General features: G+C 35.1%; 2 protein-coding genes across 4 annotated transcripts; one reads left to right on the plus strand and one right to left on the minus strand.

Annotated features, from left to right (window-relative positions):
- Positions 1-19,434: 19,434 nt before the first annotated feature.
- FBXO8 (F-box protein 8) lies at positions 19,435-75,283 on the minus strand. Of its 3 annotated transcripts, XM_025386070.1 has the most exons (7): positions 74,426-75,277; positions 46,518-46,699; positions 46,363-46,394; positions 43,295-43,421; positions 24,473-24,591; positions 22,342-22,538; positions 19,435-20,377 (listed from the first exon to the last, which is right to left on the minus strand). In XM_025386070.1, the coding sequence occupies exons 2-7, from the start codon at positions 46,689-46,691 to the stop codon at positions 20,190-20,192; spliced, it is 837 nt and encodes a 278-aa protein (XP_025241855.1). In that variant the 5' UTR covers positions 46,692-46,699; positions 74,426-75,277; the 3' UTR covers positions 19,435-20,189. The 3 variants fall into 3 exon arrangements, with proteins under 3 accessions (XP_025241855.1, XP_025241853.1, XP_025241854.1); XM_025386068.1 differs by having other exon boundaries at positions 46,363-46,699; positions 74,426-75,283; XM_025386069.1 differs by lacking the exon at positions 74,426-75,277 and having other exon boundaries at positions 46,363-46,700.
- CEP44 (centrosomal protein 44) lies at positions 75,058-112,346 on the plus strand. Its single transcript, XM_025386067.1, has 12 exons — positions 75,058-75,159; positions 87,543-87,636; positions 88,313-88,451; positions 91,318-91,465; positions 92,975-93,121; positions 93,518-93,640; positions 97,987-98,157; positions 104,521-104,727; positions 105,463-105,538; positions 110,645-110,769; positions 111,009-111,046; positions 111,811-112,346. The coding sequence occupies exons 3-12, from the start codon at positions 88,363-88,365 to the stop codon at positions 111,857-111,859; spliced, it is 1,173 nt and encodes a 390-aa protein (XP_025241852.1). The 5' UTR covers positions 75,058-75,159; positions 87,543-87,636; positions 88,313-88,362; the 3' UTR covers positions 111,860-112,346.
- The last annotated feature ends 31,833 nt before the right edge of the window (positions 112,347-144,179 follow it).

The raw sequence follows: 144,179 nt of genomic DNA on the forward strand, positions 1-144,179 counted from the left end.
AGTCCTCCATTATTCATAAATATTACTTCAAATATGTTAAAGACGTTAAGTAATTTTTATTCTCTTTAGAATTTCCAACTCTATACTTTATTATGACAGATAAGGTATGATTTGTGCCAGTCGCGTGCCAGGACACTGAAGGTGAAAAGAAGGAAAACAAGGAAAATAGTTTCTAAAAGGATTCACATAACATTTAAGATAACTACATACAAAGCGCTCCCTTAATTTCTCTTAAAACAGTTACGATGAAGAAATTACATTTCCAACTTAATAAAATTTAATTCTCGTAGTCGTTTGTACAATTGATGGCCTTTGGTTGTAAAATTTTACTTTTTGGAAAAACATTGCTCCTCTGTCAAATTATAGCACATGACAAATAATATAGCAAATAATAGGTTTGACTTTTAAACATACACAGTTATTTGAAACAAAATGTTTTTAACTTCCTGGCAGCATACACAAAACAGTAAAAACACAGTTATATTTTAGGAATGATCTTAATACATTCCCCTCTATGATATCAAAACTCACGTCCGATTGAACCAAGGAAGAACAGCTAACTCTTCGGATAAAATAACTTTTTCTCCTTCACTCCCAGACATGGTTTGGAAAGCAATAAATGCCTATTTGCAAGAAGTCATGAAAAATCAAGATTAAAAATGCTGTATAATCTTCCTGGTAAAACATAACTTATATACATTTTATATCTGACCATATGACACTGTCATCTATTACATTTTAATGAAACATAATTCTTCATGATATATGTATTTCATAACAAATGGCAAAGGTAATATTATTTACCTTGATGTATTTTTTCTTTTGAAAGCTCCTTCCACCAAATGAGACCTCTATTTAAACAGCAACTTATATTGAAATATATAATCTGAAGGAATTAGCTATTTGAAAGTCTTTTGACAACTTTACAGATTATATCTGTTGAGTTTTTTCTCTCTCTCTCTTATTTCCACAATTTACATGTGTGAATATTTGGGTAACTCTCATTATCTTTTCCACATCAGTCATGCACATTAGGTAGAAATTATTTTTGAAACTCTTCTTTGTTTTTAAATTGATATATGTCATTACTGTTAGGTGAGTAAGCTAAGTGTGTTTTTTTGGAGGGAGAAAGGAGGTTAATCACAATGATAGAGCAAATATAAATAGTATTATGTTGTTGGTGTTAAAAGGCAAAAACCTCTTAGTCTGTGAAAATCACCTACTTACCTTCTCTCGATTGAAAAAAAGACTTGAACTTTTTGGCTCCCTATATAACATGTGTTCTCCATAGATTTTATACTAAATATTAATATTAAGATTATAGAGCTAACCTTTTTCCAATGTCAAAGAGCTTTTGAACAATACAGGCATAGGAGTGAAAAGACACCTACCTCACACATTCACACCCCAAATTTCCTATCTCCAATGCAACAGGAATAATCTTTTTATTCCATTAAAATTGTCACTAACCTTATAATAATAAAGGCATGTTTTAATCTCTTACCTGAAGGAGTCTTATCAATGTAACAAGAACTGAAATTGTGACTGGTCCATGTTGTCGATTACAGTACAGAGATCTGTACTGTATTGCCTTTGAGGAGGACTGAAGTAACAACATGTGACTACTGCCTCCTGAGACCCTTATGAAAATGAGATATATAGCTGGTTCCAATAAATGCTTTAGACTTTGACCCAGGAATATAATTGACACAAATTATTTCACATACACTAAAACATAATTAAAATGTTATTCTAAGCTTTGCTTTTGTGTGTTATGTTGTATGTGCATACTAATGTTATCCTCAACCATAAAGCTATGGAAGAAATGATTGTACTTTTAAAAATGTTACATAAACATCTTTTTTCCTAAAAGTGTCAAAAATTACCTTAGAAAGCAGTTACACTGCAACTTTAACTTTTAAAGCCTTTCAAGATTCAATATTTTAATGCATAACATATTTCTCATTGTTAAAATTTTTTGACTTCCTCAAATCTGGCATTTTATATTTTTCAGTTGTTTTGTAGACTATGTATAGAAGGTTGCATTTTTCACTGACTGTCAAAATAAAATCATTGTTTGCTTTGGATTTAATATGCATTTGGATATGTACGCATACTTGTTTAAAACTATGAACTCTGGGGAGGGTTTTAATTCTATGCAACGTAAGCCAGTTTTATATAATGAATATATACAACTTCAGCTAATAAAAAGTAAGATTTTAATCTTGACAATATATTCCTAAAAATGCGTTAAGATATTGTCAATCTAAAATGAACTTGATTTGAAAACAAAAAGAGTAAGTTATTTTAATGAACTAGTGGCATATTGTTATATGTATATATGTTTTGCTGATTTTAGCAATAAAATGGAAAATAATCCATTTTGCAAAAGAAACTTGAAGTAGATTACCTAACAAATTGTTTTCAGCCTGAATTTTAAGGTACTAAGACATAGTCATACGTTTGTTTTTTAAAATATCATTTTCAAAAATCAAAGACATTAGTGGTATTCCCTATTTCAAAACCATGATCATTATTCTGCTTTTTACCACCAATATTTATGCTAGGAGAAACATGTTTAAGAGTCATCAACACATTGGGCTCATTGGCCGTATGAATGAGTCATATGGTCAAAATAAATATTATTTTGAAAAAGGAAAATATATATATTTATACATATGCATATGTATTCTTTTTAAATGAATAAAAGGGCTTCATAATTTGGGACAGCAGAAAAAGGGAGTAGCAAGCATCACAGCCCAAAGCAAGAATGAAACTAACAATGGTCTCTAGACAAAGGAGCAAGGATATTTGCTTTTAGAGTTAGTTTTATTTGGGACAACTTGGAAGAAAGAAGGGTAGGCTCTCAATAGCTAAATTAAGTTATCTGGATGATTTGTCTTCACAGAGCAATAATGACATCTCTTTTTGTTGTTGTTTCATTTTGTTTTGTTTTTTTGTTTGTTTGTTTGTTTGGAGACAGAGTCTCACTCTGTCGACCAGACTGGAGTTCCCCAGGCTGGAGTGCAGTGGCGTGATCTCAGCTCACTGCAGCCTCCGCCTCTTGGGTTCAAAAGATTCTCCTGCCTCAGCCTTCCGAGTAGCTGGGATTAAAGCTGCCTCATCACCATGCCAGCTAATTTTTGTGTTTTTAGTAGAGATGGAGGTTTCACCATTTTGGCCAGGCTGGTCTTGAACTCCTGACTTCAAGTGATCCGCTTGCCTCGGCCTCCCAAAATGCTGGGATTAGAGGCCTGAGCAACTGCACCTGGCTCCTCTTCCTAATGTGCTACGTAGATACATCTCTAACAGGAAACTAAAGATCCCTCAGCATTTGCTTTTGAAATAATTCAAAACTTCCATTTCAGTTAGGAAACACATTTCGCCAACATCATATTGTCTATTATTTCCATTACATTCCCCATAACAATAGTTTTTAAATGAAGCATGCCTCAACTTAATGTTTATTACTAATTTAACAACTATTTGTTGACTGCTACAATTCTTGGAGCACCAATGACTAAAACAAACAAAATAACCTACCCTTGATAGAGTTGGGGAACTTTTCTGCAGAGTATAGAAATTAAGGGCAAAAATCCTGTAGGTTTCAGGTTATCCACTAGGTGGCAAGGTGTGCAAAACTGACTGCTTATTGTAGAGCAAAATTTGGTGCAAAGAATAGTGGCTTTCTATGAAAATTTCCACCATATTTTGTTTGTAATGATATTTGTAAAATCTCTTTTCACGCTCTACTGTTAATATCTAACGGTCAGGATACAATTTGTGTTCAGTTTTACAAAGCATTCTTTGCTAGGGGCTCATCTCTTCAAGAAGAGAGCCAGCTGTGTTCCCCAGAGGCCCATCTACAAGATCCCCAAGCTTACCTTAAGAAATTTTTCTCTTTTCCTTCTTGTATTTCTCTCTGCCCCCAGATGTGTGGATTATGAAATCTGCCTAAGGGTCTGAACATCTGGCTTTGCAGAAGGACCACAAAGTGTTGGTTCAATTTTATTCAAATTTAACTAGATCAATTTAGGCATCACATTTTGATTTGGTGATTTGGGGGGTTAGTGTCCAAAACACTAACGTCTTACAATAACATCCATGCTGATAAGTAGTCAAACACATATGCCTATACGTACATACATGCAATCATGAATGTATTTTGTTTTCAGAGACCACTTAAGTGAGATCCCACATTTATAGCAAATAAATGAAATTATTTCATTTAATCAGGCCTCTTCTTTGGAAAAGAAGTGTGATATTTTTCTCAGTGAAATCGGGCCTTTATGCATATCTTTTGTTTTCAGAGACCATTTAAGTGAGATCTCACATTTATAGCAAAGAAATAAAATTACTTCATTTAATCAGACCTCTTCTTTGGTAAAGGATTGTGATATTTTTATCAATGAAATGGAATCTTTATGCATCTTTAGATCTCCCAAAGAGATTAAAGAAAAAAAATCTTTCCTTCTTTGAAAAATGGTTTATACAGGATGTAGAACACTTGTAGAGTTGTTTAAATATAGAGTTTGAGATTTTTCTATGCTTATCTACCATGTGAAATCTGTATCTTTGTTTTCAGATGAGTAGCCTCTAAATCCAAAAGTGAGATGTTAGCTAGGCATGGTAGCACTCAACCAGTAGTCCCAGCTACTCGAGAGGCCAAGGTAGGAGGATTGCTTGAGCCCTGGAGGTCAAGAGCAGCCTGGGAAGCAAGCAAAGCAAGACCCCAATCTCTAAAAATACATAAATAAAGTGAGATTTTAGAGATAAATATTTTTCTATGTGAAAATGTTCTCCCCAACAAGACTGTGTGCCTAAGAACATAATTATTAGTAAAACATTAACATTTTAATGTATATAGATGAAATTTTTCTCCTTACATATTCACTTTGGCTGTGATAATTCTCAACACATTCAAAATGTGTGCCTCATAGCAGAATTTATAAATTTGGCCATGAGTTTTGATAACAGTTGTGAATAAGCAAAGGAAAGATTATTTTATACATAAATTGGAAATGTGGGTTGCTTCTGATAGATGTGGTTGTTTTCCATTTATCGGAGTTGTAGGGAAGCTATTTTTTGAAGTTAGGGAAAAACGTTTATGTCAGGCTCAATTCCTCTCAATACGCAATCAAGCACCAATTTATATCTGTTCTGCTTAGCTCAGGGGCCTCTACACAGTTCAATTAACAAATTTACTGATCGATAACTGTGATTTGTTTCATGGAGAAGTTATTTGTATAAAATGTATTTATAGATCATAATGTAATCAAGCCAAGGTATGACTAGTAAAAGAAAATATCCATTCTTAATACAATTTTAAATGTAAAGGGATTTTACCTTCAGTTAGTCTAAACAAAATAATAAATCTCATCCTTCCTCCCCTCAATCCTCACTGCATTAATTCTGCTTTGGGTTTTAGGACCTGGAAATAGAGCTTTTAGTGTTTTTATTTTTAATTCTCATTACAAAATATGTCAACTTTTTAAAGACTTTACTATGATGAAATTCTATTCTGGATTACTAACATTTTAGGCTTTTCTCATAGACTTACTGTCTTTTACAAGAATTTTACTTTTTAGTTCACAATAGTATAAAAAGCAGAGAACTCAATAAAATTTTTTAAAACCATAAATTTCTCAATAACTCCTCAATACATCAAAGTTTTCAAGTAACCATATTTTCTACTCAAAAATTTCAATATACATTTTCTTCACTAATTATAATTATTATATACATATTATTTAGGGTTTTTACTACATATGTTGTTATAAACAGTTCTCTTATCCTTAACTAGTTTTTATATTTATCTAGATTAATGGCTAAACTTCCTTGCATTTCTTTCTAAACATTCTCCTCCCAGTGTTCCTCATTTCAGTAAAGGACACTAGCAGCTGTCTGGTTTTTAAAGCCAAAAGTCCAGGAGCTCTCAGTCCCTCCCCTCTCCTCTCCTTTCCCTTTTTTCTCTCTCTGTTTCTTTTTTTTTGAGACAGGATCTCCCTTCGTCGCCCAGGCTGGAGTGCAGTGGCGAGATCTCAGCTCACTGCACCCTTAATGTCCCGGGCTCAAGCGATCCTCCCGCCTCAACCTCCCAAGTAGCTGGGACCGTGGGTGTGCACTACCACAACCAGCTCATTTTTATATTTTTATTTTTTGTAGAGATGGGGATCTCACTATGTTGCCCAGGCTGGTCTTGAACTCCTGGGCTCAAGCAATTCTCCCACCTCAGCCTCCCAAAGGCTTGGAATTACAGGCATGAGCCAAGGCACCATCTCAGTTCTCTGTATCTCCACTGCCACCACCCAGTTCTAAGTCTCCGTGACCTTCCATCTGAACAGCCTCAGATGCCTACTAACTGGACTCCGGGCTTTCCCTCTTGCTCCAGCCTATTACCCTCTCTTCACATAGCAGTCAGGAGTGATTATTTTAAAAAACATATATCACATCGCATGAGACTCCTCTTTTAAAATCTTTCTGTACTGTTTTATTGCCCTTGAAACAGAATTCAGATTCTTTGCTACTACCTACCAGGCCCTGTCAGATACGGCTTCTGTCTTTTTTTTTTTCCCAAACCCATCTCCCTCTATGAGTTCCTTCCTTCCTCACATATTTCCTGACCTTTATCATGTTTTAATGTGGCTTTTTTAGGTGCTGGGAATGGAGAAGTGTATGTAACAGTGTCTTCTTTCACGGCGCTTACATTTTATGGTGCATGGACCAATGTTGTTTCTGCCTCCCGGCCTCGGCCTTTACTACTCTTCTGCTTTGGAAAGCCCTTATCCTCCCAGGGTTGCAAAGAGAGAGTGCGATTAATCAGTAGATCCAGGACTCGCTAGCCTGTGACCTCTATAAATGGTCATGTTTATCTCCTCAGAGCATACTTGTGAAGGCTAAATGAATTAAATAATACAAAGCCCTTAGCACAATAAATGTAAGATAAATGTGATCTATAATTTGGATGTTTATTATCATTTTTGTCAAGAAATATTTCTACAACTTTTTCAGAGATTTCTAAGACATGCTTCCTTATGGCATTGACCAAACTGCAAAATGAGCTCCCATGCAGGAATTTTGAGCTACAAAATACATTCCCAAGTATTTCCTCCCAGAGCCAGGGCTCTGCTGTGCAGCATGACACAAATATCTCAAGCTTAGCACCATGGTTTTTATCATGGATGCTGATTAGAACATAATTTAGTGATGTTTTTGATTGGAAACAAATTTTGACCCCGTGCTGCGTTACATTCAAAATGTCTTCATTGCAAAGTGTTTAACCTTTTATTATTGCATTTATCACATTGTATTATAGTCATGGGTAAGGTAACCACACATCCTAAGTTTATGCCTTTTGTCCTGAAGTACCATCTGGTTTAGCATTTTAGCACTCTCAAAAGTGTCCTGGTTTAGACAATAAACTCTATAGTCCCCCAATTATGAGGCAGGTGCCTGGCTGCAGAGGCTGAGGAGCACTGGGGTGGTCCTAAGCTAAGTGTGGGCCTGTTTGAGAAACTGGTGATGCTGGCGACCCAGAGATGTCTGGCTGCTCTGCATACAGAGAAGGGCTTTGAGGAGAAACTTAGGCACAAAGGGCCAAAGGCAGAATCAGTGGAGGAGAGTAAGGAGGGACTCCAAGGCTACATTGAAACTCTGTAAGGAGAGGGGTCCTCTTCTCATTTCTGCTAAGAACGCAACACATTCTAAGGAAGTGAGGATGGAAGAGAACAGCTTTGCTTTGGTTCTTTTGAGGCTTGTAGTTGTATTACAAGATAGCAAGGAATCAAGGGCAATGAGACAAAACTCAGAAGATGCCTTGCAATCCTAAACCTCGGTGAAGTGTGAAAACAACTAAACCTGGGTTTCTGAGGACTCGAAGAAACATTTGGGGCTGGGTGAGGATTGGGTTTGCATGCATCTTAATCACCGGTGTAAGATTTAATTTGGTTTGGTTTCATGCTGAAGTTTTAGTTTTCAGTACTTCCAATTAAAGGGTCAAATACAGTCTATCAACTAAAAAAGAATATTTAAGTGGAATACTTCATATCCTGGCAGGAGGAAACCTTTCTGAACAGAGTGCACCTTGGTTATTTAGTTTAAAATTTTTTTTCTGGAAGATTGTTTAAATTGAGACGGGATGGTGACTTTTTATATACAAGGAATGTTATTAAGGTACTTTGAGATTTTTGGATGCTTGATTAGAGAGCACTTGTCAAAATCAATTTGTTCATACAACACTTATTTAGATCCCACAGCTTGCCATGCACTATGCCAAGTGCTCACAACAATGTCACAATGCATATCAACTCCTCTAGTTTCTTCTGCTATGTCTATGCTGAGAACTCTCCCAAAATATTATCTTAGCCTTTATCTCCTGTCTTAACACTATACAACTAACAGCTGAATACTTTCACATAATTGTCTTATACATACTTCAAATTGACCACAATGAACTCATTCTTGACTGCTTACATCCTTCCCGACATTACCACTTTCCTCCTAATCCAAGAAGACGTGTCCTTCACTTACATTCCCTCCATCTAGAATAGTAACTCCTTCTTCAGAGTATTTGGAGTAGTTTTTAACTTCTTCATCTTCACGTCCAACAGCCAGTAGTTCACCAAGATGATTTACTTCAAAAGTTTCTCTCAAATCTTGCTCCTATTACTTCCACTCCCAATGACAGTGCTAAAGTTCCGATTTCCATCATATTTAACTTGCATAATAATTATAGTAGCCTCTTCAATAATTTCCTTACACTACAGTCTGTTGCATTTTTACTTCATATTTTAGATTGGCATTACAGAGATCTTTCTAAAACACAGATCAGAAATGATACCTTTCTTCTTGAAACATATCCAATTGCCTACAAAATAAAGTACTGACTCTCTATTTTAGTTTACTGTCTGTTCAAACTGTAATTTCCAGGCTTTTCTTCCACATCGTTCCCACTTTGCCCTCCAACTCCAGCAGATTATTCACTATTTCATGACCCTTATATGCTTTTGGTTCCATGTCTTTGATCATGTTATTAACTCAGCCGGTAATACACCTACTGAAATAGCATTCATTCTTTCACAGAGTATTAATTGCTTACTCTTCTCTTTCTAAAACACTATTCGGTTTTTCTAAAAAAATCTTTTGGCCGGGTGCGGTGGCTCACGCCTGTAATCCCAGCACTTTGGGAGGCCGAGGCGGGCGGATCACAAGGTCAGGAGATCGAGACCACGGTGAAACCCCGTCTCTACTAAAAATACAAAAAATTAGCCGGGCGCGGTTGCGGGCGCCTGTAGTCCCAGATACTCGGGAGGCTGAGGCAGGAGAATGGCGTGAACCCAGGAGGCGGAGCTTGCGGTGAGCCGAGATCCAGCCACTGCCCTCCAGCGAGGGGGACAGAGCGAGACACCGTCTCAAAAAAAAAAAAAAAAAAAAATTAACATTGCTTCTTCTGCTTTTCATTAAGGTTAGTAATAAACAAAAGGTACTTGGGAGTCAGTTTGTCTTGGTCCCTATAAATGGTCATGTGATCCTCCAAAAGTCACATAACTCCTCCAGACCTCTGAAAAATTGTGGTGATATATATGAAGTATTATAGAACTGTATGTGATTCATTATGGTTGCCTTCCTCACACTGACGTCCTTAATAATGAGGGGTAGTTTTCTTCATTTTTGTCTCTTTCACAGCACCTATTAAGTTCCTTTCTTGCACAAAATGAGCCATATTTAAATGCTTATTTAAATAATAAAAATTAAAATGTCATTGTAATGTAAAATAATGCTCTTAATTTATCGTTGTATCGTAGGTACTTAGGGGTTATGGTAAATTTGAACTTGAATATGTGAGAAATGATAGTTCCCTTAAACAGTGAGAAAAGCACAAAGTACATCAGAATGATGTTGGAACAGCAGGCCTTGCCTGTAATGTGATTGGCTACATTAAGGCTTTAATAAATTGATGTAATAATTAAGTGGAAGTATTAGAAACATTCTGAGTCAAAGAAATGGGAAACTGATGAAAGAAAGGTCAAAACACCATGCTACTTAGTATAAAATTAAAAGCAATACGGGAGCAATTGTTGGCAGTTTCTAGTAGAAAGTGATTTCAGCTATCAAATTTTAAATGTGCAAAATGATCTCTATTGAGGAGTGCATTTGGCTATTTAAGTCTGATGCAAAACATAAAGCATTTGATTCAGGTAACTCCCCTTGACTGGACTCCATGACCGTCAATCAACTTACAGTAGGCTGGTAAACAGAGAGAGAGAAGGTGCTGATCACGGTTAGTAGGTTATCACTGTAACATTTCCTTTAGTTCTGGATTTAAAATCATGTCATGAAAAACACACATGCTTGAGGGGTGCTGACAAAACCAGATTTCTGAGGCTAAGAACCAGACCCAGAACCAATACAAATCCATCATGGTAATAAATGCCACTCTGGAAGAGCTGTTACAAGGCATTGAATTTCACCTAATCCAATACACGCTTGGTCTCAATCAAGTTTTTCACTTCTCTGGCTTATTATTGACAATAGTCATAATCTTTTTTGGATGGCATCCAGGAAAATACCATATATTATAATACCAAGATTAATTAAAGGAAGGAAAGAAATACATATTTTTAAAATTTACGCTGTAAGAACAAAAATCTCCAAAGGGAAAGAAAATGAATAACTATCAACTCCTTTGCAAACACAGTTGCCTGAATTAGACTTCGCAATCCTTTTTTAGGGAAAAATATGTATTTCTCTCCTTCCCTTAATTTCACAAACATTGAGAAAATAAAATATATAATTGTTGAGAATTATAGAGATACAATAAACTATTCAATGGCATGGGCTTTGGAAGAAACTCACTGGAGGGCAATGTGATGGGTGTAATTATGCTGGTATACGCACAGAACCACTTTACTTAGCTCCTTTCTTTGTCCTCTCTAAAAGGGCAGCAGCTTTGATAAACTTTTCTGGGCCGCCCCACTTTTCTCAGACTGCCTACTACAGAAGCGCAGGCAGATATTCACTGGAACTCTGTCCCTGGCAAAAGGTAATTTCCCTTTGGGAACATACATTCATGCAGCTCAGAGGAGACAACTACCCTGAAATTGTTCAAGATGAGGGCGCTCTTTGTTCATTTTTTGTTTAGATAAAAATTGGCAAACATACATTAAGTTTCTGTAAAAGGAGCCCTTGGATGTCTGTTATATCCAGACCTTTTCTATGAGGATTTTTTTGGAAGAATTTTCTCTAGCTTGAATTCTTTTGGACAAGTTTTGAAATAAAATGATAAACACTGGTATTGGTAATTGCTACAAACACCAATAACAATTTGTACAATTGTTATTGTAATTTGGTATTGGTATTGTTTTTGGAATTAGTAATTGGCATTTGGTGTTTAATTGGTATTAACATTTACTTAACTTTCAGTTAAACACAAATGTCAAATACAATAATTTGTACAATACTAAATACAATATCAGTATTGAACCAAAAATTGCCACCTAGTAACTAGCTATATTCAGCAATTTGAGTTTAGCTAATGTCATCATTTTTAAACCATACATACATAAATAAGGGTGTATTAAGTCATATTGCAACCTTATACCTTAATTTAAAAACTTGATTATAAAATTAGTCATGCTTATGTTTTTTAAAAGTGTTTTCAAAAATGAAAAATGATTTTACTTTTTAAAAAATGCTTCACTTTAATTCTTTAAGTTAAAAAAACAGAATGTAACCTGAGATCCTAAAATTCCTTGTTTGTTTATTTTAATTTTTAAAACAAATTAAGGAGAGGGGACATTAGTACAGATTTTGTCTTCAAAGTTTCCTTTAGAAAATGCCAACAACTTAAATATTTAAAAAGTGATTAACTACTTGCAAAGAGACTAAAAACAATATCTTAAGTATGTGGGTCCCCAAACATACATATTTCTGATTTAGACTTTTAAACTGTCAATACCAGAGAGACAACGCCATTGATGGGGACCTGGCACTAGTCTTTCCAGTTAATTTTTTCCTTGGAGAATGGTTTTGGGCGACAGAGTGGCGTCCGGCTTCCCAGGTTGTTGCACTGACAAACTGCAGTGGTGGCAAAGTCAAGGAGTCTGACAAAATCTCATTAATCATTTTAAATTAAATCCAACCTTCCTGTCCAACCATGCCAGGAAGAAAGCCTTTAAATTTTTTTTTAACAAATAAAAATTTCCTCAGTAAAGAGTTGGTATCTTTCTCTTGTTGGTCTTTAATTCGATAAGACAAAAATAAAATAAAACAATGTATTTTTTTTAAGCTTGAAAACAAAACATTTGTCCAGATAATGATTTAACAGGTCAACTAAGTGTCTTTTTAAAATAAATTTTGAATAAAAATACATGGAAACATTCTGAAGGGAAACCCTACAAGGTAAATTAGGAACATTGTTTACGTTCTGAATAGTTTGATGAATTTATTTTCTTCTATCTAAAATATATGACCCTTAATAAGATTTTAAAGAGGAAATAGACAAAAAATCCACTATCTATAATATTTTGGTATATTTTATGCCAGTCTCTTCTTTCTATTCACAGATTTTTGCTTTTATATAGTAATTGTAATTTGTGTGTATATATATGTACAATATACACACATGTACAATTTTATATACTTTATAATATCTATAAGTATTTCCCCATATTATTCATAAATATCATTGCATCATAGTAATACATCATGAGGATGTATTTTGGTCTTCTCAACCAGTGCTTAGCGCAGTGTCTGGTACATAGAATGTACTCAAATATTTGTTGGGTATTTGTTAGAATTTCAGTGTTTTCATCTCTTTTATCTTTTAAAAACAATGATGTAATTAAAGTTGTGCATATTGCCTTTTCCCAATTTGGAATTATTTCCTTAAGATGACTTCCTAGAAGAAGACACATTCATTCATGAATACTTGACAAGAAACTGTAGGCAATAGTGTTATTAATAGCAATATTTAGGAAAAAGTTCACTTTTGACACAGGAAAGCAGGTTTTAATTTGAATAAACAAGTTGTTATTTTAAATATTCAAGCCTATGAATAAGCTTACTCTAATTGAGCACAATACTCATGATATTGTCAAAAACTTAGACCAATTAAAAGAAATAACAAGATCAATGACAAACTCAATGTTTTTCTTTTTTTTTCTTTTTTTAAAGGTCACCAACACAAAATCTGCATGAAAAAAAGGAGGCAGGCAATCTTAAAGTAGCAGTAATTCATTCAGATAGTTCAAATTACTTCTGGAGAGGTGAATTTATGTCTAGAATACTACACAGTTGAATCTTAGTATTTTTAAAAAGTTAGCTAATATACTTTGATTCGTAAATTGTGAAAGGCCTGGATGTGTTTTTTAAAAATGGAAATAGTAAAGCCATCCTTCTATGTGATTATATAGAAACTAAACCAGAGCAAAAATGATTCAACTGGATTTATCGAGAAACTACTCTGGGCTAACATCCGTGTCAGGTACTGAGTGAGATACAAGAACAAAATTTCCACCTGCAAGAATGAAGAAAGTTGTCCTGAATGGAAAAAAATCTAACAGTACTTGGAAGGACAAATAACATTCAACAAGTAAATATGAAGAAAGGTTAATAGCTTTCTAGAAGAGAAACACAGTGCAAATGAATGGAAGTACGAAAATACAGATTTTTATGAAAATACAAATTCATCAAGATTAGAGAGTTCTAATTTTAAAAGAATGTATTCAGTAAAAACCCTATTGATGACAAATTTGGAGGGAATTCTAAAAGTTAAGCGTTTTTGTTCTTTCCTCTCTTCTTCCTTTACATTTTCTTTTTCCTTCCTTCTCTCTTCCTCCTTCCTTCCTCTTTCTTTCTCCTTCAAATTACAACCTGCATCTTAGAAAACATAATGAGTGACTGTGTATAGGAAGGATTCACCAGCAGCACCCAGTTGCTATGGTATGTTATGGGTTTGAAACAACAGTGCTTACTGGGGAAGAAAAGTATAGAAAGGCCTAAGTTGCAATGGACCATAGCACTTTTGTGAGTTTCAGCAGAGCTCAAATTACCACTGGGTAAAGGAGTATTTGTCTACTGAGAGTGTAAAGGCTATTAGCAATACTGTGATTTTCTAGCCTCACAGAACTCAGCCCCAGGTGGAAAAGGCGGACTCAAGAAGGTGAGTGTATATGGAAAAAAAACACTTCCTTGGTCTGCAGCAATGTAAAGCTCAGCATCCTTCTTGAAACTCTTCTTCCTTAGCTCTTGGAATACCATTAGTCTCTGGTCCTTGTACAGTTTTGATGAATCTTGTTTTTCTGACTCTTCTCTACCCAAAGCTAAAATGCTGTGTTTCCCAATTGTTTTTCACTCGATACTGCCTTGAGAATTTATCTTTTCCTATGCCTCACTTGTATAACATATGTTAAATACTAATATAAGCCAGCCCCAATTTACATATCCAGCTCTCATTTAAAAAAAATTCTATTTCCTAGCTGTAGTCAATTAATGTTCTTTTAACACTTACAAGTTACAAAAATTGGGATCATTACCTTTTCCATTTTACTCCACTGGGTGCTTCTCCTAGTAGCTACCTTTGATAATAGGAAAACCAGACCCTTGTATTAGAAACCTTTCTCAAAAATCACCAAATCCTATCAATTTCTAGGGTTTAAAAAACCCATTCCTCCTTTCTAAGCCATCTGCCATTTCCCTAGTTCAGTTCTCACAGTAAGAACATAACAGGCTGGGAGCAATTGTTGACCCTAAGAAGATCACATTTGATGAAGAAGCTGGATATGTAGAAGATTACAGTATAATTATTATAATAAAGATATGCACAAAGTGCTATGCTTTGCAGAGAAAGAAACAATTAACATGACTGGTATGTCTGATAGGCAGTCTTTGAATGCTTTGATAAATTACATTTGACGTGGATCTTGGATGATTAGCAGGGGAACTTTAGCTACAGATGAGAAAAAAAGGGTATCAGAGAAAGAGAGCAAGCCTATAAAAGGCAAAGAAAGACCAGACCACAGTTGAGGAATGTGGTTGAACATGAAGCTTTAAAGGTGAGGTGAGGCAAGATTGTGAAAGGTTTTATATTCCATGCCAAGGAGGCTACACTTATTTTGCAGGATAGAAGGAGACACTGAAAGACTTTAAATAGGTAAGTGTCACCAGGAGATTTGTGTTTAAGAACAATAACACTGACACATCTGAAAGAAAATGCAATCATTCTCAACTTCAGGTGATTTGTCTCCCCAGTAGGCACTTGGAAAAGTGGGAATATTATTTGCATGTCATAATGACTAGGGTATGCTACTGGCATTTAGTAGGCAAAATCTAGGCACGTTCATGTCATATACTGCATGGAACAGTCTCTCATGAAAGAATATCCTTCCCCCAAAGGCAGTAGGACACCGACTAGGAAACACTGAATTGCTAATTTGGTAAATATTTACTAACTGTTTTCATAGATGGAACATGTTAAAAATTTCTACTCACCTAGTTTTAAAAATAACCAGGAACAAATCCCTACTCAGTAATCATAGGAAGCAGTAAAAAGACTACTACCCAATTGGAGAGGGTTCCACTTCAAGTGATGGTCAAGAAGTTCTTTCAGACCACCTGCCAACATATGAAATTACAAACCTTGGACAAAATTTTTAAAAATGAACTAGTCGAAAGTAATAGAAAACAACCAAAAGCAGGCTGATCCTACAGAGGAGTGAATACTTAGAAGAAATAGCATTGGGTGAGTTTCCTATTTTTATAGCTCTTAGCCTGAGGGTACTCCTCACTCTGCATCACGTGGAGACTATAGTTGTACCGACTTGAAGAACCCTAGGACAGAGCTTGGGGTAATGGCAGCTGCTGGAAAATGCAGAGAGAAGTCCTGATAAGAAAAGGACCACAGAGAGAGCCCTAAATTCTGTGTATGACTGCCAAAACTGGCTGGTTTCCCAAGCATGCAAGTACAGAAGAGATTTCAACTACAATAGCCAGGTTAAAAAGCTGAACTAAAATTTGAGCTGCCACGAACTCTAGGGGAACCAGAGTTTGTGGCTGGGAGTTTGGCCAAGCTAACTAGCTGCTTTTTTTTTTTTTAAAAAAGAAGGTTTTGGAGAAACAAATAAAAATCCAGGGTTTCTGCAACATTTTACTTACCATGTCCCAGCCACAATCTAAATTATTCAACATATGAAGAAACAGGAAAATGTAACCCATTCTTGAAAGAAAAGAAAATTAGAGAAGACTGACAATGAAATGATCCAGAATATTGAAATGAATATTGGATATATTAATTCAATATATTAAAATAAGAATTTTGAAAATTGAACATAGAAATATTCAATACTGAAATATTTAATATTAAAATATTAAATGTTAAAATAGACAAGTATTTAATATTGAAATAGAATACTGAAATGAGCCATCAGGTATCTTAAAGTAGCTACTATAACTATGCTAAAGGGTGTAAGGAAAAATACACTTGCAATGAGAAAAGATAATCTCAGCACAGAAATATAAATTATAAAAACTAAGTAGAATTTCTAGAAGTAAAACACACAATAATTACAATAAAAGTTCATTGAATGGGTTTCAAAGAAAATGAATACAGAAGAATCAGTAAGTTGGACTATATAGATCAAGTGAAAAAATCCAATTGAAGAAAAAAGAGAAAAAAGGGAAGAAAAAACAAGAGCTTCAAAACCTGTGAGACAATATCAAAAGGTCTAGCATATTCGTAAATGCAGTCCCAGGAGGAGAAGAGAAAATGAGGTTGAAAAAAAATATTTAATGAAATAAAGCACTCAGAGGAAAATTACATTTCTTCACAGGGGAAAAACTATTTGAACATTCCTCTTCTCATTGGAAACAATGGAGGTCAGGAAACTGGAGCAACATCCTTAAAATGGCAAACGTGGGGTCGGGGGAAGTTAATCTAGAATTATGTATTCAGCAAAAATATTCCTCAGGAAGGAAAACAAAATAAAGACATTTTCAGATTTTAAAATTTGTCATACTTAATTTCCAGCAGATATGAACTATAGATGTTAAAGTTTTTCAGTTTGAAAGGAACGATGCTACAAGGAAACTTGGATTTTTCAGGAAGAAATAAGAGCATCAGAAATGATAATTTGGGTAAATATAAAAGAGCATTTTTAAAAAATTTAAAATATATATGTCTGTTCAAAGAAAATTATAACATATTGTGGAGTTTATAACATGTACTATATGTAATACATTTAATAAGATAATGGATGGGGTGATAGGGTAAAGAGGCTTACATGGTTGTAAGTTTTCTACATTTCATGTCATATAGTACAATATTATCTGTAAATAGGCTGTAAAGTTGTGTATTTTGAACAGGGTTGGGTATGCCCAGGTATACATGCATTTGTGGAGACTCATTGACTAGTATACATAAATTTTACCTCAAACAAAAAAGCTGACCCGGCACAGTGGCTCACGCCTGTAATCCCAGCCCTTTGGGAGGTTGAGGTGGGTGGAACACGAGGTCAGGAGATCAAGACCGTCCTGGCTAAGCAAGAAATGTGGTCTTGCTATGTTGCCCAGGGTGGTCTGAAACTCCCGGGCTCAAGCAATCTTCCCACCTTGGCCTCCCAAAGTGCTGGGATTACAGGCATGCGTCACTGTGCCTGGCCTGGTTAACGGTGAAACCCCATCTCTACTAATAATACAAAAAATTAGCTGGGTGTGGTGTAGTCCTGTAGTCCTGCGCGTGCCTGTAGTCCCAGCTACTTGGGAGACTGAGGCAGAAGAATCACTTGAACCTGGGAGGCGGAGGTTGCAGTGAGCTAAGATCGCGCCACTGGACTCCAGCCTGGGCGGCAGAGGGAGACTGTTTCAAAAAAAAAAAAAAAAAAGAAAGAAAGAAAAGCTAAAAAAATGATCTCTAGCTAATGATATGCAAGTTTAAGTCTTTAGGAAGGAAGTTATATCTGAAACTTATTTTTAGCTGTATCAAAATGATTGACGGATAGAGGAATGAGAGGAATTTGGATAAACATGATTGAGTGAATACAGTAAAATTTTAATTGTAGAATCTAGGTGGTGAATATATAGGCATTCTTTGTAAAATATTTCCACTTTTCTATTTAAAAATTTTAAAACTTATTTTATTTTTAAGTTTTATTGACACAGAGTCTCACTCTGTTGCCTAGGCTGGAGTGCAGTGGCAATCACAGCTCACTGCAACCTCAAACTCTTGGGTTCAGGCCATCCTCCTGCCTCAGCCTTCTGAGTAGCTAGGACTACAGACAGGTGTGTATAACCACGCCCGGCTAATTTTTTAATTTGTGGTAGAAATGTGGTCTTGCTATGTCACCCAGGCTGGTCTGAAACTCCTGGGCTCAAGCAATCCTCCCACCTTGGCTTCCCAAAGTGCTGGGATTACAGGCATGAGCCACTGTGCCTGGCCCCACTTTTCTATGTATTTGGAATTTTCCTAAGAAAATGTTGGAAAAGCAAATATTGCCAATCCACATTTATAATCAGGTCAGGGTAGAAAAATAAAGTGGTTAAAAGAAAAAAAAGTTAGGAAAGGGAGGATACAAAAAAAGGAAAAGATAAAAGCTAAACCAGAAGCAGAGAGAACTGGATGGTAAGAGACAGGTATGAAGAAAAACAAAGAAGGAAAAATAAAAGGAGGTAGACAAAGGGAGAGGACAAAGTGTTAATCAGCGGAAACTAGGCACGATATTAAATAATAGTTATCACCACCCTTTGTCTTTTGAAATGTAATAAAGCAGTTTTGAAGTTAAAAATTAGAATTGTCATGGAATTCAAAATTATGCACATGTAAAATGATTTGGATATTTGCTTCAGAATCTTAGAAATCATTTACTATCAGTCTAAAAGTCCCTTAGACATTCAAAATTTGATTATCGTATGCCTTGTCCTTGAAAAATCTGTAGTACAACATTCCAGTTGTAATACTGACAACCACTTTTGACTAAGGGTCAGATTTGGAAGGAAGCCAGGATTCAGTATCTCTAGTAAGGAGTTTCTAACTCTCTCAACTCCCTCCTCTAAACTAGTAGCTCAACCCATCACATACTATTTCATTCCTAAGGTTATGCGTTTTACTTGGAGGTCACTTTTAACTCACCATATAAATACACTGTTCTCTATCATTCTAATGCTGCATATTTTAACTATTTACTTCATATAGTTGCTCTCCACTAAGCAGATTTTTTTCTTCTCAGTACCCAGTTATGTATTATCTGTGAGAGCAGGGCCCATGTCTAGTACCTCACACAGTGTTAACACATGTAAAGCCCTGGATAGATACTCACTGAACCAATGAGTAAAGAGTGTTTACTGTTCTTCACAATATCTCTTCAATGGACTCTGAACAGGGATCATCAAGATTAGAAAAATAGTAAAGTTTGCATAATCACACCACATATAAACAAGCAAACATTTACCAGAATTCTAATAATATTTTACTTTATTCCTATGAATATAAATCATAAATTTTGATCTTTTAAAAAATCCTAAATGGTTTAAAGGACTGACTGAAACTTGATTAACCCAGTTTTTAAAATAAAAAATCAAATTATAAATTTATATTATAAAAGTAACTGCCAGTTTTGCATAGTAATATAGTAACAAACCAACACTCTTCAAAGTTTAAAGGAAAAGGAAGCTGGTATTGGTTTCTATCTGAAGTCAGATCTAACTTTTAAGAAGACAATAGTCTCAGATCAGAATCAAATAAATTTCAGAACTCAGTTTGAGAGAAAAGGAAAAACTTTAGTTAAAATCTTTACAATAAAATAATTATGACTATAAATCTCTTTAGTTAAATATGTACACATTACATGGTATTTGTATAAAGAATGGAAATGGATAAAGTTTTTCAGGCAAATCTAATGCACAAATACACCATCTTTTAGAGTATAATGTCAGTTTATCATTCTTTAACAGCTGTGTTAGACAATGGCTCTGCTTTGTGCAAAACATGATAAACAAAATTAGGAAAAATTCTGTAAAATTATTTAGTTCCCCAAGGAAATTACTAAAATAGAAAATGGCAAAAGAAAAAAAGGTTGCACACTGAAGCTTGATTGTATACTCAGGCTACAATGACCAGCACTGATGTAACCCCCATATCTGCTAAGTCCTTGGGTAGCTTTAGTCTGAAGTAAAAACTTGAAGTCCTAGCAACTGTGCTTTTACGCAGCCACATGGCCAATAAGGTAGATATTGTCATAAAGATGCCCTACAAAATCTTCACTAATATTTTGAGCAGCGCGACGGGTATTTCGAATAAATTCTCTTTTTGACATTTTATTCTTCACATGAGGGCTAGTGAGGTCAATGGAAAGTAGAATCAAAGAGTAGCACAGTACATAGACAGCATCTGGAAGGAAAAAGAAACAGTTCAAATTATTAGTTGGTTTACAAAATATGATTCCAAGGACATAATGTAAGGCAAAAATGTTGATAATTTCAAGAGATTAAGATTAGCTCATAAATACAGAGTGACCAGTCCATCCCAGTTTGTCTAGGCTCTTCCCAGTTTTGCATTGGAAGTCGTGTCATCCTGGGAAACTCAGTCCTGAGCAAACCAGGATGGTTATCATCCTATCTTAATACTAATTAAGCATGTATTTCCTTCATTTCAAAATAACTTTAGAACAGTTGAGGAGTGTACAGTAAAAATTCATTCTAGATTTAAAAAATTTAGAATTGCCTTTATTTTGTCTTTGCTTTCAAATGTGATATTTCTATTCAAACATTCATAAAATACATTTGTACTGTCAGTATTTAGCTCCTCTTTCTAAAAAAAATTTATATAGAATGCTTTTACAAAAACCCAATTTAATTGGAAAGCATCTTTAATGACAAGAAAACATATTAATCTGGTACTAGAAAATAAAATGTAAATAACTCAAAAGATTATTAATATTCTCATTTAAGATACATGTTATAAAGGCCTGTGGAATTTACATGTTAATTTTTAAAGTAAATCTTTAGGGAAAAGACTGCTATACCTGAGCACCATGCAACAAGATTTTATATATGCTTAGGGTAATATTTGATGTTTAATATTAAAATAGTAACAAATGTCATGATAGTTCTACTACTATGGAGCTGATATTTTGGAATCCTGCAGTCTTAAGAAAGCCAAGTTGAACATTAGGTCATGTAAAGCATGCTCAACAAATTTCACATGACAGGAACAGTTTTGTAATATCTGTTTAATAAGATAAGCACAATAAAATTTTTGATATGAAAAGATAAGCTATACCAATTGAAAAAATATGTAGGAGATTCAGGCTATATCATATGCACACAAACATACACATATAGAGAGAAGTACACACAAACAATGAAAACCAGTTGTATTAAAAACAAATTTTAGTGAAAAATGGTGCTACCTATATGATATGTAGATTATTAAAAGCTTTAAAAATAATTTCTCAAGTTTTCAATTAGACTAGTAGAAATACCTAACACCCAAACAAGAATAGTTTCTTAAAGAACTTATGTAGCTAAGTATAACTTTCTTCTTAAAACAGTATGTGTGTGTGAATATATATGTACATGTATGTATATATGTGTATAGTTGTGTGCATATATACACACACACATATATACACACATATATACTGTTTTAATGGAAAGTAGAATCAAAGAGTATCACAGTAGATAGCATCTGGAAGGAAAAAGACTGCTTATATTGCATACATATTTTATGTATATGCATTCTATGTAATATGTGTATTATATGTATTCTAATAAATTATATGTATATATACATATATACACATACACATACATGCATGATAGCTATGTCTATGCATATATGTATAAACATATATACAAATGTATATATATGTATTTACAAATTTAAATATGTACAAATGTCTATATACATATGTACAAATATATATTACAAATTTATATATACAAATATCTATATATACATACATAGACATACAGACATATGTAACAAATGTATATATACAAATGCCTATATGTCTATATATATATGTCTATACGCATGTCCAATAGACATTTGAATATATATAAATTTGTAATATATAAATTTTTATGTAATATATAAAAAATATAAATGACTATGTATACATAGTTATGTGTATTTATATACACACAAACACACGCACACCATAGCTATGACAAACTGTTTTTTCTAAGCTCACATAAATGATGAAGTAGTCACTGCTACAAACAGTAAAACAAGTATTTGTAATTACTGAGAATATTTTTCCCCACAGTGAGACAAATGTCTCGTATGTCTCTGTTTTTACCTAAAAGTGGGCATGGGGTGATGTACTATTAATATATATATATTCTTACCAGGACTAAGGCCAAGTTCTCGCATTAAATCAGGGTTACAAGCACAGAATCTATGTGAGAACTTTGTTATAAGAGTTTCAAGATACTCTCCACGCTCTTCAGGGGCATGGATATGACGAAAAAATTCTCTCAGTGCATTTGGCAAGAACTGATTTCTAAAATTATGCAATGTTACAAGGTCATCCAAGACATCTCTCCTATAGAAAGAAAAAAAGGCACAGCTTTAACTTTTCTTCATTAAAAAAACGGTAAGAAAAAAATAACAAATTTCCATTTTTTGGATAAAAATACCTTATTATTGATTACTAGATCAGTTAGTCCTACAGAAGTATGCATAATTCCCAATATTAAAAAAATCTAAGTATGATTATTTAAGAAGTTAACTTTGAAATCTCTCATGAGTAGTTTATAACAAAATCAAACAAGGTAAAACCTAATTTTACCTCTATAATGAAAAAAAAGGAATTCTCTAGTATTAAAACGAACAACTTATTTTTAAGTGTCTTCTTGGCTAAATCCAAATAGCAATAGAATTGTTTATTTTTCAAATTATGAAAGTAATGAAAGTCTCCACCTACACCAATTCACATCTTCAGAGGTAAAAACTATTTACACAGACTTTTAAGAATGCCTACATACGCTATATATTGTTTTAGAATTTTTTTTGCTTTTTTCACATAGTATATTGTGGACAGCTTTGTATATCTTTATACCTAGATCCACCTAAGTTATTTTTAGTGGCTTCACAGTATCCTATCTAATGGACACAACAATCCCATTGATATACATTTAGCTTATTTGCTATAATATAAATATTTGTGTGTGTATATGTAATTTAAAAAAAAAATCACTAGCATTCCAATATAGAGTGAAACTTTGTTACAATGGCCTTCAATTCTTATTGAACTCAGTCATGATTATATGATCATTATCTTCAACTTCTACCAATTGCATATAACAGGAATAGGCGAACTACAGCAACTAGGCCAAATCTGGCCTGCTGCCTGCTTTTGTAAATACAGCTTATTAGAACACATTCACACTAGTTTATGTATTGTCTATATCTGCTTTCACCACAGAATGGCAGAGTTTTAAGCAGCTGTGACAAAGATCATACGACCCACAAAACCTAAAATATTTACAAAAAGATCTGGCTCTTCACAAAAAAAAAAAAAAAAAAAAAGAAGAAGAAGAAACAAGAAAGAAAGAAAGGGAAAAGAAAGAAAAAAACCCCTGCCTATCCTTAGGTACTTGGTACTTAAAGATTTAAAAAAAACTTAATGATGTCATCTTTACATGTTTCAATGACCAGTATGCTGGACTGTGAACTTCTTGATGACAGGGATTATATCTTAATCATCCATGTACTACTACTCTAGCAAAGTTTCTGGAATATTATGAACATTTACAGATTGTTCTTTAAAAATACTGAGATATACAAAAGTTTGAGAATTACAATGAAGGTAAACATATTTTGAAGCCATACATTAGATTCGCATGAGAGCTATAATTTTAAAAATGGTGGTTCAGTTATGTGGCATCAAAACATTGTCCCAAAATTTAAGTTCATTAATAACCAAAAGTAAAGTGTACAAATGAATAACTATCAAATCAGAACAGCATACTAACCATCATCTCTGTGTAAAACACTGCTAAATGTTACATTTTCATAATTTTCTCACTTGAACATGACATTTCTGTATAGTGTCTACATGCAAACATATATACCTTATATCCCTAGGATTTGGGGTATATGACTATAATCTGTCTTTGTACTAGCTTTTTTATATGGATAATTTCGTAATTCAGAATTTTTACCAATATAAACACTTAGATTATGGCTACTTTTAAAAAATCAGGGTTGCAGATTCCTGAAAAATATTTTGTTTTGGTTTGCTACTACAAAGACGTTGGGCTTCCATTTTGTGTCGACTTTTACTTTTAAAATGGTAACTTCCTCATCAACAAGTTAAAGCTCACAAAAGAAATGATGTATGAGATATAGGAATCTTTTCCCTGTCTTTACTCAATTTTGCAACCAGACGATTATTATGCAGTATTAAAGTAAAACTTAACTCATCAAAAACATTACTCAACTCATTTTGGATGAAAAGTTAATTTTTGTCTTTACCTTTCATCAAGATAGATTCTCAGTTTTTTCCAATTTAGTGTTCTTGTACAGAAGATAAACTTTGCTATTTCCTTTGGCGAATCATCTAGGATACCCTTGGACATAAAGTAGTTCACTCCCTAAAGCAGAAAGACAAGTCCACATAAATAAAATTGCTCTTTATTTATATATTTTAACAATTAAGCAATAGCAGAACAGTAGCTATAAATTGTTTCCAGTATTAATAGACTTTTTGTAGCTTTATCATGCAAAATACAAGCTAGAACTTGGACTGAAATTATTGTTTGTGGTTGATAGTTTACATGCAATGAAAAGCAGGAAATTCAAAGTTAAGACTGTTAAAGAAATCTTATTTAATTTTCTGGCTCATGTCAGGTAAAACTAACTATACAGAAATATGGCCTAACTTGGGGAAGGGGGCTGCAGATGAAACCACAATACAGACGTAAAACAAGCTTTGTAACAAACACTTCTGATGTCTAATAGAACACATGATTTCTTAAAGTTCACATATATATTGTAGTATGCCTTTCAAGGAAATAGTTTTTTGATTAAAAAAAAATACTCAAAATGAAAGACTAGTGATTTTATTCTGGAAGAAAAATATTAAATTATTTAACTTAAAGGAGGCCCAACTCCAGGCCAATTTATAGGTTGTACTACTTTGGCTTTAAACATTGCTACATTCTACAAGAACCTAGCTACAATACACACTGACGGAAAACATATTAAGACAAAACAATTCAGTGTTTTTCATAGAATTTATCTTTGAATTTCCTTTTCTCTGCATGCAAAGTTTTCCAGAGAAGCATTACCCATAGGTTTTTACCTACTTTAGATTTAAACCACCAACAACAAAACACCACCAACAACAAAAAAAATCAAATGCTGAAAACAGTATTCTCTCACATATACAGAGGTCACATTCAAATAAATGTCTTAGCTGGATTTGAATGTGCAGTTATTGAAATAAAAGGCAGGTGGGTTTATTTCAACTTGCAGTTATCCAGATACATGCATTCCCATGAATACTTATGTCTGGATACTAGCACACTATGTGCCGCTAATTGGTAGAGAAAATGACGTATTATATACACACAACATAATGTTTTCACACATAAATTCCTTTGGCATTTCTTCACTTTACAAACACTTACATAGTACTCAGAAATATTACACACATTAAGAATTTTAAAAGTTGGAAGAATATCTATAAAAATCTTTTCAAGATAAAAACGTTCTCATAAAACTTTTACGGCAAACTTTTTTTTAAGTAGTTAGGTACCACGAGGTAATGCTTTTGAAAGGTTATAATTATCTGTAAGTTGTAATTCAAAGATAAGGCTTTTTATATAAAACTAACTTTATGAGCCATCAACATAATAGCCTACTAGCAATTTGATCAAATTTTCATGTGAATTTTAATAATATAAAAGCAATGCTAAGGCACTGATTTTAAAAATGTACATGAAGAAAAGCACAATGTGGTAACGTGAAACTTTCTTGTCAACTCTGTTGTAACCTGTATTTCAGACTAAATCCTGAATACAAGGACTAGAAAATGTAATATGATAAGATGGAAAGCCAAAATACTTCTTTGGAATGAGGCTTTCATCAACTGTCCGAGGGGGCAGCAACTAGAAAACCATTAATGCTTGTTCTATCCTTTCCTTCATTAGTTTGAATAATCGAGAGTTGACTGTATACTCAATCTGCTTAGCAAAAGTCAGGTTTAATTGCTTCCAAAATTCCTCAGTGTAGAAGGGTAACAATATTTTAGAATTATTTCCGGTATTTAACTTTAATTGAAATGATTAAAAACAATGTCAATTAAGTATTATTTAATAGATTCTTTATTCATACCTAAATCAGTATCTGAGATGTAGAACTAATGCTAAGCTACTTTTTAAAAATTGTGCAAAATAAACAAACCTACTAATACTATACATTAATGATATCTAATTCTCTAGTTATGTAATCTATGCCACTTTAATATCATTTGGTGGTACTTAGTTATAAATGAACATTGGTATTTGCCTCATGTAAACATCATAAAAATACACTGTTAGCCATATTCTGTTTTATAAAAAACACATTTTGAGAATTTTACATCTAATCTAACCTGAGTTCTCCCAAATCAATCAAATACATAGGAGCAGGCATGAGCACAAAGAATTGTTAAATTCAATCCTGGAAACTGGGAACACAGTTTGAAATAAGCCAACTCTATTGGTTTTATGAGGAAAAGAGGCATCAGCTTCAAGCTTGGGATTCCTTTGGAGAGGAAGGTTACTTTAGAAGGGCTACCAAAGTGAATGGTAAAGGAATAACAAATACAAAAAGACAAGAGACCAGATTATAACTGTCTCTAATAAGCAAGTTGGAAGTCATCCAAATTCTCATCTTCTTATATTTTAGGTTGGTGTGAAAGTGATTGCGGGTTTTTGCCATTAAAAGTAATGTCAAAAAACCGCAATCACTTTCACACCAACCTACAATTAAATACAAAAAAATACCACAGCATGAGGTCTGTTGAATAACTATACATTTGTTTAGTAAGTGGTATAAGCATTTTTAAAAGTAAAATTTTAGAAGAATGGTAGGGAAACTCCTAGACCACATAGCATATCAGTGATTAGTCAGGACTAGAACTCAGAGCAGTGTGTATGTGCATGGGCATCTGTGCAGTGTCTCACATGCAAAGGAAATCATGAGTCTAGATTAATATATATATATAGTATTCTAAAGAAGGAAGGTTGTAGCTCAGTATAGTCTACATAATTGACTATAAAAGTTTCCAATTTTGTGTGTCACCTTTTATGAGGCATACTGACAAATTAGGACTTATCTGGATAAAGGAAATCAAGACCCAGTGAGATTGTTGAAGGGTGTAGAATTCATGTTATGTAAGAAAGAGCTGAGGGACGCAGGAGTATTAGGTCAGAGAAGAAGACATACTTAGGAAAGAAGAAAAGATTAAGACTTTAGGATATCTAAAAGGCTGTGTCACAAGGACAAGGGAAAAGATGTGTGTAGTGGTAGTGAAGATATTAAGCTCTTTTGAGGGGGTTATGGACCCTTTTGAGTACTAGGAAAGTCACAGAACTTCTTCCCAGAATAATGCAAGTACACATTTTTTAAAACAGAAATTGAATTCCATCTAAGGAGCGCAGGTTACAAATCCCTATCCTAGATGAGTATAGAAGTAAAGTCAGGAAATGTCACTTATAGGCAGACAGGTTAGTACCACATAAGGAAGGGAATCCTTGTAATTTCAGTTGAGCTGTTCAAAGACCAATCATTTGTCTTTGCTTGATTCAATTTTTGTTGTTGTTGTTTTTACATTTTCAAAATAAGATTAAGCTTCAAACTAAGAACTACTTAAATTTGACTGTTTAATCTATACACATTTTAACTCCCATTTGCAACTCTGTTCAACTTTTAGAATTATCTAAATTGTTGCAGTCATAATGTAGTTCCTTTTTTTGCATGTGGGGAGAATTCTGAGACAGTTTTGTCAGATAACTCTGAGATGAATCATGATGGTGTCAGTACTATAATGGGCTGAAACTATCATGATTGATCTCAGTTATCTCCAAGCACAGAGATCAGCTCTTGTCAGGTGAAAGGAAACTATTAGCCAAAATATATTAAAAAAAAAAAAAGTTTTAAAGGATAGTTACAGTGGGGTAAATAAAATTCCTCTTATTAAAATAGATATTAGGCCTCATATTTCTTGGGAAAATAAACTGGTAAATAATGTTCATGCTACTAATTATAAATTTCATAGTCATTTGATTTTTTTTAAAAAAAGTATCCAGTTCACTTTACATTTAGATAGAAACATGAATGCCTAAAGACTAGCTTGTAAAATAGATATATGTATATCTGTGCATATTTACATATATACATCTGCTTTAAAATGTTTTTTAAAACATGAACTAATACATTAACATTGTCTACATTTTATTTTTGAAATATATTAAACACAAGGTGTGATAGGCAAGGTATTCAGTGATAGACACTGAGTAGTGTAACACAGTTTTGCCCTAAGAAAATTTAAGTTTATATGTGGCAATAAGACACGTACATAAACATCTAGAATACACACTTGTGCCAAGGTACATCAATAGTACATGGCAGTAGAAGAAAATCTAAATGAATGCTTATGAAAAGTGTTTCAGTAGTTCACTGAAAGGAAAAAAAGTCACTATGGGATAGGACATTTGGATAAGGTTTTCTGCTAGAGATTAGACTGAAGTAATGTAAGGGGTTTAGACAAGGAACGTAAGGGGTTTAGACAGCTCTGAATGAGGAGAACACTGGAGAAGAATGCTCCAGTTAATACTATATTATATGAGCAAAAGTAATATAAAATTTTTAAAGACTATTTTTAGGAAGGAGGGGGAAATATTTTGGGTTGGAGAGTAAGTCTACAACCAGACTATGACAGTGACAGAAATAGCGCTGTATTTTAGGGTAAGAAGTTTATTCTCTATCCTAAATCTAACTGGAAGCCTCTGAAGGCTTTTAAACCTGATGAAGCAATGGGCTACAATGTGAATTTGGCAGCAATATAAAGAGAAATAACGAAAGAAAAATTAGACAGTGGGCCATTCAGCAGAGCACTCAATAAATAGATAGTAGGCTGTACCACTGTCCAGGTTTGAACATATGAAAAAGCACTAGAAATATGCTACATATATGAAAATAACTTGATAAATATGCTGGCTATCAAGCCATGTGACAGTGAAAAGTGAAAGACAGCTGATGGCTCTGGCTTAGATGAAGAGGGAAATGACTGACAGAAAATAATAGGTAAAAAAAGTCATAGAGCGCATTGATTTGAAGAAAACAGTGATGAGTTAGCTTTTAGAAATGTTGAATTTTAGGTGATGACAGATATAACTAGAAAGGCATAGTAGGTAGTTGGTAATGTAATAGGATATATTTTAAAAGTGAGGGTTGAAGATACAGATTCAGGATCCTGGATAAGAAATATCAGTAAGGGAGTAATGAAGAAAAGGATAGAATAATGTTCCAGAGGCCAAGAGCCTTTGAGTTAAAGAACAGGGTGTCTAGTGCAATTATGCAGTATGATGGAAAGAGCATCATTTTTAGGACAGGGACCAAGCCATGGTTCTGCAACTTAACGATGATATGAATATAAACAATCTACTCAATCTTCCTGAGCCTTAGTTTCCTAATCAGTAAAAATCTTAGTGGGCTAAGTGCATAGCAAAAGGAACACAGCTAGTTTTCTTTTTCTTTCAAATAGCTCAAGGATACTAGAATAGGAAGAGGGCACTGAGTTTGGTGACTGGGAGGAAAGAAGTGACTTTCAAGAGGTCTCTTTCCACACTGTAGCAGAGGCTGAAATCCAAGGAGAAAACGAAAGAACGAGCTCAAGGTAAGGAAACTGAGTACTGTCCACTCACTTGAAAAATATATTAGTACAAAGGAAGAAAAAATGGCAAAATTAAAGGGAAAAAAGAGAAAGTATTTTTTTTTTTTTTTTTCAAGATAATTTCGACCTAATCATGTCAGAAGACAAAAAGAGAGGTCAATGGAGACGGGAAAAGACTGATGTGCAGGAGATTGTGCTGCAGGGGCAGCAAAGCTGATCAAGAGAGCAGGGGAGGGTTTGAAAATACTGCTGGAGTTAATAATGATGAGCCTGGGGGACAGCACAGTAACACTGGTTCGGAGACAGCTACAGTAAGAAAATGAAAAGCAGAAAACAAAGGACATGTTGGTTTCCTTCTTAGAGAGCACTCACTATCTGGGGAGCACTGGAAAGAGAGGGTGGATTTGGATTCCTGGGCAAAGTGTTGAAGATTTCAATCAACAACGATGCAGGATATGACTGGGAATTCACTAGGAATAAACTAAAGGAGAGCCAAGTAGCAGTGAGAATCTAGGTGAAGTTAATGTGAATTCAACCCATCTCTTGTTAAGGTTAAGCAAAATCTACCATACATATGTTCAGAATCCGTAAATATATATTTGGGAACACAGTGAATTCTGTCTAGAAAATTAGACGTGCAAAGCCAAATGAAAAAGTACTGACTATTGGTACTGAAAGTACTGTCTACTGGCACAGACACCTGGCACATATATTGTGTAACAGTTGGTGTCAATAAAAGTTATACGATGTTTTGTTTTGTTTTATTGGTGTCACTAATAAAACAAAACTGTCACATACTAGGGAGTACCCTTAATTTTTTTCCTAAAGAACAACTTAGTAAAGAAATGTAGAAAAAAATTTGATTTGCTAAGTTGCGTTTAATTTTGTCCTAGTATACAATGTAAAATCTAGTACAATGGCTACTACTTTTCAGGTAATCAAACTGTCCTTAGACCATTATATAATAGAAAGCCAGATGCACACTGCATTTAATTTTCTTTAAAATAAAACATTTTGAAGACTTAAAAAAAATAAAAATCCTGAAACAATATAGCTCAATCTAGATTTCTAACTTTTCTTTCAACATGATAACCAATATATTATTTTTCAAGTATACATTTTAACCAGTGAAATTAAATGAATATATTATTTGTCAAGTATACAGTTGACCACAATGAAATTTAAACTGAAATGTAACATTTTCAAGCTGAAGATAATGTAAAAATTAAGTGATATATGTTATTAACAGTAAAAATTAATTGGCACTTCTGTAGGTCAAATGGGAACATCCCCATTGTTTTGTTTGAAAATAACAGCAGCAATGGTTAAGATCACTGCTCTGATACTATTTCTTCTTTTCTACAGTGTTTTAAGAATTGCTAAGGTAAATGTAAAATCTGTTAATTTGTATCAGTACAGAAGTTCTCCCTCTCCCTATTTAATCAGAGAACATGTGCTCTACAGTCAAGGGAGGGCGGGCCCCAGAGAATGTGGATAATTGAGAATAATTTATCTGAGGATATTTATTATGCAAATAAAAAATCAACACCTTGCTTTTTGGCTGCAGTAAAATAAGTGCAGATTTCTTAACTAGTATGTTTAAGACTAGATGTCTATGTTTTTATCCTGTCATTTCATTTCATTCTAGCCACTAAATTTTGTAATGTTTTCTACTTTCTGTAATTTTCCATGACCTTCAATGTTTAACGGCAACCTTGAGCACATACATAACAGAATTGTCATGCATTGCTTTTATCAAGCTGCCTATAAATATTACAACAGTTATTCCTAATACAATCACTAGATTCAAAGACTAAAGTAAAAACTATGCCCAGATTTTAAAAGTTGTCCTAGATAGAAAGATTATAAGAGTACTAAGTTTTCCTCTCACTGAGAAACCCGTAACTAGGCTATTCACCGGAAGGCTCTGCGTTACATAGAACTAAGAGGAAAGGGGGCAATGGAAATTGGGAAAGAAATGTAAAGATAGTTTTGATGTCAGTTTTAAGTCTGAATAGCAGATTTCAGTCTTCTTTCTTCCAGAGCAGGAACAGAGAGCACACACTGTCCACACTGAAGTGGGAGAATTAACAGTTGTGAAGAGAGAGTGCCAGTATCCTATAGCCAGTTCTCTCAGTTAGTTATGAAACATAATACCATATTTTGTCTGGAGGATAATGAAGAGTCATATTATTCAGTTTTGATTTTATAATTTCATATAATATGAAACCAGTTTATGTATAAACATTGTTTGAATTGGCAAGGATTTCAGCTAGAATGATTTATGGAAGACTTTTCAACATATTAAAGAGCAGAATGCTGAGGAACTGCTAAGGACAGAGATATATACACCTGAAATTGTTTGCAGCTAAAAGATGTCAACAGAAAATCTCACATAAAAGAATGATGGTTTAAGGAAAATCTAAATAAAAATAAATATTCCCTCCAATGGAGTCCAGAGAAAACACAAAGGACATATAGGACAGGCCTTTCTGCTTATTTTTCAAGAAAGAAAAAGCAATGGCAAACAAAATAACATGAACCTAATTTTCTGAAGTTTTAAATAATTAAAAGCCCCTTTTAATTAGTTCTAATAGCTTCAAACAGAAAAAGAACCACATCTGTGAATTCTAGTATTGCCGAAAAGAACCACATTAGTGACTGGGATGCATCAATATGATAGATAAGAAAGTACTTCTTAAATAGTAAATTACTACTATCAATTAAATGTAACAATCATTACTGTAATTATTATCAAAAAAGCTGCTGCTAGCTGAGTCAAGCTTCTTGGAAAAGCCCCCTTTATCTCTAACCTGTTTCTATATTAGAAAAATAAAGCATTCTAATCAAAATATGGAGATAAATCTCTATTAGGTTATGATTAATAACGGAAAGTGATGAGAAAGTGACACATTTAACAATGATGCTAGTTTAGAATTCTTGTTTTATAAGAATCACATACAAATACTGGATTTGCAATGTGCATATATACAACTGTTTAAATGACTAACCCACAAACACTAGTTTTATCATATTACCTAGATCTTAATATGTACATTTATAAATATATTTTAACAGCTCTGAAACAGTTTTAAAGTAAACAACATTTTTTTAAAAAAAAGTCTTACTAGCAGACAAGCAGAGAAGCAAGTTGGGATATACATGGTACTTTCACTGCCAGCACAAGTATATACTTAATCATGTAATGTAAGTATCTATTCATCCTGCCAACATTATAGCCAAGACACATATTTCAATTTTAATGTAACTCTGGACCCCTAATTATTGCTTAAATGTCAAAAAGATTAAACTCAGCAGCACTACCCAAACAAAATGTTACTGTATATGCAAACGATTGCATATACATGTCAGAAAATACAATTAAAGACAAAGGGTATCATTTAAAGCTAGGAGATACTGATGTGACCAAAACATACTTCATGAAGGACCATTAGTCAGGTGTCACATAGTTGTCTACTAGAATCCAAAAGTTCCAGAAAAGGAAGAACCTCAAGGCCTAGAACAGTGCCTGGTTCTTGGTATTTTAAGTTGTTGTAGTTGTACCTTTAGTATAAACATATAGTTACAGTTTGGTGAACACTTAGAGGCATGTTTATCATGTCTTATTTCATTTAATCTTCACAAGAACACTATTATAAGTATTATTACTGTCCCCATTTTACAGATGCGGAAACTGAAGCACAGAGGTTAAATAACCTGCTCAGAGTCAACATTATATCAATTGTAAGTGGTAGAGATACTTAATAAATATTTGTCGAATCAATGTTTGAATCTACATGTACAAAGCTTCCAGCTGTCTTTCAAGAGATGCTGTAAACTTCTGAGGATTACATAATTCAATCTGGGGAAAAATACAAAAACAACTCCCTTCCAAAAAAAATGTATAAGTTGGATCAAACATTAAGGGCAGACAACACCCCAGCACACTTTGAAATACCTCAAGTTATAAATTCTCAAAGGTCAGAGTCACCAATCCAAATAATCAAAAGTAGCATATCACTTTGATCCTATATTTAACTGCTAATGACCTAAAGAGATTTACAGAAATCTTAGGAATTTTGTTATAAAGAAGGCATCTCTCTAAAAACTTTATGATATAAAAGAAGAAAATGTTACATAGTTTTATGGATAAATGTACACTACAGTTACGTGGTTTAAAAAATGCACTTAAGGTAGTGTTTCCTTCATACTTCCATATTTGAAAAGCTGTAAGTAAGTTGACGGATGTCTTACAATTGATGACACCCAAGAATTGAGGAAATATATTCCTTTGGATTTCTGTTACAATACTCATATTTTGAAGTGACATCTACTGTGACACTGGTAACAACAATTGCTAAATTCATGAAAGACATGTAGAAGAGGCAAACACCTTGGACATTAAAGCTGAGAACTTAAATCTAGAAAGTAATACCAAGTTGCACTGAAACTGTGATCACAATGGATAAGGAAAAATATTTGGGAGGTATCAAGGGAGTCAGGTAGTGTATGGTAAGAAAATAAAAAGCAAGCAGATTTTTCATTAAAATGTACTTAAAATACTCAATGTACCACTGCAACGTCTCTAGTTACAATTATTTAAATTGCTAACAAAAGTAAAATTCAAATAAAAAATTGTTCATTATAGCAATTCATATTTTAATATTAAAAATTTAAAAATGTGTCCTAGGATGAAGACATTTTCCACTAATTTCAGCTTTTACCCTAGACAATTCACACTCAATGATACAGCAAATTAGTAGCTCCCATAGAACACTGAATAAAACAAGAGTAAAATACATCAGGTGATTTGATTGATGAATAAACTATGGAATATTCTAGGGCCTGAATCTGTTTTTCAACTAGACAATGATTAGAAGAGGGCCTGGGAAATTCGTCTTTCTTTCAAGTTTCTAAAAGGTTTATTCTGAATCCACAAACCTCCTCTGGGAACTGATTCTACACTGCGTGTTGGAGTGACTCTGGGAGAAAAGGGAAAAGGAGGGTGGCTGGGATAGAGTATGGTTAGGGTAAGGTGTAAACTAAAGTTGTCCTGAAAGGCAAAGGGTAAAGCTGCCTTCTTAACCGCAAAATCATCACGGATCAGATTCAAAAGAGATAGACACATATATACACACATGCATATCCATACATACGTCACATTACTCTCATAAAAAGAAAATGACCTCCAGTTTAGCACCATTTGACTAATTGTAGCTGGTCGCTTGAAGGTATTAACTTGTCTAGGCAGAGGAAGAGGGTATTTAGTGTCTGAGAGGCATAATTTTTCACTTTGACTCTAATGTTGATCAAGGGGAAGGGGCCTGACATAAATCCCAGCATTTTAGCTCCTATGGGTAAACAATTCTTATAGAGGAGGAAGCTAGTTAAGCCATATTTGGTGAGGGACTCCTCTCACTGTCACCTAGTTTCTTCTGCCCTGATTAAATTTCCCCCAGCAAATTTGGAGATAAATTGATCTGCTACTGAGAATTAGCAATGTTTGTTTGTTTATGAAACAGGGTCTTGCTTTGTCACCCAGGCTGGAGTGCAGTGGCATGATCATGGCTCAGTGAAGCCTCAACTTCCTTGACTCAAGTGATCCTCCCACCTCAGCCTCCTAAGTAGCTGCGACTCCAGACACATGCTATCATACCCGGTTAATTTCTGTATTTTTTGTAGAGACAGGGTTTTACCATGTTGCCCGGGCTGGTCTCAAACTCCTGAGCTCAAGTGATCCACCTGCCTTGGTCTCCCAAATTGCTAGGATTACAGGTATGAGCCACTGTACCCAGTTAGCAATGTTTATTTTTAAAAATTTGCATTGAGGATTACATCTCAAACTCCTAAGAGTTTGGATAATAATAACAGCAATAATACATCAAGATGATTTTGGTTATAAACAACAGGAGACCCAGTTCAAAATAAAGGGATACATTTACTTCAAAAATAAAATTACCTTGCATAACAAGAAGTTCCAAACTAATACGGCTCCAGGTTGTTAGGCTCACAGATAGCATCACAGACCCAATTTTTCTTTCCAGTCTGCTACTCTTGGTAGGGTTACTAATATCCCTGATGGCTACCAGATGCCTGCACATGGTCATATCATTATACTCTCACATACTAATGCCTAGAGTTGTACATGACACATGTATTCGTGCGTGTGAGCACGTGCGTGTGAGCACATGCATGCACACGCACGTGCACACACACACAGACACACACACACACACACACACAGAGACAATACTACTTCTTTGTGTCTCTTTTTAAAACCTAAAAAATAGGCTAGGTATGATGACTCATTCCTGTAGTTCCAGCACTTTGGGAGGCCGATGCAGGTGGGTCACTTGAGGCAAACCTGTCTCTACTAAAGAAAATATTAGCCAGGTGTGTCAGCATGCACCTGTAATCCCAGCTACTCCGGAGGCTGAGGCAAAGAATCACCTGAGCCCGGGAAGTGCAGACTGCAGTGAGCCAAGATTATACCACTGCACTCTAGCCTGGGCAACAAAGTGAGAACCTGTCTCAAGAAAACTAAAAAATCTAAAAAATCTTTCTCTACATACACCTTTTCCAACCTCATGAGTCAAAGGTAGATTACATAGATGCCATAAAAGCATCCTCCAAAGGGAATGGAGCTTGGAATAAAGAATCCATATTCAACTCTGGACCCTAGGAATGAGCCAGCCACACAACTGGTTGAGGTGCTTTCCCTAGTGAGGAGTCTAAATGGTGAGTTATAAGCCTTGGCCATGTAGGCCCAGTGTGATTTTTTAAAAAATTACTTTTATCATAGGATATAGTACCACTAGAAGGAACCCCAAGACATCTCTTGAGTTCCACCTATATCCTTTTCTTTTGCCACATCGTGTAGTACTATTTCCCTCTGGTTATCAGGCTTAACCACTTCAATCACAGCATAGCTACCTCCCCTCCTATCCCCTCCTCCTCCCTTTTAAAATTTTGGTAAGTTTGCTTAGTAGCAGGAAGACCTACATTGGCAAGAAGGTAGGGTCAGCTACCAATTCAAATTGTTGTGCCACAGGTGCCAACGTTCCTCCTTTGGATACTACGGCCTCTAACCCAGCAGAGACCAGAAATAAAAGAAAGGCTGAATTACACGTTTTAAGTGTGTCACTAGTTAAAATGGCATTACAGATGCTTGGATGTCTTAACAAAGGTCATTTCCCTGTTTTTCATTTCTTCTAGCATCCTAGCTGCAGTTGTAGAATCATAAGTCTAAGCCAATCATGTAATCTTTCTATTCTATTCTCTAGTGCTCTAGGGGTGCTCACGTGATTTAATTATGTTCTATAAGAAATGAGTAGAAGTACACCAAAGGCTTCTGAAAAAGATTTTTCTCCCTAATAAGTATAAGGAATATGAGGAGAAAGCTTCTTTTTCTGCCTCTCTTTCTTTGCACTGGGACACTATTATGGGGGAAGTGATATTTTGAGTTGTAGCCACCTTGCTATCAAGAGGGTGAAAGTCAACACACTCAGGTCCATCAGGAGATCATTATCTCACTAAAATAACTGGGATACCTGCATCCAGGACTCTTTTGAAGTAAACAAATGTAAAGGGTTTAAGTCACAGTTTAGGTTCTCAGTTCCTTGCAGCCAAAAGCATCTTAGCTGATACATACAGGGAGAAGTAGGTACTGCAAGAAGCCAATCATAAAATGTGGAACATGCTGAGTCGAGCAGCACAACAAAGGGTGTTGCGAATTCAGTTCTTTCTAGCTAGATCTTAGTTTATACTATAGCCAAGAATTAGAATTTTGAGTTTATTTTTCTCTTTCTTTATGCTATCTGGCATTGTTTGAAGTATGTATATCTTACTGTCAACTTGGTTCACACTCTACTACCTATAAGTTTATTCCTGAGAGATTCACTTTCAGTAGAAAGATAAAGCCAAATTTCTAGACATATAGAACTAAGGATAAAACCTCAACAGGTAGTACATTTTCCAAAGTAAAAAGTATCTTAGTGGCCTGCCAGCCTTCATTAGGAATACTTCTGTGCTGTAAGAAGCACTAAGATTTAAAAGAGTTAGTACAGAGAATGAGATACCAAAGAAATAATGATGAATGGTCTATTAGTTACAAATTATTTGACAGATACATTTATCAATGTGTACAGGCAGTTATTTGAATTCAATATTGCTTTCAGGTTTATTGCCTTACCCTTATTGTCCAAAGTAAAACTTTCCTTTCCAAACCAGATGGTAATCAAAATAAAAAAATGGAAAAAAATCTCTCAGTCTGTCAAGACTCAATTCAACTCTCAGGGTTTGTTTGTTTGTTTGTTTTGTAGTACGTACTATCAGACCAAAGGAAAGAAAACAATTAGAGACCCACAGACTTTGATAAGAGAGAAGATTACATCTGATAACTGCAAGTGAACAACAGGATATTTCAATCATTCTAAAACATTTATTTACACACAGTAAGATTACAGATAATCTGTACTAGGTTATCTCAAAGTGTATTCCCTGGAATGTTTTTACCTTCCTCTCCCCAAAAAAGAAAGAACCCCACGTCAAACAAAATTAGATACATATCACATATAACATCTCCCTTGTTAGTCACAATGTGCATCAAGGTATTAAAGGCTTTGAAAAGTTAGGCTGTAAATAAGCCAACTAATCATAATCTATCATGTTCAAATTAGACTTAAGAATTCATTTTTAACTGTGTATTCCCAAGGAATGCATTTGGGAAATGTTTATCAGTACATTCTAATAATGCCCATGACGGTTTTCATTCCCTAGGAATAAAAGTTGAAAGTTATTTTTCACCACCGTTGCTATGCTATGAAGTAATGGTATTGACGATTTAGTTGTTGAATATTGGAGCAAAAAGTCATTAACATATATCTGAGATACTATTCATAAGAACTGAACATAAATTCCTGAAATGCTTTCCATAATGGAGAACTACAAATTTCCTGTTTATACTTTAGCTGGTCCAGCAACAAAAAGAACACGTTATCTTGAAAGTAAGTTGCATATTCATTTCTACCTAAAACGTGTGGATACGTCAAATTTAAAGTATGTTTTATAATAGATTATATCCAAGATCAATTTAGTAAAATGCATAAAATTATATGCATGTGGATATTTCTGTATAAATACCAGAAAAATGTGCTTATATAGTCATTAAAAAAAAACCAAAAAACTTTTGTTATCTGACCCCAATGAGGACATTTAAAACAAAAAACTGTTTAGAAACACAATTACACAAACAAAAATAAACCTATATTAAAGTTAAACCATGTTCACTACCAATTTTTCAAATCCTAAATTTAAAAATAACTATGTCAAGAAAGTGTTTTAATATACATTGGAGCACAAGTAATATAGTTTACTGGTTGTTAAATAAAATTACTTCATTATACTACTGCTAGTGGAATAAAATTGACACACACAACTTGTACATGCAGGGAAAATACAACTTAATGTAAATAGATGGTTTTCAGCACATTCCTTTACTAGAATGTGGCCACCTGCCACAAAGTACACAAGCTCATGCACAAGATCAAGACGTTACATACAGCTGAGATCACAATGTCATGCATAGTACAACAGCGTGCCAGATTATCGTACCACAAACTGTGCGGATGTTCTCCCCCACCCCATGAGCCACTGCCAGCAGCTGCTGTGGAGCTTGGTTACCCATATCCGTGACATGAACGGTGTCCTTTGGAGAATCTTGTTCCCTGTGGCTGTAAGTATTCTTATTTTTATAATATTTTAATGATGCTTGCTATCAAAATGTTAAGTACAATACTGGAAATTATGAAAAAGTAGATTTTTTGCAATACTAAGCAATTATATACATCTTATCTCAGGTACCTGCAATAAGCATCACATATATAAACATATCATCAAAACTAATTTAGTGCTCAGAGTTAAATGAACCCAAAATAATATATCTGATGACAGTGCTCCAGTGAGTGGGGAAAAAGAAAACAAAATACAATCTCCAAAAAGTACTGCCTAATTTTGAGCACTCAAAAAACTTGGCAAGAGTCATTCTAAAGTCTGGCTAAAGTATGACTCATACAGATATGTGCTATATAAGAACATTTATTAGGATAGATCTTTCACTTACATGATTTCAATTTTGAATACTTGACTTGGTAAACAATTAGCCAAGTTAACATTATTTATGTTAGTCAATGAAAGAAAGTATAGAATATAGTCACTGAACTACTTCCCCTCCTTTCTCTGAACTTATTAAGTGTATTGCAATGTCCTTGTTTTTCTATATATTTCCTAAGTGCATTCTGGTAAAGACAGCATTTTCTTTTGCTATTAGGTAACACTTGCTAAATTACATGTTCATAAAAGCATAGAATCAGAATTTTGGAACCTTGAGACACATTGAGTGGCTCAGCTCTATTCCTCTTGGGAGTACTACATGGCCCTTTTAGAATGATAAATTCAGTGCTTCTGGAATATTCCAGAGTACCTTTAAATCAGGCCAGGGAGTGAAAAAAAAAGAAAATACAGCCAACTCTCAATAACAATGGAAGGTAGGATAGATAAGTAAAATCTGAAGATCTAAAAATTTTATTTTAATTAATAACTTGAATCTCCTCTCTTAACATTTGACTTATAATTTTAAAAAATTATGTCAGATATAAAAAGAACTTGAATTTGAGCTCTTTTCTCTGCCCCCTCTCCAAACACCCTAGAGGAGGTACTAATAAGAACTGTATAGTCTGATATTGGTAGCTGCAAAGATGAAAACCTATTTATATGTCTAGCTTTTCCAAATTAGATATTTAAACCTATACATATAATATTTTAGTATATGAGGACCCATGCGTATTTTCATCTTCGTGTAAAAATGATTGCTTTATAATTTGCTTAAAAATTGGCATTCCTTTAGCAAAGAATGACTACTTACCATAATCAATATCAGCAGTTACATCCAACTTTTCTGACTTTGTAACAATCTACAACTTAGTACTTACCAGGTTACATTTCCCTTAGAATGTAACATTTGAAAGTGATATGAATTGAAGATGACAGTTTTACTCAACATCAGAATAATGCATGAGAGGAGCCAGCATGCCTTGATTAAATGGATATAAGACTGGGGCTTAAAACAGCTGCCTCTCCTGATTCTTATGTACTGTACAGTACAACATTGTAGCATTCTGCCTCAGTTTTCCTCCAGCAATCATCATTCAATTACCTCAACAGACTGATGCAAAATACAGATCTTTTTTTTTTTTTTTTTCTTTTTTTTTTTTTTGAGATGGAGTCTGGCTCTGTCGCCCAGGCTGGAGTGCAGTGGCCCGATCTCAGCTCACTGCAAGCTCCGCCTCCCGGGTTTATGCCATTCTCCTGCCTCAGCCTCCCGAGTAGCTGGGAAAAATACATATCTTTATTATGACTATTATTATGATCATTGAGACAGGGTCTCACTCTCACAGCTTATTGCACTCTTGACCTCTGGGGCTACATATCTTTATTATGATTATGATTATTATCATTGAGACAGGGTATCACTCTCACAGCTTACTGCACCCTTGACCTCTGGGGCTCAAGTGATGCTCCTACCTCAGCCTCCCAAGTAGCTGGGACCACAGGCATGTACCACAATGCCTAGCTAATTTTTTAAAAATTTTTTGTGGAGACAGGATCTCCCTATGTTGTCCAGGCTGGTCTCAAACTCTTGGGCTCAAGTGATCCGCCTGCCTCAGACTCCTGGAGTGCTGGGATTACAGGCGTGAGCCACTATGCCTGGCCTGCAAAATACATATTTTATTATAAAGTTCATCATATGAACTGTTTTAATTAGCAACAAATAAAGTTTAAGTTAAGAATAACAAAGTGTCTATAACTGTGCCATTATTTGAATATGTAAGTGCAGAAGAATCTCTTATAAGAGCAGGTATGCCACAGTGCAGGATAAAAAAAGGGACATTCTTATGTTGCCATATGTTTACATGGAAGATAACTGGGATTTGACCAAAAACAAGGTGAAAACAAGTATATTTTATAATAAAAGGCATTAGAAAAAAATGTGCAATAAAAGGACAATAATATTTAAGTTTATGATAAATAGTTTATCCATTTATTTGCCTTTCTGAAGAATGATCATTCGATTCTAAAAAGCAGTGTTGTATTGGTAAATGTGTAATTTGAACTTCTTATAAATCATTCTAATTTCATTAAGGTATCAGTTTGTTATTCATTGACAGTAATACCTCTTTAAATAGTGATGAAAGAAAAGAAACATCTGAATTTAAGTATTATACCTGGCTTTACAATATATATACTTTGTTATATTTCTGGAGATAAGACTTAACTGATAAGAAGTATATCAGTAATCCTTTGCAATGGCATTTTATTTTAAATTTATGTACCATAAAAATTTAACAAAAAATAAACCATATGTAAGTAAAAATCAATTGGTTAAAAAATATATTATTGGTATTACTATATGCATACATATAAAATTGGTATTTTTGTTTAGGACTCAAATATTTTACATAGGAGAAACATTTCCCTAATTATAACAAAAGTTAAGATAACTTTAGAAAACACTTGGCTGCATGATTTGAACTGTCGTTAATACCCCAACAACAAATAAAAAAAAGTTGGTTTCAAAAATTAGGTAAATTAAAATAATGCTGCAGATTAAATTTTTCCACAAAAAATAATGCATCCAAAAGTAGTAGTTCTGAGTGCTGTATAATTTTCACTTGGATTTCTAAGAATAAATCTGTAAGTATTTAAACATTTCTGAAAATCTGAACTTTTCCAGGACACAGTAAAATAAGAATAAGGAAAAAAAAATCAGTGAAAAAGTTGTTTTCACATTTTGATCATGCTTACATGTTATGTTAAGAAAGAATTAAATAATTAATACAAAATTCTTCAATTTTATAACAATCTACAAATAGTTCCTATGTCAACATGGAATTACATTGTTAAAGGCATTATTTGAAGACAACGTTTTGATTTGTCAGAAAATAGAACAAAGTCCTCAATGATTATCTTTGATAAAAGTAACCACTACTAAGGAAAAACAATAAACAGAAAAAAACTGCTACAGATAAAATCTGATGAACACACTCTGCGTTCTTATTATCAAATTTTGTGCTCTCTACTTATAATGTACTAATATTGTAATCAGGTCAGTAGAGGACTGAATATACATCATGGATGCTGCTACACAAAGTAAGCAGGTAGAAAGATTAGAATGTGACATGGTAAGGCGAAGAAAAATGACTATGTCACATAGCAATAGTTTAAAATACTGGTTTTCTCAGTGATTAAAAAAGCATGTTCAATGACTTTTTATTTTCCCTGCAGTTCATCATATTGGAAAGCTACAGCAAGACAGTAATACAGCTCACTGGATACAAATATTCAAGTTCTTCACTAACCTCATCTGGGTTGGCATTAAAGGTGAGGCTGCCTTCATCCAGCTGCATATACAATTTTCTAAAAGAAAATCCTAAAGGTGGGTTCTTATTGTATATGGAACAGTGACCCCAAGTGGATTTGCACAACCTGTAAAATCAGAGAAAATAAGACAAGAAAACATTACTACATTTAATTTCCTAAGTTAAATATGCATATACATGAAAAAATAGTAACATGAAATAAGATTGAATTTTATAGTTATAAAGTTTAAAATTTTTAAGTTTGTACTTGTTTTCTATTTGTTTACTAGAGTATGACAGATGCTTTAAATTTAGCAATTTTGACAGCATCTAATAAATATGAGTTATAAAGATCAATAATATTCATGAGTACTATCTGAAGTTAAACATAAACTATCATAATAGTAGTAATAATAGCTAACATTTTCTGAGTACTTACTAGATGTCAGACCCTATTTTAAGTATTTTTATTGGATTAGCTTGCCTAATCTTCACAACAATCCTATGACGTTGGTGATACAGATAAGAAACACAGAGACAAAACAGTTACCCAAGATCATATGGCTAACATGTATAGATGCAGGATTTCAAACAATGAGTAATCCACAGCATGCAATTATTAACCAAGAATCTAAATAGGGTTTATTAACTAATTCTATGTGCTCTATTGTGAAATAAAACTAAATGGGAGGAAAAGATTGCTGGGCAGGGAAACAACTTTTGTTTTTCAAATAATAAATGTTACAACAGACAAATTAAACATAGAAATTGTTTGTAATGCCACAACTTGAATACATTCATCAAGCTGTGATGTTAAACATAGCTGTTTTTAAGATACTGCTTCAAAAATACTGGTTCTTTACTATCAGAGTGATACATGATTGTTTAGAAATTCTATAAAACCTAAAATACTAACAGTTCATATCTCAAAACACACTGCAGATTGGGATAGTTGTTTCTAACTCGTTACAGAGGCAATAGCTACTGGTTATTTGAAAGCTAAAGTTTTATCTTATTATAATGCCTGGAAATTCTGGATATCTACCAAAGAGCCTTAAATATAAATGCATTATTCTAGAGACACAGAGAATACTTAAATTATATTCTGATACAATTGTAATGAGTCTTTGTCTCAAAATTATCTCATCTGTTGTGTATTCAAAAGCATCTGCTACTTGTTGAGACAAATGAAACTGTTTACTTTCTTATATTCATTATTAGTTTCTGCCTCAAATTTCCTTCTTTTAATAAACACACAAAGTGCAGGGCAACAAGAAAAAGTTACTGTCTGAGCACATAACATCAACAATTGTGAGGACAAGGGGGTAAAATATCTAATTTAGCATGAGACTATCCTCTTAGTAGTTGATTTATACTGCTGTATTATTTTTACCCACCAAATGAAATCACTGACTGAAAACTGTAAGTATAAAAAATTGTTTAGAATATTATCAATATTTTTTCAGTCTTATTAATCTAGTCCCAATAAAACTCAAAACTAGAGTTTTATTACTAAGCTATGTGAAAACCAGAGAACTTCCCAACATCAATGAGTATTCAATACATCCAAAGTTGAAATTAAAACTAAGCCAGTCTTTAATTTCAAATAGAAGCAATTTATTATTAAGGAGAAAATCTAAGTATTATTAAAATAGGCATAATTATGGCAAACATTTCTTTCACAAATGAAAAATTCAGATTTAAACCTCAAATGAAGAATATATTCTGATTGACTTTGGGAAGACTAGAAATTAAACTTTTTAAAGAAGTTCAAATAAAGAAACAGAAATTAAGTTAGTGAGGAATACTAAAATGTAGAAAAGAGATTATAAAGAATGATCCAGTTTAAAAGTACTTTCATTTCCTCTTCTATTCACATGATTAAAAAAATTAATAACTTATTTATTTTAAAGACTCCTCTTTAATAGAATTTCCTCACATAGTACTTTCACTATGTCAAACAAATGAATAAAAGAATAACAAGATATGATATTGACGATTTTTATCTATTTAGAGGTTGAGAAAGGACCTATATAACTTGTACTATAACTGTGTGACATCAGAAAACCTAACAGGAATGTCATTACTGAAAATATATTTTGACTAAAGTTTGCAATTTATTAAGTCTCAATTAGATTTCTAGTTTGAAATTACATGAAGTCTTAAAAAGATGTTTGTTTCTAGTTACATTCTATATTTTTATAAAGATCCACTTCAAGATAGTAAGACAAACTTTGGTAAGGGATGCTAAAAGGTCTGAGATCCAATTATTCCATGTTTGGTAATATTCTTAGGCCAAAAAGTCATGTACCTATACTTTTTGTTAAAGTATATGATGCTATTGAAGGAGTAACTTAGGTTCAATAAAACAGATTCTATTCCAGCAAATGTTCTTAGATTTGTGGTTTTAATTCAAACTAGTACAACGTGAAAATTTATATAATCTACTTTAAGTTCAGCAAGTAAATAAAAACAACGGTTTGTCCCCTTGCTTTCTAATATTTGCCTACTTCATTAAAATGCTGGTTAGGAAAAAAAAGTAGATACAATTTTCACCAGTTAAATTTTATTCTAACAAGCACCTTTGAAGAAATATAGAATTGAGTAAAAATGTAAGGCTCTATATGAAGAAAATTAAAAACAGTAACATTTGAGGACTATTCATTGATTTTGAAGTCTGCCTATTCTTCAGATGGGATACCTATGGGAAGCACAAACTACACAGCATGTGAACACTCCAATTTTTAAATTAGAAATTCTCACTCCACAACTTTGCGGTATTTTTAGAATAAAGTGAGAGTTTCTGATTTATAATGAACTGACAGAGCCTGATTGGTAACCTCTCTTCTAATTGTAAAGTTGTTATTCTACTTTCTATTGTCCTCCTTTCACAAGATCAAATTTGACTGTGATGCTAACTGTATATTTTTCCAGGTTTTAATAAAGAGTATCTCAAAGTACAAGACCAAGTTTAAAGAAAATATTTTGTAATATATATTATTAAAAGAACATTTAAACATGGTTATGTTTAGAGATACTTGAATTCAACATTGGTGGGTTTAACTTACCCTTGCCAGAGAAGTTCATCATTTGCGAGGTCCTGCCAAACACACGAAGCCAAGCAAAGGTCAGTTGCATTCAGGTAGGACAAGATGGTGAAGCTTAGCTCAGGAGGCAGCATTTCCAAATTAATGAATCCTTCCTGTTCTTTTGATTTCCTTGCCTTCAAAAGATGATATATGTCAATGCCCCCTTGGACTTGTTTACGATGATTGCTGTTAGAAATGTTGTTCGCAGCCATTCTCCTGCTCTGCTCTCTAGTGAGGTAGCCTTGCTCACTGTAGCCTTCTTGTTGTAGCTGCTGGTTTCTGACAACTCTCCACAACCCCTGACCCATCTGCAAGCCTGGGAAAAAGCCAGAATGTAATAAGGGTGACATTTAAAAAGTAACCCATTTTCCCCAGTGGTATAACAAATCTGACATGAAGCATTCATTTACCAGAATTAAAACTTCTCATTAAAACCTATTAAAACCAGAAGTATATTATTAAGAATAGCTGAAACATTGTAAGTGTAAATTTTGATAGACAAAATTTCGGAATTACTTGGTTTGATCATCACCTTTATCCTGGTTTGCTAACTACTTTTAAAGTCCATAGGTGACATAATCATTTTTCACGTGGTAAGATTTAAAAGTTATTGATGTCCTTAATACTCTTACAAATTATAATTATGTGGACTTATGGGCCAGTATCAAATACAGCTCTGATCAGAGCAAAGACTCTAGTTAAAAGGCCTCCAGACCCTGCTTTTCATCACAATTCAGTCTAAGCTAAGCTAGCTCCTTTTAACCAAACTCCCAGATGTGTTAACAGCTGGGAAACAGGCTTTTAGTTTAATTCTTGCCAGTCTACACTTATGTTGTAGACTGTAATAAAATGTAACATAGGCCCTGAAGTCTAATTCAGAAACCTTATAAATTAGACACCTAGAACTCCAAGATAAATGCTCAGTAACAGTCTACTATTTAGTTTTGTTGTTGCCTTAAATTAAAAACTGTAATTTAGATAAATTTTCTAATTCTTCTCCACAAATCCCTATGGATTCTTCAGAAGTACCTGGGAAAAGTCACCAGAGGAAGGCGTGCTCCAGTCTCCCCACTACCATCTGACCTCCCACCAAGGCATTCTACATTTGTCTGTCACATATATTGACTTCCTCATGTACAAATGTATTACAAAATTCCTAGATCTAGATTTGGCATTGCCTTTTAATAGCTTTTCTAGGGCAAATAAAGTCATTCAGAACAACTAAATCAGAGTTCTTAATGAATATGAATAATTACTTTCATGATCTCTTTTTCAAACAAAATACTTTTGTTTTATCAACTCAAGTTGACAGCTAATACCTGTGTGTTTCAAAAACTTGGAAAAAATACTGACTTTCCCATAAAATCATTAAAATAGTCAAATAATTTTTATAGCATGACCTGAACTTAAAATATAACGTTGTTTTAATTAATTGTTTACAATAAGGACTAACAAAAACAAAAGCAAAAATCCCAAACGACAAAAAAACAAACCAACAGTGACTAGGTATCTTTTAATTAGAAATAATTTGAAAATTGAGCAGAATGTCAAAGATACTATTATTGTAGTATTTAAAAAGGTATGATCCATGCATTTATTTACTAAACCTTTGGCTACTGTTTCGATAATGGCCACTAAATTCAGTCATTTGCTGATTAAAGCAGAAAAAATAGTCCAAGATAATTTTTAACTCTTCCCCCACCTTATATTGTCCTGCTTGGAATCCCAGCAGCTTAAGCTATAAAGGTATGGCGGGGAGGTATAAAGAGAAGAAACTAATAATTTTAAAATGTAGGCATATTTGTTTTTGAAAAGAAGGCACAAAAGATAACCCTTCTCGCCCTACTACACACACAACACCATGGTATTTCTTCCTAAATAAGTGGTGAAGCTATACAAATAAAATGTTTTAGAAAATACAGAATATCAAGAAAATAAAAAGCCACAGACCAGTAGAAAATCTTTGCAAAACACATATGTGATAAAAAGACTGTGTATCCAAAAAAGGTAAAGAACTCTTTTTTAAGTTCATTTTTTAAAAAATTATACTTCAACTTCTAGGGTAAATGTGCACAATGTGCAGGTTACATATGTATACATGTGCCATGTTGGTGTGCTGCACCCATTAACTTGTCATTTACATTAGGTATATCTCCTACTGCTATCCCTCCTCCCCCTCCCCCACAATAGGACCCGGTGAGTGATGATCCCCTCCCTGTGTCCAAGTGATCTCATTGTTCAATTCCCACCTATGAGTGAGAACATGCGGTATTTGGTTTTCAGTTCTTGCGACAGTTTGCTGAGAATGATGGTTTCCAGCTGCATCCATGTCTCTACAAAGGACACAAACTCATCCTTTTTTATGGCTGCATAGTATTCCATGGTGTATATGTGCCACGTTTTCTTAATCCAGTCTGTCACTGATGGACATTTGGGTTGATTCCAAGTCTTTGCTATTGTGAATAGTGCCGCAATAAACATACATGTGCATGTGTCTTTATAGCAGCATGACTTATAATCCTTTGGGTATATCCCCAGTAATGGGATGGCTGGGTCAAATGGTATTTCTAGTTCTAGATCCTTGAGGAATCGCCATACTGTTTCCCACAATGATTGAACCAGTTTACAGTCCCACCAACAGTGTAAAAGTGTTCCAATTTCTCCACAGCCTCCCCAGCACCTGTTGCTTCCTGATTTTTTAATGATTGCCATTACAACTGGTGTGAGATGGTATCTCATTGTGGTTTTGATTTGCATTTCTCTGATGGCGAGTGATGATGAGCATTTTTTCATGTCTTTGTTGGCTGTATGAATGTCTTCTTTTGAGAAGTGTCTGTTCATATCCTTTGCCCACTTTTTGATGGGGTTGTTTTTTTCTCGTAAAATTGAGTTCTTTATAGGTTCTGGATATTAGCCCTTTGTCAGATGAGCAGATTGCAAAAATTTTCTCCCATTCTGTAGGTTGCCTGTTCACTCTGATGGGAGTTTCTTTTGCTATGCAGAAGCTCTTTAGTTTAATTGGATCCCGTTTGTCAAATTTGGCTTTTGTTGCTGTTGCTTTTGGTGTTTTAGACATGAAGTCCTTGCCCATGCCTATGTCCTGAATGGTATTACCTAGGTTTTCTTCTAGGGTTTTTATGGTTGTAGGTCTAACATTTGAGTCTCTAATCCATCTCGAATTAATTTTCATATAAGGAGTAAGGAAAGGATCCAGTTTCAGCTTTCTACTTATGACTAGCCAATTTTCCCAGCACCATTTATTAAACAGGGAACCTTTTCCCATTTCTTGTTTTTGTCAGGTTTGTCAAAGATCAGATGGCTATAGATGTGTGGTATTATTTCTGAGGGCTCTGTTCTGTTCCATTGGTCTATATCTCTGTTTTGGTACCAGTACCATGCTGTTTTGGTTACTATAGCCTTGTAGTATAGTTTAAAGTCAGGTAGCGTGATGCCTCCAGCTTTGTTCTTTTGGCTTAGGATTCTCTTGGCAATGCGGGGTCTTTTTTGGTTCCATATGAACTTTAAAGCAGTTTTTTCCAATTCTGTGAAGAAAGTCATTGGTAGCTTAATGGGGATGGCATTGAATCTATAAATTACCTTGGGCAGTATGGCCATTTTCACGATATTGATTCTTCCTATCCACGAGCATGGTATGTTCTTCCATTTGTTTGTGTCCTCTTTTAGTTCACTGAGCAGTGGTTTGTAGTTCTCCTTGAAGAGGTCCTTTACATCCCTTGTAAGTTGGATTCCTAGGTATTTTATTCTCTTTGAACCTATTGTGAATGGGAGTTCATTCATGATTTGGCTCTCTGTTTGTCTGTTACTGGTGTATAAGAATGCTTGTGATTTTTGCACATTGATTTTGTATCCTGAGACTTTGCTGAAGTTGCTTATCAGCTTAAGGAGATTTTGGGTTGAGACAATGCGGTTTTCTAAATACACAATCATGTCATCTGCAAAGAGGGACAATTTGACTTCTTCTTTTCCTAACTGAATACTCTTGATTTCTTTCTCCTGCCTGATTGCCCTAGCCAAAACTTCCAACACTATGTTGAATAGGAGTGGTGAGAGAGGGCATCCCTGTCTTGTGACAGTTTTCAAAGGGAATGCTTCCAGTTTTTGCCCATACAGTATGATATTGGCTGTGGGTTTGTCATAAATAGCTCTTATTATTTTGTGATACGTTCCATCAATACCTAGTTTATTGAGAGTTTTTAGCATGAAGGGCTGTTGAATTTTGTCAAAGGCCTTTTCTGCATCTATTGAGATAATCACGTGGTTTTTGTCTTTGGTTCTGTTTATATGCTGGATTATGTTTATTGATTTGTGTATGTTGAACCAGCCTTGCATCCCAGGGATGAAGCCCACTTGACCATGGTGGATAAGCTTTTTGATGTGCTGCTGGATTCGGTTTGCCAGTATTTTATCAAGGATTTTTGCATCGATGTTCATCAGGGATAATGGTCTAAAATTCTCTATTTTTGTTGTATCTCTGTCAGGCTTTGGTATCAGGATGATGTTGGCCTCGTAAAATGAGTTCGGGAGGATTCCCTCTTTTTCTATTGATTGGAATAGTTTCAGAAGGAATAGTACCAACTCCTCCTTGTACCTCTGGTAGAATACGGTTGTGAATCCATCTGATCCTGGACTTTTTTTGGTTAGTAGGCTATTAATTATTGCCTCAATTTCAGAGCCTGCTATTGGTCTATTCAGGGATTCAACTTCTTCCTGGTTTAGTCTTGGGAGAGTGTAAGTGTCCAGGAAATTATCCATTTCTTCTATGTTTTCTAGTTTATTTGTGTAGAGGTGTTTATAGTATTCTCTGATGGTAGTTTGGATTTCTGTGGGGTCAGTGGTGATATCCCCTTTATCATTTTTTATTCCATCTATTTGATTCTTCTCTCTTTTCCTCTTTATTAGTCTTGCTAGTGGGCTATCAATTTTGTTGATCTTTTCAAAAAACCAGCTCCTGGATTCATTGATTTTTTGGAGGGTTTTTTGTGTCTCTATCTCCTTCAGTTCTGCTCTGATCTTAGTTATTTCTAGCCTTCTGTTAGCTTTTGAATGTGTTTGCTCTTGCTTCTCTAGCTCTTTAAATTTTGATGTTAGGGTGTCAAGTTTAGATCTTTCCTATTTTCTCTTGTGGGCATTTAGTGCTATAAATTTCCCTCTACACACTGATTTAAATGTGTCCCAGAGATCTAGTATGTTGTATCTTTGTTCTCATTGGTTTCAAAGAACATCTTAATTTCTGCCTTCATTTCGTTATATACCCAGTAGTCATTCAGGAGCAGGTTGTTCAGTTTCCATGTAGTTGAGTGGTTTTGAGTGAGTTTCTTAATCCTGAGTTCTAGTTTGATTGCACTGTGGTCTGAGAGACAGTTTGTTATAATTTCTGTTCTTTTACGTTTGCTGAGGAGTGCTTTACTTCCAACTATGTGGTCAATTTTGAAATAAGTGCAATGTGGTGCTGAGAAGAATGTATATTCTGTTGATTTGGGGTGGAGAGTTCTGTAGATGTCTATTAGGTCCGCTTGGTGCAGAGTTGATTTCAATTCCTGGATATCCTTTTTAACTTTCTGTCTCGTTGATCTGTCTAAGGTAGACAGTGGGGTGTTAAAGTCTCCCATTATTGTTGTATGGGAGTCTAAGTCTCTTTGTAAGTCTCTAAAGACTTGCTTTATGAATCTGGGTGATCCTGTATTGGATGCATATATATTTAGGATAATTAGCTCTTCCTGATGAATTGATCCCTTTACCATTATGTAATGGCCTTCTTTGTCTCTTTTGATTTTTGATGGTTTAAAGTCTGTTTTATCAGAGACTAGTATTGCAACTCCTGCTTTTTTTTGTTTTCCATTTGCTTGGTAGATCTTCCTGCATCCCTTTATTTTGAGCCTATGTGTGTCTCTGCATGTGAGATGGTTCTCCTGAATACAGCAAACTGATGGGTCTTGGTTCTTTATCCAATTTGCCAGTCTGTGTCTTTTAATTGAACCGTTTAGTCCATTTACATTTAAGGTTAATATTGTTATGTGTGAATTTGATCCTGTCATTATGATATTAGCTGGTTATTTTGCTTGCTAGTTGATGCAGTTTATTCCTAGCATTGATGGACTTTACATTTTGACATGTTTTTGCAATGGCTGGTACCTGCTGTTCCTTTCCATGTTTAATGCTTCCTTCAGGATCCCCTGTAGGGCAGGCCTGGTGGTGACAAAATCTCTAACATTTACTTGTCTGTAAAGGATTTTATTTCTCCTTCACTTATGAAATTTAGTTTGGCTGGATATGAAATTCTGGGTTGAAAATTCTTTTCTTTAAGAATGTTGAATATTGGCCCCCTCTCTCTTCTGACTTGGAGAGTTTCTGCCAAGAGATCTGCTGTTACTCTGATGGGCTTCCCTTTGTGGGTAACCCGACCTTTCTCTCTGGCTGCCCTTAACATTTTTTCCTTCAACTTTGGTGAATCTGACAATTATGTGTCTTGGAGTTGCGCTTCTCGAGGAGTATCTTTGTGGCTTTCTCTGTATTTCCTTAATTTGAATGTTGGCCTGCCTTACTAGGTTGGGGAAGTTCTCCTGGATGATATCCTGCAGAGTGTTTTCCAACTTGGTTCCATTTTCCCCGTCACTTTCAGGCACACCAATCAGACGTAGATTTGGTCTTTTCACATAATTCCATATTTCTTGGAGGCTCTGTTAATTTCTTTTTACTCTTTTTTCTCTACACTTCTCTTCTCACTTCATTTCATTCATTTGATCTTCAATCGCTGATATTCCTTCTTCCAGTTGGTCCAGTCGGTTACTGAAGCTTGTGCATTTGTCATGTAGTTCTCGTGTTATGGTTTTCATCTCTGTCAGTTCTTTTAAGGTCTTCTCGCATTGATTATTCTAGTTATTCATTCATCCATTCTTTTTTCAAGGTTTTTAGTTTCTTTGTGCTGGTTACGTAGTTCCTCCTTTAGCTCTGAGAAGTTTGATTGACTGAAGCCTTCTCTCAACTTGTCAAAGTCATTCTCCATCCAGCTTTGTTCCGTTGCTGGCGATGAGCTGTGTTCCTTTGGAGGGGGAGATGTGCTCTGATTTTTTGAATTTCCAGCTTTTCTGCACTCCTTTTTCCCTATCTTTGTGGTTTTATCTGCCTTTGATCTTTGATGATGGTGACATACTGATGGGGCTTTGGTCTGAGTGTCCTTTCTGTTTGTTAGTTTTCCTTCTAACAGTCAGGACCCTCAGCTGTAGGTCTGTTGGAGTTTGCTTGAGGTCCACTCCAGACCCTGTTTGCCTGGTATCAGCAGCGGAGGCTGCAGAAGATAGAATATTGCTCAACAGCGAGTGTTGCTGTCTGATTCTTGCTCTGGAAGCTTCGTCTCAGGGGTGTACCCTGCCGTGTGAGGTGTGAGGTGTTGGTCTGCACCTAGTGGGTGATGTCTCCCAGTTAGGCTACTCAGGGGTGAGGGACCCACTTGAGCAGGCAGTCTGTCCGTTCTCAGATCTCAACCTCCGTGCTGGGAGATCCACTTCTCTCTTCAAAGCTGTCAGACAGGGGCATTTACCTCTGCCGAGGTTTCTGCTGCTTTTTGTTTAGCTATGCCCTGTCCCCAGAGGAGGAGTCTACAGAGGCAGGCCAGCCTCCTTGAGCTGTGGTGGGCTCCACCCAGTTTGAGCTTCCCAGTGGCTTTGTTCATCTACTTAAGCCCCAGCAATGGTGGGCGCCCCTCCCCCAGCCTCACTGCCACCTTGCAGTTAGATCTCAGACTGCTGTGCTAGCAATGAGGGAGGCTCCGTGGGCGTGGGACACTCTGGATCAGGTGTAGGATATAATCTCCTGGTGTGCTGTGTGCTAAGACCCTTGGTAAAGCGCAGCATTAGTGTGGGAGTTACCCGATTTTCCAGGTGTTGTGTGTCTCAATTTCCTCTGGCTAGGAAAAGAAATTCCCTAACCCCTTGCACTTCCCAGGTGAGGCGATGCCTCACCCTGCTTCAGCTCTCGCTGGTCTGGTCGGGCTGCACCCATGGACCAGTGCCAACTGTCCGACATGCCCCAGTGAGATGAACCAGGTACCTTAGTTGAAAATGCAGAAATCACCCGTCTTCTGTGTTGCTCACGCTGAGAGCTGGAGGCTGGAGCTGTTCCTATTCAGTAAAGAACTCTTTTTTTTTTTTTTGAGACGGAGTCTTGCTCTGTCGCCCAGGCTGGGGTGCAGTGGCCGGATCTCAGCTCACTGCAAGCTCCACCTTCCGGGTTTACGCCATTCTCCTGCCTCAGCCTCCCGAGTAGCTGGGACTACAGGCGCCCGCCACCTCGCCTGGCTAGTTTTTTGTATTTTTTAGTAGAGATGGGGTTTCACTGTGTTAGTCAGGATGGTCTCGATCTCCTGACCTCGTGATCCACCCGTCTCGGCCTCACAAAGTGCTGGGATTACAGGCTTGAGCCACCGCGCCCGCTTAAACCTCAGCGATAAGGAAATAATCCACTTTAAAAAATGAGTGAAAGATCTGAATAGACACCTCATCAAAGAAAATATACAATGGCAAATAAGCATATGAAAAGATGCTCAACATCATATGTCATGAGGGAATTGAAAATAAAGTAACAATGAGATACTACTACAACTACTACACACCCATTAAAAGAGTATACCCAAAAGAGTGACAATACCAAATGCTGGCAAGGATGTAGGAATGCAAAATGATACAACCACTTTGGAAGACAGGTAGTTTCTTTAAAAATTAAACATACTTTGTATGATTCAGTATTAGCATTCCTTGGTATTTATCTAAATAAAAGTTTATGTCCACACAAAAACCTACACGTGAACGTTTAAAGCAGTTTTGGTAATTAATTTTCAAAATCTGTAAGCAACTATGATGTACTTCATTATAAGAATGTATAAATAAGCTGTGGTACAATATATCTATACAACTGAAAATTATTTAGCAGTAAAAAGAAAAGAGTTATCAAGCAATGAAAAGACATGGAGGAACCTTAAGTGCCTAATACTAATGTTAACTAAAAAAAGCAAATCTAAAAAAGTTCCTTACTGTATGATTCTAATTACAAGATATTCTGGAAAACACAAAACCATGGAGACAGTAGGAAAGATTAACGTACAAAAAATAGAGAATGTCAACAAACAATTACAAGTTTTATATTTGTTTAATGTTTAAATGTGCCATGTCACATTACAACATAAGTACAACTTAATTTTGACACAAATTGAACATTTTAAGTCTACTAATCATAAAGAAAAGTATTTTATTTTCACCATGGTTATTCCTCTGTTTAACTCAGCAAGAAAATATCTAGAACTTACGTTAATTGCTGAGCTCACCTCGCAGAGCTGTTATTTTAAATAATTAAATTTATTCTTCTCTTTTGTTTTTGTACCACTAAAGGTAAATTATCAAACATGGTAACTGCAGTATCTGAAGTCTCAATATTTAAAGCATTTATTAACAATTTCAGTCTATTTTCCTACAGAATCTTTCTAGTGACATATGGTGAAGCAGCTGTTGCTACTCTTAGGCCTGTTGCTAGGGAACGAAGAATCAGGGTGATTTCCCTAGGCTCTGGACTTTAATGGAAATCACTTAAATTAATCACACTGGATAATGTGATTCAGAAAACATCCAGCAGGTAGAAAGAGGTAAAGCCAGCAGCTGGTTCTTTAAAAAACTAATAATTAATAATGGGGAGGTTGGAGGGTTGAGGCTCATGTATACATAGTTCAGACAAAGAAAACTGCAAGATTATACCTTATTTTCTGTATTCCTACTGCTAAACAATACTGAAAATTGTCCCCTTGGGACTTTCATTTCCCTTTAAAGCAGTTCTTGATCCTAGGTAAAAACACAGTAATGATAAAGCACTCTGAGAAAAAGTAATATCATGAGTTTAGCATTTGGAGAAAGAAAAGGGAGTCTATAGTGTTCTGCCCCCATTCCCTATCTTCCTTAGCGTAATAGGGATGCGAAACATGGCTGTAACTGTCAGAAAAGCTTTAAAACTCTCAAAATGACATGACATCCATTGTGTAAGTTGTAAAGCAAGTCATGGAGGGAGCACAGTGGTATGGATTTTGAAGTCAGACAGAACTGAGTTTAAATCCTGACTTTATTAGTTATTACTTACAGGACCTTGGGAAAGTTACTTGACTACTCTGAGCTTTGGTTTCTTCATGTACAATGCAAAAAAATAATAATGATAAAAATATCTATAGCTCAAAAAGCTATTGTGTTAAATAAGATAATGTACATAAAGTTCATTTCATGGCTAACAGTCAACTAACAGTCAATATGTTAGATATTACTTTGACAAGCATATTTTCATCAAGTGAAAGTAAGCACTTTCATAAAGCTTACTTAATGATACTTCAACTGTTCTGATGTCCTGCCTGTTTAATAAGCTTATTTGTTCATGTTGCTACTTGTACAGCTTTGTAGGGCCTCTACATGCAATTCGCCTCTTTTAGTTATTTCATATTTTGACCATGTTTTTATTTTTATCTTCTTGTAAATGTAATTCTTTTATATCAATGACCCAGCAACAACAACAAAAAACTCTAGAAAACAAAAAAGGCTGTGTTGTCTTTCACAAAAAATTTTAAAACTCAGCATGCCTAAGGATGGTGTCAATAGCAGTGTCATGAAATAGGTCTTTGTGTTATTGTTAATAATCGGTCAAGATGTGGCTAGGTGTGGTGACTCATGCCTGCAATCCCAGCACTTTGAGAAGCTGAGGCAGGAGGACTGCTTGAGACCAAGGGTTCAAGACCAGACAGGGCAACATAGACCCCGTTTCCACAAAATACAAAAAAAGTTAGCTAGGTGCGATGGTGTATACCTGTAGTCCTATCCACTCAGGAGTCTGAGGCAGGAAGATCACTTGAGCTCAGGAGTTTGAGGTTATAGTGAGCTATGATCACACCACTGCACTACAACCTGAGTGACAGAGTGAGAAATTGTCTCTAAAAAAAAATTAAAATTAAAAATTAAAAGAAAATAAGCTGTCAACACTAGCTCTAAAAGAGATGTAGAATATGACGCAGTTTCATGCTGGGTTCTTCTATGATTTCAAACTCTTGAAAATAGTGTTTAGACTGAACCAATTGAAACTTAATTTCAAAGTATAAAGTCTTCAGATTTGTCTTAAAAGTTTTAATAATATCTTGTTATAACGATTTTAAAACTGAAACATAATATTATAAAAGATATAGTACTGTCCTGTCGCTTGCAGAAATTGTTAGGTAAAAAAGACAGCTGCAATGTGGAATCACTGAATACGCAAAAAGTTTCAAATTGAAAAAAAATTCAATACAAAAGAAGTTTTTGTATTTGAAATCACTAGTTTTGGTGTAAATATGGATTCTGTGATGAAACTACAGCTTTATTTGTTCACTCAAAATAGGTGGAGAAAATAGATATTTATTTCTTAGAAAAAATATTTACTCTTCTAAGAACATAATTAATCTATGTTAGTCTATCTCATATAGAAATAAAAGAAATACGGTGCTTCTTGTTATTCATGGCAATTACGTTCTTTAAAGTTTCTGCAAACACTGAATTAGCAATACTGAACCATTGTTTCTAGGGAATTATAGGGTTAGGTTACTGTAAGCCTCTGTTCACAATATCTTCATTAACTGATCAATACATAGCCTTATTTTATGTGTGTTTCTGCTGAAAGACATTTAATATATATTGCTAATTCATTAACTGTGAACTCATGGCCAATAGCACTATAACTCAGGCTTGAGTGAGGCTTATCTAACATGTATTTTCTCCATAAGGCACAACATTTAGGAAAACTAGACAACACTTCTGCACTAGGCTTGGGGGCCGTTTTTTTTTGTTTGTTTTTTGGTTTTTGGTTTTGGAGATGGAGTCTCACTCTGTGGCCCAGGCTGGAGTGCAGTGGCGTACTGCAAGCTCCGCCTCCCAGGTTCACGCCATTCTCCTGCCTCAGCCTCCGGAGTAGCTGGGACTACAGGCGCCAGCTACCATGCCCAGCTAATTTTTTTTTTTTTTTGTATTTTTAGTAGAGACGATGTTTCACCATGTTAGCCAGGATAGTCTCGATCTCCTGACCTCATGATACGCCCGCCCTGGCCTCCCAAAGTGCTGGGATTACAGGTGTGAGCCACCTTGCCCGGCCAGGGGCCATTTTAAACACTAAAACCACTAAGAAAAAGCATGTGGGAAATGTGGCATTAAATAAGCCACAAAAAGGACACTTGTTTATAATGAGAGCTAAGATAAGGCGGCAGAGCCTTGCCTTCAACCTCAGCTGCGAAAGTGCACCTTGAACAACACATTTTTTTCAGCTATTGTGCATGTTTGCTAAAGGCTGCAGAAGCAACAGGAGTACTCCTTTGAGAGATACAAATAAATTTTAGTGAGTAGGTAAATTCACCAATACAAAATTATAAATAATGAAGATCAACTGTAATTAATACAATTCAAGGTGTCCCATACCTTTTCTTCCAAATTTGAATTTATTTTGTTCAAAGCTTCTTTATCATGTTGAGAGGATCTATAAAAATCTTTCTAAGGAACTTCAAAATAAAACCAAACATATTTTTTCTTGGTCTACAAACAAAGAAACATGACTTCATTATTTATCATCTGACAGAAGTAACCAAAAATTTCATAATTACTTAGATCACAGAAGAGAAATCATGCAACAAAAAAAATTCTCCATAAGATTTCACAGTTGAAACTCTTCCTTTCCGAGGAGACAAAAACAAACAAAAAAAAAATGGGGGAAAAACCCCAACGCAATCCCAACTCTACATTTTCTCATTATTTTTCAGAATGCTAATAAAACGCGGCCAGGAGTGGTGGCTCACGTCTATAATCTCAGCACTTCGGGAGGCCGAGACGGGCAGATCACTTGAGGTCAGGAGTTCCAGACTGGCCTGTCCAACATGGCAAACCCCATCTCCACTAAAAACACACAAATTAGCCTGGCATTGTGGCGCATGCCTGTAATCCCAGCTACTGGGAAGACTGAGGCAGGAGAATCACTTGAACCCGGGAGGCAGAGGTTGCAGTGAGCTGAGAATGTGGCACTGGTCCAGCCTGGGCAACAGAGTGAGACTCTTGTCTCAGAAAAAAAAAGAATAGTAATAAAATGAATACTTACTACTGAAGATTTAGATATTATTTAGTAAACGTAAATTGATAATTTCCAGCGAATGATTAGCACAAAATAAAATAAATCAGAACTCCTTTATAAATTGGATGAAGCATCAAATGAAGCAACGGCCAAATAGGCAAACGAACATGATCCCAGAATTTCTACTCCCTGAAATTATGCAAATATGACTATCAATTAATTATAGTCATTTTAATACAGCAGTCAATTAACGCTCCTTGTGTCTCAGAGCTATTATATACTGTTTCGGTTTAAGGATAAAATATTCATGTTCAATTCTGTACTGCCTGCAAATACACTCAGGGAACATGGTAGTGAACAGGAAACTTAGAAGCCTGACACAAATGGGTACTGAATGGCTACTGAATGTAGACTGGCAACCAAACTGTGCGACTTTGAACACTCAGTGGTACTGTGTATAAACGTGTCACATTAGCGAAGACAGAGCTATTTTATTAAATTAATCTCGTGTATAAGAATTTCATACTTTGGTTTATTATCATAGCTTACATTTCAAACTTAGTCTTCTGTTCCTAAAGTCCTATGCTGCTGTGGCACAGTAGCTGGGAAGACATAAATGGAAAGTAACATGATTTTAGGAAGAGTCCAGCATTATTAAAAAATAATGCCTTTGAGAGGTATTTATCTTGCAGACTGCATAAAGTTTCCTACTTTTATAGAGCAAGCAGCCACTGTCACCCCTATATGATCCGTTGTACTCCCACCTGATAACATTTCAGTAAAGTTATATCTAGGATTACTAAACATATATGGTGTTTTTCTTTCTACGAAAGCTCTTTTGGTATTACATAGCTTACATTTAATATGCTAAACTTCAAAATCATTTTTATTCATGCTCATGTCTTAGGAATAGTGTTTTTTTTTTGTTTTTTTGTTTTTTTTTTTTGAGACGAAGTCTCGCTCTTGTCCCCCAGGCTGGAGTGCAATGGTGCAATCTCGGCTCACTGCAACCTCTGCCTCCTGGGTTCAAGCAATTATCCTGTCTCAGCCTCCTGAGTAGCTGGGATTACAGGTGCCTGCCACCACGTCCGGCTAATTTTTGTATTTTTAGTAGAGATGGGGTTTCACCATGTTGGCCAGGCTGGTCTACGAACTCCTGACCTCAGGTGATCCGCCCGCCTTGGCCTCCGAGGAATAGGTTTTAAACTAATATTGGGATAAGTATAAATGGTAGGGTATCATCTCATTAACATGCTTTGCAATTTGTAAGATACCATTTGGATAGGAGACAGAAGAAACAATTTTTGGACTCACTTTTGAAATACTCTATTAAGGAACTTTTTCGGAAAAAACCTCAACCTTGGTTGGATTCTTGTAAGATGGAGCACATATATTTATCACCTCTCTCTCCCATAAAATGACAGAGGAAAAAAAAAATGGTAGAAACTACAACTAAAAGAAAATGAAAACAGGACAGTCATGAACATGAGATTTCAACATATTTCTGCAACATGAAAAGTAGGAGGAGGAGTGGCTACTAATGAAGCCATGTAGACAAAGATGAAGGACAGTCTGGAATCATATGGAGAGGGAAGCAGAAGCTTATGTACCTTGCAGAAACCTTGAGAGGCTTGGCACTCCAAAACATAGGATAAGGAAGAGAGAAATTCAGAGTGAAATGAGCAAAAGAATCAGGATATTAACATCTCTGGGTCATTGTTTCCTTCCCTACACAATACCAATAAAAATATCCCCCTTGTATGATTTTTATGAGAATTAAATAAAATAATGTGCATATATATATGTAAAAATGGACCACAACCTCTCCCCTCAACACACATATATCACACAGCTAGAAAGATTGGGTTTGTATCCCAACCCCTTTCCCTCACCCAGGCAAAATGAAGAAGCATTTTTGCTACAGAAATTGAATGACATTAGAGAAAAACTCCCTGCCGCCACCCTCCTTACATTTACAATTGGCCCAGCAAAATGGCTGTCAAACCAATCACCTCAAAGCAAGGAACATGGTGCAGAAATCTCTAAGTCACTTTTCATTGCCTCAAAGATCCAATGTTTAAGCATTAAAATGTGGCTGAAGCACTTGCATAGCAATTACTTGATTTATTTTTCCTGATTTCATCTGGTAACTCGTCAATAAAAGTTAATTTTAACCTTAATTTAAGTAGATATAATTATAAAATATTATACTCTATATATTACATATTTGGGGGATTTACCTATAGGAGGGACTCATCAAAGTTCTGCTATACATGAATATGGTGAAAAGGTGCATCTTCTTCTCAACTTGTACCTTTCCAGTTTACTTGGGACCCCCTTAGGGGCTACCAAGAAACTCCTAAGGCAGTGTTTCTTAAACTTGGATTACGAGTGTTCAGTGAACTAATAGCAAATAAAAAAAAAAAAAAAAAAGAAAAACAAAAGCAATGGGATAATGTCAAAAGGACATTAGGAGCTAATTTGAAGGCGGCTCCTATTGGCCAAACCTGGAACATCAAAATAAAAATGACAGTAATGAATTAATTGTCCCTTAACATTTGCAGTAGACTGGTTCCAGGATCACCCCCTCATGTCACCTCCCCCCAGATACCAAAATCCACGGATGCTCAAGTCCCTTGTATAAAATGGCATAGTATACATCCTCCTGTACACTTTAAATCATCTCTAGGTCACTTATAACATCCAGTAAGATGTAAATGCTACGTAAATAGTTGTTATACTGTATTCTACAATTTGTATTATTATTTATTGTTGTATTGTTACTTTCTATTTTTTCCAAATATTTTCAATTGTGGTCGAATGACACTGTGGATGCAGATCCACAAATACTGAGGAAAAACTGTATAATCCATTACATAAAAAAAGAATCTGTGAGTCTACACTGATGATGATCAATAGAAACATAAAGGAGAAGGAAAGCTCTTTTTTAGAGTAGAATTCTAATTAAAGAAGATAGAATAATGTAGTTAGAAAAATTATCATTTTACCATCAGAGAAAAAATAATTTAGTCAAGAATTGTCAATGGATGCTGCTGAATCTGGAGTTTGACAAAGAATGGAATACTTACAGAATCCCAAAGTATCTTCCCACATATCAGTCATTAATTACAAGAAAAAATTAAGAAATAAGACAAAACCTTAACCAAATGATGAAAATTAACATTTACAAATAAGAGGCAAATGCACATCATGTGCCTCTAGATGTGATGCCCTGAGGACACAACATCATTATATAGCATTCCAGCCAAAAATCCATAATCTGAATTTAATAGGGAATATACTCAAAAAACAGTCTGTAAAATAACAGAATCTTTTCCTTCAAAAATGCCAATGCCGGGCTGGGAATGGTGGTTCATGCCTCTGATCTCAGTGCTTTGGGAGAGCAAGGCCGAGAGAATTGCTTGAGGCCAGCCCAGGCAACATAGCAAGACCATCTCTATAAAAAATTAAAAGATTAGATGAGTGTGGTGGCACATGCCTGTAGTCCTACCTACTTAGGCGGCTGAGGCAAGAGGATCATTTGAGGCCAGGAACTGGAGGTTCCAGTGAACTAAGATTACACTACTGCACTCCAGCCTGAGTGATGGAGTAAAACTCTGTTCCTAAAAAATAAATCAGGCCGGGCGCGGTGGCTCAAGCCTGTAATCCCAGCACTTTGGGAGGCCGAGATGGGCGGATCACGAGATCAGGAGATCGAGACCATCCTGGCGAACACGGTGAAACCCCGTCTCTACTAAAAATACAAAAAACTAGCCGGGCGAGGTGGCAGGCGCCTGTGGTCCCAGCTACTTGGGAGGCTGAGGCAGGAGAATGGCGGGAACCCGGGAGGCGGAGCTTGCAGTGAGCTGAGATCCGGCCACAGCACTCCAGCCTGGGCGACAGAGCAAGACTCCGTCTCAAAAAAAAAAAAATAAATAAATAAATCAGTAATGCCAATGTCATAAAAGTTAAAAAAAAAAAAAAGAAAAAAGGTGGAAGAACAGTTTTGGATTAAAGGAGGCTACAAAAAATACCACCGAAATGCAGTATGTCAACAGGATTGGAAAAAAATTGCTATGTAGCACATTATTGAGATAAATAAGAAATTAGATATATGGGCTGAAGATTGGATAAAAATATGGTATCATAGCATCAATGTTAAATTTTCTAAACTTGATAACTGTGAAATGGCTATACAGAAGTATATTCTCGTTCTTTGTAACACACACTGAAGTGTGACGGTGTGACATATGCAACCTACTCCAAAATGGTTCAGCAAAACAGTAACGTCTATGTCTATACAGATGGAACAATAAGGTAATGTGGCAAAATGTTAAACATTTGTAAACCTGGCTAAAAAGTATTCAAGGGTTATTTTTATTCCTCTAACAACCTTTTTTGTAACTACAAATCTCCTAGTTGTGGAATCCAGGTATGTAAATTTGAAAAAGATGTGTGTTTGAGTTTATGTACTCAGTTTAAGAATTATTACCTTAGGGCTCAGTGTAATGCAGACTGAATACCATTACTAAAGAGATAAATACTCAGCATCACAGTATAAGAGTAGTAGGAAACCTACTATCAAAGAAAACATCAAAATATTTAGTAGGAATTATTTTTGCCATTTTTGATAAGAATTTTCTATTTTAAAGGGCAGAGACATTCTTTTTTTATTTTTATTCTAACAAAGTAGAATAAAAAATCCCTTTAATTATTTCTTGTGTGTGGAGATTTAAGCCTTAGAATGAATTCTTGGCTCTGTCCCCTCCTTTTGTACATAATATTATGCATATACATTTATTTATATAATGTTTAATAATATAAACATTAAACAATACTATTTTGCGCTATAACCCATTAATATGTACTCTGTGCAAAGCACTCTGTTAAGTCTGTTATATATTATCTCATTTTAGTCCTCACAACAACGAATAGGTAGGTGTTATCATCCTAATTTTACAGCTAAGGAAACAGTGCTCCAGAGAGGTTAAGTAAATTTGCCTGAGAAGTCAAAGCCGGAAAAATGGAAGATTTAGGATTCAAACTCAGGTCTATCTGAGTCTAAAGCTTTTATTCTTAACCCACAAAGCATATTCCCAGAACTGCTGGAGCCCATGGATGACAAAGGCAATTTACCATCTGTTTCTTCATCACTGGTTCTCATCTCTTTTTACCCCTGTCACTGTTTATTACCTCCATCGCTGCTCCCAGCTGCAGCTGCTCTTTCAGGCTGCTGCTGTTCTTGTGGAAAGCACACAGGCTTTGATGTGAAAAAAGATCAGGATCAAATCACAACACGGAATCTGATTAGCCTATAAACTCTGATCCTCATTTTTCTCATTAGTAAAATAATGGATACTAATTCTTATTTCATGGGAGGTGGGGATAACATTTACGCAACTTAACCCATAGTTGGTAGTTCACAATAAAAGGTAGTTTTGTATTCATCCCTCTCACCCTCTTTAAATGATAACTATTATTTTGGTTCCTTCATTTCAAAGTACGTCTCATAATTGTGGATTTAATTACCTGAGTAGTCATAATCCTGGTCCTGAATTTCATTAATTTAGTATCTGTGAAATTTAGAGAGACGCCATTTACATAGCAAGGCCACAGTTCCAGCATGCACTAGTTTCAGTTAACATGGTACCACGCAAAATGATGACTGTAAGTACTAAAATAAGGAACTGACTCCACACAATAGGTTACATGAATAAACCCAGTATCAAACACAGTGGCTTGGCATATAAAGTGCTCAGAAAATATTTGTTGAATAAACAATTGGTAAACACTGATTTTTTAAAAAAGTGAATTAGATGAACCTTGACCTAAACCTTATACCTTTTACAAAAGTTAACTCAAAATGGACCATAGACTTAAACATAAAACATAAAACTATAAAAATTTTAGAATACATAGAAGGGGTCAGGCATGGTGGCTCACGCCTGTAATCCCAGCACTTTGAGAGGCCAAGGTGGGTGGATCACGAGGTCAGGAGATCGAGATCATCCTGGCTAACATGGTGAAACCCCATCTCTACAAAAAATACAAAAAATTAGGGTGTGGTGGCGCGTGCCTGTAGTCCCAGCTACTCAGGAGGCTGAGGCAGGAGAATGGCGTGAATCTGGGAGGCGGAGCTTGCAGTGAGCCGAGATTGCACCACTGCACTCCAGCCTGGGTGACAGAGCGAGACTGTCTCAAAAAAAAAAAAAAAAAAGAAAGAAAGAAAAATACATGAAGGAAATCTTTGGGGTCTAAGGCTAGGCAAAGAATTATCAGACTTATATCAAAAGCATGATTATGAAAGTAAAAATTATCAAATGGAACTCATCAAAATAAAAAATTTTTGCTCTTTGAAAGTCTATATTTGGAAGATGAAAGCCTATAGACAGAGAGAAAATATTGAAAATATTTGTAAACCACATATCTGATGGACTGGCATCTAGAATATATAAACAAGTCTCAAAACAACAGTAAACAAAAACCAAAAAATCCAATACAAAAATGGGCAAAAGATATGAACACACATTTCAATGAAGAGGATAAACAAATGGCAAACAAGCACATGATAAGATGGTCAACATCAGAGAGGTGGGTGTGGTTATAAAAGCACAGTGTGAGAGATCCCTGTGGTGTTACAACTATGTACTATCTTGACTATGATGCTGGATATGTGAACTTGCACAGAACTTCATACACATATACATATGTATACTGAGTAAAAATAAAACTAGGGGAATATGAATAAGAAGGATTGTATCAATGGCAAAACCTGGTTTTGATAGTGTATTATTATAGTCCAAAACTATTACCAATCAGAGAAACTAGGTAAAGTGTACAAGGGATCACTATATTTCTTGAGATTTCATGTGCATCTACAATTATCTTTAAAAAATCATAGAAGGATGGAAAAAAAAAAACCAAAAAAGTTTAAAAAAGGACAGGAAACTGTACATTTAAAATAAATGAATTTTATGGTATGTATATGATGCCTTAATAAAGATGTTTTTTAAAAAGGAATTAGAAACTCTAATGAATGCTTTAAAGAGGGTGGCCAAGGACATGGGAAGTCTAGCATCATTTCACAAATAATAACTATTTTATATTTTAAGAATCCAACTAATTGTGAAAAATTTACAACCTGTGAATCATCTCTCACTTCAGGTAAATTCAGATACATATAGATCAAAAGAAGATGGAATTAAGGGATACAAATCCTTAATGACACAAATCCTAAATGATGTTTTGACCACTTACATAGGATATATCAACAACAGAGCAAGGTACAATGCAAAAAGGATCGGTATTTGTGTAACTCTTAGTCTGATAAAAAAGACAATGTAAATATAAAATATATTAGTTAGAAAATTGGTATAATTGCTTATTTGAAAACAAAGTAATAAGCTATATGAATTAATTTGGATTGCTACAAATATTATATTTCTAGTATCTATAGAAAAATGCTTCTACTTATTAAAATACATTAAAATCAGTAAATTTTATTTAGAATCTCCTAAATTCGTGTATGCCCTTGTTTCCATTAAAATAACAACATCAATATTAACAGTAATACTTTTATTACTCATTGACCAAATACTTATTTGACAGCCATTTTTTTTTTTTGAATTAGAGTCTTGTTCTGTTGCCCAGGCTGGAATGCAGTGGCACAATCTCAGGTCACTGCAACCTCCGCCTCCGGGGTTCAAGCGATTCTCCTGCCTCAGCCTCTCGAGTAGCTGGGACTACAGGCACGCACCACCATGCCTAGCTAATTTTTGTATTTTTAGTAGAGACGGAGTTTCACTATGTTGGCCAGGCTGGTCTTGAACTCCTGACCATGTGATCCGTCCAGCTCGGCCTCCCAAAGTGCTGGGATTACAGGCATGAGCCACCGTGCCTGGCTGACAAAGCCAATTTTTTAAAAATCTAAATGTATTTAGATCTTTCGGATTTTTGTTTTGTTTTGTTTTTTTTGAGACGGAGTCTCCCTCTGTCAACAGGCTGGAGTGTAGTGGCGTGTAAATCTTTTGGTTTTTTAAAAATTAATTTGTCTACTTTCAGTTTTATTATGCTAATTTCAGCATAAATAAATAAAACTGAAATCTCTAAAGTGGGCTATATACTATAATGTCTGCTTTACAGTAATGTAGAAGTTTTTTGATATCACTACTGGGGAGGATGAATTTAAAGGTGGAGCTCCAATTACGCTGTAACTTGCTGTATGACCTTAGGTATTTCAAACAAGATTCCGACCTTTTGTTTTCTGTGAAATGGGAGAAATCATTCTTATCTATTTTACAGGGTGACTGTGAGCCTTAACTAAGAAAATGTATATAAAAGCATCTTTTAATTGGTAAAGCAGTACGTAGTTTCTGAAACAGCTATATTGTTCTGACATAATTTTGGATTTTTTTTTTAAGAAGTAGTTTTAGTCTAAACGAGTCTTACAACAGCAAAAAAGAGCTTCCACTTAAAAGCAGTACAAACTCTGGATTAACTACAAATAATTATACAGATTACACATTTATTAAAATTTATAAGAATAATAGTTTTCTATACTTTTTAACTTCTAGAAGATCGCGACCTTTCTAAAAGACATGGTATTTTTGACTATCATGTTTTGTTTCCTTTTTAAAATAGTAGCCTATTTCTAAAAAGACTAAAATACAAATTTTATTAATAGCTGTTGTACCTAATACAAAGTCTATCTGTAAAATATTAAGTAGCTTTAATCAAACTATCTCTATATAACAAGTTAAACACCAAATAAGGTAGTATTTATTAAGAAAAAGGTAACTACTGCTTTTAATAATTTCATGGCACTAAGCACTCAAATGGCACATGCTGTGTAGACGATAAATAATGAAGAATGGTTTATATACTATTTGAGCATATAAAATCTACACAGGAAAAGATGGCAAGAATAGAAAGGAGTCCGGAGGTCTCAAAAAAGCATTCTGCTTTAAGATCTTTTGTTTGAAGCAAACCAATTCCATAAAGCTTTTACTGAGGAAACGGTGTTAAATCATTGGTATGTAATGACTGACATATGAATAGCCTCATTTAAATACACATTATAAATGATCATTTTTCTTCAGTATTTCTTAGTTATCTAAATACTGGAATTTATAAATAAATGTCCTGTCTCAGATGAAGGTTTAAAGTGTGTACTAAAATAGTTATCTCTAAAACACAAATTCTAAAGATAAGGAAATCCACCTATATGTTTTTAAAAATGTTCAATGCTTTTCAAGTAAAAAGTAGCAACTCTATTTTTGGTTACTTTAGGTTTTAAAAACCTTTAACCGATATCATGTAATATTATTCAATGGCATAGGAACATGGGAGAGTCTATGAGAAAATATTTTCTGAGACATTTTGAATCAAATCAGGAGACTAGCATTTATTTCTTCACTTCCAAAAGAATAGACCACCAAAGAAGTTTAGAACAGAGTGGGTAGAGAAATTTTTTAAAAAAGAAAAAAAACCTGATAACCAATCACATCCCTAAAATTTAAAGGCAACAAATGTAGAGAAATGAAGGCAGGGTAAGTCCACAAGGAGGTCTTTCTAAGGAGAAAAGGGAAATAGCTAAGTACTAAGAGGTCACAAGGTACATTAAACACATAAAAAGCCCCCACTCATTAAATTTAAAGATCTGGTCCTGCAAGAGCAGTTTTTGTTACTAAAAGGCATACCATTTGCAGGTTTTTTTTAATTCAAAAAGATTTACAATATTACTTTGTTTCCTGAAGGTTTTTTTCCTGTTCTTCAATTTTATTCTATAATAAGTGTTACGAAAATGGCAACTAAACAAATGTAAATATTAAGATGTGTTATTTAAATGCAACCAAAAATCTAAGAATTTTAGGCTTATTCAATTTCTTTGGTTTGTTTTTCAAGAAATGTTCCATTGTCCAATTATTTGAAATTTTAAATAAAATAAATGTATCATACTTCTCACTAGCATTATTTTTAATTATATGGTTCTTACTTAATTGCATTACTATTTACTCCACGTGCCTATAATCAGCTGTAGTCATGGTAGCATAGCATATCCTAACCCACCTTCTCAGTATGCACACACTCGCCTGCCCACTAACCACAAAGGCCATTGCTATGAGTGCTATGGAATTAAAAAACAAAACAAAAGTCATAATTCTCACTGAGTTGCTTTTATACAAATAAAACAAGGTATTAAATTAAATGAATATTGAAGGCAGCCAGAAATAGGGGGAAGGTGATAAATGAGATGAGAAAACATTTAATAGTGAAAAGAGACATATGGAAAGAAAACATGAATTTGACTCAGTCTCCTTCCTTAGCTAGTAGTGAGCATCAGGCAAGTCACTAAAATTTTGAAGTCTCAGTTTCCTCCCCTGTAAAATAAGGGTTTTGAAACTGGTGTTCCCTAAGATCTTTTTTAGCTGTAAAATTCCATGGTTCTGAGAGTAATTAGACAAGAAAAACAGTAAAAGACACCCAAATTGGAAAGAAAGCAGTAAAATCTTTTATAGTTACCCTAAGGATTCTACCAAAAACTTAGAACTAATAAATATGTTCAGCAAAGTAGAAAGATACAAAGTCAAAATGCAGAAATAAGTTGTATTTCTTTACACTTACGATAAACAATCTGAAAAGCAAATTAAGAAAATAATACCAATTACAATAGCATCAAAAAGAATAAAATACTTAGGAATTAACCAAGTAGGTAAAAGTCTTCTGGAATGAAAGCTACAAAACACTAGTGAAAGAAGTGAAAGAAGACAAATAAACGGAAGCACATCCTGTGATTACAGATTGGAAGATTTATTATTATTAAGATGGTAATACCACCCAAAGTTATCTATAGATTCAATGTAGTTCCTGCCAAAATTCTAATGATGTTTTTTGCATTAATAGAAAAATAAATTTAAAATCCACATGGAATCTCAAGGGACTTCTAATAGTCAAACCAAACTTGAAAAAGAAAAACAAAGCTGGAAGACACACTTTCCGATTTCAAAACTTATTACAAAGCTACAGTAACCAAAACAGTATGGTATTGGCATAAAAACAGACATACAGACCAATGAAATAGAACACAGAATCCAGAAATAAACCGTCACATATATGGTCAAAAGATTTTTGACTAGGGTGTCAAGATGATTTAATGGGGGAAAGGACAATCTTTTCAACAAATGGTGCTGAGAAACATATCCACATTTGAAAGAATGAGGTTGGAACCTTACCCAACACTATCTATGAAAATAAACTCAAAATGGATCAAAGACTTAAATGTAAGACATAAAACTATAACACTCTTGGAAGAAAAAACAGGGCAAAAGGCTTACAGCACTGAATTTGGCAATGATTTTGAAATGCACAAGTTGGAAATAGACCAACTGAACATCATGAAAACTAAAAATTGTGCATCAAAAGACAGTATTAATAGAGTAAAAAGGCAACTCACCGAATGAGAGAAAATATTTTAAAATCATGTATCTGATAAAATCTAATATCTATAATTTACAGATAACTCATAACTCAACAATAACAAAAACATGATTCAAAAATGGATAAAGGACTTGAAAAGACATTTTTCCAAAGAAAATATACAAACGTCCAATAAGCACAGGAAAATACACTCAACATCACTAATCATTAGCGAAATACAAATCAAAAGTACAATAAGATACCACCTTATATCCATTAAGATAGTTACTATAAAAAAAAAATAAGTGTTGGCAAGGATGTGGAGAAATGGGAACCTTTATGTATTGTTAACGTGAATGTAATACGTATGCTACAGCCTCTGCGGAAACAATATGGAGCTTCCTAAAAAAATAAAAAATTAAAAACAGAATTACCATGTGATCTAGCAATTCCACTTTCAGGTATATATCCAAAAGAATCGAAAGCAGGGTCTGGAAAAGATATTTGTACACCCATATTCATAGCAGCATTATTCACAACAGCTAAAACATGGAAGCAACCCAGATGTCCATTAATAGGTGAATGGATAAGCAAAATGTGGCCGACACATATAAGGGAATGTTATGTAACCTTAAAAAGAAAAGAAATTCTGGCATACCCTACAACAGAGATGAACCTTGAGGACATTATGCCAAGTTAAATAAGCCAGTCAAAAAAAGTCAAATACTGGATATGCCCATATATATAAGGTTTTGGTTCTTTACCACTTTCCAGTAATATGAATACAAACATTTCCGTTTTCCAAAACCAGAAATAAAAGGTAGAATGATGATTGCTAGGGCCTGGGAATGGGGGAGGGGAATTATTGTTTAATAGGTATAGAGTTTCAGTTTTACAAAAAGAGTATGGTGGCACAACATTATCAACGTAATTAATACCATTGAACTGTATACTTCTGCTGGTTAAGATGGTAAATTTTACGTTATGTATATATTACTATAATTTAAAAATTGGAAAAAACAATTATGTGATCCTGTGAAAATAAAATGATGGTGGCACAACATTATCAACGTAATTAACACCATTAAACTGCACACTTAGACTGGTTAAGATGGTAAATTTCATGTTACGTATATTTTACTACCATTTAAAAATTGGAAAAAACAATTCTGTGACCCTGTAAAATAAAGTGAGGGGAAAAAACTCTGAAAATAAATAAATAAAAGAAGAGATGATTGTGTGCATGTGTGTGTATTTAACATCTGTCCTTTCCATCTCTTTTTTCCCTATATTCATGACTTCCACAAATCGCTACTCCACATAGGGTCTCTCCATGCATGGCTTACTTGCTAAAATCTGGTTCCTTAATTCAAATAGCTTATGAATCTTATGCAATCTATTCTTGAAAAATACACTAACTGCTGACTACAGAGTTAAACTCCCTAAAGCTATTGCCTAAACTCCAAACCACAAATATTTTTATCTCTATATTGCTGTAAAGTACTTGCCCCAGACTCAGCACAGTGGCTCACACCTGATTCCAGAACCTTGGGAGGCTGTGAAAGAAGGATCGCTTGAGATCAGGACTTCAAGACCAGCCTGGGCAGCACAGTCAGACAAAAATTTTAAAACATTAACCACACATGATGGCGTGTGCCTGTGGTCCCAGGTACTTTGAAGGCTGATGTGGGAGGGAGAATTGCTTGAACCTGGAAGGTCAAGACTGCAGTGAGTCTTGTTCACACGTGTCACTGCACTCCATCCTAGGCAACAGAATAAAAATCTGTCTCAAAAAAAGTACTTGCCCCAAATACGATATAAATTTACTCAAGTCAGCCAAAAATGTTTCAGTTTATTAGAGAGCTATGTCAAGAAATTTGTCAGAAAAACAAAACAATGAGAGCAAAACGAAAAAGAAATAGTGAACATAAATGTCCAGAAACAGATGTATTTCATTTAAATTGCTTAAAAAATTATTTAAGTAAAATAATTCAAGAAAAAGAAACACAAGTTAAATGCATAATTCTTAGACTTTAGCATTAATGATTTTGATGCATTATCATGGGTCAGTCAATGGAATAGTGTCAGTTTCCAAATTTGAATCAAAATGAGGAAAAAATTAGTGGCACAAGTGCAGTTGGTTAAACAATAAACCACAAAGTTACAAATTTGAATGACTAATTTCAACACTCTGTGATTAAAGATTTGGTAATTCAATGTTTTTATATTGTAAAATGAGGAAAATATCTTTTAACCCAGCAACAGTAAACACACATTCCCCATTAAAGTGGTCATATGTAATAAATTATGATCATTTTGTATTATCTAGAAGTTATAATATTTTGTGGATGGAAGTATTTCAATTGATCCAAGGGCCCCAAGTAATATTAGTTAATTTGCTCTAACTTATTATTAAATGAAGTTACAAATGCACCCTGATTCCTGACGTACAGAAACGGATAATATTTGTTGTTTTAAGCTGGGGTAAATTTGAGGGTAATTTGTTATCCAGCAAGACAACTAATGAAGTACCTCATCAGACATATTGTCAGGTTAACTGGCTAAAGATGAATTTTTGACAAAATATGAAAAAAAAATAATAAAACTTATCTATTCTTTATTCTGAAATCTACTCTATTTCGTATATCATTTTCGTGAAGGGTAGAGTTGAGGAGTGTGTAGAGCTCCTACCTCAGAAATATATTACTTCAAACATTAAAAGAAGGAAAAGGAAAGCTGAAATAGAAAACATAAATTGTCTTCACTTTGCAGTAATAAAAATCATGATATATTCATTTGGGGATATACACCTAGGACCCTTGAAAATGAATATTTTACTTGTAAAACAAGTAGAATCAATTATTTTATTTGTAAATTCATATAGAACCTAAAAATAAAAGTAAAAAAATTAAATGACCGAGGAATGGGATCAATTTATGTAATTTTGCCAAATAAATATTATTCGTTGAGAACCTACTAAGAGATTAGAACACAATTGCTGAGACTCAAACAAAAGCTTGTCAAGTTTTATATAATCAAAGTTTGACTACTGCAGCAGCTAGCAATCCATCGTGATCCTAACTATACTTGTATTTGCATTCATTATTACTGGAAAGTACTAAAGAACCAAAAACTGTGTCTAGGAGCCAAAATAACACTCGACCCGAAAACCAACACTTTGACCTGAAGAAAGTAACCCTTGTCATTTCTCAGGTTTATTTCACAACGACACTGGGTTACTACTTGGAGTCCTAAACCGAACTACACCCCAATGGCCTAGAAACAGAAGGAACACACCCAGTCCCGCCTCTTGACACTGATTCCTCACTTTAATGAGCCACCACCGCTGTCACTCAAGATGCTTTGCACTGTCATTGGTCCCAAACTCTTGCTGGTCGGCCAGTTTCGGCCAACTGGCAAGCACTGGTTGTCTTCATTTTCGAGAAAAGTGAAGGTGAACAGGGAAAGGGCAAGAGAGCTGAAATATCTAGGTTGACTCCTGTACCTGAGCGACCTGCGATCTCCACCGCCGCCGCGACGAATCGGCCTCTGGGCGGGGGCTTTTAGCCAAAAAGAAAATGGCTCAGCCGGGAACTGGTGCCCAGGCCATGGAGAAGCCGGTTCAAACTTTACTTGTCCACACCGGTGGAGGTGACCGCAATGAGAATACCAGAAACAGCACTACGACCCTCAGAACTCAGGGCACCTCCAGCTGCAGGAGCCAGAACTGCCGACTGCCCTAGTTTTGACGTTTCCTATTGTTGCCGGAAGTGACGTTAGGCTCCAACTCTTAACGGAGACGCATTTTTATTTCCGTTGTTTACAATTCGCTATAGATTCCTTGTTCCTCACTTCGCAGCACGAGCCCCTCTGACCATCAAGATCAGAAAAACTTCTCAGCTGCAAGTTAGAATTGGACTGGCCATTGAGAAGGCTCTCAGCAGAGTCGCTTTTCACAGGAGTCTTGACGAACGCGGTGTGGAATCTGCAGCGAGGAATCCTGGAGCGCAGAGAAGCCCGCAGCTTTGAAGGTCTTGCCGCGGTGCGTGGCGGGCAGGAACCCACAATTCCAGATACAAACGGTCGGCGCGAGAAGCGTGGCTGGGCGCAGGCGCTTGGCTGTAGCAACTCGTTGCGGGAGGCTGGACTCTGGTGACTGTCAATGGTTGCATACGCTCCCTCCTCCTGTCCCTGTCGTGCTGGGCCTTTGAAACCGGCTTCTTTGCTGGTGGCTGCTAGGTAAGCCCCGAGGAGACAGCAAGGCTGCGCCCTGTATTGGGCAGAGGTCGCCTCTCTCCGCCGCCCTTATAGAGACCCTGGGCGGGGACGAATGACTGGGTCCGCCTTTTCATTCTTTTAAATCAAGCGGCGGGAGGGGAGCCTTGCTTATATACACAACTACTGTGAGCTTTTAGTCACAACGAAGTGGGAAGTATGCTGGCAGCTCATCCTATCAGAATTAGGTTGTGACTTAGAGTTGGAAAGTTACGGGGTTACTGATTCCTATTGGATCCTCTGGGGTGAGGATACATCCGGCTCCTGACTGTAAGGAGGACAAGACAGCAGTTCGTGTTTTCCTTGTTTGCATTTTCCCAGCTTTTCAAATATTTCTCTACCTTTATTGAAGGCTACAGATTTTTCCCTCACTATAATAAGTTAGTCTTGAAATTGTTACTCTCTTTTACTCTGGAATTATGGCGCTTTTCCCCCCCCCCAAATTATCTGCAGACCTTTTAATTTTGTATGTGAACACGGCAGTCCCATTGAACTCTTTACTTGTCTCTTACTCCTCCCCACTCCCACCCAGCGTTCTCAGTGCTTTGTCTGAGACCTCTCTCCTATCTCTTAGAGAATTATTTCCCTAGTATCTTTTGCAGTTTCATAAACTTTTTTTTTCTCATCTTTTCTGTTTTTGATACGTGTTTTTAGATAATAATCGAGCGTTATGTGCTATGTCACAAACTCTTAGCCATTGACTATTAACAAAGTCAGTGTAGTTGCTACATTCTAAACAAAAATCACTCTGGTCCAGTGACATTCTATTGGGAGGCACTGTTTTAATGACCTCTAACAGCATTGAGTTGAGAGATGTTGAAAATCTTAAACTGCTAGAGTACACCATTTTCACAACCTCTCCCACAAGTTCAGTTGCGCAGATCTGACTCGTAGAAAGAAAAGAGCTTTATTATTGAATCTATGCTGCAAGCTGAGTGGTATCTCCTTTTATCCTTCCTTTGATCAGTGCTGTAAGTTGAAAATGTTAAATTTTTAAAAGTATTTTTCATTAATGAAAGTAAGGTGTTAAAATGTACATAAGTAATAGATTGTCTTCTTTTAATGTCTTGTTTTTAGGGCGTTTGAATTTTATAATAGACTTAGTAAAATCCTTTAAGAGAATGTAGAGCAGTAGCTGTAATTTTATTCTGTAATAATCCCAATTTTAAATCCCTTTATTTTTCTGTCTCCTATCACTTACCTCCTTCACAAGCTCTACTTGTATTACTCTTCAAAATATTTATTCTGCTGGTACTGAAGAGAGACATACTTTGTTGTCAGAAATTTCATTACCAGAGGTAAAAATCATGTAAGAGACACTGAAATGTTTTCCAAGATGTCAGAAAAAGGAAAGGTGAGAAAATATCATAAGGTGTTGCATAAAACAAAATTACTTGCACTGGGAAAATGGAATATTCATCTGGAAGGACTAAAGGAAGTCTGGAAAGACATAGAATTTGCGTTAAAGTTACACGATGTCGTAATGAGAAGAAGGTATCCCTAGAAGAATTGTGTTAAAATAGATGGGTGTGGAACCTGAAAGAAGCTCAGACTTACTATATTGGCCAGTGGCAAAATCCAAGAATACATTTTTTGTAGTTAAGGCCAGAGTAGTCCTCACTTCGTGTTTTTCAGGAAGGTCAAGGCTGATCTTGGGAAATCTCTTTTAGACTTCCATGTGTCCATCCACCCTCAGTCATCCTAAAGGATACTAAAGAGGATTTACCTTCTTGGCCAGTGTTTTGTATAATGTGATTTCAGGATGACTCTCTTTTTCTAGTTATCTCCCATTTGACAGTACCTAAAATTATCTCTGACTAAAAATGTAAATGTTTAGTTGAAGTAATTGATTGGCTGAAAAAAGGTGACTAAAATGTGCATGCACAAGTCTATAAAAGTATATTCAATAAGCTCTTCCCTATCATGTTGATAAAGGAGAACTGACTAGAAACAGAAAAGTTCATAAAGAGAGGGAGCAGTTGCTCTACCCTGGGGAAATAGCTATGGAAATGAGTGGCTAGGGGCTTAAAGTAGGAAGCTTACTAAATTTAGGATTTTGTAAATTGCTAGCCTTTTTACCTGTCCTTATTTAAAGATAGAGAAAAGGTGTGTAAAGGGATGATTTGTATCCTGGACAGCTGGGGAATACGAATTGAAGGAAAACACCCAGCTTCACTTGATTTATGAATTGTTCTGTTTTCATTTTATGTAATGACTTCATTTTAAAGGAGCTTCATTTTCAAAGGGTTCATTACTCAAGGTATTGTTACGTATTACTTTTCTTCTATGAAGTGTCCATGGACAGTTGTGGTAGATGTTTTTATGTAACTTATTGAGTTTCACCTTACTGGCTGACTAGACTTTTATAGTTCAGAAGCCTATCTCCTTCTAGCAAAGCTTCTTAATCCTTTATATACCTACTTATGACTCTTCTTTGGGAAAAATCTCCTTTGAAAATCTAATGAAAGCCCCACTCCATGCAAGAAATTTAGTCATTTAGAAATAAATTCCATGCTATTACTTTTGGGGTAGTTTTTAAAAAAAATGAATCATTTTGTTTAAAGTCTCAGTTCGTTCAAATCTTTTGGTTCACGTATATGTTTTTCTGTTGTGTACATTCTTCAGAGTCATGTTCCTGTTTCATAGGCCCTATGTATGTCAGCTTTTGCTAGGTATCGTCAATAAGTTTTCCAAAATAATTGTACCAATGTACTCTTTCTGTGAAAGGCGTAGATATTTTGAATTTCTTGCCTTTTTTTCCCCTGTTCACCTTTTCTACTTGGCCAGCCAGCAGGAGTTTGGGACCGATGACTGCAAAACATCTTGAGTGACAATGGTGGTTGCTTATTAAAGTGAAGAATCAGCATCAAGAGTGGGAATGAGTGTATTCCTTCTGTTTCTAGGCCATTGGGATATAGGTCGTTTTGGGACCCCAGGTAGTAACCCAGCTCATTCTGAAATAAAGCTGAGAAATGACAAGGGTGAGTGTTGCTTTTCAGGTAGAGTGCTATTTTGGTCCCTAGGCACAGATTTTGGTTCTTTATTATGATAAGTACGAAGAAGGAAAAGAACTGGGTCTATTAGAGAAAATTAATGGGGGGGATTAATTAGTTTGGGATCTAAGACTTATTTGAGGTTGTGACATTTAAGCAGGATGCCGAGGGGTATTAGCCAGATGGAGAATGGGAGAGGGAAGGAGTTGCTCTGTATCTCTTCAAGCTTGAAGAAATGGCATGTGCAAAGGTTTTGAAGAGCCTGAGATATCACCAAACATCCTTGTCTAGGTCCAGGAAATTTATCCCAGATACCATTTCTGTTATTTGTTGCTTTCCATAATATTTTAAGTTAACTAAATCACACACATTCTATTTTTCATCATTACTTGGTAAATGGAATGTTTTGATTTTCCCTTCTGGTTATGATTTACATGTATTAACTTATTAATACACGAAGATCAAAAAGTGACGAAAATTGTTCGAAAGATGCAGTTTATTAAATGATAATTATTTCATGCTGACAATATGTTTTCATCAAGTGTTTTACAGTAATTTAACCTTTTTGTTTCTATAATTTCATGGTAAGAAAGAAGATGAAATGAATTAGGTAGAGCTGGTAACACCAGGTATAGATAAGAATGTAGTATTTAAAGGTAATTTCTGAAATTCTCTTCTTAAATCTGCTAACTGAAGGACAAAATTCTGTGTGAGAAGGGAAAACTTTGGGTGAAAAGTGAAAACTTGAATTTTGTAGTCCAGGCCCTTAAGTAGATAACACACTCAGAAGGGGAAAATTTGGGGTGCTTTGTATACAAAGGGACTATTATTAGAGGTGTGTGTGCAGGGATCTGGCGCTGCTTCATTTTTTAACCTGTTTATTGAGATCTGATTGACATACAGAAAGCTATAGACATTTATTGTATACAGTTTCTGTTTGGAGATAAGTAGATATGGTGAAACCATCCAACCATTATTAGTACAAGAAATCAATGCCAACACCTTGAAAAGTTTCCTTCTACACATCTTTTTTTCACCTTTTGTGATAAGAGCACTTAACATTAGATCTAACTTCTTAGCAAAATTTTAAGAATGCAATATTGCTAATCGCAGACACTGGGTTGTACCTCCAGATCTTATTTATTTTGCGTAACTGAAGCTTTGTACCCTTTGAACAACAGCTCACCATTTTGTTCTCCCCATTTTGTTCTCCCCAAATTCCCTTACAAACACCATTCTATTCTCTGCTTGTATTTGACTATTTTAGATTTCACATATATTGAGATAATACAATATTTGTCTTTTTGTGTTTAGCTTATTTCACTTAGCACAATGTCCTTCACGTTCATCCATGTTGTTGCAAATGGAAGGATTTCCTTCTTTTTTAAAGCCAAATTTGTTTATTCTCACATTGTTGTTGGGGTCCCTAAGGTTTTCTACATACAAGATCATGTCATCTGCAAACATGTAAATCATTTTACTTCTTCTCTTTTGATTTGGATGTTTTTAATTTCTTTTTCTTACCTAGTTATTCTGGCTAGGACTTAAAATACTACACTGAATAGGAGAGGCTAAAGTAGCCTCTCCTTGCCTTGTTCCTGATCTTATGGGGAAAGCTTTCAGTTTTTTACCTTTAAGTATGTTAGCTGTGGGCCTCTCATAAATGGACTTTATTTTGTTCTTTCTTTACCTAATTTGCTATAAGGTTCTTCCATACCGAATTTATTGAAAGTTTTTATCATGAGAGAGTATCTAATTTTGTCAAGTGCTTTTTCTGCATCTGTGGAGATGCCCATGTGAGTTTTATCCTTCATTCTATTAATGCAGTATATCACATTAGTTGGTTGTCATGTATTGAACCATCCTTGTATCACAAAGAAAAATCCTACTTGGTCATGGTCTATGATTCTTTTAGTGTGCTGTTGTGTTTGGTTTGCTAACATTTTGTTGAGGATTTTTGCATCTATATTCATCAAATATATTAGACTGTAGTTTTCTTGTAGTTTCTTTATCTGGCTTTGGTGTCAGGGTGATGCAAGCCTCAGAAAGTCTTTGGAAGTGTTCCCTCTTCTTTTTTTTTAAAGATATATTTAAGAAGGTTTTGTATTAATTTTTCTTTAAATATTTGCTAGAATGTGTCTGGCTCTTGACTTTTCTTTGTGGGAATTTTTGATTATTCCTTCAATCTCCTTTTTTGTTATTGTCTATTCAGGCATTCTATTTCTTCTTGATTCAGTCTTGGTAAGTTATAGTTTTCTAGGAATTTATCCTTTTTTTTTTTTTTAGATTGTCCAGTTTGATGGTATGTAATTGTTCATAATAGTCCCTTATGATAATTTTAATATCTGTGGGATTAGTTGTCTCCTCTTTGATTTCTGATTTTATTTGAGTCTTCTATTTTTAAAGTCTAGCCAAAGATTTGCTGATTTAGTTTGTCTTTTCAAAAGAGGAACTTTTAGTTTTGTCAATTTTTAAAATTGTTTTTCAATTTTCTATTTCATTTATTTCTGATCTAATGTTTATTATTTTCTTCCTTCTGCCAATTTTGAATTTAGTTTGTTCTTTTTCTAGTTTCTTGAGGTGTAAAGTTAGGTTGTTTATTGAAATCTTTCTCTTTTTTTTTTTTGACAGAGTCTGGCTCTGTCACCAGGCTGGAGTGCAGTGGCCCAATGATCTTGGCTCACTGCAACCTCTGCCTTCTAGGTTCAAGTGATTCTCATGCCTTAGCCTCTCGAGTAGATGGAACTACAGGTGTGCACCACCATGCTCAGCTAAGTTTTGTATGTTTAGTAGAGACGGGGTTTCACCATGTTGGCCAGGATGGTCCCTATCTCTTGACCTCATGATCCGCCCGCCTCAGCCCCCCAGAGTGCTAGGATTATAGGCGTGAGCCGCCATGTCCTCCCTCTTTCTTCTTCTTAATCCATTTATTGCTATAAACACTTCTCTTACTCTACTTTCACTGCGTCCTATATATTTGGGTATACTGTGTTTTTATTATTGTTTGTCTTGAGATATTTTATAATTTCTGTTTTGACTTCTTCTTTGACCCAGTATTATTTAATAGTATGTTATTTAATTTCCCTGTATTTGTGAATTTTCCCATTTTCTTTCTATTATTGATTTCTAGTTTCATTCCATCGTGATCAAAGTCCTTAGAATGTTTTTAGTCTTCTTAAATTTGTTAGGACTTGTTTTGTGACTAGGCTGTGATCAGTTATAGAAAATGTTTCATATGCTCTTGAGAAGAATGATTATTTTGCTTTCGTTGGGTCTCATATTCTGTATATGCATGTTAGGTCTGTTTGGTCTAAAATGCTGTATAGTTTGCGATTTACTTGTTGGTATTCTGTCCGGATGACCAGTACATTATAGACAGTGACGTATCAAAGTCTCCTTCTATATTGTATTGATATCTATTTCTTCCTTCAACTCTATCAATGTTTGCTGTTGGCATTCTGTCTGGATGACCTGTACGTTACAGAGAGTGATGTATCCAATTCTCCTTCTATACTGTATTGGTATCTATTTCTTCCTTCAAATTTATCAGTGTTCGCTGTATATTTTAAGGTGCTTTGATGTTGGGTGCATATGTATTTTTAGTTGTTATATCTTTCTTTTGAATTGACCCTTTTATTATTATATAATGCCTACTTTGTCTCTTTTGACAGTTGTCGACTTAAAGTCTATTTTGTCTGATATAGATATAGATAGCAACCCTGCTCTCTTTCGGTTTTAGTTTGCATGGAGTATCTTTCTCAATCCCTTCACTTTTAGCCTATGTGTGTCCTTAAATGTTAGAGTCTCTTGTAGATAGCGTATAGTTGGGTGTTGTTTTTATTATCCATTTCAGCCATTCCATGTCTTTTGAGAGCCCTTAATTACTAAAAATTTAAAGTAATAATTTTTAATAATTAAGTACTTAGTTGTTTCCATTTTATTCAGTTTTCTATTTGCTTTCTGTTTCTCTTGTCTTCTCTTGTTGGTTGTCTTTGTGATTTGATGATTGTAGTAAAATGCTTTGGTTTCTTTTTTCTCTTTTTTGTTGATTTACTACTTTTTATTTTGGTTACCATGGGGTTTGCATCAAATATTATGTAGTTATAGCAGGTTTTTTAAAAAACTAGTAACAACTTAACTTCATTCACATTCAGAATCTCTACATTCCTCTCCACTCTTCCTCACCAATATATGTAATTGATTTCAGATTTTACTTCTTTCTTTTTTTTTTTTTTTGAGACGGAGTCTTGCTCTGTCGCCCAGGCTGGAGTGCAGTGGCCGGATCTCAGCTCACTGCAAGCTCCGCCTCCCGGGTTCACGCCATTCTCCTGCCTCAGCCTCCCGAGTAGCTGGGACTACAGGCGTCCGCCACATCGCCCGGCTAGTTTTTTGTTATTTTTTAGTAGAGACGGGGTTTCACCATGTTAGCCAGGATGGTCTCGATCTCCTGACCTCGTGATCCACCCGTCTCGGCCTCCCAAAGTGCTAGGATTACAGGCTTGAGCCACCACGCCCGGCCAGATTTTACTTCTTTCTGTATTGTTTCAATTAACAAATTTCTGTGGTTGTTATAGTTATTCATACTATTTGTGTCTTTTAATTTATATACTAGTGTTCAATGAGATTTATGTGCCACACATTTCAGTACTACTGCAATGTTCTGTGTTTGTTTTCATGTTTACTTTTAGCAGTGAGATGTATACTTTCATCTGCTTTCATACTGTTGGTTTAGTATCTTCGGTTTACTTGAAGAACTCCTGTTAGCATTTCTTGTTAGAGCATGTCTGAAAGTGACAAACTCCCTGAGTTTTTTAATCTGAGAAAGTTTTTATGTTTTCTTTATTCTTTTTTCTTTTTCTTTCCTTTTCTTTTCTTTCTTTCTTTTTTTTTTTTTTTTTTTTTTTTTTTTTTTTTTTTTTTTTTTTTTTCAGGTCTGGCTCTGTTGCACAGGCTGGAGTGCAGTAACATAATCTCAACTCATTGCAACCTCAACCTCCTGGGCTCAAGCCAACCCCCCACCACAGCCTCCCAAGTAGCTGGGACTAGAGGCATACACCACAATGACTGGCTAATTTTTGTATTTTTTGTAGAGAAAGGATTTCTACATGTTTCCCAGGGTGGTCTCGAACTCCTGAGCTCAAGCAATCTGCCTGCCTCAGCCTCCTCAAGTGCTGCAATTACAGGTGTGAGCCACCACTCATGGCTCTTTCCTTCATTCTTGAAGGACAGTTTTTTCAGGTATTTATTTTTGGTTGTCAGGTTTCTTTTTTCACTTTCAGTATGTTGAATATGTCATTCCACTCTCTCCTGGCCTGCAAGTGTTCTGCTGAGAAATTCACCAATACCTGTATGGGGGCTCCATTATATGAAATAAGTTACTTTTCTGTCGTTGCTATCAAAATTTTTTTTCTGTCTTTGAATTTTGACAAATTCATTATAGTGTGTATTGGTGCAGACCTCTTTGGCTTCAACCTATTTGGGAACTTTTGGGATTCGTGAGTCTGGATGTTCATTTTCATCCCTAGATTTGGGAAGTTTTCAGTCATAATCTAAATGTGCTTTCTGCCCCTTTCTCTCTCTCTCTCTTTGCCTTCTGGAACTTTTATAATGTCTTTATTAAGTTACTTAGTGGTGTACCATAAGTCCTGTAGTATTACTTCATTTCACTTTTTATTCTTTTTTAATTTCTTCCTCTAATTGCATAATTTCATATGACTGGTGTTCCAGTTTGCTGATTCTTTCTTTTGGTTGATTGAGTCTGTTGTTGAAGCCTTCTATTGAATTTTTTAGTTCAGTCATTGTATCATTCAGCTCTAGGATTTCTGTTTGGTTCTTTTTTATGCTTCTCCTTTATTGAACAAAATTTTGTTCATGTATTGTTTTCCTGATTTTATTTCATTTTCTATCTGGGTTTGTTTGTTTGTTTGTTTGTTTTTGTAGCTCACTGAGCTTTAAGATGATTATTTTGAATTCTTCGTCAAGCGGTTCATGGATCTTCATCTTGCTGTAGTCAGTTTCTGTAACCTTATTGGTTTCCTTTGGCATGTTATATTTACTCATAATCCTTTGAGTCTTTCACTGGTGTCTGTATATTTGAAGGAGCAGTTACCACTTCTGTACTTCACAGAGTGATTTCAGTAGATAAAGATCTTCTCCTGCTGGCTCCCTTGATGAGACTGACTTCTAAACCACAGTCACTTAGGTGGAGCCAGGTTGTGGGTCTGCTTACACATTCAAAATCAGGTCTGCAGATTGTGGGCCTATTACTGGGGCTTGGGTGGGTGTGGTTCCTTCTGGGTTCCCAGACAAACAAGTCTTCCTTTGAGACCTTGGACAGGTGGGTTGAAGCCCACATGCTGATAAGGCTGCTGCTGGGTTTGGAGCCAGATCTGTAGTCACATGCCAGCTACCGGGGCACGATTCTGCCTTCTCAAAATGGCTTCTATCAGTCTTGGGCTCCAGAAGGATGTCACACCCTCCTACTTGCACCCTTCAGAGCACTTTTATATACAGATGGTTGCTAAATTGGTGCTTCTGTGAAGGACAGGGGCTGGGGAGGTCCTGTTCCACTATCCTCTGCTAGCTAAAACCTGCTTTGATTTCTTTCATAGTATTGTAGTTTGTGACATACAGATCATGTACATATTTTTTTAGACTTAAAAGTGTTTTTTGTGCTATGATAATGGTGTTTTTAGTTTTGTATTTCATTCTAATCATTTATTGCCAATATATAGGGAAACATTTGACTTTTGTGTATTAACCTTATATGACTTTGCTATACTCACTTTTTAGTTCTAGGGGATTTTGTTGATTCTGTAGCGTTTCCTACATAAACAATCATGTCTTTTGCAAATGAAGACCACTTTATTCCTTTCTTCCTAAGGTATTTGATTTCCTTTGCTTGCCTCATTTCACTAGCTAGGACTTCTGGAACACTGTTGAATAGGAGTGGTGAGATAGGACATCCTTGTGTTATTCGCAGTCTTTGGGCGAAGTATACAGTTTCTCAGCCTTAAGTGTGGTGTTAGCTGTTGGTTTTTTTGTAGACTTTATGGCCATTCTAATAGGCGTGTAGTGGTATTTTGGTTTAATTTGCAAATCTCTACTGATAAATGATTTTGAGCCACTTTTCATATTATTTACAATCCATATGTCCTCTTTACTGAAATATCTGTTAACATATTTTGCCTATTTTTTAATTGTATTGTTTGTTTCAGAATTCTAGGTATTTTCCCAATTTAAGTTGAGAAAGTTTCCCTCTATTCCTAGTTTGCTGAGAGTTTTTATTATGGGTGGGTGTTAGATTTTTTTCAAGTACTTTTTCTACATCATTGATAATACATGATTTGCCTTCTTTGACCTGCTCGTATGGCTTACATTGATTTTTAGAATGTTGTCCTAAGGCCCTGCATACCTAGAGTACATTGCTGGGTGTGATATTTGATACCTTGATTGAGTGTAGAATTCAAGATTATAAGTAATTCCTCTCAGGATTTTGAAGATAATGTTGCTTTATCCTTTAGCTTCTAACATTGCTATTGAAAATTTGATACTATTTTGATATTCTTCATATGTGATCTTTTCTTGCCTTGTTGGATGTTTTACAAAGCTTTTCTTTTACGTTATGAAATGTCACAGTGACATATCTTGCTGTGAGTTTTGTTTCACTTCTTGTGTTGATCACTCATTGTGTTCTTTCAACCTAGAAAATCATGACATTCTGTCTTGAGAGGTGTTTTTGTATTATTTCACAATTTCCTCCCTCATTTTCTCTTGTTCATGAGATGTTGAACCTTTTGGTTTGGTCCTCTACTTTTCTTATAATTTCTATTCCACTTTTGTATCTTTTCGTCCAATGTGTAACTATGATTATCTCCTCAAACTTGTCTTATTTAAATTTTTATTTTTGCCATCATTTTAAATTCTATTGTTGATTTCTATTTAAATTCGTTGTGATCTAAAAGCAGACATTGTATGACTTCTACTTTTTAAAAATGTGATAAGATATGCCTTATGACCACAAAGGTAGTCTATCTTGGATGTTCCATGTGAAATTGAGAAGGATATGTATTCTATTGTTGTTTGATGAAGTAGTCTATAAATATTCGTTATATCCAGTTGATAGATGATATTGTTTGTCCTTACTGACTTTATTATTATTATTATTATTTTATTTTATTTTTTGCCTGCTGGATCTATCTCTGATAGAGGAGTGTTGAAGTCTCCAACTAAAATAGGGGTTTGTATATTTCTCCTTGTGGTTCTGTCAGTTTTTGTTTCATATATCTTGACATTGTGCTGTCAGGTCCATGTATATTAAAGATTGTTATATTTTTGGGAGAATTAAGTCGTTTATCTTTATGTAATGCCCCTTTATCCCTAATAACTTTCCTTATTATAAAGTCTGCTGTCTGAGATTAATATAACTGTTCCTGCTTTCTTTTAATTAATATTAACATGATATATTTTTCCCTATCCATTTACTTTTAATCTTATATATGAAATGGATTTCTTACAGACGACATGTAGTTAGATCTTATTTTTGGTCCACTTTAACAATCTCTGGCTCATTTTGCATTCTCACAGGCTTAATATTTTTTAAATATTTTTTATATCCTTCTATTCTTGTTTTAGGTTTTAATTTTTTTTTCTAATCTCATCATTGAGAATGGAAAGCTTCATTTTGAATTTTTTTCTCTGTATTATCTCTATTTCCACCAATTTTTCTTCTCTGCTTATTTTGTTAAAGGTATTTATATATACTTTTCATACTGAAAGCTTCCCTCTAATAGTTATTGACCTTTGGGCATATATTCAGTTTTAAACGTGAGAATCTAAGAAAAAAAGGTGCCTAGCTAGGACTTATCAATGAGTGAGTTTGCTACAGGTTTATTGGGCAAGACCCTGCCCTTTTCAATGGAGGTTTTCTTCAAATGTCAGAAATGTGATGATACTTTTTCTCTAGGTCCATCCACCTTCTCTAGCATAGAACTTGATAGTCTGTTGTCACGGAGGATATAAGTCTCACAGCTTCTTCTGGCCGAGATATAGGAAGAAACTTTATTACTCTGTGTGTGTGTGTGTGTGTTCATTAATAATTCTTTCTCCCTTCGAACATTTCATTCCATATTGTTTGCCTTGCCTGATGTTTCCAAATTTGGTGCCTCTTTGATTCAATTTCTTTAGAATGTAAAGCTCTTTTCTCTTTCCAGGGAAGGTGAGAGATAGTTGCCTTGCTGAGCAAGTTATGTGTGTAGGAATAGGAGACAGGAGGGAAAATAAATTCTAGGGTAGGCTGCTTCTTATGTAGACTTTCAAATAATCATTCTTATTTCAGCCCCCTTTGTCTTTCAGAAGCATCAAGTGCACCTGATTTGTGAACCTATCTTGCTTCAGTTGGTTTCCTCCTAAATAGGCAGATGGGATTGGCCTGTCTCTGCTCTGCTAGGTTGGTTGTCTCTTATTCATTTGCTTTTCATTTTCCAAAATTTTGTTGATACCTGTTTTTGTCATGTGAAATCTCCTGAAGTTCTTTTTGTCTTGGTGGGTATATGTGATTTTAAATTATTTACTTTCATTTTAGTGGTCTTTAGAAAATGGAAAGGAAGGTAACATGCATTTAATCTGTCATATTTATCCAAGTGAACCCTGCATTTTTAAAATGTATTTTTAGTTTTTAGGAAAGGTATCTTTTTGGCAACTGTGTGAGATCAGAGCTCTGTGACTCTGATTAAATCTGTGCTGAATGTATTTGTCTCCATTTTTTATTGATTGTGTTATGTAGCCTCTATAAGCATCCAAAAGAGTCACTGATGGATGTTATTCCAAGTTGATGTGTCTTAAACGGTGCTTTATGCTTAAAAAAAAAAAGCTATTTGGGCAAGTGTCTTATAAGATACTTATAATAAGAGGAATATAAGGCACTTACTTTTTGGAAGAAAAACTTGTAGGAGGGTAGGGGAGACACCCTATTTTCAGGAACTTACAGTAGTTACAAAGTAGACCTTGAATAGTAGAGAAGAAGATGGGGGAAAAAGAGGTAGGGTAAGATATGAACAAAATAGAATCAAGAAGCTTCAAAAATACAGAGACTTAACCAATATTTCATGGATTTCTGGTTTTAGGTGAAAAATTAGACTATTTCAAGAGTTAGAGCTGAATCCGATGTTACATAATGGCAACAGGTGACTTAAAAAGAAGCTTACGGAACCTAGAACAAGTGCTCCGCTTGCTAAATTATCCTGAAGAGGTGGACTGTGTAGGGTAAGCTATAATATCAAACTTAATTGTATTTTTCTTGCTAGTGATTTGAGATAATATTTAACATGGGGGACTACCTAAGAAAAATCAGATTTTACCTGGATCCTATTTAAATCTACCTTGAAATGATTAAAATATTTGATAAAACAGGGAATTATAGGAGTTTATTTCTGAGTATGAACAAATGAAGAATTCCAACTTAAAAGATTTAAAACTGTTTAGAAGCACAGTGTTTATCTGTGTAAGGTATAATCTCTGTACAACTTTTAAACTCATAGAAGTATAATAGGTTTCATTAATTGTATTACCTACCACTCTCTCACATTCAGTTGGATGATATTTCTTACAGTTAAATATATCCAGAGTAAGAAGAGATTGTTGCCATTTCTTGTCAGTCTTTTCTTGTCATTTATTTGTTTATTCTTTTATGGAGGAAAAATTTTATACATTTAAGGCAAGTGTTCCTTTCATACGGAATATTCTAGTTAGTAGATTTTTTTGTGTATGGCAACCTGAAGATTGCTCTTAAGCTCTCCTATTCAACAGACCCCACTTTGAACCTTTCACTTTAGCTCCCATTTTGCAACTATGACTTAACGTTTTTAGAATATGGCAACATACATTTTCCTATATTCATGCCTATCTAATACGGTACTGCAGTCATTCTGTATCCCTTCACACTTTTGTTTCTTCATAACACTTACCCTTAACCTTTTATCATTGATTAATTGATGGATTGGTTAAATGTTTCCCTTCAGCTTACTAGAATGTAAGCTGAAGTCTTGGACTTTGGTTTTTGTTTTCACTGTTGAATCCTCCCATCTAGAATTATGCATGGCACGTATTAGGAGTTGATTAGACATTTATTGAATGAATGAGTGTCCAGGGACAAGTCCAAGTTAGATGTTCAAGAGTAGAGTGAAACATGGTTAAACCAACTACTAAGTAGAATCCTTCAGTAATGGGCTTTACATATAAGAATGGATATCCATATAAGAATGGATATTCTAATAACTCTTGAGGTTACGCTAGGGAGAGGTAGGGGCTGTCAAGAGAAGACTGAAAGTGAAAGGATAGAGAGGAGAGTAAGGAGAAAGTTAGATCTAATTGCTGTTACTATAGGCATTATATGTGAGTGGCAGAAGATATGAAACAGATGTAATCCATGTATGTAAGAATCATCTTCGTTCCTCAAAACATAAAAATCCTGACCATCCAGAACTGGCAGGGGTTTAACCAGTTTGAGTAGCCAAGTTTTCCCCTTGCCACTTTAAGTGTCAACATTTTAAAAGACATTTTAAACAGGAATAATTCTAAAATACACCAATATTATCTTGTTTTCGAAATACAGTTTTAAACATTTAATTTTCTTATTACCCAAAAGCATCCTTAAGAGCAATAATTTTTAGATTATTGTATAACATACTGAAATCTGCAGGGTCTATTGAGATTTGGAATGCTACTTGCTTCTTCCACGGAGACACTCAGATTGCTAGTCTCCCTGCCACACACATGTAAGTACACACACAACACGCCCCTCATTTTTATTCTTTTTTCTACTTTTTCACATTTGTGATGTTTTCTGGCCACTTGCTGTTTTTTGTGTTGGTATGCCAGTTTCTAATATCTGTTTTTCTTACTGTTTCTAATATGCTAAGTCCTTAGGAACTAGACAACCAAGGTTTTTGAAATTGTTTAACATAAGAAGTGTTAAATATGGGCCTGGCTGTCATCTATGTATAGTTTGCATAAAATGGACAGATTTTGCTGTTCAAAGGTATTTTTTTTTCACTTCCTGTTTTTGGACTGTGTTTCAGGTAGACAAGGTTGCCAGAGCAGTTTTCTGATTAGGTGAAATATTATAGTATTTTAAAGAAACATAAAAGAAACAACTCATATTTGTCCAGAAAAACAAAATGCAGTGTTATCATCATGTATTTGTTCTCTGTGTTACTAAAAATTTGGGTGGAGATGGGGATATTTATGTGAACATCTTGAATTATTTGGAAAACATTTATGTTTTATATAAGTACAAAATACTGCAATTGAAGAAATGTAACTGGCAAATTGAACAAATATCTCCTGTGCTTTGTTGTGGGAAAATCGGTGAAGATACTTCACATTGAGAAAATAAGAAGACAGGAAACACTACCAGACAGATAGTGACACAGCAAATACTGAGTAGCCTGGGAGTCTTTCTCGGAGAGATCAGTGTAGATCAGAAAGTTGAAAGCTTCATGGGAAGCTTGAGATTTGATGAATGATGCATAAAAAATAAATAACAATTGGATAAGCAAAGAAGAGTGGGATACCTTTCTAGACTGGAGGAATTAGCATAGGTAATAATGTAAGATTTAGAACGAGCAGTAAGTGAAAAGTAATAGACTGCTCAGCCAAGCCACAGTTCATGCTTTTTCCCACCCCATCTTCCTCATCTGTAACTTAGAATTCGTAATCTTTACCTTTGGAAGTTTGTGGTAGAGAGCAAAGGAGGTAATAGAACAAGTGTTTGCAAAACCATAAAGTGTACTTCAATATTGTAAGATGGTACATTGCTTTTATTAGTAGTAGAAAATGGAGTAGATCACATAAGACTAAGCTATGGAAAATCAATGGTAAATAGTTGGTACTAGAGACCTAGAGTAAGTTTTTTGAGCAGATGAACAGTGGTATTTCATAGTAGTCTGGTTACACTGGTTTAGAATGGGGAATGGAATCTAGAAGGTCTCATGTATCACCTAATTATTATAGCTGTAGTGTTAAGTTTGAAATTATTATAAACATTTCTAGTATTTTCTTGATTATCCAACTTTATGAAATTATGCTTATTAAATGCTTATTAAGAATATTTTTCTTTTTTTCCTAACAGTTTGATAAAGGGAGACCCGGCAGCATCTTTACCCATCATCAGCTATTCTTTTACCTCATACTCACCTTATGTAACAGAACTTATAATGGAATCCAATGTAGAGCTCATAGCAAAAAATGACTTGCGCTTTATAGATGCTGTCTATAAGGTATTTTGAGTTTATGAAACAATAATTATTGAATGATTTTTAAAAATTAATGTTTTAGTCATAACTTCTTAAATATATGCAGCATATACAGTTGACAGGATATTTTCATTTGTATTTATCTCATTTAAATGTAGTCCCTATTGAAATCAAAATGCAATTCATGTTTGCTTTTTGAATGTTATCTATTCTAATAAATACAGCAACTGGTAGTTATTTGTTGTTGGCTATTGTTTGCCCTTTTTAATCAAATTTTAGTAAAATTTGGTATACTGGCAGAAATTAGGGAATAATGTAATTATATTCAATAAAGTGTATAGTTTTTTATAATTATATGTTAATTTAGTTGTTTGTAAGAGGGAACTATTACTGACATATTCTTTTTTTTTTTTAACCAATATATTCTTTGAGGTCTGAGAGCATGTCTTATATTGTATCTACCCTAGTATTTATACCTGTACTATGTGTATATTGAATTTCATCTTGTATTTGATTTTTTTTTAAAACCCTGCTTTTATCATTAATTTTTGCTTAAGTACTGTGGTTTGTATTAAAGTTAGTTTTTAATGATAAAACCCACTTATCAAATGTAGTCTTTTTTTCTTTTTGAGATGGAGTCTTGCTCTGTTGCCAAGCTGGAGTACAGTGTCACGATCTAGGCTCACTGCAAGCCCCGCCTCCTGGGTTCAAGCAATTCCCCTGCCTCAGCCTCCTGAGTAGCTGGGACTACAGGTGTGCACTGCCACACCTGGCTAATTTTTTGTACTTTAGTAAAGACTGGGTTTCACCATGTTGGCCAGGATGGTCTCAATCTCCTGACCTTGTGCTTTGCCCACCGTGGCCTCCCAAAGTGCTGGGATTACAGGCGCGAGCCACTGCACCCAACCTCAAATAGTCTTTTAAAAAAAGCAGAGTTGCAGTCAGTGAAATGGGAGTTTTTATATGTAGTCTCTGTTTAATCTTTCTCTTTCTTGCTTTTCATCCCAGAAAACATCCATGGAAGCTAAGAGGCACTTTTAAGAAATTCTAGAGCTCCACAGAGTAGATTTAGGAAACTACTGATCTAGTGGTTTTTTTTTTTTTCATTTTACAAATGAAAACTTGAGACCAAAAGGCCCACTGACTTATCCAGAAATCACATAGTGGAAGAGTTATAAACAAATAGAACTATAGTTTCTGATTCTGGTGTGGTCTTCTGGTGAACTAAGGAGTTTTTCTAATGTCTATGAAGATATTTAAACTTTTTGATGATTGACTATATTTTTCCATCTCTCTGGACAGCCATCTGTTCTCTAGCATATCCTTTGCTACCTGTTTTCCACCTGATACCTGTCTTACTGGATCGTGACTTACACCAGCCCTATAAATTACTTTAGTACTCTTTAGTTAATGGCTTGGTTTTCCTTGTCCTCTCAAAGGTGGCCATTATTCCCCTGACCAGGTGGGCATTATCATTTGGAATTTTAGAAATAAATTGCTCCCAATTATTACAAGAGTCTGTTTCCTCTGCAGCTCCTTCGTGATCAATTTAATTATAAACCAATTTTGACAAAAAAGCAGTTTATCCAATGTGGGTTTGCAGAATGGAAAATCCAGATTGTTTGTGATATTTTGAATTGTGTGATGAAAAAGCACAAGGAATTAAGTAGTCTTCAGAAGGTAATTTTTGAATAGATTTTAATGCTGATGTATGATATTAATAGATGGCTCAGTATTTTAACACATAAAATCAGTACCCTAGACAGCAGATTATTTTATAGTGTAATTACCGTATTATTCAAAGATTTGAGTAACCTTATAAAGCTTGATGTTTATTTTAAATAGTACTCTCTTGTTTTATACACCTGTGACTGGGAACTCCTAGTGTTAAACTAATAGTTCAAACATAATGCATTTTCATTATTTCTTAGTTTTTAAAAGTCATGTAGTCTCATTATAGTCTCATTATTTGTCAGTTATATTTCATATATGAAAATTTAAATGTTAATGGAATTTTAATATATAATTATGCTTTCACACAAAATTTGTTATTTTGACTGATACCTTTTTTTTTAGATTCCATCACAACAAAGAAAGAAAATCAGTTCTGGCAAGTCAGAACCTTCTTTGAGCAATGAGAAAATATCTGCAGAGGCTGTTGGCGTTGATACCAGTGGCAGATTTGTGACTTCAGGAAAGGTATGCAACCACAAAGAAAATATCATATTGTTTAAGAGTTATCTAATTAATCCAATATACAGTTTTCACTGTTCTGATTGGCACCTGATGAAACATTCTAGTTAGATATTGGAGTGTAGGGATTTTTAACAGTGGATGCCAAATGTTTTTGGGCAGTATTCCTGAAGTTATAACAGTAGGATAGAAATATAAAATTAAATAGGTGTTCTCTTTGTATTTCTAATTTCTAATTCTGCCTGATTTCCTAAACAGAAGAGTAGTGATTTAGGAAGATATCTTATGCAGTTGTCTACATTTGCTCTTAATTTTGTTCTGGTCTTCCTAAAACATGGGAACATATGAAGAGCCTACATTAGCAGTAGTGATAGCTTATAATGATTCATTTATGTACATTATATTTCTGTAACCAAGTATGCATTATCCAATGATTGGTAGTCCCTACACGTATTAACTGGTTTTCAGTTAATATTTTGAATATGTTCTTTTTCTTGAAAGATAATTTTTCTGCCGTTATCTGCTTTGAGCAGCTGTGGCAAATTGAATCTAACGCATTTAGAGCTCCAGTGTATCTATCACAAAGGGAGATTTAAGCTAAAATATTGTTTTATATTATATTTTCAGCTGTTTTCCATCTGGAGAAAACTCTTTCTGATTGAATGATAGAATATCAGATGAATTATCAATGGTGTAATTAAGTAAAGGATGTGAATACTTTCTGACTGAAGTATAATCTAGAGTATTATTTCTGCCCTAATCCAAAACAGATGAGTTATGTAAACAGAATCTATTTTAAAAATTTATACATGGGCCTGGTGCAGTAGCTCACTCCTGTAATCCTAGCACTTTGGGAGGCCAAGGCGGGTGGATCACCTAAGGTCAGGAGTTCGAGACCAGCCTGGCCAACATGGCAAAACCCCGTTTCTACTAAAATTACAAAAATTAGCTGGGCGTGGTGACAAGTGCCTGTAACCCCAGCTACGCAAGAGGCTGAGGCAGGAGAATCACTTGAACCCTGGAGGCGGAGGTTCCAGTGAGCCAAGATCATACTACAGCAGTCCAGCCTGGGTGACAGAGCGAGACTCCATCTCAAAAAAAATATATATTTATTCCTTTGTACCTTAAAAAACTGAAATTTTATTATAAGAAAAGGTTCTTATGCCACTTCTTTTTAATGTGCCTGTTTTGCTCTAGGTAATGAGGACAATATAAAGACTGATACAGAGCTGAGATTTTTGAATAAATGCATGTAGTTTTTGTACACTTGCATCTCCAACTCGTCTAACTCTTGTTAGTTTTATTTATTATTTTCTAACTGTTAAATGGCATATCTTGTATTCTTCCCCAACTAGAAGGAACATATATAAACAGGGATTTTTTTAATACTGATTTTTTGTGCCTTCATTTTGCTTAGCACAGTATTAGGTACACTGTGAGCACTTATTAACTATTAGTTGATATAATGTACTTTTCAATCTTCTATTTCAGTATGAGAGTTGAGGGGACAGTCTAAATTGTCCTAGCCAAGAAAAATGTAAACTTCAAAACATTAGACTTATTTTTAATTTTCTTAAAGCACAGTTTTCTTTATCTATTCAAATTTGTATCAGATCTTTGTCAGAAATTCGAATAAGTATTAAAAGTTCTCAGATTTAGAAAAGAGTCTACAAGTACATTTCTTTGTTTACAAGCAAAAGTTGAGTCAATATTAAAGCAAATTGTCTCCTCTCCCGGTGCCTTATATAGTATGCTGTTTGTGCTTCTGAATCACATATGTTTTTGTAGTGTGTATGCAAACTGTAGAATAGGAAGCAGGTAGAGGATTTCTAGGTAAATGCATAGTGTGACCTAATGCTTTTTTTGTCAGGACTTTTTCGTTGTCATTATTAGGTTTGAATTGTTAGCTGAAGGTCTAATAAATTGCAGTTTGTTTAATAGAAAAATTGTAATGAGCCCTACTCATAGAGCCAGGCTTTATTTTGATTATTTGAAGTGAATTATTTGGCAATCTTTTTTAAAAATAACTTTGTATTATGGAACATTTCAAACATTTACAAACGTACCCATCATCCAGTTTCAACAGTTTATCAACTCTTTGCTCATCTTGTTTTGTCTTTATTTTAAAACAAATCTCAGACATAATTTAATAAATATTTCAGTGCTTGTCCTAAAATGGAAGAATTGTTTTAAAAGACATAACCCCAATTTTATCATCACACATAAATTATTGGTAATACTAGTAATGGTAATATTTTGATATATACATTATATGTGATAATTTAAACTTTTTTTTATTCTTTAACTGTTGGTGTTCCTTTTGGAAAATTACTGTGTGTATGTTTAAAATAATTGTAGGAGGATCTTCTCAGCCCAAAAGCTTCTTAAGCTGATAAGCAACTTCAGCAAAGTCTCGAGATACAAAATCAATGTGCAAAAATTGCTAGCATTCTTATACACCAACAACAGTCAAGCTGAGAACCAAATCACAAGCAAACTCCCATTCAAAATTGCCACAAAAAGAATAAAATACCTAGGAATCTAGCTAACAAGGGAGGCGAAAGATCACTACAAGAAAAACTACAAACTATTGCTCAGAGAAATCAGAGATTTCAGAGACACAAACAAATGGAAATCAGAGAAAACTATTGCTCAGAGAAATCAGAGACACAAACAAATGGAAAAACATTCCATGCTCATGGATGGGAAGAATCAATATTGTTAAAATGACCATACTGCCCAAAGCAATTTATAGATTCAATGCCGCTCCCCTTAAACTACCGTTGACATTCTTCAGAGAACTACAGAAAACTACTTTAAAATTTATATGAAACCAAAAAAGACCCAAATAGCAAAGGCAATCCTAAGGAGAAAGAACAAAGGTGGAGGGATCATGCTACCCAACTTCAAACTGTATTACAGGGCTACAGTAACCAAAACCTCATGGTACTAGTACCAGAACAGATACATAGACAAATGGAAGAGAATAGAGAACCCAGAAATAAGACCACACATCTGCAACTATCTGATCTTCAACAAACCTGATGAAGCAATGGTGAAAGGATTCCCTAGTCAGTAAATGGTGCTGTGATAACTGGGTGGCCATATGCAGAAGATTGAAACTAGACCCTTTCCTTACACCATATACAAAAATCAACTCAAGATGAATTAAAGACTTAAATGTAAAACCCAAAACTATAAACCCTGGAAGACAACCCAGGCAGTACCATTCAGGACATAGGCGTGGGCAATGATTTCATGACAAAGACGCCAAAGGCAATTCCAACAAAAGCAAAAATTGCCAAATGGGATCTGATTGAACTAAAGAGCTTCTACACTGCAAAAGAAACTATCAGCAAAGTAAACAGACACCCTCCAGAGTGGGAGAAAATTTTTGCAAACTTATATCTGACAAAGGCCTAATATCTGGCATATATAAAGAACTTAAATTTACAAGAAAAAAACAGTCTAATTAAAAAGTGGACAAAGGATATGAACATCTACTTTTCAAAAGAAGGCATACATGCAGCCAATAATCATATGAAAAAAACACAACATCATTGATTATTAGAAAAATGCAAATCATAACCACAATGAGATACCATCTCATGCTTCTCAGAATGACTATTATTAAAAAGTCAAAAAATAACAGATGCTGATGAGGTTGTGGAAAAAAAGGGAATGCTTATACACGGTTGGTGGGAGTGTAAGTTAGTTCAACCACTGTGGAAGACAATGTGGCAATTCCTCAAAGACCTAAAGACAGAAATACCATTTGACCCAACAGTCCCATTACTTGGTATATACTTAAGGGAATATGTATTGTTCTGTTGTAAAGACACATGCGTACATATGTTCATTGCAGCACTATTCACAATAGGAAAGACATGGAATCAACCTAAATGCCCACCAATCATAGAGCAGATAAAGAAGATGTGATACATATACACTATGGAATACTCTGTAGCCATAAAAAATAATGGGATCATGTCCTTTGCAGGGACATAGATGGAGCTGGAGGCCCTTATCCTTAGCATACTAATGCAGAAACAGAAAACCAAATACCACTTGCTCTCACTTGTAAGTGGGAGCTAAGTGATGAGAACCCATGGACACATAGAGGGAAACAACACACATTGGAGCCTTTCAGAGGGTGGAGGGTAGGAGGAGGTTCAGGAAAAATAACCAGTGGGTACTAGGCTTAATACCTGGGTGATGAAATAATCTGCACATCAAACTCCCATGACACATTTACTTGTGTAACAAACCTGCACATGTACCCCTGAACTTAAAAACGAATAATTGTGGGAGGAAAACATTGAAGTGTTTCTTACATATTTTTCTCTATGCAGAAGAAAGCTGTGGTGATTCGTCACTTGTATAATGAAGATAATGTTGAAATTTCTGAGGATACATTAAGTCCAATAACAGATGTTAATGAAGCAGTTGATGTATCTGACTTAAATGCTACTGAAATAAAGATGCCTGAAGTAAAGGTTCCTGAAATCAAGGCTGAGCAACAGGTAACAATTTTGGACTTTTTAAATAGATGCCAGTATTTTTTACTTAAATATATGTAATTATTTCAGCCTCTAAACTTTGGAATATTTCTAGCCTTTTGAATTATTAATCATGACATTTCACCTATGTTACGATTACTTAAGTATCAATAAGTCTTACTAAAATAGTTCAACAAATATTTGCTGCGTATGTGTAGGGTGCTGGGCTAAGTATTGGGATAATGCAAAGTAGAATGAGATATGGTACTTGGAACCTACAGTTTAGTGAGACATAGAGATACACTACTTTGCATAGTGGAGGTTCTCTACCACCTATTTTCTTTATTGTTGAATGAAAAAGATTGGCGCTTTATTATGTATTCATTTTCCTTTCTGGCTCCTTGCTGTTATTTTCTGTCTCTCTTAAAAAACCATATCTAGATTTAGTCTTGGGAGGGTGTATGTGTCCAGGAATTTATCCATTTCTTCTAGATTTTCTAGTTTATTTGCATAGAGGTGTTTATAGTATTCTCTGATGGTAGTTTGTATTTCTGTGGGATCAGTGGTGGTACTCCCTTTATCATTTTTTATTGCATCTATTTGATTCTTCTCTCTTTTCTTCTTTATTAGTCTTGCTCACTAGCAAGACTAGTATCAATTTTGTTGATCTTTTCAAAAAACCAGCTCCTGGATTCATTGATTTTTTTGAAGGCTTTTTTGTGTCTCTGTCTCCTTCAGTTCTGCTCTGATCTTAATTATTTCTTGCCTTCTGCTAGCTTTGAATGTGTTTGCTCTTGCTTCTCTAGTTCTTTTAATTATTATGTTAAGGTGTCAATTTTAGATCTTTCCCGCTTTCTCTTGTGGGCATTTAGTGCTATAAATTTCCCTCTACACACTGCTTTAAATGTGTCCCAGAGATTCTGGTATGGTGTGTCTTTGTTCTCATTGGTTTCAAAGAACATCTTTATTTCTGCCTTCATTTCATTATGTACCCAGTAGTCATTCAGGAGCAGGTTGTTCAATTTCCATGTAGTTGAGTGGTTTTGAGTGAGTTTCTTAATCCTGAGTTCTAGTTTGATTGCACTGTGGTCTGAGAGACAGTTTGTTCTAATTTCTGTTCTTTTACGTTTGCTGAGGAGTGCTTTACTTCCAACTGTGTGGTCAATGTTGGAATAAGTGCAATGTGGTGCTGAGAAGAATGTATATTCTGTTGATTTGGTGTGGAGAGTTCTGTAGGTTTCTATCAGTTCCGCTTGGTGCAGAGTTGAGTTCAATTCCTGGATATCCTTGTTAACTTTCTGTCTCATTGATCTGTCTAATGTTGACAGTGGGTTGTTAAAGTCTCCCATTATTATTGTGTAGGATTCTGAGTCTCTTTGTAGGTCTCTAAGGACTTGCTTTATGAATCTGGGTGCTCCTGTATTAGGTGCATATATATTTAGGATAGTTAGCTCTTCTTGTTGAATTGATTCCTTTACCATTATGTAATGGCCTTCTTTGTCTCTTTTAATCTTTGTTGGTTTAAGGTCTGTTTTATCAGAGACTAGGATTGCAACCCCTGCTTTTTGTTTTCCAGTTGCTTGGTAGATCTTCCTCTATCCTTTATTTTGAGCCTATGTGTGTCTCTGCATGTGAGATGGGTCTCCTGAATACAGCAGACTGATGGGTCTTGACTCTTTATCCAGTTTGCCAGTCTGTGTCTTTTAATTGGAGCATTTAGCCTGTTTACATTTAAGGTTAATATTGTTATGTGTGAATTTGATCCTGTCATTATGATGTTAGCTGGTTGTTTTGCTCATTAGTTGATGCAGTTTCTTCCTAGCATCGAGGGTCTTTACAATTTGGCATGTTTTTGCAGTGGCTGCTACCAGTTGTTCCTTTCCATGTTTAGTGCTTCCTTCAGGAGCTCTTTTAAGGCAGGCCGGGTGGTGACAAAATCTCTCAGCATTTGCTTATCTGTAAAGGATTTTATTTCTTCTTCACTTATGAAGCTTAGTTTAGCTGGATATGAAATTCTGGGTTGAAAATTCTTTTCTTTAAGAATGTTGAATATTAGCCTCCACTCTCTTCTGGCTTGTAGAGTTTCTGCCGAGATATCCGCTGTTAGTCTGATGGGTTTCCCTTTGTGGGTTAACTGACCTTTCTCTCTGGCTGCCCTTAACATTTTTTCCTTCATTTCAACTTTGGTGAATCTGGCAATTACGTGTCTTGGAGTTGCTCTTCTCAAGGAGTATCTTTGTGGCTTTCTCTGTATTTCCTGAATTTGAATATTGGCCTGCCTTGCTAGATTGGGCAAGTTCTCCTGGATGATATCCTGAAGAGTGTTTTCCAACTTGATTCCATTCTCCCCATCACTTTTCAGGTACACCAATCAGACCTAGATTTCGTCTTTTCACATAGTCCCATATTTCTTGGAGGCTTTGTTCATTTCTTTTTACTCTTTTTTCTCTGAATTTCTCTTCTCACTTCATTTCATTCATTTGCTCTTCAACCACTGATACCCTTTCTTCCAGTTGATCGAATCAGCTACTGAATCTTGTGCATGCATCACGTAGTTCTCGTGCCGTGGTTTTCAGCTCCGTCAGGTCATTTAAGGACTTCTATACAGTGGTTATTCTAGTTAGCCATTTGTCAAATCTTTTTTGAAGGTTTTTAGCTTCTTTGCGATGGGTTTGAACATCTGCCTTTAGCTCTGATAAGTCTGATTGTCTGAAGCCTTCTTCTCTCAACTTGTCAAAGTCATTCTCCATCCAGCTTTGTTCCATTACTGGCGAGGAGCTGCGTTCCTTTGGAGGAGAACAGGTGCTCTGATTTTTAGAATTTTCAGCTTTTCTCCTCTGATTTCTCCCTGTCTTTGTGGTTTTATCTACCTTTGGTCTTTGATGATGGTGACATACAGATGGGGTTTTGGTCTGGATGTCCTTTCTATTAGTTAGTTTTCCTTCTAACAGTCAGGACCTTCAGCTGCAGGTCTGTTGGAGTTTGCTGTGAGTCCACTCTAGACCCTGTTTGCCTGGGTATCAGCAGCAGAGGCTGCAGAACAACGAATATTGCAGAACAGCAAATGTTGCTGCCTGATCGTTCCTCTGGAAGCTTCGTCTCAGATCCCTGAATTGACCAATAACAGGCTCTGAAATTGAGGCAATAATTAATAGCCTACCAACTAAAAAAAGTCCAGGACCAGACGGATTCACAGCCGAATTCTACCAGAGGTACCAAGAGGAGCTGGTACCATTCCTTCTGAAACTATTCCAATCAATAGAAAAAGAGGGAATCCTCCCGAACTCATTTTATGAGGCCAGCATCATCCTAATACCAAAGCCTGGCAGAGACACAACAAAAAAAGAGAATTTTAGACCAATGTCCCTGATGAACATTGATGCAAAAATCCTCGATAAAATACTGGGAAACTGAATACAGCAGCCCATCAAAAAGCTTATATCCACCATGATCAAGTGGGCTTCATCCCTGGGCTGCAAGGCTGGTTCCACATATGCAAATCAATAAACATAATCCATCCTATAAACAGAACCAAAGACAAAAACCACATGATTATCTCAATAGATACAGAAAAAGCTTCAACAAAATTCAACAACCCTTCATGCTAAAAACTCTCAATAAATTCAGTATTGATGGGACATATCTCAAAATAATAAGAGCTATTTATGACAAACCCACAGCCAATATACTGAATGAGCAAAAACTGGAACCATTCCCTTTGAAAACTGGCACAAGACAGGGATGCCCTCTCTCACCACTCCTAGTCAACATACTGTTGGAAGTTCTGGCCAGGGCAGTCATACAGGAGAAAGAAAGAAAGGGTATTCAGTTAGGAAAAGAGGAATTCAAATTGTCCCTGTTTGCAGATGACATGATTGTATATTTAGAAAACCCCATTGTCTCAGCCCAAAATCTCCTTAAGCTGATAAGAAACTTCAGCAAAGTCTCCGGATAGAAAAGCAATGTACAAAAATCACAAGCATTCCTATACACCAATAACAGACAAACAGAGAGCCAAATCATGAGTGAACTCCCATTCACAATTGCTTCAAAGAGAATGAAATACCTAGGAATCCAACTTACAAGGGATGTGAAGGACCTCTTCAAGGAGAACTGCAAACCACTGCTCAACGAAATGAAAGAGGACACAAACAAATGGAAGAACATTCCATGCTCAAGGATAGGAAGAATCAATATTGTGAAAATGGCCACACTGCCCAAGGTAATTTATAGATTCAGTGCCATCCCCATTAAGCTACCAATGACTTTCTTTACCGAATTGGAAAAAACTAAAGTTCATATGGAACCAAAAAAGACCCCGCATTGCCAAGACAATCCTAAGCCAAAAGAAAGCTGGAGGCATCATGCTAGCTAACTTCAAACTATACTACAAGGCTACAGTAACCAAAACAGCATGGTACTGGTACCAAAACAGTGATATAGACCAATGGAACAGAACAGAGCTCTCAGAAATAATACTACACATCCACAACCATCTGATCTTTGAGAAACGTGACAAAAATAAGAAATGGGGAAAGGATTCCCTATTTAATAAATGGTGCTGGGAAAACTGGCTAGCCATATGTAGAAAGCTGAAACTGAATCCCTTCCTTATACTTTATAAAAAATTAATTCAAGATGGATTAAAGACTTACATGTTAGATCTAAAACTATAAAAACCCTAGAAGAAAACCTAGGCAATATCATTTAGGACATAGGCATGGGCAAGGACTTCATGTCTAAAACACCAAAAGCAATGGCAACAAAAGCCAGAATTGACAAATGGGATCTAATTAAACTAAAGAGCTTCTGAATAGCAAAAGAAACTACCATCAGAGTGAACAGGCAACCTACAGAATGGGAGAAAAGTTTTACAATCTACCTATCTGACAAAGGGCTAATATCCATAATCTACAAAGAACTTAAATTTACAAGAAAAAATCAAACAACCCCATCAGAAAGTGGGCAAAGGATATGGACAGACACTTCTCAAAAGAACACATTTATGCAGCTAACAGACACATGAAAAAATGCTCATCATCACTCGCCATCAGAGAAATGCAAATCAAAACCACAATGAGATACCATCTCACACCAGTTAGAATGGCAGTCATTAAAAAGTCAGGAAACAACAGGTGCTGGAGAGGATATGGAGAAATAGGAACTCTTTTACATGGTTGGTGGGACTGTAAACTAGTTCAACCATTGTGAAAGACAGTGTGGCGATTCCTCAAGGATCTAGTACTAGAAATACCATTTGACCCAGCCATGCCGTTACTGGGTAAATACCCAAAGGATTATAAATCATGCTACTATAAAGACGCATGCTCACATATGTTTATTTTGGCACTATTCACAATAGCAAAGACTTGGAACCAACCCAAATGTCCATCAATGATAGCCTGGATTAAGAAAATGTGGCACATATACACCATGAAATACTATACAGCCATAAAAAAGATGAGCTCATGTTCTTCGTAGGGACATGGATGAAGCTGGAAATCATCATTCTCAGCAAACTATCAGCAGGACAAAAACCGAACACCGCATGTTCTCACTCATAGATGGGAATTGAACAATGAGAACACTTGGACACAGGAAGGGGAACATCACACACCAGGGCCTGTCATGAGGTGGGGGTAGCGGGGAGGGATAGCATTAGGAGATATACTTAATGTAAATGAGGAGTTAATGAGTGCAGCACACCCACATGGCACATGGATACATATGTAACAAACCTTCACATTGTGCACAGGTCCCCTAGAACTTAAAGTGTAATAATAATAATAATAATAATAATAATAAACATTTCTATTACTCTTAATTGCCACAGACACCAATATGTCTGATGTCTATTGTTTCTGCTAAAACTTCTTTTTCTATGTTTCTATGTTTTGTGACTTCTATATATCTCAGTATATCAATATACAGTTGGCACTTAACAAAAACTACCAGATGGCCATTGGACGTACTTCCTGTTACATTGCAAACCGAATAATCTCAGTGCACTAAGTGTTGTTTTTAGTCATTTCCTCTTAGCTTTGTGCTAGGTGTTGTTTCAATAAGCTAGTTAATAATAGTTTTATTTTACTAGCTGGTATCAAAAGAATCATGCAAATTAACTCATTATCAGAAGAATCATATGAAGTAGATACTTCTTTTATCTCTCTCTCTTTTTTTTTTAATGAGGAAATGGAGGCATCAAGATCATAAGTCTCAGAACTAGTTTAAGTGGCCAAGTAGTCTCCCTCCAGAGATAAACCTTTTAACTCTCAAGCAGGACCGTCTCTCCTAACTATTGAGATAACACTGTGGAAGTGGGAAACATCAATTTTAAAGAAATTTTAGTTTGTTTAATTTTATTTTTAATCTCTCTAATCTTTTTAGGATATAAATGTTAATCCTGAGATTACTGCACTACAGACTATGCTTGCTGAATGCCAAGAAAAGCTTAAGGAGCTGACTTTGATAGAGAAAAGGTTAGACTGTTTAGAACAAAAAATGAAAGGAAATGTGATGGTAGATGAAAACACCTGGACTAATCTGCTCAGTCGTGTCACTCTTCTTGAAACAGAAATACTTTTGTCTAAAAAGGTATTTTCTTCTTTTAACATTTATAAAATATCTCAGATATAACAAAGTAATTTTTTGATTGTTGTGTGTGTATTTTTTTGGAAATGCTAAATATGAGAATATTTGAATAATGAGAAAATGTCTAGTTAGAATGAAGTCCTGTTTAAATATAGCCTGAATGGTGTTGTGGCTGTTGTTTCTCTCTTCATTGAATAAGACGATCTGAAAAACTTGTAAGTTGAGCTTTTACAGATGTTAATGATGCTTGAAGAACTTAAAATGAGATAAGAATATGATAGATATTATGAAAAGCTTAGAATTATTTTGTATCTTTTAATAGTACAAATGACCTATTTTCGTAGGGTGGAAAAGATACAGAAGATATTGATAACTCTTCCTGTCTTTTTTTCACTCATTTACTTCAATCATTGTGAATTTCATAGAATAGTTACCAAATTTATCATTGCCTTATCAAATCTGAGAAATTTGTTTCTTTTACTCAGGATTTCGATTTCTGGTCTGTCTTTCCTTCCTAAAAAGTGAAGTTGATAGATTCAAGAAGCTTGCTATCTGCTTCCATATTTAAAACATTTCTTATATGTAGGAATATATAGTATATGCATTGCTTTAATAAAAAATTAAAAATATTTAAACATTTATCATGCTACCTTTATATTTTATGCTCAGTAGTAAGAATATAAAATGAGAGGGTTTTCCTTTTTATTTCATTCTAAATATTTAACTGTGTTATTCCAGAATGATGAATATGTAGAGTTTAATGAAATTAATGAAGACTGCGCTTCTTGTAGCAACATGGACCTTCTGAATCCTCGTAAGTTTGTAAACATTATGAGAATTGGTATGATGAGTTTTCAGAAAAATGATTGTTATAGGTATTTGGTAATTTTAATATTCTTAAGCTTCATTGTTTAGAAATTACAAAGCTCCTAGAACAAAGAAAATAATGAACCTATAGACTACTAAAGCCAAGAATTGCTTATGAAGCCAGCCTACTTATTTTACATAACACAGTGGGTAAATAAATTTCAGTGTACAAAATTGAAAATGTTTAGAGATATTTTACTGTTTTAATCATTCTAGAATAATCAAGTGTTCTAGAATTTTAAAATTGACCTCCAAGTTTTTAAATTTAAGCTTAGGTAGGTAGTAGCTTTCTCATATGTAAATAATAATATGTAAGAGAAGAAAACACATTTGTCAGTAACCTATAAAGTATTGCAAACCTCTTCCATGTGAATGGTTCACTGATAATGATAAAATGGGAAAGATCTGATATTAGAACAGGTCTTTTCCTGGTCACATAACTTTACTAGGCTAATGATATTTTGCTCAGTGTGACTGAGCAGCAAGGGTAAGATTTCTGTTTTGCAGTGACAGCTTTGTTTTTTTTGATTCTTATATATTTTTAAAAGACAGATCTAAATTTTGTGCCGTGTTTATGATTAAATCATATCCATAGAAGAGATGTTTTGTCCAATTGAGAATTCATCAAGTTAAATTTTTAATATCTGGATCGTTAACATTATAAAATCTTTCAGCTTTACTATATGTGTAACAACAAAATAACAATATATATTCTAGCACTAACAGTGTGCCTGGCACTATTCTAACTACTATATTAATTCATTTAATTCCTGAAGTAACCGTGCAAGATAAGTACTGTTTTTATATTTTACAGTTGCGGAAACTGAAGTACAGCAAAATTAAGTAACTATGACAAAGGTCACACAGTTATTGAATGGTAGATCAAATTTGAATCCAGGCAACTGATCTGAAGTTTTTTCTTAACCACTGCATATTTGGAACACATATCAATATCATTGCACAAAGAACAATTTCAGTGATTAGGTTATTAAATATAATTATTTGAGATGCTATTTAAGGCAACTAAATTTATTATAGACTGCAGATTTCAGATTTGGTAAAATGTTGCCTGTTTTATTTATCCATTCATATATCTATTCAACAAATGTTAACACTTGAGTATAAGATCCTTGAGAGCAAAAACTTTATCTTATGGTCTGCCTGTCTAGCACACAGAAAGTGTATCTGTGCTTTTATCACCAGTATTTGCATATAGTAGAGTTTAAATATTTATTCACTGAAAAAATATTGAATGCTTGTGATTTGCAAAACATTGCCTTTTGCAAGTTTGATTTTGCATGCTCAGGCTTATTTTTTTTTTTAATGACATGATTATAGAATATACCTTTAACCTATTTAGAAAACACATGGCTAGGTTTTTTTTGAGATAAGGGTGGTCTTACTCTGTTGCTCAGGCTGGAGTGCAGTGGTGCAATCATAGCTCACTGCAGTCTCCTAGACGTTAACTCTTTGGCCTAAAGTGATCCTCCTGCCTCAGCCTCCTGAGTGGCTGGGACTACAGGTACATGCCTCTACACCTGGATAATTTTTATTTATTTATTTATTGTTTTTAATAAAACGAGGTCTTGCTATGTTGCTCAGGCTGGTCTTGAACTCCTGGGCTCAAGCAATCCTCCTGTCTCTGCTTCTCAAAGTACTGGGATTACAGGTGTGAGTTACCATGTCCAGGCTCACATAGCTAAATTTCAGCAACTGTGCCAGGACTGAAAGTAATTAACAGGCCACTATCTGCAATGGATTACAGATTATGATTAGGGTAAATACCTGGTCTCATAGAGTTTATGATCTGATCTACATTAATTAAAAGACCCAAGTTTATAAAGACTTACACATTATACCTTATACATGCTACTTGGGAATAGGATTTGATTTCATTTGGATGCAGACAGCAATAATTTATCACTCTGGGTTTAGAATCGTATTAAATCAGGAATAGTTTTTGTGAGGTTCCAGATTTGTTTTGACTTTATCAGGAATACAGTGTTCCATGGGGAATTGTAAGGCACCTTAATGTCTTGGTAAGAGTGAATTAGCAGAGGCTTTTAAGGATTGGACTTGTGTTGGATAATTTTGGAGAGGGTTTGAGGAAGCAAAGCCTATGGGTGCTGTCAGGGAGCAGGAGCAATTTGATGATTGATGGTAAGAATGAAATTTTTAGCATAAAATAAGTACTCTTATGAGGCAAGGGGGGGCTATATCCGGTCATTTATGTGGTTACATGGTGCCCTTGTTTTGTCTATGTTTGGACATGAATAATGGTTTTGGGCGTGTTGTTTAATTATGCCAATGAGTGACCTCATGTGGTGTTATTTTTCGTGAAATTATTTATGTTCACTAGAGGGTACAGTAGCTTAGGTGTTAGTTACCAGACAGGACACCAACTGTTAGTGCTCCTTTTTTGTTTGCTTGTTTGTTTTGCTTTGTTTTGTGCCTTTTTCTCCTCAGAGGAAAAAAATATTAAGAAAGGTGTGGCACCACAGAAGAGTGTGGTTTGTTCCTGTGTGACTAGAAGGAAGGGTACATGTGAGCACCTGAAGGAAGCTGAAGCAGAAGAGTAGAAAGATCAAGTCATGGGGTTTATCCCAGAGTCGTAGAAAGATTTTCAGCAAGGCTAATATTCTGAGGTTTGCGTTTCACAAAGGTTATCATCAAAGCAGAACAGTGATTTGTTAGGAAAGTAAGATAGGCAAGGATAATTTGAAGAGTATTTTAGTAGTCATTATTTCAGAATAATAATGAGGGTCTCTACTAAGGCAATGATAGTGAGGATAAAGAGCAGGTAATTTATTTGGGAGAAATTTAGATGTTAAAATTGATATGCCTTGATTCCTGATAGATACAAAAAGTGAAGGAGAGTAAGGAAGTTAAGACTGACTACTTGTGTTTAGCTCATGTGATTGGGTAGATGATTGTTACTCTTTCATAAAATAAAAAGTTCAGGAGGAGGAGAAGGTTTGGGAGAAATAATGAGTTCACTTTTGAATATAATAAATTATGTATGAAACCCTTAAGACAAAATATCTACAAATAAGTTGGATACATACATTGGTCCTTGATTTAGAAATATTGGCTTACAAATTATTAAATGGTAAAGAACCCTACTATTTCCTTAGTGAATAGGTGATGAGCCTCCAAAGATGGCAATGAAAGATTAATTATTACGTGGTAAGAGTTGGCTAGAAGATCTCATGTCCCATACCCTTAGAAGTAGAAGAATCCCTTTCTTTACAGAGACTTCTTAGCAGTCACTACTGAAGTACATAACAACTGGTGTCAGGGTCCTTGTGTCAGTGGCCATTGCCTTTCCCCATTCCTTTCCAACCTGAACTCAGTTACCAATTCTTTTCTCAATCCCCTATAGCATAGCTAAGAAACTATTAATGTTTAAACAAGTAAGGCTTTACTAAAGGTTCAAGAAAGCAATAATAAAAATTACAGAAATTAATATGCACTTAACTGATCTGGCTATTAAATAGAGCTGGTGTTCTGTAATGGTCTACTCTGTAACCTCTGGAATCCTCTATAGGAATAACTATGAATAGCTTGCCAGCCTGCCAAATGCCAGCTTTCTCCCACCATGAGGCACACTCTTGAATAAGCTTAGACACCTCAAAGTCTGCACCCCAAAGTAGAAGACAAAGAGAGCCCTTCCTTCACCCTTTATCTGTCTTCCCAGACCTGTTTCCTTTTCCTAGCCCCCACCGCTTTTTGGAAAGACATAAGAAATGTTCAGGACAACTATCTGTACCCACAGAAAGTAATCCAAGATTTAGTGCGTAGTAGATATAGTTCCTGCCTAATTTCAAATTATTTCTTAAAATAACCTCTTGTCCACAGATCCTGCTAAAAGATTTGAGTTTATGTAGTCTTCAGAGTTGTACCCTGTAATCTTGACCTCCAGGCTTAGCTAACTGGATTAAGAGTAGACACTTAACCCAGAGAATAGGAATTCAAAGTGTGATGAGTCAAATTTCATTCTCTCTCTTAGAATTTGGAATTAGGACACCACGAGTCAGTTAGTCAAATGATATTGAGCCTGGGCTGGGCTGGCCATGTGGTGGAAGTTTATGCTGATGAGTCAGCAGAGAAAGCCATTCTACAGAGAAGAGCAGAGGAATGGAGCAAATGGCAGAAGTAGGCAAAAGAGACTATGATTCTGAGAGATGAAAATTAGTCTTCTAGTTGTTTCAGTTCTCACATGGTAATAGTTTGTTCCCCAATTAAGGTTGTCTGTGTAGACTTACAATAAAGCTGTCTTTCTGTGAACCAGTTTAAATGAGTGTCCTTTTTTTTTTTTTTTTTTTGCATTGCTTTTGCAGCCAAATGTCATTGCTTTTGCAGCCAAATGTATTCTGATTAAAACACAGAGTTTGTAGGATTTATTACATTATCCATAATCTTCTCTAATTGATATTTTTGAAGGGGAGATGCCATCATTTTGTCAAATTAATATTATCAGGATATTTGAAATGTGAGGTTTTTCAGTTTTTTAGAAGAAGAAATCTGTGGATCTTAAATTTTTACATTACTTATTTTCATATGTGTTAAATCAAGTTAGAATGTTTCTTGATTTTTAAAAGATATATATGGTCAGTTATAGGAATAGTTGTCACTTGCCACAGAACAGTAGTAAAAAAATTTGTGAAATGCTTGAATGTTGCTGAATAAAAGCATCATGACAAATTCATGGATACGAATTATTTAATGTAGATGTCACCATTTTAAGAAAAGAATATACATGATTGATTCCATAGGTTATATTTTAAAATAAATAATTAACTTGCCTGTTTTCCAAACTGACTGCTACCATGATAATAATACTGCCTTTTGTAATTTTTATTGGGCAATTTTTAACATCTAGATCTCCATATGAAAGCTTTTACCTTAAAATAGTGCTAAAAACTCTTTGAGCTATACCGATAGCCATGTTTAATTAAAATAGTATGTTTTTCTTCCATCTATAAATAACATTTTTAGATATTTGACTCTACTGTGAAAGGAAAAGGTAATCTAAAACTTAATTTCTTCACAGACAGAAAAAACAAAATAGGGAGGCCAGCAAGTATTCCTCTGTCCTCTGGTTATAGTACGGCATCATCAGATTCAACTCCCAGAGCCTCTACCATTAATTACTGTGGTTTGAATGAGATTTCAGAGGTAAGAAAATGCTTAGATTATTTCCTTTCTAAATTAGGAAAACGAGCAAGCATTAGTTTTAGTTGTAAATATTGCTGGCAAGAAAAATAGCAAAACTGAATCTTAGTCTCTCAAAATTCTTTCATAAGTAAACAGTACTTAATGCAATGTTTCAAACTGTATTTTGTACATTCTCGGTCCATCTTTGATGATGGTTTACTTTGAGAAGTCATCTAAATTTGTTGCTTTTTAAATTAAAGGAAACAACAATCCAGAAAATGGAAAGGATGAAAAAAATGTAAGTAACAGAAAGGGGCAACAGAAATTCATTTCTCCATAGGGAATTGTATTGGATTACAGTATATATAGAATGTGCATGTGTGTTTCAAACCTTAAAGGTCTCTCAGTCAGGTGTGGAATTTCCTTCAGGACTCCATTGGATAATAAATCCACCTACAGTTATGTGTTTGTGAGATGAGTCACTGTTTTAGTTTCCAACAAGTGATGTAAAACTTGTTGGAATTGTTAATAGAATTAACTGCAGATAGAGTACAAAGATATTTTTGGTTGGTAACTAATCAAGAGTATTATCTATTTTTGATAACTGATTTATCAAAATATTAAATAATATATGTAGATGGATGGTTTGGAGACATTTTCAGTATTGTGAAAATATCACTGGTGTTTTTCAGCGAATTATTGATAAGATATAAAAATGTTTTTGTCTAGTACAAATGATGTGATTTTTCTAAAGAGCAGTTCAAAGGAAATATAAAATGAAATTGCATATAAGATGATTATGCAACCTACTACTATAGAAAATTATAATATTATTTTGAAATGCAAAAAGTACTTAACTTACACTCCAAGAATACAAGACTCATAATTGACTCTTTTTTTCCTCCCTCTGAGCATACTTAAGTTTATTTATAGTAACTGTACTTATAGATAAGAAAAATATTCAAATTTATTTTAGGCTAAAAAGCATAATTTCAACACCTAAAATGCTATGCTTTATTATGAATTATTGATTTACTTAATATATTATTTATTATATTTCAGGTTTGAAGAAACTGCAGAGTTATTGAAATGTCCAAATCACTACTTGTAGGATTTTCTACATGAACTTTTCTAGGACTTCGGTTACTATACATATTGTATATTTTAAGAATTCTTTATACAATTTTAATATACTGCAATTTTTGACAATTTGGATTCCATTTGGTATATGAATTTTTGCATTCATTATTGAATAAATCTTTTAATATTTTTGAGCAATGATTATACTGCTTTACCTTGTGTCACTTTTTTTTTTTTAAGGAAAAACTCATGTTCCAGTCTATTTCTCTTACAGAGTGAAGTCATTACAGCACTGTATTTCTGTGTTGACATTTGTTGGCAGTGTGCTAAGTAATGTTTTTTAAAGCACAGGCTTGAGGACTATGGTTTACATCCTGTTGGAAACATTCCAAATGGGACTTGTGTATTATACCCAGGAGGCTTTCATATATGCCATCTTCGCATCTGTACTGATGAATAAATTATAATAAACAGTTAAAAATACTCATTGAAAATTAAATATAAAGACAGCTATTTCATGCTTGGTCAAAAAAAGCAATACCTTTCCAGTTAACATTGAGAAATTAAGGTTAAGATTCCCCTTTTGTACTGGGAAACGGGCTTGAGGACTGTGGTCCTCAAGTTTAGACTAAGAGGACAGTGGTCTCAAGGCTCACCGTGAGAAATGTGTTGAACATTTTAGTGTGCTCTATTGTGTGAATTTTTTTTTTTTTCTTTTGAGATGCAGTTTCGCTCTTGTTGCCCAGGCTGTAGTGCAATGGCGTGATCTCGGCTCACTGCAACCTCCGCTTCCCAGGTTCAAGCGATTCTTGTGCCTCAGTCTCCCAAGTAGCTGGGATTACAGGCATGCACCACCATGCCCAGCTAATTTTATATTTTATATTTTTAGTAGAGACGGAGTTCCTCCATGTTGGTCAGGCAGGTCTCGAACTCCTGACCTCAGGCGATCCACCCGCCTTGGCCTCCCAAAATGCTGGGATTACAGGCGTGAGCCACCACTCCTGGCGGTGTAGCACTTTTTAAGACCAGTATAACAGACAGAGAATATAGCCATTCTAGCCAACATTAAAAGATACACTGAGGTGTCGTGTTTTGTTTTTTTAATGATGAAAAGTTACACATTTTTTGGAGAGAGAAATCTTTGCTGAAGTTAAATCAATGGAAAAATGAAATTTATTTTTAATATTACTATATGAATTATCTTTTTTAAAACTTATAGATAAAAGTGTAGCAGTAATCCCGGAAATTCCTCAAGAAAATTGACTTCATTATTTGGAAGGAAAAAGTGTATTTTTTTATTATTATATGGACCATCTGATTATATTTTATTTATTCATCTATTTATGGTATATATGTATAATTCGGTATTACACTGTCAAATATAAAATATTGTTATATGAGTAGAAATCACTTAAATTTTTTTTGTGTGTGTGAATTTGAAACAGCGTAAGAAATCACTTTTAAGAAAACATTTTTAGTGTTCCTTTTTTTTTTTTTTTTCCTTTTTGAAACACGGTCTCACTCTGTTGCCCAGGCTGGAGTGCAGTGGCGTGATCTCGGCTCATTGCACCCACCGCCTCCTGAGTTCAAGCGGATTCTCGTGCCTCAGCCTCCTGAGTAGCTGGGACCATAGGCCTGTACCATCATGCCCGGCTAATGTTTGTATTTTTGTAGAGACAGGGTTTCTCCATGTTGCCCAGTCTGTTCCCGAACTGGTGAGCTAAAGCTACCTGCCCACCTGGAACTCCCAAAGTGCTAAGATTACATGGGTGAGTCACCATGCTTGGCCGCATTTTTAATAACTTTAAAATGATAGCCTACAGAAACATACAATTTTGAATTTAACAGAGTTTCAGTAAATGTTTCCAGAATTAATGAAGCATGTTAGCTTTAATTTTTTTTGATTGTGAGAGAAGTACATTTATAAAAATTAAGAGGTTATAGTTATAATGGGAAAAACTACTGTATCGATTAACTCCTAAAATATCAGTGCCAGCATGGAACTATAGCACCACCTTGTGGTTGACATGGCAGTGTTTTACCTTTTATTAAAACAAGTAATTTCCCATCAAAGAGGATATTTTTTCCCTTTTGAAAAATTCAATTTTAAAAAGAAACATTTTTGAAGTTTTCTTATGGAAGATAGAAGGAAAGTGTCTTTCTGCCTTTCTTTTTTTCTTTATATAGTGCAGATATACACACAGTGAAATGACTTAAAACATTTCTAATCTAGTTTATATACAGTGTGCAAAATATAAGTATATATTGAAAATATAAAATATTTCATATATGTTATCAGGTGGAAATTTAGAATTCAAATTTTCTTAAACTTTAATAACTTGTCTAACAACTCTGTAACAGGAACTAAAAATCAATTCATAATACATCATACATTTACACTTACAAAGAGTCTCTATCTTGACAACATAATTTTTGGAAAAATAAAGCAAATTCGACTTTATTGAAGTTGTTGGACAGATCTGCAAATTGTTACTTTAAAAGGTTTTCTTGTTTAGGCAATTTGGTAAGTGGTTTCCAGTTATAAACCAGCCATTATTGATTAACTTGAGATGGTGAAGCAGGGGACTTCTGAAGAGATTACCTGGAGCTACAGTAATTAACTCTAAGTAAAATTTTCACTTTCATTCTTTTCATTCTCTCATAAACTGGATGAAAAAACATTGTGCTGCCAACAAAGGTGTCAGTTGCTTGTGCTGCCCTGTCTGTGCTATGCTCTGAATAGGTCTAGGTAAAAATTATATGGAAATACTATAAAGAATACATAAGGTAAAATACTAGTCAGAAAGCGTTCAGAAGAAGTTAACATCAACTATACGAAAATTCTAGGTAAAGCTAAGTACTGTTGAGTTGGAAAAAAGTAGTTCTATCCTGGTTGCTTGTTTTCCTCTACTGTTTTTAATGTGATGTTGTAATATATTTTAAAAACAAAATTTGAAAACGTTGGGACCTTGTTTCATGCCATTCATTACTCATAACTATATAATTGATACATACTTTGGGAAGCATAAAAATTAATTAAAAAAAAAACCTTCTCAATTTTATAAACTACAGCACTTTTTGAGCTCAAATAACATTGTAGCTTTGATTTTTACTTTTTAACAGTCCCCAAGTTTGCCTTCTTTCTTTGAAATGGAATGACAAAGAAAGTGAAGTAGAGGTAGTGTGAAACATTAAACTACAAAATTAAAGCTTTAATTGTTGTGTCTCTTGAGTGTTAATGTTCCTAGTGAAAATGGCAGGTTTCTTATCCCACTCAGAGAAGAAAGCTGGAAAGTCAGTACAGCACTGACAGCAGTAGCACACTCAGAACATGCAAATGTATTTTTGAAGAGGAAATTTCTAAAAATTCATATTAATTTTATTATGACATATTTATTCCTAATACTTGTGGGAATTAGGACTGTATATATATGGTTTGGTTTTTTTTCCTCAGTGAAGTCCACTAAATCACTAGTAAAAATTTAATTTGATTTTGCTTTTAAATTATTTAAATGTAAAATATTAAACTCAGCATTTAAAAATTAAAAACGTGGGACTTAGTAACTATCCCAAATGTATAAATTATTTTAATTTTATGTTGGGGCGATGGGTGGTAAGAAAAGTAGAGAATCACGGGAAAGTTGAACAGTCAGGGAATTTGAGTGATGAGAAGGCTGAATATTTTGGAGTAGTTCTACTTCGTTTTAGAACTTCAGTTCACTTAAGGTGTTATGTTCTTGGAGTGCAAATCAACTTATGAAATCATGAGATGTAGCTCTTCATTTATTGAAACCCTGAGAGGCACTTGTGACAATGCAACAGAATTCTGTACATGTTTCGTATGTCTCTTGGCCATCCCTATAGATTTACTTTTGCAGTTTCCCAGTAATGTTTGCCCCACGTAGATCTCCTTTCCAGGCTCCCCATCCACAGTATTTCTGTGTTTGTTTTCTTGTCTCTGAAACTTTTGAGCTTTTCGAAGACTGTATCTCTGTTAGGATATTTATGAAAAAATGTTTAAAAATAAGCTATGGAATAGTTATTTGTAATTACAATTGTAAAACTATTAAGTTGAACTATAGTAAAGATTGATCATTTTTAGACTCATGACTGGCTCGCTTTTTTTTTTTTTTTTTTTTTTTCATTTTTCCCATTCCCCACTTTGATGGGAAAGCATTACCTTCTATAAGTCCTCGTAAGGTGGAGGACGTTTTGTCTGCGTTCCTTTTGCTATTGTATGGGAGGCAAAACTTTACCATCTTAACGTCTCTGGCTAGGCCTGAGAATTGAATTGACATAAGATAAATTAGCAGGAGACAAACGGATTTTCCCATGTACATGGGAGCCCCCATAGGAAAATGAAGATCCAAAGATGTGGCAAAACCTAAATGCTTGTATAGTAGGTTGAACGAAAAGTAGCAATTGTGGAAAAGTAAAATGTATGAAGAGAATAAAGGAAGGTAAGTTATTTTAACAGGGACCATTTGTACAGGTTTTTCTCCACCTCCACTCATCTCTGGTAGCAAGAATGTTTCTTCTCTGCCTGTACAGGGAGGGCATCTTTCACGTGGAAGTCTTCTCCCTTCAGTGATACTACTTTTTTCCTGGTGCAGGCAGGCCAGTGTCTCTTTTGCATCTGCTGATTTTCAAGTGCCTTTAGCTCAAAATAATCTTATGCCAAAATGGCGTATTTTGTGGTGGCATATTCTGCCACACTTCACTATCAAAAACAGTACATAGACTCTCACTCAAAGATTACTACTACTACTACTACTACTACTACTGCTATTACTACTACTGCTGCTACTACTACTACTACTGCTACTACTACTACTAGTACATCCCCTGCCTAAGTCCTGTTATTTATACTGTACTTATAGTATTCCATACATCTATCTCCTTTCCCATTACCACTGTATTCAAGGTTTCTCATTCTTTGCTTGCACTATTCACTGATCTTGCCTCCTTGAGTGTATCCACACCACTATGAAAGTGTATTTTTTTAAATTGATTATGCCATGTTGCTGCTAAAAATGTATGTTTGTGTTTCTCCTGTTACTAATGAGTAGAGCCCAGCTTTTTATGCTGGACAGCAAAGGCTTTTTTCCTTGAAGTCTTTGTTTCCAGCACCATCTACAATTCTGTAGAGAATATAAGTACACAGAACTCTCTTAAAGTATGTTTTCAAACACATTTCTTTTGTCTAGAATGACTTTTCCTTTCATCTGCAAGTTTCTGCTTATCCTCAAAGACCCAATACCTTTCTTGGAAAAGCTTTTTTCTACTATAGAGGCCAAATTATCTACTTCTGTCTCTTTGCTGCTTTAGTGCCTTTTTATACTTTTGATTTTTATGCCCACTTTTTATAGCTGTTATTTATTCATATGACTTTAATTCTTATGAGTCTTCCAGCTTTCAGTCTTTTTTCTAATGTTTGTTTCACTATAATCAAGGTTTCCAGATAAGCAAGGTTTTATCAAGGTAAAGCCAGGGCCTGGTCAATCATACTGTATTCTTTCTATGGAAAAAATGTATTGACTGAAGAAAGATATAATCATGAATTCTAGAAAAGAGTCAGCCAAAGATGAATACCTCATTGATAGATTAATGAATACATTTAGAATGAAAGTTGATTGAAGTGTCTACTAGTGCCAGTTAGTGTGCCAGGCACTGGATATAGGCGGAGCTAACAACATAGACATGGTCCCTGTTCTTCCTGAGCTAACAGCTAAGCAGCAAAGACAGTTAAATACGCTATAGCAATGTGTAGTACTGTGATAAGGCTAGGCATCAAACTGATCAGCATGGAAGGAAGCGATGTTTATCTTAAGCCCTAAAGAGTGAACAGAATATAGCCAGGGAAGATGCTTTATGCAAAAGGACTAGCATAAACAAAGACTTGAAGAGCATTTGAAAGAAATTCACTAGGGCTAGCATACTGAGTGTGCAGTGTGTGTGTATGTGGGGGCGGGGGGAGGTCAGGTAACACAGGCCCAAGGGGCAGCTTGTATCTTATTTACTGAACCATTTAAGCAGCAGAATATGATAACCAGATCTGAGTTTTTGAAGGATTTATTCTACTGCTTTAATATGGAGAATGGGTAATGGGGCAAAACTAGAGGCAGAGAAATCAGTGGGAGGCTATTACGGTAATTGAAGAAACATAGTAAGAGTGACCTGAATTATGATGACAGTGGAGATGGAGGGAAATAATGGGATTTGGAGCGAATGTAGTACTTCCAGTTTAAGGACTATCTTCAATCTAGTATTTGGACTGAGAGACAGCAGAAAGATACTACACTAGTGTTTAATCTGATATCTTGCCTAATTGGTTCTGTCTGGAATCTTGTTAGAAGTGCCAAATCTCAAGCCCTGCTCTTGACCTACTTACTACATTAGATTCTGCATTATACAAAGAACCCAAAGAAATCCATAGGTACCTTAAGTTGAAGAAATATTAGTTTACATTCACATACTTCTTGTTTTATTATCATAACATTTGAATCTAAGCCTTCAAATTCAGATTCTCTGGAATTGCTTTCATCTAAATATATACAGCTTTTTGTAATTCACATTTAGTATCTTGGACTCCTTAGCACCTTTGGTTAGCGTTTTAGGGTTTTGAGTGCATTTAGTTAAATGGTTTTTTCCCTCAGTCAAATAATATATAAATAAGAATTAAAACATCCTCTCTTCAAAATTAGGTGTAAGCTTTGTACAAATAACTTTTTTAGTCCTCATGAATAATGATTCTTTACTAAGCATGCACAGTTCATACCATTAGCCTCCATCTTTGAAATATCTGTGTTTATGCTGAAAATTTTCCTAGTTTTTTACTTTTAATTATGTTACCAAAGTACAACAGGCGATCTTCTACATACATATTTGTTTTTCTGTATTATGTCATAGGGTGACTTTCCTGAATATATGGAAAGCAATTATTAGGGATCCATATTTCACATTTAATTTAAAATTCAGTAATATATGGTCTTACAAACTTTTTCTGAAAATCATTTGTCAAGGAAACCCCATTTGAGTAGTGTTAAAATAAAGGAGTAAAAAATGCATCTTAAGTTTAAGAAAATACAATATTTAGAAAGCAGTTTCCATAGATGAATTAGGTGAAAGAGAGTGAGAGGAGAGGAAAACAGAAACCGCTAGGAGTTCATAAACTTTACCCAATCAATAGGTGTCTTCCTTCAGATTTGCCAGCTTCTGTTTAAGCTTTGATTTACTGAGTAAGAATCTGATGAGTGTTTTTAAATTATGATCATTGTTTGTCTGTTGATATTCAAACTAGGACATTTAAAACAGCACTACAGCTGAGGACTTTTAAATGAACATCGGTAACAAACATCAAAATGTTTAAAATGTATTTATTTTTTCACACTGCCATGAGAAAGTAGAAAAATCTGAAGTTTAAAAGCATTTCAGTATTCCAATTATCCTCTCAATTTTGCACCATTTTTAAAACTCACTGTTCTCTTCCACCTTCACTTTTTATATACTGTGCTTTTTCACTTTCTGAATGTGCTGGGCTTTCCATGACTTTATAAATGCTGTTCCATCACTTAAAATGTTCATTGTTCTCCACTCTTCATTTCCTATCCTCTGCACCACATTGACTGGTAGAATTCTACTCATCATAGGGGTTTCAGGTTAAACATAACTCCCTCCAAATAATGTCCCCTAGGTCCTTGGAATAGATTAGATTCCCTGTTTATGCTATGAAAAGCACCCTGTAATTTTTCTTCATTTCAGTTTGTGCATTATTAAACCTTCTATATGCAATTGTTGCTTAAGGTTGTCCTCCCTGCTAAACTATGAGTGTTATGTGAAGAGAGATACTGAATTTTGTTTACTGATGTATCCTCCATGCTTAGCACAATGCTTGGTACATAGGACATTCTCATTTTATTTGATGTCTTGACAAACAAGACGTCCTCTCATCCCCCATATTACATAGAATTCAAATTTTGCAAACAACTGTTAACTGATTTCTAAATTCAATATCTGAAATTAATTTCATTTTAATTTAATGTCAACTATTTATCGTTATACTACATTTCTGTATTTGGTAATATATTTAAATGTAGAATATAGTACGTAGCATTAATGCCCAAGTTGGTAACTTTTAAAATAGTTTCTCCATACTTTAAGCAGTGATATTTTTGAGTCTAAATGTGAGATTTTTCTAATAAAAAGGTGAGGAAATTTTATGATATTTTTGAAAATTTACTCAAAAAAGTACACAGGTCTCAAAGCACTAAAAGGCAGCAAGTTTTTAGAGAAAATGAGATTTCTGTTTGCAGCAATATGGCATACAAGGTATTAAAAAATGTAAAAAACTCCTGCAACAAATCAAAAAAATATATAATAAATATTTATCACTGATATCACAGGAAATTAAAAGAAATCCCTAAAGGCCAAAAGAAGAGGAAGCAGAAACTCAGAGTATTATGCTTGCCTGAAGCAGCAGCTGCCGTGAGAGATTGTTGATATTAGAAACTAAGGCCTTGAGAGGTTTCCCCCCTCATGTTTTTTCATCAGGCTTTATTGTGTTATAATTTACATACAATAAAATTCACCAGTTTCAGTCATACATTCATGTAACCACCGCCATATTTAAGATACAGAACATGCCTCTTTGCAGTCATTCCTCTGATACCAAACCAGGCACGTTCTGCCCATCCTGCAGTAAGCCAATCACTGAGACAATGAGTTTTGCGGTGGAGAAAACATTTTATTCATGAGGCAGCCTTGTGAGGAGGTGGGAGAACACCCCTTAAATTCTCCTCCTTGAAGTCGGGGTATTATAGGGATATTTGTGGGATAAAGAACAAGGCAGTCCAAGGCATGGAAAAAGGTGATTGGTGGTAAGGAAAAGTGAGATAATTGCTGATCTGTGCGAGTGCAGTTAAGCTTCTTGGCTTTTCATAGGATGCATGTTCGCAAAATGGTGTCATTGGCACAATCTGAGGGTGGAATTTTTGGCCTTTTGATGTCAAAAGGGCACTCATTGGACATTGATACAGGTCAATTGGAAGGTCAGCGGAGTCAGTCAGCTTGAACTGGACAAGAGCTGATCCTAATTTCCTGAAAAACAAGCAACCATTACTCTGGTGACCTGTACATCAGAGATGTTATCTATAAGGAAACTAGTGGAAGTTTAGTTACATATTCCTTAGTTGCATGACTTTTAGCTATGTAGATTTTAAAATCAACTACAAGCAAGTAACTACAAACAAGGCAAATTAAGTTTGACAGGCCGAATTAGGTTAGCCCTGGGTTTCACCTCGTTCTTCAGCAACCACTGATTTGCATTCCATCATTTTAATGTTGCTGTTGCTAGAGTTTTATATTAATATCATCATACCATATTTAGTCTTTTGTGTCTGGCTTCATCCATGTAGCATAATGCTTCTGAGATTCATCCGTGTTGTTGTATGTAGTAGTTCTTTCCTTTATATGGCCCATGAATATTTCAGTATGCTAACATACTACAATTTCATCAGCTGATGGACATTGTAATATGTCCAGTTGGGAGAGGGCTGCTATGAACACTGGAACATGTGTCTCTGGACACATGTTTTTACTTCTCTTGGGTAAAAACCTAGGAGTGGGATGGCTGGGTCAAATAGTAAAGTTATGTTTAAGTTTATAAAAAACTGCCAAACTCTTTTCCAAAGTGACTGGTCCATTTGTTTTTCTTGCGAGTAATGGATGAGAGTTTCAGTTGCTGTGCATCCTTACCAACACTTGATTTTGTCAGTCTTCTGGTGGATGTGTGTGGTGTAAGGCCAAAAGTTAAGGCACAATGTTATGTACTGTCTTGACATCTGGTAAAACTGAGAGGGTCTCAAATGGCCTAACCAGAGGATCCCCTCGTCACTCTTCTTCCATGGATAAGGTACCCTAGCCAAACCACCACTCCTTAACAGAGGGACCACTTACCCCTGAGTAGCAGGGTTTCAGTTCCATGCCAGCTGTGAAATTATTCCAAGAAACCAATCACATATTCCTATGGGAACCAGGGGATGTTTCACCCTCTTCATATTACAAAGTCTGCCTCCCACATCTCTCAGCTGTTCTCTGTTCCCAATTTCAACCCCCATTGAGCATGCAGTGTCCTCTCCTACAAGCTGTGAGTACATGTGACTAATAACCTGTTCTCAGTTTCATCTGCCTGGTGCTGGGTTTTGTGTTGGGCCTTCCCATAACCCTAGGTGGGAATTCCTCCCTCACCAATATGCTGAATAGGGGGTGATTAACACAGTGTGTAATGGTCTCTCATGGTAGTTTTAGCTTACATTCCTCTAAAATATTGAGCATAATGTATTTATTTGCCATTAGTATATCTTCTTTGGTGAAGAGTCTATTCAAAGTTATTCCCTATTGTATTTAGGTTGTTTGTCTTCCTATTGGGTTGTAAAGGGCCTCTGTTGAACAGTTTTGCGAAGATTTTCCCTCACTCTCTGGTTTCCCATTCATTTCCTGAACTGTGTTTTTTAAGGAGCAGAAGTTTTAAATTTTTATAACATCCTTTTATAAATTTATTAATTACTGAGAGAGGGGTATAGCCATGTACAGTCAGTCATGCCTGTAGTTCCAGCACTTTGGGAGGCTGAGGTAGGAGAATCATTTGAGACCAGAAGTTCAAGACCAGCCTGGTCAATATAGCAAGACCCTGTCTCTATAATTTTTTTTTTTTTTTTTTTGTAATTAGCCAAGCGTGGTGGTATGCACCTGTGGTCTTAGCTACTCAAGAAGCTGAGGTGGGAAGATAACTTGAGCCCAGGAGGCTGTGGCTTCAGTGAGCTATGAATATATCACTGCACTCCGGTCTGAGTGACAGAGCAAGATCCTGTCTCTAAAAAGAAAAAAGAAAAAGAGAGGTGTTGAAGTCTCCAACTAGAATTGTAGATGAAGACTAAAAAACCAAATTTTATTTTTTCTTTCAGTTCTGTCATGTATTTTTAAACCTGTTATTAAATGCATAAACATTTAGGACTGCTATTTCTTCATTATAAAGAGATTTATTTCTTACTATGAGTTGGCCCTCTTTATCTCTGGTAATATTCTCTCCTGATATCTATGTTGTCTGACATAGCCATTCCAGCTTTCTTTGAGGAAGTGTTACTACAGTATTTATTTCCCGTCTTTTTACTTTTAATGTATCTGAGTCTGTGTATTTAAAGTGGGTTTCCTGAACATAACATAATTTTGTCCTGCCCTTGTATCCAATCTAAAAATCTCTTGAATGTTTAGATTATTTACATTTAACTTGATTATTGATATGGTTCAGTTCAGATCTACCACCTTCTTATATTTGTTTTCTGTTTTTATCATTTGTTCTTAGCTGCTTTTTTGCCTGTTTTCCTGAATTATTTTTCACTGGGTATTTTAAAATATTTCTTTATTTTTTTTCTTGGCTTATGAAGTATACTGTGTGTGTGTGTGTGTCTGTGTGTGTCTGTGTGTTTGCTCCAAGATTTGCAGTATATATATTTAACTTACTATAAGCTACTGTCAAATATTATACTACTCATTTTTCAGTATATATATTTAACTTAGTATAGGCTACCTCCAAATATTATACTACTTATTTTAAGTATAAGAGCCTTACAATAAAATACTTTTCTTTCTCTCTGCGCCCGCCAAGCCTTTTTTGTCAAACATTGACTTCTACATATGTTATAAACTGCAAAACATTATTACTACTTTTGCTGTGAGCAATCCCATCATCTTTTTAAAAGGTTTAAATAATTTTTAAAAAGTCTTTTATATGTGCCAACCCATTTACCATTTCCAGTGCTATTTATTCTTTCATGTAGATCCACATTTCTTCTTGATGTAACTTTCCTTCTCCCTAAAGGGTTTCCTTTAACTTTTCTTGTCATGCCAGTGCTGGTGATGATTTCTGGAAAAGTCTTTATTTTACCTTCATTTTCAAATGAAGGATACAATTTTAGGTGAATAGGGATTTTTGGTTTTTTTTTGTTTGTTGTTTTTCATTATTTTCAGTAATTTAAAGATGTCCCTCCATGGTCTTTTGGTTTGCATTGTTTGAGAAATCTACGTTATTTTTATCTTTGTTTCTTTATGGAATCTGTCTTTTTTTACTTTGTCTGCTTTGCTACATTTGAGATTTTTCATTACCACTGATTTTCAGCAATTAGAAGAGCTATGTAGAAAAAAACAAAATAAACTACAGACAGCTTTTTAGAATTAATAGAATTTGGCACATGTTTAGATATGGGATCAATATATCAAAACCAATTTTACTTCTAGATAGGATCCATAAGTGGAGATTTACATATATATACGTAGATATATCTACATATATAAGTAGTATGTGTGAATTTGTGTTTGTATATATACATATATATATAGAGAGAGAGAATAGATAATAAATGGTACCTAAAAACAAATGTAATAAAATATGTGCATGAACTTTATGTAGAAAATTATGAAACATATAAACTAAAAACAAAACATTAAAGAAACCTAAATAAATGGATAGACATACCATCTTCGTGTTAGGAAGACTCGTTACAGATTAATTCTCACCCAGATTATACTTTTAATTCAAGTAAACTCAGAGTCTTGACAGTTTTTTTTTCCCCAGAGTCTAAGATTATACATATTAAAAAAGAGAAAAATACAAAAGGTAGCTAAGACAACTTTGAGGAAGAAAAACAGGGTGGGGGATTTGTCTTATATTTAAAATTATGGATTATTCAGTAAAGAGTTCTAGGAATACCTGGCTATTTATATGGGGGTGTGTGTGTGATGAATTTAGTCTTATTTCATACCATTCACAATCATTTTCGGGTAGATTAAAGATGAAAATGTGAAAAAAATGAAAGTGAGGACTGTAAACAGTAATATCAATACCACCCACCAAGCTAAATCTGCATTTTAAAAACTTTTCGGGTGGTTATATGAATATTAAAGTTGGATAAACACTGGTAAAGGAGATTTATCTTTATAACTTTGAATGGGCAAATAGTTTTTAAAAAACACAAAATGCACAAACCATAAGACAAAAAATAAATTTCATATTAAAATTGAATACTTCAACTACTAGCTAAAAGATAGCCTTTTCCCAGAAGTTGTCCCAAATAGGTGCCAGAAAGCTTAACTTAAACTGGCTTAAGCATGAAAGGGGATCAATTGGTTCGTTAATCTGATGACCAAGGGGGAACTGCAGACATTCCAGAACCCAACAATTCCACCAAGAAGTAGGAAAAGGAGAAAACAGCTAAGTTGTGGCCATGTGGCCATTCCAATCCCAAAGGGCTGACTGGTTAGATAAGGTAAAGAAAGGAAGAGGATATTTTTGTTTTGAGTAAATGATGGTTACCTAGAATGTTGGCAGTGGTCCAGAAGATAACTCAATATAGATAAGAAAGTTTTGCTAGTTTTTCTAAGAAAGAGATTTTTTTTTTCCATTTCCACAGTAACTTTCAAAGAGACTGGAAATGATACAGTGATTTGTACCTGAATGAAAAGCTGCCTCATAGAAACCCAAGAGGAAGCCAATATTTCGAACAGTATAATTGTAAGACAGTGTTTGAAATGCTGGAGGAAGCTTCAGTCAAAGCCAGGCCTACCTATGAACTTTTCAGTTGCATGAGGCATTGTTATTACAGTCTTACGGTGTATCCAGAAAATTGTCTGTAAGTTTTAGGAGCAACTCAAACTTATTTCTTTCATTTGTTTTCCTCTTGGCAAAGAATCTCAATAAATATGATTTTTTAACCACAATACTTTGACATACATAAAAGATATTGCTAATTTACAACTCAGGTTAATTAAATTCTGCATAGAAGGTATCAATTATGTTTAACTTTTCAAGCCTAAATCATCCTTTAACAATATAAATTAAAATAGGTTTCTATTCTGAAGTTACCTAGAAAAACTTATGATAAACCATTAGCATTTAAGATTAGTGTGTACAAGAGTAATGGCAATGATACTTTTCCTTTTTTTTTTTTTTTTACTTTTAAGACAGAGTCTCTCTCTGTCACCCAGGCAGGAGTACAGTGACACAATCATAGTTCATTGCAACCTAGAACTCCTTGGCTCAAGCAATCCTCTCATAGCAGCCACGTGAGTAGCCAGAACTACAGATGTGTGCCACTGCACCTGTATTTTTTTTAATTGGTATTTTTTCAGAGTGGGGATCTCACTATGTTGCCCAGGCTAGTCTCAGACTCCTGTCCTCAAGCAATCTTCCTGCCTCATCCTCTGAAAGTGTTGAGATTACAGGCATGAGCCACCAGGCTGGCCCTATGCTTTTCCATTTTATTAGGAAGGTTATTCAAGATGAATAGGAAAGTATCATGGGAAAGCCCTTTACTCAAACACAGGCACACACACAGACACACACAGACACATACACACACACATATACACACTCATTTTAATAAGAGTTAATTATAAGAATTTTTAGAAAAGTTGTTAGCCCTTACCCTCTTAGTACAGTTTTAGCTGATTTTACATTGTAAATGTTAAGGAAACATGTTTTTAAATTGTTTTGATATGCCTTCAAAGTTATAAAAGTTATAAAGTTGTCAGTGTTGAAATATATTTGGTACTTTAGCATTATCTTGCTTCCAGGATAATGTTCTCACACTTTATAGCTTTAAGAATGTACTTTACTCATGGGAACTAAAAATGTTATGGTTTGAGAAACCAAAGGGGAAAAGTTCAAAAGGTATTTCATAACTTTTTTTTAGGTTTAGAGAAAGGATAAGACTGTTTGGATTATGTTGTTCTCTAATTTAGTAAAAAAAAATATTAATGAATATATGTTAACCTTCAGGCTATCATCATTCTTTCTCAAGATAGATTTATGGTAAAAATAGACTACTGAACTGTCTTCTCAAATTTTTAAAGATGAGTTTGGATGAGTTGCAAATAACATCCTCTACCCTTAGGTCAAAAAGAATATGTAAACCAAAATATTTTAGATAGGAATACTTATTACAGTTTCAACTTTCATACTTCTTATTAAAATGATTGCATAAGAAAATACAATATTTTTAATGTTTTTGTCAGAATATGTTCTGAATTTGTAACACATGTTCATTTTTTAATTGTTCAAAGTAACACACATTCATTTTGTCATTAAAATTTTCTTTAAAAGTGAAAGATTGAGTTGTACCCAGAAATAAACTTTGTTAATATTTTGATGTATCTTATTATTTTTCTATCTATATGTATATTTATGTAGATTTTGTGTTTATTAAAAATGATGATTGACTAGGCTCAGGCCTGTAATCCCAGCACTTTGGGAGGCCAAAGTGGGTGGACCACCTGAGGTCAGGAGTTCGAGACCAGCCTGGCCAACATGGCAAAACCCTGTCTCTACTAAAAATACAAAAATTAGCTAGGCATGGTGGTGCGTGCCTGTAATCCCAGCTACTAGCGGGGCTGAGGCAGGAGGATTGCTTGAACCTGGGAGATGGAGGTTGCAGTGAGTCGAGATCATGCCACTATACTCCAGCCTAGGCAACAGAGCAAGACTTCATCTCAAAAAAAAAAAAAAAGAAAATTATGTGGTACATGTAATTTTTATTCTTTCGTGGAAATCATGAATATTTTCCATATCATTAAATATATTTTCAAATGCAAAATATGGATTTTAATAACTACAAAATATTCTTTCCTAGAAGTTCAACAAACATTTAATCTTCAATGTGCCAGGCATAACACCATAATCTTTTTTATTATAACATGTTTTTTAAATTAAAAGGAAACATTTCAAAACGTTTTCTTAACATACTTCTCTCCAGGGATTATGCCAAGTATGCACATGAAAGCCTGTTTCTCTTTGATCAAGGGAACTAGAGGCAACTCAATAATCTAATAGTCAGGGATTCTCAGTATTCATTCTCAACCTCTTCATTAATCTACTAAAAATATTTACCATAATCTTTTAAATCATTTTCCTATTGCATATTTTGCTGATTTATAAAGTTCCTTAATATAAAAAGTACCATGATAAACATATGTACATGTAAATCTTTGATGATATGTATTATTATTTTCTTAGGATGTGCTTTCAGGATATGCAGTGGTTAAGGCACTTGATATCTATTGATGGCTTTACATCCATAGAAGATATACTTTTCTATAGGAATTGTTGTTTAAGTGTATGCTCATCACAGTGGAGTATTTTCATTTTTAATTAGTACATAAATTATGTTATCTCATAATTATATTTATTATAATTTTAAATTAAACTAAGGCAATTGCATAGATTTCTTATTGCCATCACTCCTCACCATTGAGGAAAAAAAAATCTCTGAACATTTAGCTGTTTGTTCTGGTATCTAACAACATATTTCTAAATAATATGATTGTTGTTTCTCTTTGTTTGCTTGGTCTTCTTTAGGCATTATTTTCAGAGTACCTGAAAATAATCATGGAAGAGGAGGAAATATTAATAGCACTCGGACACTGCTCTAATTCCTATCTACCCATTCTGCTAATGTATTTAGATCATATTTTAATGTATAATTTTGTATTTCCTTTCTAGAATTTTCCTGCATGGAGTGCTCCATCCTTTTGTTCTAGTCTCAGCTGGCTGCTCCATGGGCATACTTCATACCTTTCATCACAGCACTTTGCTTGGCCTCTCTCCTGCATGTAATCTCTGTTTCTTGGATCCTGTGCTTACCTTTTCCTGCTGTACTCTGATGTTTCAGTGAAGCTCATCCACGAAGTCCAGAATTCTGCCTGGAAACCAGCTTCCTCCTCAGCTCCAGCTCTTTTAGTGGGTACATCCAAACCGATGACTTTTTCCTTCCTGCTACATGGGTAACACTTAATTGTTCGTCTAATTTCTATTTTCCAGAAATTTCTCAAAATGTCTGCTGATAGCCCCTCACTCATATTTTTCATGTGGGTTTATAGTTTTCATATTTCTTTATTATTGCAAATGGGGGCTGTGGAAGGTGAGAAAACACATGCTTTCTTAAAACAGAAGCTCTCCTTCATTAACTTAAATATTTTTATCAGCTCTAGAAAATGTACAAAGTTAGTATGAGATCAGTAGAGAGAAAGTCAAAGATTACAGAAGTGCTGAGGTAGACCATTCTTCCTTTATTCCCAATGCCTATTAAGACCACACATAGGTAAACTGTTACAAATCCAGAATGGCGGAAGAGTCCAACAGTGGCTGAGGGAAGTAGAGGTTAATATATAGCCCAACAGTGAAAGTAACAGGGAAAGAGCTGGGCAAGGCAAAGGCCATCTTTTGTACAGTTGGTACAGTAGGCTAAATGTACAGTGTTCCATATTAGCTAGAGCAATATGAAGAAAAATAAATTAAGTCCCTCATACCTAAGACCTCTGTTTCTCTGTTGATTACATATGCAGTGGCAATGGAAAGAAGGGAAAATAATGGGGATAGCATTTGCTCATTCTCTGACTGTGCAACACTGACAGCATTCTAGACTCATTCTATTAATTGTATCAACTACATCTTATAAAACACATTTCTATAGGCCATGTGTAATAGGCCTTGGCTTTATTTGTTGCATTTATTGACTCCTTAAATTGACAACATATAATTTTTTTCATATAATTTTCATCACATAAAATTCACTTCAATTTGTATGAACATATTTAAAGTGGAAAATGTCTTCCCAAATGGTCCATATCTTAAAGTGGCAGATGTTTTATGGGCTTCACATCTGAACTGCCAGAGATCTCAGGCATAGCATACATTAACCACAACCACTCACTGACCTGGTTCAGATACTTGCTCAGTACATGGGGTTAGACTCAGAGTGTGCCTTAGGCTAAAGAAAAAATTATTCAAGTTAAGCATATCCGTAAACTCTGGCTCAAGCAGTATATTTTGGGGGTAATAAACACAAGTTTGTTCCTAGTTGGGGGGATATGATGCTTAGGCTTGAAGGTTAACTTAGGCTGTTAACCTTCCTGGGTTTGAGGGCTAGAAAACATAGAGACATTCCTTTCTAACTAACACATTTTCTAATAGAAACAATCCACCAGGATGTTGAGCCCACATTTTAAGAGTTCTTTGGAATTTACTGAAAATGGAAAACTGATTACATTGGGCACATAGGACATTTATATTTATAGAAACATTTTAGATAAGAGAAGAATTTTAAAAGCCAGAAATCACTTTTAGTGGGCATTTTCAGAAAAATGTTGTCAACTTTTTGTAATTTTTAATAGGCATAAAAAGGATTGTTATATTGATATTGACAGAAATTAGGTGGTTAATTAGAGAGCATAAAAGGATGAATTGCTCTAACATTGGTTTAGAATTTTTCTTTATATGATTCAATTTTGTCGTCTGGCAAAGGCCCAATAGTCATTTATCTAGTATGCATACCTTTCCACAGCTGGATTTTCAAATATGATTATAAAGTTCATGTGACAGAACTATTCTGAAAATAAATATGTCAGCAGGTTTTGCTTTATTTTATGCATTTATTCTGGATATAACATAACTTGGTACAAACACAGAATACAATTTAAGACATTTTGTCAGAGCTCTTCAAGTATAGCATCGTTTGAGATTGTGGAAGGTGATTTAGAAACACCTGGGTTGAATATTTCTGTCCCAGCCTTAAATCCTAAAAGCCTTGCAGTTTTATAGTCCTTTCGGGGAAAGACAGGAACTACATTAATACTTGTTAGTGTAAAAGTTGATGCATTGCTGGAAAAGCCTTGTAAAAAAATTAGAAAATTGTGCAAAAAATAAAGGGAAGATTAAAAAGGGTAGTGTTTGATCAGCATTTATAGTTTTAGGGATGTATTTTTTAATAATATATTTTTAGGAATATATCCTTCAAATTTTAGGGTTTGGGAGCATAATGAGAAGATTCACTGGAATAAAATTCTAAATCTTATATGTAAATGAGCATTTTGTTCATAGTAATATTTAATGGAATGTGGCTAAGAGTCCTATCTAATGGTGAAACAAAAATGAACAAAATATTCTCCTCAAGCTCTATGTGGTCCTCCTGTTACCGCTGTCTTTTTAATGACACTGTTCTCATGCTCTCCTTCCTCCCTTCCTTACATCTGTTTGGTCCAACTTGATGCCACACAAGAGAAAAAGCTTATTTGATAGAAGAATGTAAGCTGATAGATTAGTACAGAGAAGAACGATAAGGTTTCCTCCTCTCTTCTTGGGTAACATGTTTACATTTAACAGCAGTTATCTAGAGGAGCACCTCCAGCTTCCTTGTCAAAAAGAGTGATTTTGAGACAGCGTAGTAGGAGAGCAAGCAGCACTGTAGCTCATGATGTAAATATTTTATCAGAGTGGAAATTTTATAGACTACTAGATAACATGTTAGCTACATAACCTGTCATACTTTTGAAAAAAGTCCCTTCACAAGGTCATCTTTATCAATAATAAATAATAATAGTCATTGCTAACATATTTGAGTACTTTAATTACTCTGGCCAGGCACAAAGTGGTTTACATATATTATCTCATTTGAATCTCCCAACATTCCTATTAGGTAGGTACTTTTGTTATCTCATTTTATGGATGAGATATCTGTCAATTCTCTTTTGTGATTAATGCACTACCTCTAAAATTAGTGGCTTAAAATATCAACCCATCATTTAACTCAAGATTCTGTGGGTTGATGGCTTGGGTGGGGCTTAGCTGGCTTGTTCTTGGTCTTAGTTAGCCAGGAATAGGTGATCTTGGCTGAGGTCTATGAACCTGTGATCAGCTGGTGAGCCAGTTGGGGCCTGACTGGTCTATAAAAACCTTAGCTAGGTCCTACTCCAGCAGGGCCTCTCCCCACACAGTTTCTCATTCTCTAGCCTACTAGCCCTGGCTTGTTCATGTGGTAGTCTCACAGTTCCAAAAGCTCTCAAATGGAAACTGCAAGACCTCTTGAGGCCCAGGCATGGCACTAGCATAACCTCATTTTTGATGCATTCTGTTGGTCAAAGCAAGTCATGACTCCTACCAGGTTCAAAGTATGGGGAAAAAGACTCCACTTTTCGAGAGGAGTGTCATTGTGAGTGTTTTCACATTTGTTTCTGATTCTAGGAGATGTGTCATGACTTGCCAAAGATCACACAGTTAATAAATAAACGAATTGAATTCAAATCCATGCAGTTTGAGGCCATTACACTGCATAATTCAGCATCGTGTTTCAAATGTCAGTGTTAACCCTCGACCTCTTCCTCCCCTTAATGCTAAGGAACCATACCAATTTCTAATTGTAAATTCTCTTTAAAATGGTATTAGTAACTTTGAATGTGCAAACTGCAAATTGTTAAATAATCTCTGCAAAATCTAATGGGTCTAGACCAGAATCTTGTAGACTCTCCACGAGTCTCAAGAGTTCATCAAGTCTCTTGGACAAGGAAGGATGTCAGATCTGAGACTCCAACTAATGACTTACTCACTTACTAACTCATCTCTTCAGAATGGTCTCTAGCATTGGAAGCTAAATGTGGAGACTGAGAGTAGCTTTTGGGCCAGGCAATGGAAACCAAATAAACGAAATGAGTTATCAAATACCCTTTCATACATTCAGTTCCCTTCCCATCATTTTAACCAACGCTGAGTCTGTTTAGTCCAGGTGCAGTTTTATTTACTGACATCAATGGCTCTGGAATCATCAGGATTGCCTTATAGGTATTGGTTTTCAGTTTGGATCCCAGATGACTATGGTTTTTCCCTCGATTATTTAACCGCACATTTAAGTCAAGTCTTATTCATGCTCAGTAAGTTAGCTTTTAATATCTCCACATTCCCTAAATCTGTGAGCCTGGGGCATTGACATGAAATACTTCTAGGACCCAGGCTTTTAAAATTGGAAATATGGTTAGCTGCTTCTTACCTCAAATTTCCTTTCCCTATACCTTGGTCCTAGTGAGCATTTTTTTTTTTTTTCATCTTGGACTTCTACTTTTCTTTTTGATTAAGAAAAAAAAAATGAGCTGAAGTAGAATTCTTCTTTCTTCTTTTTTTCATTGCCATGCCCTTTAGTGGTTCCTGTACTGTGTATTTTGGAGAGTTACGGACCTCAGGAGTCGGCGCTGGATCTTAGGCAATGATAAAAGCTACCAACACAACAACTATTTTCTCCGAGTCCAAGTGCTTTTGCTTTTGATTCCCTACTTCTTGATGTTAGCAGTCAGAACGGAAGAACAGTCTCAAAAAAAAAAAAAAAAAAAAAAAAAATTCAGTCTTTCCAGAGCCATTTGGTAAAAATAGGGAACGACTGCAGATTGGATTTTTCAATTCGTCAATCTGTATAGAAACCTGTTCTTTAACCCCTGGTTCTTTGTATTTTCACAAATAGGGACCTTATTTATTATTTATTGTTGTGTATATCTTTTTTTAATTTTTTTTTTTTTTTTTTTTTTTGAGACAGAGCCTTGCTTTGTCACCCAAGCTGTAGCACAGTGGAGTGATCATAGCTCTCTGCAGCCTTGAACTCATGGGCTACAGCAATCTTCCTGTCTCAGCCTCTGGAGTAGCTGGGACTACAGGAATGCCACCGTGCCCCGCTCATTTTTTATTTTTTTTTAGAGACAGTGTCTCACTCTGTTATCCAGACTGGTCTCGATCCTGATCTCTAGCAATCCTCCCATCTCAGCGACCCAAAGTGTTGGAATTACAGGATTGAGTCACCATGTCTGGCTGTGTATATCTTGTAGATTTCTACCAAATGTGTATGTGTCACTTATTAAAGGCCAAGCATCATTTAAGTGTCTTCTCAATACTTAATTTATTTAACTTATTCATATAATAATGTGCTGCAATATACACTGCTGGCTTTAAAATGTTCATATTATTAAAACCTGATATCCTGGCATAGGAAATATTCTGAATAAAGGACATAACTAGATATACTTAGGTATGCACTGCAGACCTATTGATAACAGAGGAATAAAGGAAACATTCTATTAAGCAACAAGGGAACTGCAGTCACTCAAACCGTGTGTATAAAGGATAATTGCTACAGTAGTAAGGCAAAAGCTAGACTTGAATGCTTTATATAGAATATAGAATAACATCTTAAAAGCCTACAGACATATACCAACATGTTATTCTGGGACATGAGAATATGAGTTTCTTTTTCTTTTAAATATTTACATATTTTTCTGTTTTCTAAAATTAACCCACTTTTCTTTGATATTTTACTGAACAAAAATTATATACATCTGATATATATCAGATATATATCTGAATTTGTTTCAGATAATTCAAAAATATATATATACACACACACATATATACATATATATATGTCTATATGTTTGTTTGAGATGGAGTCTTGCTCTGTTGCCCAGGCTGGAGTGCAGTGGTGCAATCTTGGCTCACTGCAACCTCTGCCTCCCAGATTCAAGTGATTCTCCTGCTTCACCCTCCCAACTAGCTGGGATTACAGTCGACCACCACCATGCCCAGCTAATTTTTGTATTTTAGTACACAGGGGGTTTCACCACGTTGGTCAGGCTGGTCTTGAACTTCTGACCTCAGGTGATCTGCCCTCCTCGGCCTCCCAAAGTGCTGGGATTACAGGTCTGAGCCACTGCACCCAGCCAAATTCAGAGATATTTTTTGATATATCAAACGTTTGTATTATAATGATAAAATAGTTTATTAAAAAAGATAATTATAACATTTGCAGAAAATACAGAAAAAATAAAAATATATGTGAAACAATCATTTATAATCTCACTACTATGAAGTACTGTTATCATTTTCTCATATTACCCCTCATTCTTTTCCATATATCATATGTGCAAATGCACACCTACACATATACAAACACATACATACACAATTGTGATTCCTAAATTTTACCTTATCATTAATTCCATATCACAAAAAATTCTTCATAAATATTTTAATTGCTACAAAATATTTCTTGGTACAAATGTGACATAATTTGTTTCCTCTCTTATTAGACTTTTGAGTTGTTTTTAATTTTTGATTTTATAAAAAATAGATTAACATACTTTCTGATAACTTTTTGTCTGTTTTAAAAAAAATATTTCCCAAGGGAATTGTTAGTGGCTTTCTAATCACCAAACCCACTGCTGTTTGTCAGTCCTCATCTTCATGTTGTTTGCACTGCTTGCCTGATGTCGGCCACCTCGTCTTCCTTGTCGCATCCCTCTTCTCCCATGGCTTTCGTGAAATAGTGGTTTCCTGATTTTGCCACTGGTCTAACACCTTTCTCAGTTTCCTAAAGGTTTGTTTTTCCTTGTACTTTTCTAACTTGATGGTCCTAATATTTGGAATTCAATCTCTTTTTCAGTTCTTATCTCCCTCATCCCTAAGCCGCCTTTTTAAAATTTTTATTTATTTATTTGAAACTGAGTCTCACTCTGCTGCCCAGGCTGGAGTGCAGTAGCACCATGTTGGTTCACTGTAACCTCCGCCTCCTGGGTTCAAGTGATTCTCCTGCCTTAGCCTTCCGAGTAGCTGGTACTGCCGGCGCCTGGCACGCCTGGCTAATATTTTGTATTTTTAGTAGAGACGGGGTTTCACTGTGTTAGCCAGGATGGTCTTGATCTCCTGACCTTGTGATCTGCCTGCCTTGGCCTCCCAAAGTGCTGGGATTACAGGCATGAGCCACTGTGCCCGGCCAACCCTAAGTTTTTTTGTTTGTTTGTTTGTTTTGTTTTGTTTTGAGATGGCATCTAGCTGTCACCAGGCTTGAGTGCAGTGTTGCAATCTCAGCTCACCAAAACCTCCAACTCCCTGGTTCAAGCGATTCTCCTGCCTCAGCCTCCCAAGTAGCTAGGATTACAGGCACACGCCTCCATGCCCAGCTAATGTTTGTATTTTTAGTAGAGACGGGGTTTCACCATATTGCCCAGGATGGTCTCCATCTCCTTACCTCGTGATCCGCCCGTCTCAGCTCCCAAAGTGCTGGGATTACAGGCGTGAGCCACAGTGCCCAGCCAACCCTAAGCTTGTGTGCTTCTATGAGGATTGCTAGTACATCTTTTCTTTGAGCTTTGAACTCTTTCCCATTCTCTAGATTTACATTTCTCCTTGCTGCAGATGGCCACTTCAAATTCAAAATGTTTGAAATGGAAAGCAAATTTACCACCAAGTCAACATTTTCTCCTGTTATACTAACCTCTTATTTCTACATATAGCACTACAGTGCTTCCAGTCAGCAGGGCTTAAACTTGGAGTCTTTTTTAAAAAATAGCTTATTTGAGATGTAATCAAACTTTACATATTGAATGTATAAAGTTTAGTCTGTTTTAGAACCATTGCAACCATCAAGATAATCAATTCTATCATCCCAAAAGTATCTTCAAGCTCCTTTTAAATTGATTTCTCTCTCTAGCTGCATCCTGAGGCAAATGCTGATCTAATTTCTGTCACTATAGATTACTTTTCATTTTCTTGAGTTTTGTATAAATGAAATCATACAATGTGTACTCAGCATAATGATGTGGAGATTTATCCACATTGTTGATTGCATTAATATCTTTTTCTTTTTATTGCCAAATAGTACATCACACATGGATGTACCATAATTTGTTTATCCATACACTTGTTGATGACATTTGGATTGTTTCCAATTTTTGATTTTTAGAAATAAAGCTGCTGTGAACATTGCTATTGTAAACCAAAAAGTATCTGAGATAAGTCGTAATCAATTTAGAAGTTTATTTTGGACAAGGTTAAGGACATGCCCATGACACAGCCTCAGAAAGTCCTGATGACATGTGCCCAAAGTGATAGGGTACAACTGGATGTTACACATTTCTGGGAAACAAAAACAATAATCAGTACATGTAAGATGTGCATTGGTTTGGTCCCGAAAGGTAGGACAACAGGATGTGGAGGTTTCCAGGTCATAGGCAGATTCAAAGATTTTTCTGATTGGCAGTTGGTTGAGTTATTATATAAAGACCTGGAATCTAATCTGTCATGGGAGTTTTAAGAAAAGTAAAATTAAAATAAAGGCCTGAAATCAGTAGAAAGAAATGTCTGGGTTACAATAAACAGTTGTGGAGATGAAGGTTTTATCATGCAGGTGAAGCCTCCAGGTAGCAGGCTTCAGAGAGATTAGATTGTAAATGTTTCTTGTCAGACTTAAAGAGCCTTTTCTATCAGTCTTAAGGTCTGTGTTGATGTTAATGGTAATGAGGCATGTCTGACTTCTCCGTCCCATCATGGCCTGAACTAGTTTTACAGGTTACCTTTGGAATGCCCTTGGCTGAGAGGAGAGGTCCATTCAGAATGGTTAGGGGGCTTGGAATTTTATTTTTGGTTTGAAGTATGCAAATTTCTGTGTGGACATATGTTTTGGTGTCTCTTGAGTAAATTTCCAGGAGGTGAGTGTATACTCAATTTTCAAAGAAACTGCCAAGCTGTTTCTGAAAGTAGTCATATAATTCCTATCAGCAGCATGTGAGAGTCTAATTGCTCCATATCCTCGCTGTCTTTATGCATTTATGATACTATAACAAAATGTTCCAGTTCTAGTACACACATATATATATGCAGAATATATAATAAGCAGAATATATATATATATATATAATCTTTTAGCTTTTAGCTTTAATCTTTTCTGACTCTATTAGTCTTGTCTCATGCAGCTAATAAAGACATAATAAAGACTGAGTAATTTATAAACCAAAGAGGTTAATTCGCTCACAGTTCAGCATGGCTAGGAAGGCCTCAGGAAACTTAACAATCATGGCAGAAGGGAAAGCAGGCATGTCCTTCTTCACATGGTAGTAGCAAGGAGAAGTGCAAAGTGAAGGAGGGGAAAAGCCCATTATAAAACCAACAGCTCTCCTAAGAACTCACTCACTATCACAAGAACAGCATGGAGGTAACCGTCCCCATGATTCAATTACCTCCCACCACATTCCTCCCACAACACATGGGAATTATGGAAACTACAATTTAAGATGAAATTTAGGTGGGGACATAGCCAAACCATATCACTGATCATTGAATATATTATTAACTTTCTATGTAGATTCAATGATTCAACTACTTAAATATGTGTAGGCTACTAATAAACCTTCTTGAATGAATAACAGATGAACAACTGAATATAAACGAAAACAGATGGCCTTAAAGAAGAGGATTCAGAATTGTCATCAGCCCTTCACAATCACTACATTCTGTCTAATAAGCTCATATGCCCATAGTACATTGCCAAAGTTTATTGACTTCTTCCAGAATTTTTGTATAAAATTATGATTATGATCTCACAGAGTTCAGGATTGCTTACCAAAGAGCATACCTCACCAGGATGATGCCCTTTCAAAGGAGCTGGTGCCCCCAGGAACACTGGGGGAGGGAGGCATACAGACGCATTGCATGACTTTGTTAGCCTAAACCTTGCTTTATGATCTCAGAATCTTCCAGACTTTTACTCCTTCCAAATCTGAAAATCTGTAGTCACTCCATGATCCAGAGACACAAGGCAAGCAGAATTTGGTATCTGGATACCAAACACTGATGTTGTGTTGTGAATCTTTGGTATCAAGATTCTTGTGCCTTTAAATTACATATTTGTGGATTTGACCTATTGAGATATATCAATATTCCTATGCATATACACATATTTGCACAGTAAATATTTTAATAAAGAAGGGTAGTATAATTCTTACAAAACATAAAACAGTGGTTTCTGCTGTTATTTGCTTTAGATTTGATGTGTCTATAAATGGCATTATAAAATATGTTTTAAGAAGTAATAATAGGTTAGATATTAAGCAACTGAATGTGGCAGCTAGGACTAAGGTGTATTACCAAGTTTTTGTCTTCATTGAACAAATCATAGAAGAAAGTGGGGAATTCATTTCATACCTTTCTCTGTACATACTCCATATTGATTTAACTACTTAAATAATCTCGTAAGTATATAGCTGTTATTTCATCTATACCTTTTTTATCCCTGACTCCTCTGATAGCTTAGGAGAGAAGGAAGATATGTTCAGATGCATATGCAAAGACCTACCAGAACACTCACAAATGGTGGAGTGATGAAGGAGTAATGGGGTAGTGAGAAGCACTGATAATTTGTTTTGCATAGAAGTTAGATATACAAGCATTAAAATATATGCCTATTATAACCACTAAAATTATGGTTCACTTTGATAGAAAAAAATTCTGCTGAAAATCTAATTTCAGGCAATTGTTCACCAAGCAGAATCATAGTAACTATCTAATCTGTGCTTTCTTTGTATTTATTTTGCTGACTGATTTTGCTAGTTATGGTAAGCATTTACTAGTCACTCTATATAATGTATCACAAACTGTAACTTGAGTAAAGGCAAGTTATTAGACCTTAGTACCAAAAAGTATTTGAAAATTCAGAGTGCTTATCTTTTTGTTTATAATATCTGACTTCATCTCATTTATGCCATTGCATCTGGAGTAGTTCAATACATTTGCAATAAAGTTACTTAAGTTTATGCATTATGTAAGAATATATTATCATTGCATAAACTCTTAAAGCACAAGTTTCTTTAAAAAATTATCAGTATATTCAAAAGCGTTAGTTTTAAAATTATGTATATTTGGAAGCGCCCTCAATTCTGAACAAATGTGCTATATTAAGAAAAGCTGCTGGCTTTTTTTAAAGAGTAAAATTTGCTCTATTTTTTTTTCTGCTCTAAAATGTAATAAATAGTTCCATTCCCTAAAGATGACCACTCTTAACAGATATTTTCTTCTAGGCCTTTATTTTAGGAGGCATGTTTACATAGGCATGACTGCACAGTTTCTATCCTGCATTTTAAACTTAGAATTAAACATATTTTTCCTATAATACTATAAAAATTCCATACATATAATTCAAAAATACGAGTGACTGTGCCATAATTACTTCAGTTAATCCTGTAATATTGCACACTTAAGTTTGCTATTATAAAACTACTCCAGCAAATCTCTTACTACATGAAGCTGATTCCCAAATTTCAGATTATTTCATTTAGTTAGAGTATTAGTCAGGTTCACTACCTTAGTGGCTAGAGATATATATTAGGAGATTTATTGCGAGGAACTGGCTTACATGATTGTTGAGGCTAGCTGGGCAAGTGTAAAATCCACAGGGAGGATGTCAGAAAGGGCAGTCTGGAACTCTCATGTATAGGCTGAAACTACTGGCTAAGGCCAGGTGAGGTGGCTCATGCCTGTAATCCCAGCACTTTGGGAGCCATGTCAGGAGGATTGCTTGAAGCCAGGAGTTCCAGGCCAGTTTGGTCAACAAAGCCAGACTCTGTACAGAAAAAAGGAAGGAAGGAAGGAAGGAAGGAAGGAAGGAAGGAAGGAAGGAAGGAAGGAAGGGAGGGAGGGAGGGAGGGAGGGAGGGAGGGAGGGAGGGAGGGAAGGAGGGAAGGAGGGAGGGAAAGGAAGGAGGGAAGGAGGGAGGGAAAGGAAGGAAAAGAAGGAAGGAAACTGGTACCTAAAGGCAGAAATGCTTCTTCAAAGAAGCGTAACTCCGCATTTAAGCCATTTTAACTGATTGAATAAGACTCACACATATTACCTATGATATTCAATAATTTCCCTTACTAGAGCCAATTGATTATAAACCTTTATCACAGCTAAAAAATAATATCTTCATAGCATCACCTACCTAAGTGTTCTTGAGTCAGTGGGAACTATAGTCTAGCCAGGTTAACACGTCAAAAGACAATCACAGTTAAATTCTCAGAAATAGAATAGCTGAATCAAAGGGAATAAATTTTTATTTTTTTAATGTTTTTAAAATTATAGACCATTTTTAGAGCAGTTTAAGGTTCACAGCAAAATTGAGATGAAGGTACAGAGATATCCCATATATCTCCTGCCCCCACACATGATAGCTCCCTCATTATCAAAGTCCTCCACCAAAGTAGTACATTTATTACAACTGATGGAACTGCATTGATACGTCATTGTCACTCAGAGTCAATACTTTACATTGGGGTGATTTTTTGTTTTGTTTTTGGTACTGACATTCTATGAGTTTGGACAAATGTATTAAATGACATGTATCCATTATTATAGTATCATACAGAGTATTTTCACTGTCCTAGAAATCCTCTGTGCTCCACTTATTCATCCCTCCTTCCCCAAACCCCTTGGCAACAACTATTTTTACTGTCTCTATAATTTTGCCTTTACCAAAATGATATATTGGTAACATATAGTATGGAATCGAATCATACAGTGTGTAGCCTTTTCAGATTGGCTTTTTTTTTAACTTAATGATATCCATCTAAATTTCTTCTATGTCTTTTCATGGCCTGATAGTTTCTTTCTTTTTAGCACCGAATAATATTCTATTATCTGGAGGTACTGCAGTTTATTTATCCATCATCTACTGAAGGACATCTTAATTGCTTCCAAGTTTTGGCAATTATAAATAAACCAGCTATAAGCATCCATGCATAGGTTCTTGTGTGGATATAAGTTTTTAACTTTTTTGGCTAAATACCGAGGAGCATGATTGCAGATTGTATGGTAACCACATGTTTAGTTTTGTAAGAAACTATCAAACTACCTTTGAAAGCATCTGTCCCATTTTACATTCCCACCAGCAATGAATGAGAGTTCCTATTACTTTATAAACTTTTCAGCATTTGGTCTTGTCAGTGTTCTGAATTTTGGCTATTCTAATACGTGTGTATCTCGTTGATTTCATTTGCATTTTCCTGATGGCTTATACTGTGAGGCATCTTTTCTTATGCTTATTTACTCTCTGTATGTCTTCTTTGGTAAGATGTCCATTAAGGCCTTTGTCCCATTTTTAATGTTTCTTTTCATATTTTTGAACATTAAGAGTTTGTATATTTTGGGTAACAGCCTTTTGTTAGGTATGTCTTCTGCAAATATTTTTTTCCAGTGTGTGGCTTACCTTCATTTTCTTGGCAGTGTCTTTAATAGAGCAGACATTTTAAATTTTAATCAAGTCGAGCTTATCAGTTCTTTCTTTCATGAATTGTGCCTTTGGGGTTGTAGATGAAAACTCATCACCAAACCCAAGATCAACTAGATTTTCTCCTATGTTATCTTCTAGGATCTTTATAATTTTGTGTTTTACATTTAGGTCTCTCATCCATTATGAGTTTTTTACAAAGAGTGAAAGGTTTATGTGTAGGTTCATTTGTTTGCACTTGCATGCCAGTTGGTCCAGAGCCATTGGTTAAAAAGAGTGATACATATTTTAAAATTCCTTTTTTTTTTTAAGACAGAGTCTTACTCTGTTGCCCAGGCTGGAGTGAAATGGCATGATCTCGGCTCACTGCAACTTCCACCTCCAGGGTTCAAGCAGTTCTCCTGCCTCAGCCTCCTGAGTCGCTGGGATTACAGATACTTGCCACTACGCTCAGCTACTTTTTTGTATTTTTAGTAGAGATGGGGTTTCACCGTGTTGGCCAGGCTAGTCTTGACCTCCTGACCTTGTGATCCACCTGCTTCGGCCTCCCAAAGTGCTGGGATTACAGGCGTGAGCCACTGCGCCCAGCCCTTGTGCCAGTTTTCAAAGGGAATGCTTCCAGCTTTTGCCCATTCAGTAGGATATTGGCTGTGGGTTTGTCATAAATAGCTCTTATTATTTTGAAATATGTTCCATCAATACCTAGTTTATTGAGTGTTTTTAGCATGAAAGGGTGTTGAATTTTATTGAAGGCCTTTTCTACAGCTATTGAGATAATCATGTGGTTTTTGTCATTGGTTCTGTTTATGTGATGGATTACGTTTATTGATTTGTGTATGTTGGACCAGCCTTGCATCCCAGGGATGAAGCCCACTTGATCATGGTGGATAAGCTTTTTGATGTGCTGCTGGATTCAGTTTGCTAATGTATTATTGAGGATTTTCGCATCGATGTTCATAGAGGATATTGGCCTAAAATTTTCTTGTGTGTGTGTGTGTCTCTGCCAGGTTTTGGTATCAGGATGATGCTGGACTCATAAAATAAGTTAGGGAGGAATCCCTCTTTTTCTGTTGTTTGGAATAATTTCAGAAGGAATGGTACCAGCTCCTCTTTGTACCTCTGGTAAAATTCGGCTGTGAATCTGTCTGGACATGAGCTTTTTTTTGGTTGGTAGGCTATTAATTACTACCTCAATTTCAGAGCTTGTTAGTGGTGTATTCAGGGATTTGACTTCTTCCTTGTTTAGCCTTGGGAGGTTGGGAGGGTCTTTATGTGTACAAGAATTTATCCATTTCTTCTAGATTTTCCAGTTTATTTGCATAGAGGTGTTTAATGTATTCTCTGATGGTAGTTTGTATTTCTGTGGAATCAGTGGTGATATCCCCTTTATCATTTTTTATTGTATCTATTTGATTCTTCTGTTTTCTTCTTTATTAGTCTGGATAGTGGTATATTTTGTCAATCTTCTCAAAAAACCACTCCTGGATTCATTGATTTTTTGAAGGGTTTTTCATGTCTCTATCTCCTTCAGTTCTGCTCTGATCTTAGTTCTTTTCTTCTGCTAGCTTTTGAATTTGTTTGCTCTTGCTTCTCTAGTTATTTTAATTGTGATGCTAGGGTGCCTATTTTAGGTCTTTCCGGCTTTCTCACGTGGGCATTTAGTGCTATAAATTTCCCCCAAAACACTGCTTTAGCTGTGTCCCAGAGATTCTGGTACATTGTGTCTTTGTTCTCAATGGTTTCATAGAACTTATCTATTTCTGCCTTAATTTTGTTATTTACCCAGTAGTCATTCAGGAACAGGTTGTTCAGTTTCCATGTGGTTGTGCGGTTTTGAGTGAGTTTGTTAATGCTCAGTTCTAATTTGATTGCACTGTGATCTGAGAGACTGTTTGTTACAATTTCTGTTCTTTTACATTTGCTGAGGAGTGTTTTACTTCCAATTATGTGGTCAATTTTAGAAGAAGTGTGATGTGGTGCTGAGAAGAATGTATATTCTGTTGATTTGAGGTGTAGAGTTCTGTATATGTCTATAAGGTCCACTTGGTCCAGAGCTGAGTTCAAGTCCTGAATATCCTTGTTAATTTTCTGTCTCGTTGATCTGTCTAATATTGACAGTGGGGTGTAAAAGTCTCTCGCTATTATTGTGTGTGAGTCGAAGTCTCTTTGTAGTTCTCTAAGAACTTGCTTTATAAACCTGAGTGCTCCTGTATTGTATTGGGTGCATACATATTTACGATAGTTAGCTTTTCGGATTGCATTGATCACTTACCATTATGTAATGCCCTTCTTTGTCTTTTTTTAATCTTGGTTGGTTTGAAGTCTGTTTTATCAGAGACTAGGATTGCAACTACTACATTTTTTTTTTCTTTCCATTTGCTTGGTAAATATTCCTCCGTCCCTTTATTTTGAGCCTATGTGTGTCTTCGCACATGACATGGGTCTCCTGAATACCACACA

This window comes from Theropithecus gelada, chromosome 5 (genome assembly GCF_003255815.1).
Source record: "Theropithecus gelada isolate Dixy chromosome 5, Tgel_1.0, whole genome shotgun sequence".
NCBI classification, from domain to species: Eukaryota; Metazoa; Chordata; class Mammalia; order Primates; family Cercopithecidae; genus Theropithecus; species Theropithecus gelada.

Coding starts and splice junctions, on each gene's coding strand:
- FBXO8 (XM_025386068.1), bottom strand. CDS start 46,691: ATGGGTCAGGGGTTGTGGAGAGTTGTCAGAAACCAGCAGCTACAACAA. Junction 24,592..43,294: donor TTAATGCCAACCCAGATGAG/GTTAGTGAAGAA, acceptor TTTCTGCTTTAG/GGAGTGAACTACTTTATGTC. Junction 22,539..24,472: donor AGAATCTATCTTGATGAAAG/GTAAAGACAAAA, acceptor TTCTTTCTATAG/GAGAGATGTCTTGGATGACC.
- CEP44 (XM_025386067.1), top strand. CDS start 88,363: ATGGCAACAGGTGACTTAAAAAGAAGCTTACGGAACCTAGAACAAGTG. Junction 88,452..91,317: donor GAAGAGGTGGACTGTGTAGG/GTAAGCTATAAT, acceptor TTTTCCTAACAG/TTTGATAAAGGGAGACCCGG. Junction 91,466..92,974: donor TTATAGATGCTGTCTATAAG/GTATTTTGAGTT, acceptor TTTCCTCTGCAG/CTCCTTCGTGATCAATTTAA.